At 42.7% G+C, this 144,179-nt stretch overlaps 2 protein-coding genes across 6 annotated transcripts; one reads left to right on the top strand and one right to left on the bottom strand.

Annotated features, from left to right (window-relative positions):
• Positions 1–2,818: 2,818 nt before the first annotated feature.
• On the top strand, positions 2,819–5,566 carry LOC147637209 (putative protein phosphatase 2C 57). Of its 4 annotated transcripts, XM_086800824.1 has the most exons (6): positions 2,880–2,984; positions 3,123–3,173; positions 3,494–3,907; positions 4,121–4,294; positions 4,493–4,704; positions 4,833–5,566. In XM_086800824.1, the coding sequence occupies exons 3-6, from the start codon at positions 3,701–3,703 to the stop codon at positions 5,386–5,388; spliced, it is 1,149 nt and encodes a 382-aa protein (XP_086656950.1). In that variant the 5' UTR covers positions 2,880–2,984; positions 3,123–3,173; positions 3,494–3,700; the 3' UTR covers positions 5,389–5,566. The 4 variants fall into 4 exon arrangements, with proteins under 4 accessions (XP_086656948.1, XP_086656949.1, XP_086656952.1 ...); XM_086800823.1 differs by lacking the exon at positions 3,123–3,173 and having other exon boundaries at positions 2,853–2,984; XM_086800826.1 differs by lacking the exon at positions 3,123–3,173 and having other exon boundaries at positions 2,879–2,991.
• Positions 5,567–53,295: 47,729 nt separating this feature from the next.
• LOC147637210 (histone-binding protein MSI1-like) lies at positions 53,296–113,907 on the bottom strand. Of its 2 annotated transcripts, XM_086800828.1 has the most exons (7): positions 113,591–113,907; positions 112,671–112,772; positions 112,449–112,583; positions 111,930–112,076; positions 54,836–54,957; positions 54,638–54,733; positions 53,296–54,550 (listed from the first exon to the last, which is right to left on the bottom strand). In XM_086800828.1, the coding sequence occupies exons 1-7, from the start codon at positions 113,897–113,899 to the stop codon at positions 54,370–54,372; spliced, it is 1,092 nt and encodes a 363-aa protein (XP_086656954.1). In that variant the 5' UTR covers positions 113,900–113,907; the 3' UTR covers positions 53,296–54,369. The 2 variants fall into 2 exon arrangements, with proteins under 2 accessions (XP_086656954.1, XP_086656953.1); XM_086800827.1 differs by having other exon boundaries at positions 53,297–54,550; positions 112,449–112,772.
• Positions 113,908–144,179: the final 30,272 nt, after the last annotated feature.

Genomic DNA, 144,179 nt, shown 5'->3' on the forward strand with positions numbered 1-144,179 from the left:
ATGGGAAGTCTCCCCCATGCATCTCACCTCCCATCCAAGAAAAGGGGGTAAGTCGTTCACACCCTTGCTCTTGGATTGGTTTTCTTAGTGGCACCAAGAAAGATTTTTAAGTTTTATTTATCATGGGTGATACATTCGAGACTGCTGAACCATGATCAATTTGTATATAGGTCATTTGAATTGTAATATTATAATTTTTAAACATTGAGCTTTATGTTGTGTGCTTTGAACTATGCATTGTCATTGTCAACTTTGCCTGCAATCTTTGAATATGGATTAATTCTTTGGCATCACTAAAAGGTTTCATATATTTACTATATGAATTTAAAAAAAGTAAGGCTTTTTCCCAAGTGTAGTTGCCCAAACCTTGGAGCATTACTTCTTAGAGTACCACTTCCACATGCAAACTTTTTATATCTAGATTACTTCTAAGAGTACCACTTCCACATGCAAACTTTTTACAACTAAATTACTTCTAAGAGTATTAATGACTTTTACAAAATAATAATAACCACGCTACCAAATCGTTAAGAGCTTCAAATTACTTTTCAAGCTTAATATTTTTTATACTTATAGTGAACAATAAACTTTATTTTTGAATTTTTATAAACTAGCTTAACTTTAGAACCAGTTGGTGCTTAGGTTCCTATATGTGCACTAGCGCATGTACATGCATATGTGTTTTTAAAAGTCATTATATGAAATAAACAAGTCTTATATGTATATTTCTTGTAATTATTAAAAAATGAAGTCATGGTTCGTCTTATAATATAATGTATTATACATATACATATACAATGAGTTAAAAAATAACTAAAAATCATATGATATTTAAAATTAAAGTGTTATAATATACTTTAAGACTACATATATATAAAGCTAGATGTTCCACATGTAAATAAAACGCATGTGCACATGCAAATGTTTAGGGATGCCTACCATATACATGATGACTTTATGTCAAGGAAATGCAAATCTTAGGCATGCTTTTATAATATTTCTCACAAATGTGTGATTTCAAAACAAAACCTAAGAAAGTGTAATTGTAAGCTAGCATCTCAATTATTACCATTGTATTGCTAGATTCACAAATTCAATTAGAGGTAAGTCGGTAGTGAGCACATTGTTTTGGGTTATTATTGCAAGAATTGATATTTCATGGATCTCAATTTGTGTAATGCTTTATTGGTTTTAAGAGGATTAAATTCTTGACCCAAGTTAGTATAGTTCATTTTAATGACATTCCTTCTACAACACTAGGGCAATCCAAGAATTGATATTTCATGGATCTCAATTTGTGTAATGCTTTATTGGTTTTGAGAGGATTAAATTCTTGACCCAAGTTAGTATAGTTCATTTTAATGACATTCCTTCTACAACACTAGGGCAATCCGTAAAATATCTTAAGGAGTATGAGAAGTTACTTCACAACACAAAAGTCTTTGAATGAATGAAATGTTGGAAAGGCATTTCCTCATTGTTCCACCCTTGTGTTGTTAGTGCTGCGAGTGACGAATGGCCCTCTATATAAGGAGTAGATATTGTGATAAGCACCGAGTAAGCACCTAGGCACTATTGGCAGTTCCCAATTTAGACACTGGATGGTGGCCGAATGTGGCCAGATCGTTAGGAGATGACTTATATAGACTTGGCACTCTGCCAAGTAGGATGCATGCTTATGTGGTGGGCTATGACTTGGCACTCTACCAAAGTAAAATGCATGCTTGTATGGGCTATGTGACCATATTAGTGAGTGATGGTGGCTGAGGACACATTGTTCTTGGGTTGTAGGGCATGTTTGAGGGCCTAGATGGTCTTAGATGTTGGTGGGAGTTGCACTAGGTTCTTACAGAGGCTTGTTGTAGTCTAATATGATATAAGTCAGATGATATGTCTGGCTGGTCATTTGGACCAAGTCCCCAACATGGCCTACATCCATGCCGACCTTGGGCACTATATATAGACTAGTTTGGTAGCCTTTGTCGATCATCGAGTTCATTGTGTTCAAGCACTTTTGTAAGCAAGACATCCTCCATCCAAAGTCTATCTAGATTGCCATTAAAGCTCCTTACTCGAAGCATGCAGGTGGGCGGACAACCATCAGTTTATATGCAAAGTTTGCAACAAGTAGTAATATTGTTTACTCTCTACTTCTTTCTACATTTATATTGTGAAGATCTTGCTTTCGATATTATGTTTTCTTACATGAAATTGCTACATTAAGAGAATAGACCACCTTTTTTATACATTTTTGCCACTCTTAATGTTTTTTTTCACCTTTCAAAGCCATGACCAGTGCTTATTTATCCTTATTTGTTCTCATTTGCATTTCATTGTTTAAGAGAATTATGCTTAATTAAAAAAAAGATTTGGCATTCAAAGATGAGTCTATGATGACGAATGTTTTTTACTCATGCATGCCTTCTTTTTTCTTTATTTGTTCATAAATTCAAAGACGAGTCTATGATTGACGTTTTTTTTTTCACATGCATGCCTTCGTTTTTCCTTTTTCTCTTTCCTTGAATTCATCATCGATATTCCATTCAAAGATGTGTCTAACCGACCTTTCAGCATTAGATCCTTGCATGTGAAAGATGTCGTGTTCGCATCTTGGTACCTCTTCCCCATCCACACACGTGCCCATGTTACATGTAAAAAGGGCTTAGCCACCATAAGAAATACATAGGTAAGAAAACATATCCTCTTTTTTTTTTTGTGGGTGATGTTTGGAATAATATAGAATATGCTTTTAGGAAAGCCATTAGCATAAATACAAGTGGCATCATTGCTCGCGCAACAAAAAGGGATCTCAACTTTCAAATAGTGGGAATCCAAGGGTGACTTTTTGAGGAGATTTTTAAAGAGCAGAACAACAACACAAGAACAACTCTTTTAAAAAACAGGTTTTTTTGAGGCCAGAGTCTAATGCAGTGTGTAGTGTATAGCGAGACCCCATCTTCATTGAGATATTTTTTTGACCTGAGGTCTGAAGTACCCCTTGCTAATTCGAATTATATTGTTGTTAATTATTGCAAATTAATTGCTGGTTTAACTGTGAAGAAACTGATTTATATCATTTGGGGTTTGTTGTGCCAAAATCGAGGTTTGTGTGTTTTGTGCAGGCCAGATTGGAAGCTAGGTTCTGGGCGAGAAAATCCGTAGTAGACATAGCTGTGTGTTTCTGTACAGATTAGGGTTTTTGTTTGTTTAAAAATCATTGTAGCCCAAAATATATTTCTTGTGCTTGATTCCTAGCACATTTTAGGGTTTGTGCTTTTTAGGGTTTTCCGTGCTTTTCTCTGTGCTTTTTAGGTTGTATTTAGGGTTTCTTATGTGCTTGAATCGTGCTTTTCTCTGTATTCTTTAGTTTTTTTTTTGTAAAATTAAAAAAATGCGCTTTTTAGCTTCTTCCGAAAAATAGTAAATGGGTTTTCGTCCAATCAAATCTCTATGAAATGGGTTCTGTCCCTTCTCACCATGGAAAAATACGCAGGAAAAAGGACGAACAAAATCCTGAAATAAGGCTGTAATTCAGCGAATCAACACAGGGCGCACATTTCCGAATTTGTTCTTCCGACTGTTACAGCCGACATTGAAGCATAGAGAAAGCAGCGAGAGAGCTTTCAGGCCGTACTACGACTATATAATATCAAAGAAGGCACCATAGGCAGCATCTTCATGCACAGCAGGGACGTCAAGGATGCCAGCCGGTACCGGAGTAACTCGATCTGTTGTGAGTGCTTTCGAAGGAGCAACCATGGAGCCAAGCTCTGTGGGGGATGATGACAGGAGAAGCTCATCATCACCATCATCATCTTTAGAGAAAACTGAAACCGCTCAAACTGCTAAAGTGGTCCCCTTGCCCACTATACTTGAGCTCTCAGCGAATGGGTGCACGCTTCACAAGGTTCGCTTACTGATGTTGTCATTTTGATGTCAACATTGCATATGTATGTTCCATGTTGTATGCCATGTTTCATACTTCTGTAGCAGAAGGTCATTGGAAGTTGTCGTTATAATTCGTGACATTCTTCACAGTTTCCTTTATATACACAGATACATGTGTATGAGACTCTTTCTTAGGGGAAGGCTGATTGGCAAAGATTTGTTGTTACTGCAGCCTGAACCAGGTCAAAGTTCTGTTGTTGTCGAGTTCAAGCCTGCAATTCGTTCAGGGGTGTGGTATGACAGAGGATCAAGGCCGGCTATGGAAGACGAGCATGTACTCATTGATGACTTAGTGGAACATTTGGGTTCAATGGTGGCAGGACAAGGCCCTGGATCGTACTATGGGGTGAGTCATGCTAGCTTGAAGCCTTATTGTGCAATGCGATTGACTGGTCACTTTTGTGTGCCCAAGTGAGCTCCAAACCAATCAACCTCAACCCAACCCACCCTCTCCCCTCCTTCCTCCCCCAAAATCCCTTTTTCTGTCTTCCTTACATTCCTTTGCCTGTCCTGCTAAAATGTCGTTATCATTGTTTCGATTCAGGTGTTTGATGGGCATGGTGGAAGAGATGCAGCACAGTTTGTCAAAGACAAGTTGCTCAATTTCATTGTGAAGGATGCGGCTTTCCCAACTGCGGTAGAGAAGGCTGTGCATCATGCATTTTTGCATGCGGACACAGCTTTTGCTGAAGCCTGTTCCACAGACCAGGGTCTGTCTTCTGGCACAACAGCTTTAACTGTGCTGGTGCTTGGAAGGTGTGGTTTGATACTTTATTGGGTTTCTTGTGGTATCAGAGATTTGGTTTCTAAAAATAGTAATATGACATCAGAGATTCAGTCTTTGCCAAGTCTATGTAGTAATATTGTTGACGTGCTGCGTGCAGAAAAATTTTTGTCGCAAATGCAGGGGATTGTAGAGCTGTTCTCTGCAGAAAGGGCAAGGCAATCGAGTTGTCAAGGGATCACAAGCCTTCTTGTGTAATGGAAAGAAGCCGCATTGAAGCCCTTGGAGGTTTTGTGGATGATGGTTACTTAAACGGACAGCTTGGTGTTGCAAGAGCTATTGGGAATTGGCACATCAAGGGGCTGAAGGGTGTGAATTGCCCTCTTAGTGCAGAACCGGAAGTGAAGCAAGCTTTCTTGACAGAAGAAGATGAGTTCATGATAATTGGTTGTGATGGTTTGTGGGATGTTTTTACAAGTCAGAATGCGGTGGATTTTGCTCGCAGAAAGCTGCAACAGCACAACGACCCGGAACAATGTTCTCGTGAACTTGTGGATGAGGCGCTGCGCAGAGATACTGGTGACAATCTGACAGTAGTAACAGTCTGTTTTCAAACAAGTCCTCCACCCAAGCTGTTGACAAAGTTTTTGGTCCGGAGAAGTATTTCTGCTGAAGGACTCCGCAGTCTGCAAGATGTGCTAGATAAGTCTGCTTAAGTTACCTAGTCACATTATCAAGTGATCCACCTTAGTGGGTGTAGAGCCAATTGTTTTCATATTGCATTTTGAACAAGAAGGTATTTAAATAAACAGCTAACTAAAGAGCATGTTGTAAGGTTAAGAAGAGCATCTCTACCTTCTGCTATAATAAATAGAACTTTCAATAGCATTATCACATGTGGCAGTCTTCTTTTTTGATATCTTTGTTTTTTGCAACCATTGGACTTCTTTGTTGGTTTGGCAGTCACCTTCCTTCAGAAATCGGACTTCCTGGTTTAGATCTCCAAGTCTTCATTATTTAGGGCTTCATCTTCCTTCAAAGAGGAGAGCTAAACCTGTCACCAACTTGTGACTTTGAAGATGTGATGTTTTGGTAAGTGTCCCCCTATGCAAGGAGTTGTCAATGTCTACACTGAGTTTTCTTCAAGTGCATTGAAGGTCAAGAAACATTGCATCTGTCAATTCATGTTCGTTGTGGACCGTGGTTGTTTTCAATCAAGTGCATGGATAACGGGGGGTATTCACATGCATGCAAGTGTCGAGAGGGGGTGTGCATGTGGGATTTTAGAGGGCGTGCATTTGCGAGTGTGTTTTGGGTGCAGGTGGGTGTGTTTAGAGAGTGTTCACATGCGGTGGTTTTGTTTATTTGTTCTTTCGTTTTATTTTGGTTTTTAAATTTTCAATCATTTTCAGGTATATGTTAGTGTCCAATTGATAGTAGGTGGTGCTACGTTACATGAGGTTTAAGGCTTCTGGCTTACCTTGTGAGCTTACTGAGCGAAAGCGGAAAATCGCTTGCCCATCCATGACGAAAGCTTTGATGCCACCACCGTCAACTTTCTTTGTATGTTTGATTGAACTTTGCCCTTCTAGTTCTAGCTGTCGAGTTGGTGTTTCTTGTGTGCTTTCCTTGGTAAGACTTAAGAGACTTAGATTCACCGTTCGATTAAGATGTCTCATGAAAGTGTAATCCCCAACTTGTGCAGATCCATCCACCATGAGTTGTGCCTTGTACTTCTTGAATGTACCATCAAATATGTCACTTTGGAATGTAATGACCTTGTGTTTCTTTGGATAATCCACAAGCTCTCAAGTGTGATTCCTCATAAAGGAGTAATATTCACTTCACATGGACCCCCTCGTTCGAAGGCCCATGCACCTTTATTATATTACTCATCAAGGCCATATTGATAATGTGTGGCTATGCCCACTTCAACTCCTCTATTTGGAGGCTCTTGTATCTTTATTATCTTAGTCATCAAGGCCATATTGATAATGTGTGCCTATGCCCACTTTTTCTTTTCTATTCTCTTTTATTTATGACGATGGAGATTTCCAATCAAAAAACCATTTCATCCACTTTGGGTATGGTATATTCCTTTGTGCTTGAGCAAGTGTATTTTCTTCATCTCTAGATTAGAATGGCAGGTGCCGCCCCTCCCCCAAACCACCCCCACCCGCAGTTCTTGCCATTGAAGCAAGAACTTGTGATATTGCATCTAGGGGTTGTGTCTGCTAAGGCTACCTCTTTGTTAATGGGATAAACTCCTCCTCTACAATATGGGATAAAGTAGAGGAGCCTCCTACTCTACTTGATGGGGCTTTCCCATCACGGGGAACATTTCTTATGAATGTTGGGTAAGCTCGGCTTTATCTTTCTTGGTGAGTGTAAGACAGATTATCCTTTTGGCTTATATATCTTCAGCATATATAGAAACATTTCATGGGGCATATTTAGAAACAAATTTTTGACACATCGTAGGCACTATCTCCTAGCATTACGCTACACCACAAGTGTATTGTAGCTACTTTAATGGATTGGCTCCTAGCTGCTTGGACTTGGCAGCCGCTCCTGCGTTTTGTTTTTTTTTGCTTTCATTGCATAATTGCTAGCAGTAAGAGCTCGAAGGCAACAAAATTTGTCTATCGTTGACTACTCTTTTGAGGTCTCTAAAGCCTTGCAGCAGTTGAAATACACCGGTCTCATCTCGCTCCTCACACAAACACTGGTCGCTGCCATGAATTTGATGGCACCAATTGTCACCATCTTGGACATTTCCCAGTATGGAACGAGTCTGGTGGAGTTAGGATGTCTAAATATTTGAAAAGTACAAGCTTTAGGAATGGGGAACTATCCCATACAAAAGATCTAGCGCTTGAAGCTTGGTCTAGTCGCTCGAGATGCTTTCTTGGACACAGAAATGGGCATTGGAGCCCAAGTGTCAAATGGAAAGCATGTGTGGCAAGCTCCCAAGAATTTGGGAGAGGTCTAGTATTGAAACATGGTTTTGCATGGTGCTCACATACATTTCAATAAGGTGGAATACAAAGGATCGTACTCTAAAAATTTATGAGGGTTACTATTTTTGGACAATCCTGTCACGTGCATCCTGCACTTGGATGCCACGTAGACATGTCTGTACAGAAGGTGCAAGACTTGGGATGGAAAACTGGTTCCATGTGAGCCCAGTCCGGGACGAGTTAGCCAGGGTTCCATTCCAGTTGTCCGAGGTCAGGTGTGCATTGTCCTACACATGAGTCCAAGGTCAGGTGTGCATTGTCCTGCACGTGAAACAGTGCCAGTCCGCGCTATGAGCCTCCCTCTGGAATGATGTCAGTGGTTCTGTGTATCTGGTACGATACTGTAGGCAGTTAGGATTTGCATATAGGAAAGGGGCCAGCCCATAGGGCTACCCCAAGGACACGTGGGCATGGGGAAAGTGTAAGACCACCCCCATAAGGGCCAGGAAGGCCCTGGCTGTACCCACCAGCCATGGGATGGCCATAGGTATAGCCCTGGGGCTCTTGGACAGGTGGCCGACTGGTCACAGCCCCCAAGGGACTGTAATGTAGGTGTGGGGCAGCCCACACAGGCTGTCCAGCAGCCAGTTCTGAGGTTCATGGTGGCCAGCCTTCATTGTAGACATGCGCAGCATTTTTAGCATTAAATGCTGTATTTTTCCAGTCATCGAGCATTTTTGGGACAGCCGACTGCTGTAGAGCCAGGCGACTGCTTGTCCTGAGGGGTATAAATACCAAGGCCACAAATCATTTCATTTATCTCATCAATCACCAAGTGCTGAAGTTGAACCAAGGGCTACGACAACCAAGAACAAGCTCACGCAGAAGGGGTGAAGGATTGAAGGTCAAGGGCAGAGATCCATTTCAGCCAAGAAGGTTCAGTCAGTCTTTTATTTCAGTATTTTACATCATTCTATAAAAGCAAATACACCATTCGTGGTGGGGGCCCTACAGAGGGTATTTGGGACCCAAAATACTGTCCTCTTCTCCCTCTCTCTCTCTCTCTCTAGTTTTCTGCACATCTACATTCAGTTTTGTGCGTTAATTTCGTCACGACAAGTGTGCTGTTTTCTGAGCATTAAAGTTACCGATCTCCCCGAAGCTTGCACATGTTACAGTGGTATCAAAGCCCACTTCAAGTGTAAAGATTCAGCAAGAAACCAAAAATTTTTCTCGCTTGTGTGGTTGGTTTTCAGACTCCGGTGGACTACCCCTTTCGGTCCTTTGAAGGACGGTTGGTTTTCAGCCTCCGGAAGTCTCCCACACACATAGTGGATGGTTAGATTGCGCTCTGGAAAGGAAGTGCGTTTTCCTGCTATGGCGAGCTTCGACGATGAGAGACCAAGAACCTTGGGACCAGACTGCACCAAGCAGCCCAGCTAGGGCATCAGGCTTAAGTGTTATAGAGAGGTTCCAACAGATGATGCGAGCAATCGCAGACCAAACGACCAAGCTGGAAGAGCAAAAGGCGCAGATCCTGGCTCTCGAAGAGCGCACCTAGTCTCCAGCGCCGCGTTTTCCATCTCCTCCCTCTCCTTCCGTATCCCAGATTCCAGATCCTCTACACAAGGACCCTCTCGCAGGGTCACGACCGTAGCCGAGTTCTTTGCTTGAGTTGCAGATGCGTGCATTGGAGATCTGACAACGTGAGGACAAAGCCATGCGATGTGTGGAACATGAGCACTACCTTGCAGCTTTGGATGCCAGATTGACACCAGCAGCGCCCTCGAATCATTTTTTCAAGAAAATGAACTTTAGTAAGTATAATGGTAAACTCGATCCCACAACTCTTGATTCATGGTTGCATCAGTTTGAAGCTTACTTTGCCGCAGTTAGAAAGAACGATTATGACAGAGTGATCTTAGCCAGTTGGTACTTGGAAGGTGAGGCCATTCCTTGGTGGACCCAGTGGGCTCATGCCCACACCAGATTAGGTATGGCAGCTTGTGTGTGGGACGAGTTTGTCTGCAACCTTAAGCAACGGTTTCTATTGCCCCATTACCTTGAGCGACTCGAAGACGAGTTCAGGGGAGCGCGTCAGAACGCGCAACCAGTCCTTCAGTTTGCCAGTAGAATTTCGACTTTATGTTTGCAATTAGGCTTATCTGATTCGAACAAGAAAGGGCAATTTTTGTATGGCCTTGATACGTCAATCCAGTGGGAGGTGCGTATGTTTAGGCCAACCACCTTCGAAGACGCACTCTCGCTTGCGTAGAGTGCTGAAATGAAGCATAATGGTGGTAAGCCCAAGACTTCCCGATCAGCCACTCCCCTGGCCATCGCCTCGGGGGGAAAAGGCCAGAACCAGACGGGGTCTTCCCCAGGACAGATACGGGAGCCTCTAGCTCCAAGAACTCAAACAATGCATCCAAGCTTACTCGAGACCAAAAAGCGGAGGCAGGCAAGACGGGTGGCAAGTTGAGTGCTCAGGAGATTTCTCAGTACAAGGAGGAGGGTAGGTGTTTCTTTTGTCATACAAAAGGACACACTTCTCGAGAGTGTCCTAAGAAGACTACCGCTCCAAAGACCGCCGCCTTAGCCTCCACAGCTTCCGTGGTGAGCCCAACTCCCACACAGACCCCAGTGGCTGCCCCTAGTTCGTCAAATCCCAATGCGTCAGTTGGAGTAATCATTAGCCGGGAGCTCGAAGATAAGCAGGACGCCCATGACCAGGAGTATGAGCGCAACAAATTGCTCAAGACCTTTGGCTACATAGGTGGCCAAAGAGTCGTGGTCTTGTTTGATAGCGGTAGCACGGAGGACGTGGTCATAGTACAGGCCGCTCGGCGTGCCTGTCTCGTCCCGACTTCAGTGGACAAGCAAGTTGAGGGTTTTAACACATGCATGACAACGAGCGTCAAGTATGAAGCTCTAGGTGCTAAATTAGTTATTCAGGGCATAGAGTTTGTGCGTGATTTTATTGTGGCTCCTCTTGTAGGAGCAGACATAATATTGGGCATTCAGTGGTTTCACAAGTTTCTTCCTGATGTCAAGTGGGACAAGCACACTTTCCAGATTCATCGGAATGTGTCAAATGCCCCATGACCATTAAGTGTGACTCAGGAATTCCAAACTTTTCGCTCATATGTCACTTGCAAGCTAAGCGAGCAATAAGGAAAGGTACACATTGTGTGATGATATACATCCAGACTGCCCAGACGGTGGCTAGTGCTTCCGAGAAGTATTTGGCTCTCCACGAAAAGTTCTAGAAGATTTTTCTTCGGGACAATCTCCCTCCCCAGCACCCCTCGTCTAGACCGGAGGACCACAAGATTGATCTCCTTCCAGGCCCGGAACCCCCGAGCAAGTTTCCATATCGCCTTTCCAAGGCAATGGAATTGGAGTTGGACCGCCAACTCCAAGAATTATTGCAATCTGGCTTCATCTGCCCTAGTGTGTCACCATTTGCAACACCGATCTTGTTTGTCAAGAAAAAAGATGGGTCTTCTCGTTTGTGTGTCGATTATCGTGCACTCAATAAGCTGACTATCAAGAGTAGATTCCCGATGCCTCGAATAGATTATATTCTCGAGAGTTCTCGAAACTCGATTTAAAGAGTGGGTACCACTAGGTGAGGATTGTGGAGGGGGACATCCCCAAGACTGCCCTCTGTACGGAACGGGCCCACTTTGAATTTGTGGTCATGCCGTTTGCCTTGACAGATGTCCTAGCTACATTCAACTGCATGATGATGCGTGTATTCCGGGAATTAATTAGAAAGTGTGTTCATATTTCTGGACGACATATTGTTATTTTCAGCTACAGTTGAGCAACATGACATTGATGTGGAGAAAGTCCTTAAGTTGCTAGAAAGCAATGAGCTCTACGTCAATGAGAAGAAGAGAATTGTATTTGTTCCAAGTTCATTACCTTGGATATATAAATAGTGGAGAAGGCATTCGACTTGATCCGGCTAAAGTGGCCGAGATTGTCAATTGGGAAGTACCTTAGACAGCTTATGACATTCGATCCTTTGTGGGTATATGCCAGGCATACTCCACCCACATAGACAAGTTTTCCTGATCTCTCGGCGGATCTCACCGATCTGCTAAAGGATGTCAACACAAGAAGGCAACGGATTCGAATGACTCTACGAGCGTTGGAGGCATTCAAGAACCTCAAGGTGGCTTTATTAGAAGCGCCTTGTTTAGCACTTGCCTTGTGGGACGAGCCATTTCAAGTGATCACCGATGCGAGTAACATCGCAATTGGTGGTGTATTACAATAGAATGGTCATCCAGTAGCTTACATGTCTCGTAAGTTATTGTCCGTAGGGAAAAATTACTCATTCTATGATTGTGAACTCCTTGCAGTTATACAGGCCTTGAAACATTGGAAACATTTCCTTTATGGCCGTGACTTTGAGGTTCGCACTGATCATCAGACATTATGCTGGATTCAGACAATGCCAAGTGCACAATGGAATGACTGACAACAACGCTGGAGCTAGATATTCTAGCAATTTGGTGGTATGATTGAGTACCTTCCAGGAAAGGCCAAGATGCTTTGAGCAGGAAGGGACAAGTGACTTCGATTCATACCACTAGACTCGACCTTGTTGGTACGGGACTAGACGACATGAAGCACACGTACGCGGATTTCGAGGACTTCGGTACACAGTGGGAACAGGCAGTGGATGCCACAGGACCATGCGGAGTTCTTCTTCTTCTTCTTGGGACAGTCTGGTGCAAGGTGTCCTTCCTTGTGACATCTGAAACACTTGACATTTCGATTCTTTTGCTGACCATTAGAGAGTTTGTTGTTATTGTCTTTTAAAGCATCTCCTTTGACCACATCTTTACCCTTACGTATCTTGGATTTATCAAAAGTACTTGAATGAAAAGATAGTTTAGAAGACTTTGTAAAAGACTTTTCCTACATCCTGGAATCTCTAGAAATAAATTTTTTATGTTCAAAATTTAATGCAAGATCCATGGCAAAACTAAGACCATGAGGATGAAACATATTGACGCCAGCCTTAGTAGTAGGCTTAAGTCTAGCAATGAATTTTTTTCGCTGCTCTTTTTCCTTGATTTTCTCAATCACTTGAACCTGTAGATCATGAGAATGAAATATATTGACGTTAGCCCTAGTAGTAGGCTTAAGTTCAACAAAGATTTATTTTCGTTATTCTTTTTCTTGACTTTCTCAATCATTGAACCTGTAAATCGAATGTCCCAGAATTTGTCGATGTAGGCTTGGACATTCTCTTTCTTGACCTGGCGTAAAGTGTCCCATCGTTGACGTGCTTTAGCCTTGTATTAAGAAGGTAGAAAGTGCTTCTTTAAGAGTTTTTGGAACTCTTTTCATATCGTAAGGTCGACGTTTACCTTGCTTGATCACATTCCACCATAAAGCAGCACTTTCAAACATGTCATTACAACCACGCTTAATCTTGTCCTTTTTCGAGAATTTTTCACTTGAAAAATAGTCATCCAATTGGCTAAGCTATGCAATAAGTACTTGTGCATCTTTCTTGCCATCATAGTTCTGGAAAGTGAACGCCTTTCGGCTAATCCATGTATCTTTCTAGGAACTTTAAGTATGCAAAGTAGCTTTGACAGTGCACCTAACATGATCACTTTCCTCCTCATCAGAGTCGGAAGAGTCATGCTTGCGCTTAGAACGCTTCACATGATGCTCTAGCTTGCGTCGGAGTTCATGCTCACTTGCAATTTGCTCTTGAAGTGCAAAAATTTACTCTGGCATAGTGGGTTGTGCAGGTAGATTGGCCATTGCAAATAAATAAAAGTGCAATTTAATGATGTGGATAAATAAATAAAGACGATAAACTTAGCTCTTGAACCGTGTTGAATTTGGGTTTGAAGTCGTCAAATGGTTGATCTCAGTGTTGTCCTTTTACTCTAATTCCAAATAAAATCCGAGTGTGGTCAAGAAGCTTGAGTTTTGGTCGACTTTGGCAAGATTTTTAAAGTCACTTCAAATTCGTTGAGTATCCAAAAATCGTACCGAAGCTTTTGATGTGATGAAGAAACCAGAGCCAAAGATAACAACTCCAAAAACTTCCAATTTTTGATCCCCTTTGATGCCCAAAATTTTGGGCTTCCAATTTTTTTAAAAAGAGATGTATGCATTTTTGTAGATTTGTTTTTGCAAATTCAGTAAATCTGAAATTTCCCTTTGTGTTGAGCTCCTTTCTTCTTTGAGATCTTTGAGAGCTTTTGAAGCTTAAGAACCATAAGCTTATGTAAGCTTTTATAAGCTTTTAAAAAAAAGCTTATAATACTAAGCTTTGTAAAGCTTAGAAGTTTTTTGTAATTTTATTGCAAATTTAGTAAATCTGAAAATTTCCCTTGTGTTGAGCCCCTTTCTTCTTTGAGAGCTTTTAAAGCTTCATAAACATAAGATTATGCAAGCTTTTATAAGCTTATAATATAAAGATTTTTTCTTTAAAAGAAACCTTATAATATTAGGCTTTGTAAAGTTTACAAGCTTTTTAAAATTAAAAGAAGTGACGTTTTTCTCTCAAGAGGCAAGTCCGTAAAACAAGAAAAGAAAAATTCGAATTCAGCTGTGCTACCATCGTGAATGGGAAGGAGAGAAATGAAAATTCACTTGCTTGTTTTTCCTCTCTTGCAAACTTGGATTTACTCCAATAAATTATGCTTTTTAATCAAATTTTTTTTCTTAGGTGTTATGTATTTATGGTATATGAGGAAGTATTATTTGTTGCAACCGAGGTTCTATCACATATGGCACGATAAATACCTTACTCTAAGGATTGTAAAGAACATATTTTTTTTAAAAAAATTTCTTAAATTTCTTAAATTTCTTATTTAAGAAGATTAAAAAAAAGTTTTTTATTTAAGAAGATTTTTTAAAAAGTATTTTTATATGATTTTTTGTGTGTCAAATAATCCTCAAAGAAAATATAATTTTGAAAAAGAATAAATGTAAATATTTTTTAATTAAAAGACCACATGAATATATAATTTTAAAAATAACTAAGAGAGGAATTTTGATTATAATATTGATTTGAATTTTACATAACGTGTCATAATATAAAATTTACATTAAGTATCACTAATATAATGTTTGTCTTTAAATAAATATTAAAATTCTTATTAAAAAAAACTATTGTAAATGATGAGATTTATAAAATTTAACCTCTTTAAATGTTTTCAAATTGTTTTTTTTCTTCAATTTGAGTGGCTGAATGGTTACGTTTGGACACCAAATGTAGAAGTTATGGCTACTTTGAAAAAAATGCAAACCTAGTTTTGTTAGCAAAATTATGTTTGCAGAGAGTATAAGTCATGTATTTTTACCTTGAGGTTTTGATATGCAAGAAAAAGGTGCCACACAATTTGTATAAAAATAACATACAAAGAGACATTTATATCGATTTTCTCTGAAGAACTTGAATAATTTAATAATAACAATAATTAATATGCATATCTAAAGAAAACTTCTCATACTTTTAATTATCTAATGTATATTTTTTTGTGAAGGGCCTTTCAGATTTTTTTGGGAAAAGTTTATAATTTTGAAATTTGTTATTGTATTGAAAACATGCATAGTGTACATTTTTTTAGAAAGCAAATAAATAAGAAGAATAGTCTAAAGGAACTCACAAAACCTATTTTTCACTAAAAAAGGTTTTGAAAAAGGTAAAGAGATTTTGAGAACATGTTATAATTTTGAGTCTTTTCAAAAAAATATTTAAGTGCATTTATTTCAGTTCTCTTCTAGGTAGATATACAATGAAGTCTATAAAGGTGAGTCATTTAGACTCTTAATGTAGTTGTTGTCGGATGTTGACATTGAAACCACTGGATAGGCTAATGAAAGAATTCAAGAGACTTTTGCGAGGCTAATGTAGTACTTTTTCACTATTCCAGAGAGTGGAATATAATGAAGATAGTTTGTTGAGGGGAGGTTCATTCTTGGTGAGATTTTAGGTTGTTGAATAGAGTACAAAGTAGATCTAACAGTAAAGATAACTTATTCTTACACCTTTTAAGGAAAATCCAAGTGATGGATTGTATTAGATGGACCAGGCTATTGACCACCATTGCCCCCCCATTGATGGTGAGGCTATGGTGTTGATGAAGAGTGGAGTTCTTCTACAAGTGTGGGTGAGTAAATATTTGTGTTTACTCGCAGTAGTAGTTAGCTAGTTGTGAAATGAAGAATGTAAAGCTAATTAGCTCGCCCATTGATATAGTTGTGTGTAGATGATTTAGGAGCTTGGTAGATTATATTTGATCTACTCTTGTTTGTGGACTTGTGATCTGACTTTTTTACAAGCATGAAAATCAAGAGATTTTCATGATTGTATGATGTGGTCAGATATTAATCACCTTACTTTGGGCATGACTCGTGGAGTTTTCTTGATGATGTCAGTACTCCCCTTGGTTAGCATGTTGATGTTTTGGAAGACTCTTTATGGTGTGAAAAACCAGTTTAGTATTTTATGACGTGAAGAACTAGAGTTTTCATGGTGTTGAGCATAAAAAACTAGTTAGTTTTCATGATATGAAAAACCAGTTTAGTTTTTTATGACGTGAAGAACTAGAGTTTTCATGGTGTTAAGCATAAAAATCTAGTTAGTTTTCATCACGACATGAAAAACTCAAGTTTCTCACCATGTCAAAGTTAAGCTTATTTAGGTTTCTTGGCACCCATGATGAAGTGCCATATAGATACACTTTTGACATTTAATGCACCTTATAATATGAAAAACTAGAGTTGTTTTTGACAGCATGAAAAACTAGAGCTTTTCATGGTGAACCAACTCCCTTTCTTTTGGTGATATTTGCATGGTCCCATGTTAGTACAACACATTAGTGATGATAGATAAGTGTTTAAATGTCATTTATCTTAAATGTGGCATGAAAAACAAGGTAGTTTTTAATGATGTGGTAGGTGGTTTTACACAATGTGAAAAACCAAAGCTTTCCACGATGCTAAGAGTTCTTTCCCTTTTAATTGTTGACTAATCTTGACATTAAGTAAGTTAGTGTTTTTGGTGTTTCTTCCATGATTGATGTTGACATGAAAAACAATTATGGTCAACGTGAAAAACTAGAGTTTCTCACGATGTTAAATTCTTAGGGAATTGGTTAATTGAGATGTGGTAATTTGCCCTAACAATTAATTCTTTTTCTTCATAAATTTTTATGTCTTTTTTAATGGCATGGAAAACCAATTTGGTTTTTCACGATTGTGAAAAAGTAGGTGATTTTTGAGTTGGCTTAAAAGTGGGTTCATATATATTATGTGTGTGATCAACTCATTAAATAAAGAGGATAGGCAAGGATGTTGAAGCTTGGAGTCACCGGTCATCAACAAGAAGTGAGGTACTAGGCAATTTTATGTGTTGGTTGCCCTTGTTGAGTTTAGTACAAGAAGGTTATTGTGGCTCTTCTGGTATGCTTGTTGTTACTTTGGAGTTTATACCATGTGAGTTTTTTGTGCTCTTGTCACTAAGGTTGGTGGTGAGGCTTTTTTTTTGTTGATTTCTTTAGGTACCCATATGAAGGAATTACCTTCTTGATATCCTTGAGCATGTAGTAGGCACATGGACACCCATCTTTTTTGAACCTTTTGGCTTGGGAATAATCGGTTCCATTGCTATTGAGGTTTCTTCCTTTATGCTCTCTTAGAGGCTCCTATAGATTTCTTCCTTTTCTCTCTTAGGGGGTCTTATAGATTTCTTCCTTTGCTCTCTTAGGGGGTCTTATAGATTTCTTCCTTTATGCTCTCCTAGGGAGCTTGTAGATTTCTTTAGAATCCACACTTCAATATCATCTTTATAGTATCCTTGAGCTTGCAACAAGTTCTTTGGAACTCACAACCTTTAAGTTCGTAGAGGTTGTGGTCGAGCTCTTATGGTTTTTTGTCATGGAAGAGTTGGTAGTTAGGTACCCTTCTTCCTAGTCTTTTGAGATTTACATTAAGTGTACAACGTGTAGCATTATATGGTAGTGATGTGTGTGAACACACTTAGGATCACCGGGGCACTTTTTCCCTCACTAGGAGGTTTTTTTCCCTGTGCGTATGTACACCCTCTTATCTACTCATTTTGGGGTGTGTACTTATCTTTTGTATTTGGCACACTTTTGTTCATTCTAATCTAGTGGGTTTGTGTGCTCTCAAGCTTCTCTATCTTGTGTATGTGCATTGTTAAAACTCTAACCCTAATTCCAACAATTGGTATCAGAGCTAGCTTCCTTGTGACACTTGATCTAGCAATCTGCCTCCCTCCTCACAACCCTGTTTTTTTGTCTTCGATTGAGATACTCTCTTAGGAGAAGAAGGTATATACTGTAGTGTGTTGTATACAAAGTATATAACATTTTCGGGGCTCGCGACGCGATTTGGATGCGTTTTGGGTCCCACAAGGTTTTTGCAGATGTTTTGGAGAGGTAATTTTGGATTGGTTCTGCTCGATTTTGGGTGTTTGGGCTGTGCAGCGGCAAAGATTTGGTGTGCAGGAGCATCTACAGTGTCTTCAACAACATTGACCATCATACTTTTGCCAGTAACACTCTATTCTCTACTTTGTGTTATTTTTCATACACTTTGTAGGGTGATTCAGTCAGTTGGTAGCCATCCGGGGTTGCATTCATGAGTACTTGTAGTGTGTTGAAAGATTTTGCATTTTGTAGACAGTCATGGCTAGCAGTAGTGATATATTCAACATGTTGTCTGCTGGACGACAAACTTGATGGGACTAACTACCCATTGTGGTCCTACAAGTTGGTGACTAAGCATGTGTTGCCAGTCAGAAAGGCAACGGTAAAGCTTCTTCGCATGGTGGCTAAAAGCCAAAATCAAAATCCTCAGGTAAGGATGCAGAGAAAGAAGGTGATAAGCCTAAAAAGAAGGGCAAGTTTCACTATTGTAGGAAACCAAGGCACTACCAGAACCAAATCTAGTTCCTCTCCATTCGGAAACAAGGAGCCAGGGGAAGAGGATAAAGAGCCAATGTCAGGGACTACCTCAAACCTGTAAGATTTCTCCTCAGCCTGAATATCAAATAAGCCTCTACTTCAATCCCTTGTAATCATTTTATGTTTCTGAATGCAAGAAAATATCATTTTTCCTTGTTTTGTCTAGTAAGATAAAAATTTCTAGAGAGTGGTAAATCAAAATTGGGATATTTTTGGATAAATAAATTTTACAAATATCAAAAAAATGTTTCCCTAAAATAGAAAATGAAAATAGATTTTTCAAGGTGCAATTGGAATTAATTAAAATTGATTCAGAAGACCTTAGCCTAAGGGTCCAGATTTTTATTATAGTTCGATTAAGGTTCCTATGGACCAATAAGATTAATCCAAGTGTTGGGACAAGATAAATCCAAAGAATAAAAGAAAATACCCAAAAATGAGTAAATGCCCACATAAGATGAAGAGTTGACCAAGTACTAGGTATATTAGCTAAAAATTATGAAGTATTAATAAAAAAATGAGATATTTTAGAGTAATCATTCATTTTTGACACATGTGTAAGGGAAAGGGAGACCTTCAAGGAGGCGCCTACTTCACATGCTTGGATGAGTTTAAAACTCAAAAATAATAGGATATTTTCATCTCTCCTCTCTCCTAAATCAAACCAAATAAAAAAGGGAGCCAAACTGGTCCAAATCTTGTCCAAATTCAACCAAACTGAAGCTGAAAAATTCTAGAACTCAGTTGGACTTAGTTAGTGGCCTCCCTCTCCTATAAATAGACCCTCATTCCTTTGTATTATTATCTTTGAATTAAACTATGTCGGTATTACTTTAAACTAAGCTTAATTTCTATTATCCTCTAAAAACCTCTACAAAATTGAAGAGATTGGAGCTTCTCTCTCTCTTCAATCTTCCTTGGAGACTCCTACAACATACCAAACCAATTGATTGGTTGGGGGCCTCTACAAAGAATCAAGTAAATTAGAAGGTAAAGTGTGGATTATTATCTTTTTCTTATTAAAACTCCAAATGCTTCTCTTCTCAACCCCTCTCAAGCTTGAGAAGCTTTAATTTGAATGGCTTTTGATTACTTTTGAAGTTCTTTTATGAATTGTAATAAAGAAACACATAAATTTCTATTTATGCTTAATTTTAATGGTTTTTAAGCATCTCTCTCTCTCCCCAAAGAAAGGTTATTCCTATGACTTATTCTCAATCCAAATGAAGCTTCTCATGAAGCATTTCTCTAATCCAAAAGTAATTTCTATGCTTGTCTAATTGGAGGCCAAAATAATGGCTTTTTAATGCTTTTATAATATTTATTTCATAGAGAAATTATGAATCAATCCATAATTGGATAATGATCCAATTAGTGGTCATTCTAATCATATCAATAATATTAAACTTTATTCTTTCAATTAAATTGAGAATTATCAGTAATAGCAGAGAAGCTATGGTAAAATTTCTATAAAATAAACACATAAAACATTTTCATTCATAATATGAAAAGAGGACTTCCTACCATATTCTAGGAATTATCATCCTCGATTAATTGAATGATTCTCATTGTTGTAATCATGGAGAAATTGATTTTTATGTTTATGCATAATTAGTAAATTAAGAAAAAGAGAAATTTCTAGTAATTTATTTTCATGTTAAAAGAGTAATCCCCATGACATTGGAAATCCATGTATTCCAATGATTTAGAGAAAAAAAATTAGAATGCTAAAATAATGTATATTTTATGAAAGATTTTAGTTAAATTTATCTTTTTGTATAGATAAATTTTTATGATGAAATAGGAATTTCCACCATATTGAAATTCAAATATTTAAATAAGGAATGTATAATTCCTAGTGCAAAGGAATTCATGAAGATTTTTATTTAATTTTTAAGAGAAAATATAGTTAAATTTATCTTTTTGTATAGATAAATTTTTATGATGAAAGAGGAATTCCCACCATATTGGAATCCAATTAATTAAATGAAGAAAGTGTAATTCCTAGTGCAAATGAATTAATGGAGATTTTTATTTAAATTTTAAGAGAAAAAAATTTAGTTAAATTTATCTTTTTGCATACATAAGTTTAAATGATAAAAGAGGAATTCCCACTATATTGGAATTCAAATGTTTAGATGAGAAAAGTGAAATTTTTAGCTTAAAGGAATTAATGGTTATTTTTATGAAGAAATTTTAATAGATTTAATTTATGGAAAAGAGGAATTCCCATGATAATTGGATTGCACTCATTGAAATGAGAAAAAGAAGGATTTCAAGTTTATTTAAAAAAAAGGTATTGATATTTTAGTTAAAAGATGAATTTCCATGATATTTGAGGAAAGATGGATTTGAATTAAATTCTAATGTCAAAAGATGAATTTTCATCATAATTCTACTTAATGAATTAAAGTTGGGAATTATGTGGTAGAAGGAATGTCCGTGAATATTTTAATTGGTGAAATCACTAAATTGATATTTACCCAAAACTAGATGATTATCTGAAAGGAATCCTTGTAGAATTAAACTGAATGAATTTAGTTAGACTACGTGAGGTCAAACAGTAAACCTAATTGTCCTTCTCTCGAATTGAATCAGACAGAAACTTCGTGACCGATTCCAGTTACTAAATCCAAAGAATAGACTACCGAAACTAATCTAGTTTTTCCCTGACCAATCATCTCACCAAGAATTTAGTTGGATAAATGGATAAAATGATGGGTAGATTACCCTCATGAGAGATCAAGGATCCTCATTATGAAACTGGGAGTTATTGGAAAAAGGGTCTTTGGAACCGATCTCAAACTGGAATCTCACTTGCATTGGAAACTCTGTTTTTCATTCAAAGGACTGTTTTACGCCAGAATACTGGACCAAGCATTTGGCTTATGTTTTTCTAAGAGGAGGTTCGTTGGAACAGCTGGCGGGGAGTCGTCAAGGGATGTCGCCTGCGGTAAAGCTTGCTGAGGTCTTGACCAGCCTTGGTACGGTTAAAATGGTACGCTTCCGGTACGATGGGGGAGGACCGACGAAGCGGTCCAAGTGAAGTGCTAGGACACCTAAGGAGGATCCTAGAGGGTTCTGACGAGGTGATGCACGGGCTCGTGGTTGCTAGGACACCCAGGCGCACATCGAGGAAGATATCTAATGGACAAAAAGGAAAGGTTTTTGGGAACAAAAATTTGATACTGGATCTCGTTGGTTGGCCAGTTGGTCTTCAACAGAGAGTTCAAAGGATGCATTTTTGTAATACAATGGACTTGGAATTTTGGAAAATGATGATCGGAAATATTATGATTTTATTCAAGGATTGTCTTAAAGCTAGTCGAATCTGTTATAAATGGCAATTTCATATTGGGTGTGTACGTGGTATGCCTATTTGATTTTTGCATGAATCGCCGGCTAGGGGGCCTGGGAACTCTTTTCCTCGGTACCCGGGCAAAAACCCAATCAAATCTTTATAAAGGAATCCCACCAATTCAGTGATCGGCGGGTGGTTGGCTAACCCATGGGCCGGATGGGGTTAGGCTGGATCGGAGGATTCTTGAGAAACAACTAGATATGATTAGTTACGTTAATCAGTTTAAATCCTGAGAAGACCTTGTTCTGTGGGAAGGGATCATCGACTATGCCTCGAAAATGAGGAAAAAAGCGGTGATTCCATGGACCAAGTGCAAGTCTCTTCTTGATCTGACCATGTGACTTCAGGTTCGTTCAGATCAGTTTAATTTAGTCAAGACTTGACTCGTTAGAGTAGTCTCCTAAGTTAAAAGATTTTTCCCCTTCCTGGCGGAATCGCCCGTGCCTTCCGGGCCCCTCGGAGGGACCGCCCCCCGGGCTAGCCTCTCGTCCTCCCGGACATCCGCGGGCGAGGCCCCAAGTGTGCAAGACCCCCGCCCCGATGCCGCTTCTGCCGCGGCAGGAGCCCCGGAGCGGGCGGGCGGGCACCTCACAGCTGGTATCAGAGCGTTGTTGAAAGCTAATAAGGATAAACAAATTCTAATCAGAAATTGATAATAAAAACTCAGAAAAAGCATTTTCCATAATGTATTTTCATTCCGTAAGCCTCTTTAATGAAGAATTTTTAATCAAAGAAATTATTTTTATAGATGGAAGTTCCCTATTTATCTGGTATTCCCGACCTCACCCAGTCTCAAGATATGACTGCGTTCGCCTTTGAGCATCTCATCTCTTCCGCTTCAACCAAACGAGCTGAGCAAGGCTCGCACGCCATTTTGAGGATTTATATTTTCCTGACCCAGCAACGGAGAGACGACAACATAAGTGGTTTGCAAGGCAGTATGTCCACACCTCTTGCAACCAGCGTGCAATGTTGAGGAAGAACCTCTCATTGGCAATGATTCTGATAAAGCTGAAAATGATGCATGGTGTCATTCTATATCATTCAACCCCTCGAAATTTCAGAATTTCATGCCAAGTCTACAGACTCCTTAGTCGATTTATTCCTAAGGAGAAGATAATAGCTCCCTTGTCAGTAAGTGAACGTTTGTATCAGGGCATGGCTATGGCCTAGTCCCGTCGTCTTATGCATCTCCCGAGAGGAGATTTTGAATTCTGGAGCCGAGCTGCTCTATGTACATATTGCAACTTTTATATAAATAAAGAAATATTTTCTGGAGAAAAATTCCCTGTTGTATAAGTGATTGTTTATGGACGAACTGATAAAGAAAAATCTATTATCGGACATATGTCATAGATCTCGAATAAGATCATTGTCTTGTTTAAAAAATTATTTTCCGAACCTCTTAAGTCTTAGGATCTCGTGGACGATATCAAAATAAAAATTTAATAATATATAATTTTTGGCAGAATCATGAGACGAGGAAACCGTGGCCGTCAGCCAGACCCTCTCTCTGAAGATGATGAGCTTGACCTTGATGTTTGCAAGACTCTTCATAGGACTTAGCCAGGACCCTTCAAAGGAGAAGGGGAGAACCTGGGCGAGGCTGTGGAGAAATGGGTGGAAGCCATGGAAGAATATTTTGATGTCACAGGCTACAATGAGCGGAGCAAAATGGCTCTTGCCAGGCTGAAAATAGTTGAAACAGCCAGGGTAGCATGGAGGAACCATTGTGACACCAATCGTCTGGACAGAAATACTCAGTCCTGGAACGACCTTAAAACCTATTTGAGAAAGAGATTTTGTCCCCCTGGATTTTTGGAAATCAAAATGAACGAATTCTTAGAGCTAAAACAGGGGAGCAAAACCATCGAGGAATATCACCAGGCCTTTGCTCTTCTACTCAAATATTCACCACCTCTAGATGAAGAGCAACTCATGGCCAAGTTTATTTGGGGAATGAACGAACCCTTAGACACAGTGGTCAAAAATGCCAAGCCAGTGTCATGGCTGAAGCTGTCAGAATGGCGAAGGACTTTCCCAAAGCCTTTATCATAAAAGTCCCGCCAAAGCCAGCTCCCTCATCCTTCAAGAGATTTCAGACACCGGGAAGTTCTTCCAACTTTCTGCCTCCAAAGAGACACTAAGGTCCTAACCAGAATGTGGAGATGGGAAGCTTCAGAAATGAAGGAAGACCTTTCCCCCGAAGTACATTCTCAGGAACTCCCGCTCTCTCAAGAATGCAAAGGGAAGACCTTCGAGGTGAAAACAGATGCTTCGGATGTCAAGGACTTGGGCACCAACTCAAGGATTGCCCATCTCCTTCTCTGGGCCAAGGAAGCCAGGGTCCCAGAGTTCCGAGACAGACTCCTTCATATCAGTCCAATCAGGGTCCCCAGCGCCAAAATCAAGGAAACCCAAGAAGAGTGCCAGCTCAGCCTGCAGCCTCCATGCAAAGCAGTCTCCGAACTCCCTCCCAGAATTGGAATAACCAAAGAGAGAGAGTTCCACCTCAGACTGCAGCAGCTAGAGCAGTCACCAGAGTTGAGGAAGTGGAGGAAGAGAGGAGAGATCTATGTAGAAATTGAGCATCAGGGGAATAACCGTCAATTCTCAGTCCTCTAGACTCCAGCAGAGCACCAGGGTAAGACATTCAAGCTTTTTATTGATTTAGGCAGTACTCATTCTTTTATTTCCCCAGGATGTCTGTGTAAATTAGTCCTAAATCAAAAATCAAGGAAACCTATACAAGTGGAATTAGCTAGTGGGAAGATTCTTTTCACTCACCTTGAGACTGACCTTATTCAGTTTAGCTTAGATGGGAACGTAACAGAGTGCCAATTCAGAGTCCTACCCCCGAGAATATATGACGGAATCCTTGGAATGGATTGGCTACAAAATAATTAGGCTAACATTTATTGTCACAAAGGAACCATCTCTTTCCTAGACCTTCACGAGAATAAAGTTCAAGGAATTGAAATTTCCGAGTCCCCAGTGCTGCAATTAGTCAAGGCTTCCAAATTATTAAAAGGGCTCAGAAAAAGGCAAGCTGTGTATGTCGTTAAAATGAATCCGATAGACATAAAATGCAAGGCTAAAGAACCAGAGTGGTTAAGTGAGTATCCAGATGTATTTCCTGAAGAGCTGTCTGCCGTCTCGTGAAGTAGATCATGAGATCGAGCTCAGCCAGTAGCCCAACGTGCATACAAAATGCCAGTCCTTTGAAGCCATAGAACTTAAGGAATAGTTAAGACAACTGTTAGAGCAATAATTCGTCAGACCCAGTGTCTCACCTTGGGGTGCGTCCGTTCTCTTTCAAAAGAAGAAAGATGGAACGTTAAGACTCTGTATTGACTACAGAGGACTGAATCAATTAACAATTAAGAATAAGTATCCTACTCCTAGGATTGATGAACTTCTGGATCGGTTAAGTGGTACCCAAATGTTTACAAAGATAGATCTCAAATCCGGGTACTACCAGATCAGAATCAAGGACTAGGACATCCCAAAGACAGCATTTAATACTCGCTATGGGCATTATGAGTTCACGGTCATGCTGTTTGGATTGACTAATGCCCCCGCGACATTCAATCATCTTATGCAAGATATTCTCAGAGAATACTTGGATGATTTTGGTCTTGTCTTCTTTGATGATATCTTAGTATACTCAAAGAATGCTGCAGATCATGAAGATCATGTGCGCAAAGTCCTCGAAATCCTAAGAAAACACCAACTCTTTGCAAAGAAGAGCAAGTGTTCTTTCTCTGTTGACCAGGTGGAATACTTGGGATTCATAGTGTCAAAGGATGGGATTTCTCCTGACCCCGCAAAGATCCAAGCAGTAGTTGAATGGCCAGAACCCAAGTCAATAAAGGAAGTCAGGGGATTCTTGGGGTTAACCAGATGGTATAGGATCTTTATACCTAGGTATGCTCAGATAGCATCCCCTTTAACTAACCTTCTCAAGAAAAGTACACTTTTTCAGTGGACTACAATGTGTCAGAGTGCCTTTGACAAGCTGAAGACAGCCTTAGTAACCAACCCTATTCTTAAATTGCCAGATTTTACCAAACCCTTTGCCAGTGGATTTGCCTTAGGTGGTGCTCTAATGCAAGAAGGTCATGTAGTGGCCTATGAATCCAAAAAACTCAGAACACATGAGAGGAATTATGCCGTCCATGACTTGGAGTTACTCTCCGTAGTGTATGCTCTGAAGTTGTGGAGACATTATCTTTTAGGACAAAGATTCACCTTGATGACAGATCATCAAAGTCTGAAGTGGATCTTCACCCAAAGGGATCTCAACGTGCGTCAAAGGAGATGGATGCAGACCCTGCAGGAGTTTGAAATAAAGTGTCGGGCGGGGAAAGAAAATGTGGTTGCAGATGCGCTCAGCAGAAAAGCCTCCTTGCTTGCAATTACAGTGGTGTCAAATCCATTGATCAATGAAGCAAAGGAGAAAATCATGCAGGACAAATTCTTTGCCCCTATTGCTACCTTTCTGATGCAGGAAAGCAAGACTCCTCAGGAAATGAGTCGAGTTCTTGGATACAAATTGGATGAAGGATGCATGTATTTTAATAATCGGCTATGTATCCTCAATGATGCGGGAATAAAGGGAAGAATTCTGAGAGAAGCCCATGATAGCTTGATAGCTAGACATCCAGGGTTTATAAAAACCTATATGTCTGTGAAGAAAAGCTTCTTCTAGCTAGGACTCAAAAAGGTTGTACTTGATCATGTGCGGAAATGTTTGATGTGCCAAAGAGTCAAGGCAGCAGTAGAGAGAGTCAAGATGCCAGGGAAACTGTAGCCTCTAGACATTCCACAGATGAAGTGGGAATGCATCAGTATGGACTTTGTCACTGGATTACCTTCAGTGCAATTAGGTTCAACTCCATTTTTGTGGTAGTTGACAAGCTAACCAAAGTTTTCCATCTAATTCTAGTGAAAGAAACAGTGGATGTTGCCAGAGTTTTCCTTAAGGAGATCTTCAGATTGCATGGTTTACCTAGGAGGATAGCAAGTGACCGAGATCCCAAATTTACATCGAAATTCTGGAGTGCTTTCTTTGAAGCAGTAGAAACTTTCTTGGATCTCAGCACAGCCTATCACCCCGAAACCGATGGCCAGATAGAAAGGGTGAATCAAGTAATTGAAGATATCCTTCGGTCATGCTGCAAGCAGGAAACCCAAGAAGTGTTAAGTCATTTGCATCTGGTCGAATTTGCTTACAATGCTTCTTATCATCGAAGCATTGGGATGAGTCCTTTCAAAGCTTTGTATGGACAAGATTGCCTTACACCGTTGACTTGGTCTGATCCATTGATCAGAGTCAAATGTCCAAACAAATGCTTGACGACATGGACCAACAGATTGAATCAATTTGTAAAGATATAAAGGCAGCCCAAGACAAGCAAAAGCAGTATGCAGATAAAAAGAGATCAGAGAGAGAGTTTGAAGAATCAGATATGGTCTTCATTCGAGTACGACCAAAAAGAAGTTCGTTATCCTTAGGGAAGTACAAGAAGCTCTCTCCTCTAGATACTGTGGGCCGTATGCTATCATAAAGAAAGTGGGCGATCTAGCCTACAAACTTCTTCTGCCTCCCCATCTCAAGGTACATGATGTATTCCATGTCAGCTTGCTTAAGAAATATGTACCTAGCCCAAGTCACGTGCTTGATGATGAGCAATTGATCTCTCCGATTCAAGGCCAGATGGTACTCCAACCTGAGGAAATCCTTGACGTTCGAGAGAACATTCTTAGGAGCAAAGTCCTCAGAGCATTCTTAGTAAAGTGGAAGTTCTTCCCTCTAGAAGATGCCACCTGGGAGAAAGAAGAAGAGTTGGCGAAGGATTACTCTCACTTTACGAGATGAGGACACCTCGCATTTTTCAAGTGGGAGAGGATGTAAGATTCCTCCTCAGCCTGAATATCAAATAAGCCTCTACTTCAATCCCTTATAATCATTCTATGTTTCTGAATGCAAGAAAATATCATTTTTCCTTGTTTTGCCTAGTAAGATAAATTTTTTTAGAGAGTGGTAAATCAAAATTGGGATATTTTTGGATAAATAAATTCTACAAATATCAAAAAATGTTTCCCTAAAACAAAAAATCAAAATAGATTTTCCAAGGTGCAATTGAAATTAATTAAAATTGATTAAGAAGACCTTAGCTAGTCTAAGGGTCCAGATTTTTAATTTTTTTTTATTATGGTCCAATTAAGGTTCCTATGGACCAATAAGATTAATCCAAGTGTTGGGACAAGATAAATCCAAAGAATAAAAGAAAATACCCAAAAATGAGTAAATGCCCACATAAGATGAAGATTATGGTCTAATTAAGGTTCCTATGGACCAATAAGATTAATCCAAATGTTGGGAAAAGATAAATCCAAAGAATAAAATAAAATACCCAAAAATGAGTAAATGCCCACATAAGATGAAGAGTTGACCAAGTACCAGGTTTATTAGCTAAAAATTATGACGTATTAATAAAAAAATGAGATATTTTAGAGTAATCATTCATTTTTGACACATGTGTAAGGAAAAGGAAGACCTTCAAGGAGGCGCCTACTTCACATGCTTGGATGAGTTTAAAACTAAAAAATAATAGGATATTTTTATCTCTCCTCTCTCCTAAATCAAACCAAATCAAAAAGGGAGCCAAACTGGTCCAAATCTTATCCAAATTCAGCCAAACTGAAGCTGGAAAATTCTAGAACTCAGTTGGACTCAGTTAGTGGCCTCCCTCTCCTATAAATAGATCCTCATTCCTTTGTATTATTATCTGTGAATTAAACTATGCCGGTATTACTCTAAACTAAGCTTAATTTCTATTATCCTCTAAAAACCTCTACAAAATTGAAGAGATTGGAGCTTCTCTCTCTCTTCAATCTTCCTTGGAGACTCCTACAACATACCAAACCAATTGATTGGTTTGGGGCCTCTACAAAGAATCAAGTAAATTAGAAGGTAAAGTGTGGATTATTGTCTTTTTCTTATTAAAACTCCAAATGCTTCTCTTCTCAACCCCTCTCAAGCTTGAGAAGCTTTAATTTGAATGGCTTTTGATTACTTTTGAAGTTCTTTTATGAATTGTAATAAAGAAACACATAAATTTCTATTTATGCTTAATTTTAATGGTTTTTAAGCATTTCTCTCTCTCTCCCCAAAGAAAGGTTATTCCTATGACTTATTCTCAATCCAAATGAAGCTTCTCATGAAGCATTTCTCTAATCCAAAAGTAATTTCTATGCTTGTCTAATTGGAGGCCAAAATAATAGCTTTTTAATGCTTTTATGATATTTATTTCATAGAGAAATTATGAATCAATCCATAATTGGATAATGATCCAATTAGTGGTCATTCTAATCATATCAATAATATTAAACTTTATTCTTTCAATTAAATTGAGAATTATCAGTAATAGCAGAGAAGCTATGGTAAAATTTCTGTAAAATATACACATAAAATATTTTCATTCATAATATGAAAAGAGGACTTCCTACCATATTCTAGGAATTATCATCCTCGATTAATTGAATGATTCTCATTGTTGTAACCATGGAGAAATTGATTTTTATGTTTATGCATAATTAGTAAATTAAGAAAAAGAGAAATTTCTAGTAATTTATTTTTTATGTTAAAAGAGTAATCCCCATGACATTGGAAATCCATGTATTCCAATGATTTAGAGAAAAATTGGAATGCTAAAATAATATATATTTTATGAAAGATTTTAGTTAAATTTATCTTTTTGTATAGATAAATTTTTATGATGAAATAGGAATTCCCACCATATTGAAATTCAAATATTTAAATAAGGAAAGTATAATTCCTAGTGCAAAGGAATCAATGAAGATTTTTATTTAATTTTTAAGAGAAAATATAGTTAAATTTATCTTTTTGTATAGATAAATTTTTATGATGAAAGAGGAATTCCCATCATATTGGAATCCAATTAATTAAATGAAGAAAGTGTAATTCCTAGTGCAAATGAATTAATGGAGATTTTTATTTAAATTTTAAGAGAAAAAAATTTAGTTAAATTTATCTTTTTGCATAGATAAATTTAAATGATAAAAGAGGAATTCCCACTATATTGGAATTCAAATGTTTAGATGAGAAAAGTGGAATTTTTAGCTTAAAGGAATTAATGGTTATTTTTATGAAGAATTTTAATAGATTTAATTTATGGAAAAGAGGAATCCCCATGATAATTGGATTGCACTCATTGAAATGAGAAAAAGAAGGATTTCAAGTTTATTAAAAAAAAGGTATTGATATTTTAGTTAAAAGATGAATTTCCATGATATTTAAGAAAAGATGGATTTGAATTAAATTCTAATGTCAAAAGATGAATTTTCATCATAATTCTACTTAATGAATTAAAGTTGGGAATTATGTGGCAGAAGGAATGTCCTTGAATATTTTAATTGGTGAAATCACTAAATTGATATTTACCCAAAACTAGATGATTATCTGAAAGGAATCCTTGTAGAATTAAACTGAATGAATTTAGTTAGACTACGTGAGGTCGGACAGTAAACCTAATTGTCCTTCTCTCGAATTGAATCAGACAAAAACTTCGTGACCGATTCCAGTTACTAAATCCAAAGAATAGACTACCGAAACTAATCTAGTTTTTCCCTGACCAATCATCTCACCAAGAATCTAGTTTGATAAATGGATAAAATGACGGGTAGATTACCCTCATGAGAGATCAAGGATCCTCATTATGAAACTGGGAATTATTGGAAAAAGGGTCTTTGGAACCGATCTCAAACTGGAATCTCACTTGCATTGGATGTTGCCATATATATATATATAGGCAGTGATGTGTGTGAACACACTTAGGACCGCCGGGGCACTTTTTCCCTCTTTAGGAGGTTTTTTCCCCCGGCTTGTATATACGCCCATCCTTCTAGGGCTAACTTATCTTTTGTACATTGACACAATCTAATACACTTTGTGTTGTGTGCATTCTTGCTTCTTCTTCTCCAAGCTTTGTGTGCTTTCCTGCAACCCTAATTCCAACAATTGGTATCAGAGCAGGCATCGGCTCCCAGGGCTACGCCGCCAGCACCCTCCGACTCACGTTCTCCGATTGAGGTGAGTTTTCACGAGCGCTTGCAAGTCCCTATACTCTGCAAATAGGCCCATAGGGCTTTGCGTTCTCAGAATTTGCATTTGAGGTCGTTTCGGGCTCCGTTTTTGCATTTCAAGTTCTGCACAGGTGTTTTCGTCATTTTCTGCAAAAATTTTGACAGTGCAGTTTTCTGCAAAACAGGCATACATGTTCTATTGTGGACCGTGCTACATAGCACAAGTTGTCTTCTGTTCAGTCTTTGCTTCATTACAGGTAGCTTTTGCATCAGTTTCAGTCAGTGGCCATGGCTGATAACAGCAATGATGTATTTCACATGTTGTCTGCTGAAGACAAACTGGATGGAGACAGTAACTACCCACTTTGGGCATACATGCAGCATGTTTTGGTTGCAAAAGGAGTGTGGAACATTGTGCAGGGTATGGATGTACGTCCAGGTTCTGTGGATATAGGATCTGTTGAGGATGTTGCAGGATCTAGCAGCTCTACTGTTGCTGCTGTTTTACCCACTGCTGAACAAGCTTGTTGGGATGGTAAAGATGCGCAGGCTCATGCCTTGATTGCAATTTCTGTCAAACGTAACATTACCCCACATATTCGTTCAGCTAAAACAACAAAACAGGCTTGGGATATTCTAGCTGGTTTGTATGCAGGTCGTAACGAGGCAAAAATCTCTTATCTGCGTAAAGAGCTAGAATTGAAGATTATGCAGGAAGATGATGACATGAATGTTTTTCTTGCTGAGATTAAAGATCTCAAAGAACAGTTGATTTCTGCAGGTGAGATTATTCCTGGTCATTCTCTTGTGCAGACTGTTCTTGATGCTTTACCTGAGACATATCAGACTTTTGCTTCCACGTGGAGACTTCTTGCTGAGGACAGACCTGATGCTGTCAAGTATGATACTTTAGTCAACAAGCTCTTGCAAGAAGCGCAGTCCAGGCAAAACAGGGCCAGGCAGCGTGCAGTTGATCAAGCATTTATTGCTGCCCAGCAGCAAAGAAGAAGTGGTAAGGCAGCCCCTTCCACTGTTTCTTCTCCTATTAGTAGGTCTGCAACTTCTTCTCCTTCCACAGGTAACAACAATAAGTCTGAGAAGGCTCTTGAAAGGCAAGAAAAAGACCAGGTGCAACTATTGTAAGGCAAATGATCATGTCATTAAGAATTGCCCTAAGCTAAAGGCTAAAGAGGCAAAGAAGAAAGAGTCAAATGCAGCCACAATAGCGGATGCTTCTACAAATGTAGATTCTGCAAATGTTGTGCAGGATACAGAATGGGCGTTTAGCGTGTATTGCCAGTATGACCCATCTGTACATGATGCATGTTTGGCAGTTTATATTGACTCTCATGTTTGGTATTTTGACAGTGGTGCTACAAAGCACATTACCTCACATTGTGATATGTTCACTTGTCTTGAGGCTGTCTCTAATGGGAATACTGTCACATGTGCCAATAATGCTTCTTACCCAGTGAAGGGCATTGGTAAAATTATGCTTACTGCTGCAAATGGCAGCGCTTTCACACTTTTAGATGCTTTGTATGTGCCAGGGATAAAGAAGAATCTATTGTCTGTCTCTACGCTTGCTAGACTTGGATTTGTAGTCAAATTTATGGATGACAGATGTACTGTTCATGATTTGACTTCTGGTGTGATACGATTATTGCATCTGGCATCTTGTTTCGTGGGCTGTATAGGCTCAATTCTTATGACAAGTGTGTGGAAGATTCAGCAAATGCAGTTTCTGATGAAAAGGCAGTTTCAAATGCAAAACTATGGCATGCTCGTTTTGGTCATCTGAACTTTGCTAGTTTGCTGCGTTTACAGAAATTTGATATGGTTGCTTCATTGCCCCCTCTTGAGGCACCATTGAAACATGTTTGTGAAGGTTGTATTTTGGGCAAAATGCAGCGTTCTGCATTTCCAAAGGATGGTTCTGTGCGGGCCACTCGCAAATTGCAATTTGTACATAGTGATGTATGTGGGCCTATGCAAACTCCGTCATTTGGTAAACACTTGTACTTCGTGACTTTCATTGATGATTACTCAAGGCATGCATGGGTATATCCACTGAAGGCAAAGTCCGAAGTGTTTTTATGCTTCAAATAGTTTTTTCTTATGGTTGAAAATGTATCCAATTGTACTGTGGGCACCCTCCATTCTGATCGAGGGGGGGAGTACATGTCTAAAGAGTTTGATGCATTTCTGGCTAGTCGTGGGATAAAACACCAATGTACAGTGCCATATACCCCTCAGCAAAATGGTGTTGCTAAGAGAAAAAATAGGTCACTTAGGGAGATGGCACGATGTATGGTCAAGAGCCAAGCTTTGCCACATGCATTTTGGCTTGAGGCTGTCATGTGTGCTGCATATGTACTCAACAGGTGTCCCACTAAGGCCTTGCAGTCTATTACTCCATACGAAGCTTGGCATGGCAGGAAGCCTTCTATTGGTCACTTGCGTGTCTTTGGTTGCTTGGCCTATGTTTTAGTGCCTATGCAACAACGCAGAAAATTGGATGATAAGGCTGTCAAATGCATTTTTGTTGGTTACAGTGCTGAGAGCAAGGGTTACAGATTGTATCATCCACAGTCAAAGCGTATCTTGATTAGTCGAGATGTTGTTTTTGTGGAAGATGCTGTGCAACCTTTGTTATCATGTACCAAAGAGACAGGTGTGAGCTCACGGGATGTATTTGATACGTTGTTGCCTCTCTTTACAGGTGGGAATTCAAATGTAAGTCCTAATGAGGCAAATATTCAGCCTATGCAGATTTCAAACGACATCATAGATCAGCCTATTTTTGATGCAGATTTACAGGATGTAATTCATGAAGATAGGGCTGAAAATGAGCAGGCTAGAGGTATGCCAAAATGGCTGGTGCAAACCTTGCGTGATAGTAAGATTGATGCACCTATGACTAGTCGTACTCGTTCAGGTTTTCAGCATGCCTCTTATACATCAGATTGTTATGCTTTGGCTGTGTCTAGTATGTGTGAAGAGGAAGAACCTCTTTCATTTGATGAGGCACAAAATTCAGAAAATTGGTTGGCTGCAATGCAAAGTGAATATGATGCTATAATGAAGAATGGTACATGGTCTTTGTGTGATTTGCCTATTGGTAAAAAGGCCATTGGATGTAAGTGGGTTTTTAAGTTGAAACGAAAGCCAGATGGCAGTGTTGATTGCTATAAGGCTAGACTTGTTGCAAAGGGTTATGCTCAAGAAAAGGGCATTGATTTTGATGAGACCTTTGCTCCCACTTGTCGTATGACTAGCATTCGTAGCATTTGTGCATTGGCAGCTCATAATGGTTGGAATGTACATCAGTTGGACATAAAGACTGCATTCTTGAATGGAGATTTGCATGAGGAGGTGTATGTATCGCAGCCTCGTGGTTTTGTTCAAAGAGGGCAGGAAAACAAAGTGTGCAGGTTGAAAAAGGCTTTATATGGTTTAAAGCAAGCTCCACGAGCTTGGTATGAAAAGATACATGCATATTTGACTGCACATGGTTTTCAGAATAGTCCAACAGAAAGCACTTTGTATGTTAAACGTGTAGATGATGTACATCTAATCATTGCTCTCTATGTCGATGACATGCTGCTCACAGGACCAAATGAGAGTCATATTGCTGATTTTAAGGCTGACTTGAATGCCTCTTTTGAGATGTCAGATTTGGGGCATTTGCATCATTATTTGGGGATACAATTTAAGTAGCGTGATGGAGGTATTGCTTTGTGTCAGACAAAGTATATTGAGACATTGTTGCGGAGATTTGGCCTTGAAGACTGCAAGCTTATTGCTACTCCAATGGAGACAGGTTTGAAGTTGAGTCTTCATGATGCTGGAGATCACTTTGATGTCACACTCTATCAGACAGGTTGCCTCATTTATGTATGCATTACGAGGCCGGACATTCAGTTTGCAGTCTCACAGGTGAGCAAGTTTATGCATAGCCCAGGGTCTCAGCATTGGAAGGCAGTTAAATGCATCTTTCACTACTTGAGTGGCACCATACATCTTGGGTTGTTTTATCCCAAGGGGGGATCGTTGTCGCCAGATTTACATGCTTTTTCGGACTCAAATTGGGCTGGTTGCTATGACACAAGAGTGTCCACAAGTGGTTTTTGTTTCATGCTCGGTAGCTCATGCATATCTTGGTTGAGCAAGAAGCAACCTACTGTGGCCACTTCTAGTTGTGAAGCTGAGTACAGGGCAGCTTTCACAGCTACGGTTGAGTGTGTGTGGCTCAGACGGCTTATGGCTGACTTGGGTGTTGGACAGCAGTCTGCCACCTCTATCTTCACTGACAGTCAGAGTGCATTGGCAGTTGCGAGAAACCCAGTTTTTCATGCTTGCACAAAGCACATTGAGGTGCATTATCACTATGTCAGGGAGAGACTCTCAGCAGGAGAGATCAGCTTGGCCTATGTGCCAACACAGGACAATCTCGCCGATCTTTTCACAAAGGCGCTTCCTCGTGAGAAGTTCGAAGCTTTTCGCAAAGCTTTGGGCTTGCTCCCCTTTGTGGACTGATCTACTTCGGGCATGGCACTCCCCTATACATGAGTGCCAGCTCTCGTTCACACCATCACTCCCAGGGGGATTTGTTGCCATATATATATAGGCAGTGATGTGTGTGAACACACTTAGGACCGCCGGGGCACTTTTTCCCTCTTTAGGAGGTTTTTTCCCCCGGCTTGTATATACGCCCATTCTTCTAGGGCTAACTTATCTTTTGTACATTGACACAATCTAATACACTTTGTGTTGTGTGCATTCTTGCTTCTTCTTCTCCAAGCTTTGTGTGCTTTCCTGCAACCCTAATTCCAACATTGGAAACTCTGTTTTTCATTCAAAGGACTGTTTTACGCCAGAATGCTGGAGGAAGCATTTGGCTTATGTTTTTCTAAGAGGAGGTTCGTTGGAACAGCTGGCGCGCGGGGAGTCGTTAAGGGACGTCGCCCGCGCGTAAAGCCTGTCCAGGTCTTGGACCAGCCTCGGTACGGTTAAAATGGTGCACTTCCGGTACGATAGGTGAGGACCGACGAAGCGGTCCCTGAGTGAAGTGCTAGGACACCTAAGGAGGATCCTAGAGGGTTCTGACTAGGCGATGCACGGGCTCGCAGTTGCTAGGACACCCAGGCGTACGTCGAGGAAGATATCTGATGGACAAAAAGGAAAGGTTTTTGGGAACAAAAATTTGATACTGGATCTCGTTGGTTGGCCAGTTGGTCTTCAACGAAGAGTTCAAAGGATGCATTTTTTGTAATACAATGGACTTGGAATTTTGGAAAATGATGATCGGAAATATTGTGATTTTATTCAAGGATTGTCTTAAAGCTAGTCGAATCTGTTAGAAATGGCAATTTCATATTGGGTGTGTACGTGGTATGCCTATTTGATTTTTGCATGAATCGCCCGCTAGGGGGCCTGGGAACTCTTTTCCTTGGTACCTGGGCAAAAACCCAATCAAATATTTATAAAGGAATCCCACCAATTCAGTGATTGGGTGGTTCGCTACCCATGGGCCGGATGGTTGGATCGGAGGATTCTTGAGAAACAACTAGATACGATTAGTTATATTAATCAGTTTAAATCATCCTGAGAAGACCTTGTTCTGTGGGAAGGGATCATTGGCTGTGCCTCGGAAACGAGGAAAAAAGCGGTGATTCCATAAGTCTCTTCTTGATCTGACCATGTGACTTCAGGTTCGGTCAGATCAGTTTATTTTAGTCAAGACTTGACTCGTTAGAGTAATCTTCTAGTTAGAAGACTTTTCCCCTCCTGGCGGAATCCCCTGTGCCTCTTCCGGCGGGCAAGGGGAGTCTTTCGGGCCCCCGGTCTCGAAGGGACTGCCCCCCGGGCTAGCCTCTCGTCTCCCTGATATCCGCCGTGCGAGGCCCCGAGTGTGCAGGAGCTTCGCCCCGTGCGGGAGGCCGACGCCGCTTTCGCCCGCCGGCAGGAGCCGCGGAGCGGGTAGGCGGGGACCTCACAAAACCCAAGTGATCCATGCGAGAATTCACATGTCCCATAGCGAGTATGCACCTCAAAGCTAAGCCAGTGTAAAGCAAGTACCTTTGGAAAAAAACTATCCAACCCCGTGGAGCAAAAAACTCTAAACCTTGAAGGAGAAAGGTTTTGCACAACTACTCCCTTATGTTCTATTGCCATGTGAATACATGCTTTTGAAATGTAATCGGGGGGAGGGGGTGCAACAAATAACATAGCACCTAGAGGCTCATCATTGGACATAACTGGACAAAAAACAAATCCAAACATCTCAAGGGTGACCAAATTTGATGGAAATGGAGATCCCATTCAATATCTAAAGATGTTTAATCAAGTTTGTAAAGCCATGGGAAGGATCGATGATCCCACCAAGGTCTGGTCTTTCGATCTTTGCCTTGAAGGTAAAACATGCCAATGTGGCTAGGAACAGATCTATTTTTTCCCTTTTACTGGATGGCCCACTGACCTTGTACATATGTTTGAGATTCCTAGTTCTTTCATATATATGAATATGTTTATATATATACGTACATAGGATGAGCTATTTTTAGTGCTCTTCCACCCTAGGAGGACCACCCGCACTTGAGTGCTCCTTGAATGATATTATGAACCTTGGCTCACCTCTTAGACTATACTATTTATATATTTATTTATAAGGGTGCTTAGACTTTCTCTTTTTAGAATCATTTTTTTCATCTCCACGTGGGACCACCCTCTTACAGGGGGTTGGTAGCTCATAAAAAATATAAAAATACAAAAAAAACTTTCAATGGCCCGACGGCCTTCGGCTAGCCGCCAACCCTCCTCCATCTCTCCTCCTTGTCACCTTAAGGGTCCCTCCCTGGCCATGTGGACTGTAGGGAGAGGTGTGGGTAGCTGAAGCAAAGGTAGGGGGTGGTCACCTTAAGGTTCCGCCTCTTCCCTCCCCGCTATCAGCTATGCATAGGTCCCCTCTCCTTCTCTAATCATCTTCCCCTCTTGCCCTGCTCTGAGAGTGACTGTTTGTGGGGTTGAAGAAACTATGGACATGTATGTTATGCCATCCAAGGGGGAGGGCTATCCATTAATTATGGGGAGTCCTTGGCTAATAGCAATGAGGTAGACCAACATTGGGAAACAAGGATGCTAGTGTTAAAGTCGTACCATGAGAAAGGAGGAGGAAAGAAGACCATCACATTGACCTGAAAGTTGGAAGATAGGTGAATATGAGACCACAGTAGATGAGTTTAGTGGTAGTGTGAATGCCTCGTTAGGGAGAGAGATGAGTAGTGAGAGTGAAGAGAGTTCGTTTTAGAATTGATGGGGGTATAGTCCTTAGAGAGCCTATTTCTCATGGGCGAGAGACCTTGCCTAATAGCAATGAAGGTAGACCAACATTGGGAAATCGTGATGCTAGTGTTAAAGCCATACCATGAGAAAGGAGGAGGAAGGAAGACCATCACATATGACATGAAAGGTGGAAGACATGTGAATCTCAAGTATGAGACCACAGTAGATGAGTTTAGTAGTAGTGTGAGTGCCTCATTAGGGAGTGAGATAAGTAGTGAGAGTGAAGAGAATTTGTTAGAAGTGATGGGTCTGGTCCTTAGAGAGCCTATTTCTCATGGGAGAGAGGAGGACACTACCATGCCCAAGGTTGATGAAGGGAAGCTAAAAGGGATGTTAGCCAAGAGTCTTTTCAGAAGAAAGGGAATTGTATATTAGCATGCTGAGGATGCATCATAATTTTTTCATCACCAACTACACACATCACGGGGGTATCTATAGTTGAGCACCACATTGATTTGAAGGAGGAAGCAAAGCCGGTAGCACAAAAACTGAGGAGATTGGGAGTAGTACAGAGAGCAACACTATTGGGGGAGAAGTGAAGAGATTGCTTCGTGCAAGGTTTATCTATCCAGTGGAAAATGCAGAATGGGTTTCACCAGTTGTAGTCATTCCAAAGAAAAATGGGAAGTGGTGGATTTGTGCTGACTACAAACCTTTGAATTCAGCGCGACGACTAAGCGGGATCGCTTTCTGTTTCCATTTCATGTTGAGATTCTGAATGAGGTGGCAGGTCATGAATTGTATACTATTTGTGATGGTTATTCTGGTTATTTTCAAATAAGAATTGCACAGGAGGATCAACAGAAGACCGCTTTCATCACCCCATGGGCATTGGTTTGCACATACAAAGTAATGCCCTTTGGTCTAACCAATGCTCCAGCCACCTTCCAGCGGTTTATGAATTATGCCTTTCAGCCTTATGTTGGCTCTTCTATTTGAGTCTTCATTGATGATTTCTTCATCTACAACTCAAGAATTCTACATCTGGCTGAAGTTGAGGAAGGCCTTAATAGACTTCATCAGTTGGGCGGGCAACTAAACCCCGACAAATGTCACATTGGGGAAGAGAAGGTGGTTCTCCTAGGCCATGTCATTTCAAAGGCAGGAATCGAGGTAGATCTAGAAAATTTCACTCTTGTAGTCCTTCCTTCATCGTCAAACCACAAGAGAGCTGGTGTCCTTCATACAGAAGGTGAGGTACATGAGTAGGTTCATACATCCCCTCTGACAAGTAGTATTTCCATTACATCAGTTGACACATCAGAGTGTTTTACATGGGGAGAGGAGGATGCCACGCATTTCGAAGAGGTAAAAAAGGTTCTCAATTCTTTGCCCACCATTTCACCACCTAGATGGGATAACACATTTTATGTTAATCCTAGTGTTGGGGAAGATACACTAGGAGCTGTGCTTATGCAAAAAGATCCCAAGACCTCATTTATGAGGCCAATGTATTTCGTTAGCCGGGTAATGACTCTTGATGAGAAAGGGTACACAACAATAGAAAAAATGTTCTTAGCCTTAATGTTTGCTTTGAAGAGGTTCCACCTCTATCTCTTACCCAGGAAGTTTGTGGTGATCATTGTAGAGCCGACTTTTCCTTATGTAATGCAACACATGGACACTTCTGCCATAGGATAGCAAAGTGGGTAGTTCAGATTTAGGATTATAATTACACGTTTATTGTTGAAGATAGCACTAGGGAATGCTTGGATAATGTCCTCACACATAGGTGTCATGAGAAAAATCTGTGTCATGAGAAAAATCTGACTCCAAAGCCAAAAGATCCCCCCTTAACCCTTCCATAGGCAAATTTAGAGAATGGTTACACTCTTCATTTTGATGGAGCTTTTAGGAGGAAAATAGGCCAAGCCCCAGCTGGTGTCGTAATTCATGATCCTCGAGGGGATATCTTTGTCAAGAAAGGAGAAGTTCTGGAGGGGATAAATTCCAATAACAAAGTAGAATATGCCACTCTTGTCATAGGTCTCAAGTTATGCTTGGATCATGGGGTGAAAAGGTTGAATGTTAAAGGTGATGCACTGATGCTATTAATTAAGCAAATTCAAGGCACTAGGGGATGCAAAAATTCTAGTTTAAAAGTTTGGCTAAGGCAAGTGAGGAAGCTCATGCATGAGTTTGATGTCATACAAGTTACTCATGTGACCAAGGATAGCAACAAGAAGAGGTAGATGCACTAGCCAATGACAAGCTAGAGACACCTTTTTTGGGAGCTGTCAAATTTCAAGAACCCTTATTCAAAGGGCAAGATCACCTTCACGAGATCATATAGTTCTTGGAGCTAGGGGAAAGCCCAACTCACATGACAAGGGAGCAAAAACAATGTCTTGCAAGAAAGGCGGTCAAGTATAAGCTCATTAATGGTGAATTGTACTGCAAGGGTAAGGATTTGATTTTAAGAAGGTTACCCAGTTCATGGGAAATTGAGTTTATTTTAAGGAGTTGTCATGATGGGATATGTGTGTGGCCATTTCTAAAGAGGCAACTAGTAGCAAGAAGATTCTTCAAGCAGGTTTCACTTGACCAAGCCTTCATAGAGACACTCAACGTTGGCGCAAAACATGCAAGGAATGTCAAACAACAGGGAACAGGAGGCTTTCTTGGACCAGCCTCATAGAGACACTTAGCACTAGTGGAAAACATGCAAGGAATGCTAAACAATGGGTGGGGGACAGGGGGCTTTCTTATACAAGCCTCAAATACCCATCAGTTCTTTTGGCCTGTTTAAGAAGTGGGGTGTGGATGATGCAATAGGTCCTCTTCCTAGGATCAGTTCTGGCAAGGGGTACATCATCGTCGGGGTAGACTACATGACAAGATGGGCTGAAGTGACTAGCACAGCAAGAATCACAGCCCAGGACATAAGTAAGTTCATTTTTGAATTCATTTGCTGTAGGTTTGGGTCTCTGTTGGAGATAATTTAGACATGGGATTGGGTTTTCGCTTCAATCTTGTGACAGACTTGATGCAAAGGACGAAAATTAAGCATAGGCACTCCACCCCATACTACCCTTAATGTGATGGGCTAGTGGAAAAGATCAATGGAATGATCTACATGATCATGACTAAGCAGATAGCCAATAGGCCAAAGGAGTGGGACAAGCATCTTTTGGCAAGTTTGTGGGCTTACAAAACCACCTTCAAGACAGCAACAAATTTCATACCTTTCCACTTGGCATATGGTCAGGAGGCTCTTCTACCCATTAAAGTAGAGCTACCAAGTCTCAGGTTGAGTGTAAACAATGGCTTGGGATCAAAGATAAATTTTTCAAGGAGGTTGCTTGATCTGGAACGACTGGCAATCACTCACCACATGAGACAAGTAGAGAAGCAGCAGGCTGAAGTTCAATCAAGGTCTAGCAGAGAAGGATCTAGAAGAAGGATCATTGGTGCTCAGGTATGACTGTCGTTTTGACAACTGGAAGGACAAGAAGTTTTTGCATCGGTAGGAGGGTCCTTTTATCATCATCAAGGAAGTTTTCAAATGGGAGTTATTAGTTTACAGGATGTTTCAGAGAAAATTCACAAGACAAGGGAGAACGGTTGGCGGTTCAAGCCGTACTTTCAAAGGGTTGACTTCACAAGAGGTCTAGATGGACTCGTTATCAAAGACACATCATACAAGGGAGAGTATTCTTCCTCGACCATGGCAGCGTCATTAACAAGCTAGAGGTATGAATGCCCCTAGCCTAGGGAGAGCGCTAATGATCCGAGGTTTTCACACCCGCCTTTTGGGCACCTAATTTTGGCTGGAACCCTGGCATGTGTTTGTACATAGTAGCTTGTGTCCTCATTTTCTCTTTTAATTACCACACTTGGATACCCTACTCTTGTTTCTAATCCTCATGGGAACGTGCGGTTTGGGTTTCCATTCACTATCTTACTCATTGCCTTATTTGAAGTGGAAAGGTATTTATGTTTTCTCTAAATACTTTCCCCTATAAATTATGAATATATGGCTAAGAACATATCTTTTTTTTCCCTTTTACTAGATGTCCCACTGACCTTGTACATATGTTTGAGATTCCTACTTCTTTCATATATATGAATATGTTTATATATATAAGTACATAGGGTGAGTTATTTTTAGTGCTCTTCCACCCTATGAGGGCCACCCACACTTGAGTCCTCCTTGACTGATATTATGAACTTTGGCTCTCCTCTTGGACCTTATACTATTATATATATATATATATATATATATATATATATATATATATATATATATATATATATATATATATATATATATATATATATATATATATAAGGGTACTTAGACTTTCCCTTTTTGAAATCATTTTTTCCTCTCCACATGGGACCACCCTCTTATAGGGGGGGTGGTGGCTCATAAAAAATACAAAAATAAACTTTCAACCCCTCTCTCGACGGCATTCGCGGGCGGTGACAACCACACACACACACACACCCCTATTCACACTCTCCCTCCCCTCCTTGCTATTTCACACACACTCCATTCTCACCCACTCTCTCATCTCCACACTTTCTCCCTACGCACTCATCTCATCCTCTCAACAACTGCAGTGAAGCATGCACACACATATATGTATATGTATTTACATAAATGCATATATATATATATATATATATATATATATATATATATATATATATATATATATATATATATATATATATATAGAAATCATCACCTATATTATGGATGCAAAATAGTAAGGGATGCTGGCAAAATAAACATCCATGTATGCATGCCAAGAAATTCCATAGCATATACATACGTTGATATGTGCTTTGCATGTGCTATGCTCAAGTGCCATTCATACATAACTATGCTAAGACTTACATTATTATCATACAATACATAGATGTGTGTGTGTGTGTGTGTGTGTGTGTGTGTGTGTGTGTGTGTGTGTGTGTGTGTGTGTATATATATATATATATATATATATATATATATATATATATGTATATATATATAAAGCTATGATGCATACTTCTATGCATAGAGATTTTAGACATCCATCCATGCATACACCCATGCATAAAGATGGTGATGTACTACTCCAGTGCACGGGTAAATTCATGTGGTGAATGGATACTCTTCAACTAATAGGAACAAGTGAAGCAGCATCACAACTATGAGCTAAGAGTCACTTCCATCATTCGGGAGCTCTCGACGGAAGCAGGCACGATATCCTCACATCGACTTTTCCCCTCTTAAGAGCCTTTTAAATCCTCCCTTATGAATTGTTACAGTATGTTTAGCCAAATAATATGCCTATGGCATCACCCTTGTAAATACAATTCACTCCTTCTGTCTAACTTTGTCCCCTAGCTCCATCATGAGGACCTAAGGTGGGGTACTTGTAATCATCCGAAGAATCTACCTCTATGGCCCCCCTTCATAATGTCCCCAACCATGGTTAGGAGCTCAACCCAAGTCCTAGCCCATGACTTCATGGACTATAAATATCCCCTCTTTCTCTCTCTCAAAGACCCCAAGCATACCCTAAAGGCACCCCAAAGTAGCCCTTAGGCACACCCAATACCACCCCAAATCACACCTCTCAGATCTAATTCTATCCCTAGCACACCCAAGCATCCACAACTTATTTGCACCTTGCATCTCATGGAACATTCATCCACAAACCCACATAGCGTAAGCACCCAAATGAATCCCACCCTCATTAGTTCCCAATGATTCATCAACTAGGTCACTTAGGATGTGAATAAAAACACAACCCTTGCACATGAGGTATCCTTTAAAATAAAGATCACTCTTTTCCTCTTCATGGCTCTCTTGTGATTCTTAGCATTTCCTTTGGGAGGGTTTTGAGTTGTGTATTAGAGTTGATGCTCATTCGGGGTCATGACTTACTCTATTGCTCATTTGTTCTCATTGTGAATGATCACATCTTTGTGTAGGTGTCCTAGCCTACCCTCGTTTGGTTATATGGTGCCCCCTTCTCCTTGGTTGCTAGGAAAGCCCTTCCCCTAGTATCCCTTAGTGAGTTAGGAAGGTGATTGGGGTGTAGAGGCCATCCCATCCATTTTTTCTTCCTCACCACCATGAGAGGTGGATGTCAGAAGGAACACCGTTTGATTTGGAAGAACGGTATGCCACAACCCATCACCTTTGGTGGATGTGATGAGGCCACAACAACTGATTACATCTTAATGCAGTTGAAGAGATCATCATCACTACTAAGAGTGGGCTGAGAACAATGTCATCAACATCATATCACCACTAGCATGTCACAATAGGACATCACCACCCACATGCAACCATAGAATGAACCTCACGTTGTCAGTAGCAAGAGAGCCATCACTTGCATCTATTTATATGTGGGGAAGAAAGTTGAGAGATCTAAGATCATGGTTGCTAGGCATGATTTCCAAGTGTACCATCAACATGCTAAGAGATGTTGCATTAAAGCACACATGAAAGAACAACAAACAAACACCATTCTTGTAGTAAGATCATCATTTCTATTATTATGAACAACCATAATTGAAATATCACATTGTTTATTGCTTGAACATGAGAGAGGAGGTGTTATGGTTATGATATGAAAAGATTACATTGCTTGTTGCTCGACTATAAGAGAGGAGGTGTTATGGTTATAATATGAAAAGATTACATTGCTTTTTGCTCAAACATGAGAGAGGAGGTGTTATGGTTATGATATGAAAAGGTGAAAAGTGTATGGATATAGTTACCTAAGGTCTAATCACCATATAATAATGCAAATGCCTAAGATAATGTATGAGTGATGTGTCCACTAACAAGCCTTGTGCGAGAAGTAAGAGGCTGGTTCATGATTGGGAAACCAATCACATTTATATATGCAAGGGTAATCAATCCTTGTAAATAGAGCTAAAAATAGGGAAGACTCATCTCATGGGTTAAGGCATTCTCACCAATGAGTTTGACACAACTGTTCAAAACACTTCAATTGATATCTGTAGAGCATGTAACATAGAAGCTCACCCCACCCTAGTTAGACTCATCTCATGGGTCAAGGCATTCTCACCAATGAGTCTGACACAACCTTTTGGACCACTTTAGAGCATGCAACATAGAAGCTCACACCACGTATAGAGCTTGTAACAAGATGTTGGATGTTGAAGACGAGGACCAAGAGTATGAACCCCTTTAGGAGCTTGAACAATTTGAGGACTAAATTCATGTTATGGTGGAACATGCACACTCTTTCATAGAAACTTGGGACAAGGTTTTTACGATCAAACGGTAACAAAATCACATCCCTGTTCATGCTAGGTGCATTTGAAACATGACTAGTAGTGGAACTTGCTGGGCCTTGAGCTAGAGTTTTCCCAAAAAGACCACTTAGTTTCATGTTCATCAGCGGATAGGAACTCTGTAAAACCCCTGGGCCTAGTGCATGTTCATCAACGGATAGGAACTCTACGAAACCCCTCGGCCTAGTGCATGACCTCAAGGTCAAAGTCTGTGACATGACATTCCACCTCACATTTGTGGTCATGGACTTTCGTAATGCTGCCTATGATTCCATCTTGGATCTGGACCCTTCATGAGACAAACCCGACTAATCCACGACTGGCACATGCATCATGTCTACCTCTGCAAAGGGTCTCAAACGCTTAAGGTCAATTTATATACCTGGCACTCACATCCCATGACCAATGCTCCCTTTGTTGAAGACTCTATGACCACCGCCATGAGCAATGATCTCTTGGTTTACGATGCTTGTCATTAAGCCCTTGATGACGCGCGGGTGCCATGCACTTTTGCTTCTGTCAACAATAGTTAGACGAAGTCGACCACGATTGTCTTAAAATCCTTGCTACACTTGACACCCTCCCATGTCGCAAACGCGGCACACAATTCTTGCTCCCAAACAGCCAAACCCTTCATGAACTCTATAAAGCCATTGCCTTAAAACCCTGAGTGTAAGTGTAGCTCCACAACCTAAAACAACCACCCTTCGGGTCTGGATAGATTTCCCCTTTGGTAGAAACATGCAAAGAAACATGCCTTGCTATCTCCTATAGCTAGCCATAATCTTTTGCCATGGGAAACATGGGTCTCTCTGGGCAAACCCTCTCTTAAAACTGCCCATGCCAAAGTTGAATTGCCTAGTGGGACTATGCATACAAAGCCTTGGTTCTTTTACATAAACTATACATATTGTATAACCCATTGGCTTATAAGTTTTATGTGGTTCCCACAAGTGAAACAAAAGAAGCACTCGTCCTTAGCGAAAGCTAGGTCTAGAATGCTATAAGTACAATTAACTCAGCTGACAACACAGCTACCCTCAAGCTTCCCCAAGGCAAGGTAACAATGATCCTGTGGGATGGGGAGTGCATCAACTTTGATCCTCTGCCCCCAGCAATTGCTTCCACAAAGGGTATCCTCACGCCCTCCCTAACAACTGGTAAGTCTTCCACTGCCCCTAAAGTACCACTAGAACTCAACCCACCATGAATATGGATTGGACTTCCGACTGAGAATGGTCTACAACCCACATATATCCTATGGTCCGCACCAATCTCATATTCTTAGGAGGCGTGGAAAGCTCTTGGAAAACCCACACTAACAAAAGAAGACACTTACATTCAAATCTCACATGAAATGCATCTCATGAGTGTTGGGTATTTCATTCCTAAAATTTCTATAGGAAATAACCTATTGGAATGCAGATTTCATGTTATAGATGTAGGAGCACTCCAAGGCCGGATAATAATTGGAAAAGAGTGGATTGATTCCACTCACTGTCAAATCAATTGGCATGAAGAAACGACCACCATGAAAATCTATGGCACAAAGGCCATTGTCCTCTTGTGTCCCCAAGAGGAGATCATCCACGCATCCTCACCCTCAAGCTACCCTTTCCCCTCCTGCCCCATCCTCATCACATACAGTCTCCCATGTTCCCCCACCCCATGCCTCACCAAATCTGATCGAAAGGCCATTGCTGACACCATCCACCATTGACAAAAAAGCCTCGCCGCATCGACATTGCCCCTCAACTCTACATCCTCGACCACCAACACTGGAAGCACCCAACCCTCATATCTTTATCATGACAATCAATGGTGGGTGCCCAATAATCTTCTTGCCGCTCAAGAATTCTACGATGGCTACAAAGAACTATGGATACCCAAATGGCATCTCTCAAAACCAAGTGCACAAAACCAACTAAGCCAACAACACCCAACCCTAAGTCCAAGCTTTAATGTTGGCTAGTCCCCAACCACCTGTTATTAGCCCACGGCTACTATGAAAATAACACTCACCTCTGGCTACCCAAGCATGCTGCTTGTGCTCATCCACCATAAAAACCACCTAAGAAGCTACGACAAAAAGTCCCACAACCATGGGCTCGGCAACCCCAAAGCACAGTGAAGCCAATAACGCTAGGTGCCTACCAATGTCCTCCAAGCACAAGGCTTCCATGAAGGCAACACACACCTATGGCTCCCCAAGCCACAATCAAAAGCCTCTTCTCCGCATATCGACACCCACCTCATAGCTCAAACCCTCGTCGACACAAGAACCGAAAGCCTTGCCAACCACCACGAACCTTCATCACTCGGCAGCATTGGGTGCCTAAATGTTTCCTAGAAGCCCAAGGCTTCCATGATGACAATTCCATCATTTGGCTCCCAAGGCATATCCCTCAAGAAGTTTGCCCAAACCACACCCACCACGCCAATACCTATCTAATTGACAAAGATGATTTAGCGACCAACGCGGGTAGGCAAGTTCCCTCCTCCTCGACAAAATCCTCTGGACTTACCCACACCCAACCCATGGGCACTCCAAAGCCCAATTTGCCCAACCCTTTCAACCCACGAAGCCTCATCCATGAAGCTCCACCCTGCCCCTCGACTTCGTCACCAAACCAAGGGACAGTGCTACACATGGCTGAGCTTATCCAACCACTCCAAGAAAAACTCAAAGGTAAGCTTACAACTCTAGCCACATGGGCCACTTAGTACAAACCGTCTTAAGGGGTGCTGACCCAATAAACACATCAAAAAAAAAGTGAGCCTTTAGGTAATTAGGATCTTGGTGATTAGGACCACGAGCACACCTTTTACCCTTTCCCATGCACAACACCTACAAATCTCATTGGGTTCTGTCCTATGCGTACACATCGCATAAAGCTTCATCATCTACAACCATCTAGGTACATCTCTGGATGGGGGGGACCATTGTGGACACAGGCATGGTCCATGGTATGACCCATCACCTGGATCTTCTTAATCACCCCTACTGCACCCAAATAACTGCGCTTCATGTCTAATCAATCCTACCTAAAACTTCTTCTTTGGCTCAACACCTATGGATCCTCGCCATCAACTACTCCTTCTATCCACACAGGATCCCAACGCTTCAATGATAAAAGAAGACAACGCACCCAAAGAAAAAAGAGAGAACACCACAACCTAATGACTCAACATCCATGGGAGGTATCTTCATCCATGGGAGCCAAGATACCCATCACGGTGTCTTGACAAAGATGCTAGAGCTTCATGAACATCGCCATCGACATACAACATCTCAGAGCGCAAGCAGTCTCCATGTGTGTTGCCTCCTTGTCTCTCCGCGATTCCCCCCTCGCCACTTGCTTACTAACACCATTATTTTACTAACCCCTCTTTTATAATACCACCTCCCACTTGGATACTGGTCATTAAGTATTCTGTGCTAGTCTACTCATTCAAGTACTCTGACTCCTCTAATTAGGATCTCTCGCCCGCAAAGGCGATTTAAAAAAACACCAAAAACAAAATAAAGAGTTCTACTGGGCACATACAAAAAAGCAAACTCATAAGAGTCCATCAGACTCGCTGGATACTTAATCGCAAGTACTCCACTAACTTCTTTCCATCTTACTAACTCTCCCACTCCCCTCTCATTTCTAGAGAGACAGGAGAACCAACCAAGTGCGACACTTACCCGCGTGCCTCGACAACCCCTCATCGATCATGAGAACGCGATCGACTATAGCAAGGGAAGTATGTTAACCACATATTGGTTAACACATTCTTATGACAACTATGTCTGCACACTTATGTAATGGACGCCCGTGCTATATTGTAAATCCCGTTATTTGATAAGGAAATGCCTTAAAGATGCTACCAAGTATTGAGCTTTAGAGGACAGACGAGAGGATCTTGGCTAGTTGGCCAAACCATAGAGAAAAGCCTTGTAACTATGTTTTGGGTGCCCCAGGTCACTTACTCCCGGCGGCCTAGTGTGAAAAGGCTTGGAACTCTTCCATTTGTGCAATAGAAGTGGAGTGTTCTCTCCCTCTCTTACAACTCTAATCTAGAATGTGTGGTGTGCTTAGGGTTAGGGTTTGGGAGTGATTAGTGCTAATCACTTGTTCCCTCTTGCTTCCTCTCTCTCTCTTTCTTGAGTGATTAGGGCTACCAACGTGATACTCTTCCATGGAAATCCTACATGGTCTTCGTGAGAGAGCTTGCATCACTCGTAGGATTAGAGCAACCGCCTTGGTGTGACAACGAGTGCGGGAGGACGGCGGTGACGAGCGGCTACGATGGAGCTCTCAAGCCATGCTCGAGCTCGGCAAATAGGCAACTTCCCACGACATGTTAGGGTAGGGTTTCCTAAACACTGCCGGGCTTGATTCACCCTACTTAGTATGGGTTTATAAAGGGGCATAATATCTTGCATAATATCCTTAATGTTCATATAGGCATTGATTATGCAAGGAAAACAAAGCAGTAGGTGGTGATGGTTCAACTGGATTTGGAGAAAGCCTTTGATCATGCCAGTTGGTCTTTCCTTGCTGAATTGATGCATTCTATGGGTTTTGGGCACGAATGTCTCATTTTATCTACACTCTTAGCCACGGATCTCACTCTTGGATTATGACAAATGGTGGAGTTACATCCCTAGCGTCCCTTACTCACTCTCTGTGGCGGCAAGGATGTCCGTTGAGCTCTTTGCTTTTTGTTTTGGTTAACCATCCCATGCTTACTTTGCTTACTCAGTTGGCTCAAGAGGGGGAGGCAGTTGGGCTAACTTTGCCTTTGGGTCAGCAATTGGTGGGTCAAGCACTGGCTGATGATTCATTTATGTTTCTTAAAGCGAACAAAGCCAACATTGAGAAGGCAATGGCAGCTTGGTCTTTGTTTGCAAAAGCTTCTGGGTTGCATATAAATACCCAGAATTCAGCCCTTCTTAGTTGCATAGAGAGAGATTTACAAGAGCTTGGTTGGCAGGGTCATGTTATGCTGTGTAGGACCATCATACGTCACTTGGGCTATCCTATCGGTGTGGATGTCACCAACAAACAACTTTTAGAATGGATCTCAGGCCATATTGGGGATAAGTTCGTGTACTGGAAGTCTCAGGAGTCTCAAGCATGGCCGTTTCACACTTGGCTGAAAGTGGCACATGTCATTATGCTAGCTATTCTTTCTTATATCTTGCCCTTACTTCCTTCGTCTCGAAAGGATTTGACAGCTCTCACCTAGTCGCTTCGATTCATGTTGTGGAAAAAGAAAGGCAATAATCCAAGGTTGACTTGGGTTTCACGGAAGCATACTACCTCTCAGAAGAGATTGGGAGGGATAGCTCTATTAGATGTTTGGGTACACCACCTTGCCCGTAGGTGGCCTTTACTTTAGGCTATGTGTGTTGATTCCCAACCATGGATAGACATGACTGTTGCATTTTTGGAGAATGTGCGTATTATGCACGAGAAGACCCGTATTGTTGCATCTTGGTGGGATGTTCTAAATGCTTCACAATCTGTGCATGTATCTGCTTCTCCTTTGCTAGATCATTAGGTTAAATCATGGCAGGAGGTGTTACGGTTCACTTCTTGGAGACCTCCAAATTCTCGTTGAGATGAGGACTCCCTGCTTGTAGAGGTGTTGGCAACCTCTCATGTGATTACTTGGCCAAAGAATAATAATTATAGAGACGGCAATTTAATCATATGGCGAGACTAGGTGTTGTGAGGATGTCTGATACTTTGTTGCCTGGGTGGTTGCGAATGTTATCATTCCACTGTGCTCGTCATAGATTTCATGTGCCTCGAGGTTACAAGTGTATTTGGTTGCAACAAGTGCAGTCTATGGGGCGCCTTCCTAGGATGGATTCTTCTCTTCAAGCTATATGTGTTGATTCCCAGCCATGGATAAACACGACTGTTGCATTTTTGGAGAATGTGCGTATTATACACGAGAAGACTCGTATTATTGCATCATGGTGGGATGTTCTAAATGCTTCACAATCTATACGTGTATATGCTTCTCCTTTGCTAGATCATTAGGTTAGATCATGGCAGGAGGTGTTACGGTTCACTTCCTGGAGACCTCCAAATTCTCGTTGAGATGAGAACTCCTTGCTTGTTGTAGAGGTGTTGACCACCTCTCATGTGATTACTTGGCCAAAGAAGAACAATTATAGACGGCAATTTAATCGTATGGTGAGACTAGGTGTTGTGAGGATGTCTGATACTTTGTTGCCTGGGCAGTTGCGAATGTTATCATTCCGCCGTGCTCGTAATCATAGATTTCATGTGCCCCGAGGTTACAAGTGTATTTGGTTGCAACAAGCGCAGTCTCTGGGGTGCCTTCCTAGGATTGATTCTTCTCTTCAAGCTATGTGTGTTGATTCCCAGCCATGGATAGACATGACTGTTGCATTTTTGGAGAATTACTCCCTGCTTGTAGAGGTGTTGGCCACCTCTCATGTGATTACTTGGCCAAAGAAGAATAATTATAGACGGCAATTTAATCGTATGTCGAGACTAGGTGTTGTGAGGATGTTTGATACTTTGTTGCCTGGGCGACTACGAATGTTATCATTCCGTCGTGCTCATCATAGATTTCATGTGCCCCGAGGTTACAAGTGTATTTGGTTGCAACAAGTGCAGCCTCTAGGGCGCCTTCCTAGGATGGATTCTTCTCATGCATGGGATGATTGGGTGTTGGATCGCAAGACCAGGCTATTGAAGGCTTCCGCTAATGTTGTATATCATCTTTTGGTCCAAGAGAAGAGATGGCTTGCATCAAGAGCTAATAAAATATGGAATGTTTAAAAACGGCCTCCTGGTGGAAGCACATCCTATTCTGTGGTTGACATTCCGAGCTTCCTTTTCAAGGCAAAGTGTTTATTTGGCGAGTCATGGTTGGGGGCTTGCCTTTGGCCACTGTGTCGAAGACTTTCGAATGGCAACTGTCTGTTCTACCAGACTTGTCGAGAATCTAGTCAACACAGGTTTACTTCTTCCCCGGTGGCTTGCTAGATATGGGTGTTCATCTCTTTAGTGTGGAAAATGGTGACTGGACACACTTTGTCACCCAAGTAGTGGGTATTTGGACATGATCAGCCTGGGAGGAACAATCAGCAACATGAGGTCTTCTTTGTTTTCTTTTGATGGTTGGGTCTTTGGCATAATTGGATCATGCAAAATGCTTTTATCTTTGATTCACAATCAAGGGTGAAAGGTCATGTCTAGCGCGTTCGTGGTCTATTGCTTTGGCAAGTTTCTTCTTTGCTTGATGCACATCTTATCACCAGGGCGCAAGCTGACCCCTGGTTACATGCTCTTCATACGATAGGCATGCTTCATGTGGCCTTTTAGCGTGTGCGGTCTGACGGCCTCTATGTACATGTTTGTATAGTTGTCATGCGAGGTTTGCTTTGTATTACATTTTCGTAATCTAATCAACAAACCATTATGAAAAAAAAAAATGAAAAAAAAAAGAGAGGAGGAGAACATAATTCAACTTAAAATGGGCCGTGTCTGTAGAATGGTATTTCAGTTAATCAGGCATGGGATCAATCCTCAAAACGTCTCTTCACAAGTAAAAATGGCAACGAAAATCCTGCGATACATGTACAAACTAACTGGGATAAATTAGTTTAAGACTAAGGATCTGGTTTCTTTGGAGTTCAATACTCTTTCAATGTCGCTCATCCTTCTCTAACAAGAGAGAGAGAGAGAGAGAGAGAGAGAGAGAGAGACTTGTGCCCTCTTGGATTTCAAAGAGAGACTCTGCTATGGAGCCACATCTGGCATTCTTACCAACTAACCTGTCATACATCACTTGTTTTTCAAGAGAGAGAATATATGTTCTCTGAAATTAGACGAAGCTATTTCCTGCTCTTTGCAAAGCAGGCCAAATTCAAAAACGAAAGTCACTTTAAATCTACGTTTCCTTGACGAACTTGAGATTATTAAGGCACATGGGAATGCCATCTTAGGACATGTATCTGCTAATCTGTACTCATATCAACTGAAGCACAATGAACAGGTTAGCAAAAACTTGATGCACATAGACCACTCGGCTGTGTACATGTACTGTGGTATTCATCGTGCTAGTTGGCAATTTCCCATCTGCATTTGTTGAACTGTTTTAGTGGTTTGGAATACAATCTTAGGACTTGTATCTGCTACAAGATAGCATCTGTACTCATATCAACTGAAGCACAATGAACAGGTTAGCAAAAACTTGATGCACATAGACCACTCGGCTGTGTACATGTACTGTGGTATTCATCGTGCCAGTTGGCAATTTCCCATCTGCATTTGTTTAACTGTTTTAGTGGTTGGAATGTCAGGTAATAATGGCATGCCTGGGTTGTTTCCCTTGCGCACTACCACTTCTAAAATTCTTGTGCCACTTCATAAGGCTCGTGTCATCTTTCCAGACAGTTCAGGTAGAGAAGCTCCTAAAGCTATGCAGGTACATTTGAGAAAATCTACCTGTTTTGCTCGAGTAGTTTCATCCTACTCCAGAGTTGCACGACATAAAATGCATTAAGCTTCCTATATTTGAGTGGAACTCCAACTGACACTGACAAGAGTGTGACAAGTGTCAAGCATCACATTCACATACTACTTTCTATCAGTCCTGTTTTGAGTTGAGAGGCTGCAGCACCATTCGTGTATCCTCATTCTACAACTGTTTTGCCATCTTCCAGACATTGAGATAGTTATCTTCTGAGACGCTTGCTATCACTTGGCCATCATTGGGATTCCAAGAAAACTCAGATAATGGGCTTGTGTGCTTTCGATGTACAAACATCAGCTCTGGAGGTCCCATTTCTGCTTCTTCAGGACTTTGCTGGTTTTCCATCCTGTAGCAAAGCAAAGATGGCCCTTTTGGCATCACACACCAAAAGTAGAAAATCCTGTAAGCTTCATACACTAGTTGATGGATTAACCTGGTCGGATCCCAGATCAGCACTCTTTTATCGACCCCACCAGATGCAAGCATTTTTTTATTGAGTGGACTCCAGCCTATCTGGACAACTTCCTTTCTGCATAGAGTAACTCACTTTAACAAAAAGTTAGGCCAAAACTAGACTCCATCCAAATCTTAGATGTGAGATAAGTTTGGAAGTTAAGAAGTGTGAACATACCCGTGGTTGAGGGTATGTAAGCTCTTCGAAAGATTGCGCATATCAAAAATTTTAATGCGTCCATCTGCTAATCCAGTACATACCCAATGGTCAATAGATGGATGAAATGCCAAACAGTTGACCTGAAACATGAAGCCTTCAAGTGTTAGGATGCTCTCTCTCTCTCTCTCTCAGCCTATATCATCTTACCTCTTCGATGCTCTTACTGTTTCTTAAAAAGCTGCATAATGGGAGAGAAAAAGATTATGAGGATCTATACACGGAACATTTTGTCCATAGAGGGAGATTGACTGGTGGATTTTCTCACTAGGTCAGAGACCTTCACATGGTTATGGGATTAACCTTCTCTTTCTAGGGAGTAGGTGAGGTACCTAACTGTTCCTTTCACGGCCTTACCTGCAGGGAGACCATGACATAAGCAAAGGTATAGTCGCATCAAGACCGTGACTTGAGCAGAGGTATAGTCGCATCAAGACAAGGATTGATCACCTGACTCGGTCTTGTAGTCTAAAGGAAGTTTTATATGGGGTATATCTTGGTGGTATGGGACACTAGGATCTGTCCCATGTAGAATTTCCCTGATGAGGCTGTATTGTCCAAGGTGAAGCGGTAACCTAGTTGCAGGTAAGGGTGGGAGGTATGGAAGCAAGGGTTAGGAAAAGTTTAAGCTCTTTAAGTAGAATTGAGGAGGCGAACTAGTTGAGTTTCGTCGAGAAGAGGAGTGACTTTTGTGATTCTCTGAACGGGCTATGTGAGACCGATATTTTGTGTAGGAAGTGAAGAGGTTTACTTTCTTTTAAGTTTTTCTTCCAAAAAACTAAAGTGCTTTTCAGTTTTAATGAAAAATTTCACATGTGCTTTATTTTTGTTTGACTGAAGGTTTCCCCCCCTTTTTTAGCAAAAAGCCATCGCTTAGAATTAAAAAAATATCTTGCTTTTCCTACCAAAAAAACGATCTAAAACTGCAGGCCTATCGTTTTTTCATGTGCGCCAGCTTTTCCCTAGCTCTTTTGCACACCCAGCCCTACCCCTGTGCAATCTACCTGTTGGCTGCCCTCCCTCTGTGGGTCTCTCTACTGCCCATGGCTCTAGTGCAGCAAGGCTATATTGGAATTAATGGTTTAGCTTTAGGTATATCTTCAACCTTTGTGGTGGGTGCTTTTACACGGTGTAAAAGGACTAGATAAGCTAGTCAAATTTAGGAGTCTAGGTGGCAAGGGAGTCACATGGCATGGGTCAAGTTGGCATCCTATTTGAGGAGAGGTAGGAAGTGGCCTTAGATGCTCTTAAAGGGCATTGTACATCATTGGTGATGTCATTCAGTTAGGTTCCCTCTTCTCATCCTCCCTATATAATGAGAGGTCACAAAGAGCTCTTAACAACCTTGTATAACTTTTGTATTAGCACTTGAATTAAAGGGCTATGTGCCTAGTCCTTTGTGGACTACATCTTTTGTCTATTAGAGTTGTTATGTTGCTTAACATGCTTATGTAGTGCTTATAGAATTGTGGTAAATCTCCAATATGGTATCAAAGCCATCCTTCTTGGGAACTCTCTCTATGTGAGGAATTGTTTTAGCTCTTGGTCAAGTCCTTTGTGAAGCATGTTTAGCTTGTGGTTAAGCTCTTTGTGATGCTTGTTTGGGTAGGAGTTAACTTTGTGTTAAGTTCCTAATCTATACTCTGAGTAGGATTTATCTGTGTGAATAATATCCTATGTGGGGCTAATTGAATGTTTATGCCCACATTATGAGTCATGTCTCTCTAATCATGCTCTTTAATCCTATGAGGCTTATATAATAAGAAGCATTATTGGTAATCTTTCCCTAAGCACTCTCTAAGTTTTGTTGAGAGAGAAGGAGAAGTGCTATCACTATTTGGCCCTCCTAGCTCTATTTCACATGATGAAACCCATGCCTGGACACCAAATAGGTGGAAGAATACATGGGGACAGGGTCCATAAGGTTTGATTAAGAAAAAGTACCATTCTTGGTCAAAAAGCAGGAGAAGGCAAAAAGTCAAACAACGTTGACCGCGAGCCAAGGGCACCATTGGAAAGAGGAGACTGAGGTAGACCAAAAAGCAAGGTCACCTGTCAGTAGCCAGTAGGTACCCATGGAGAAGGTGGCCAATGCTTGAGTGAATGGCCAACATGTATGGGCAGCATTAAGTAAGCATAACCATTAAAGAAGGCATTTTAGGTAATATTTGTCCAAGGAAACAGGCCGACAACACTTAGAGGTGGCTGACCAAGACTTCCCACATGTATGTAAGCATAAGTCATTGTTTTGCATCATTATCAAGCACATTCAGCATTCTAAGAAGCATATCATCTAGCATGTAGAAGGGGCCACAGGTCACCCCTAGGGGTTGACCAAGGGCCTATAGCATGTACAATCATTCGGTAACCTTTTTGTATCATATAAACACAAGAAAACCTGACACCCGCTATCTCTCTCTTTCTTCTCTCTCCTCTGTCTTAATCATGTTAAAATTAGCATCTTGTTCTTACAGTACCAACATGGCTTCCGCGCATGCAACACTTGTCCCTCGTGGTATGACAAAAGAGACATGTCCCGTTTAACTATGATTGTTGGGCTACTTGTTGGTCATGGTCTGCTTGGGATAAACCCAGCACAGGATTGATACCAAATGTTTGAAACATTGTGGTGTTGGGCATGGTTTAACCGCTTCCTGTGGAAGCGAACCTTGAGGTTCCAAGTCACGCTCCTGCTCCTCCACTAAAGCTACACCCAAAAATAGGGCAGTTGAACGCCTACTTCATAAAATGTAAGGCGTTGTTTACAGAGCCAGTTGGCAAATCCAGAGTTTCGAGGACTGTGGAGCAGCTCCTATTTCCAAGTGTTCCACTGTTCCTCCACTCACGTCTGTGTTTCGTTGGCTCATTTCTTCCCAACGCTCCTCGGCGGTGAGGTGAATTTGAAGGAGTCTATCCTTCTTACCTGGGAGCACACTCCCAAGTGCTAGTCGTTTTCTAGGACTGAAGACTTGGTGGGCTTGAGGAGGTCTGGTTTGATGTGCTGCACTTGATTGTATTGTTGTTTCCAACCATTAGTCCAAATCAGGTTCACATCAAAAGTCCCCGAGTATTTCAGACAATTTCTTCCCCTCCCCCCCCCCCCCCCCCCCCCCCGCCCGGCTCATGGCGCATGGCTCAAGTGTCTAGACTCATGGCTCACGGTTCACATCTATATGCTCACGTCTATAGGTTCACGTGTAGACTTTCACGGCTCACGTGTCTAGACTCACAGCTCATGGCTTATGTATGCAGGTTCACCTCTACGTCTGTAGGTTCATGCCTTTTTTTGTAAGAACTCAGCTCATGTCCTTCCCTGGTATGAAATAGGCCTATCTAGGGCATAGAAATCTACGAACACGACCTATGACAGGGTTGCTGTACACCTATTGGGTAATAAGTGTACTTAATTCTCCATTAATTGTGAAGAAAAACAATTTTCCTTGAAATTTGTATAGCTAATGACAAGAATATCTTCCAAGGACATAGGTGGGTGTATCCGTACCGGTTTTTATGGCTGTATAATTGATTCGTATTATATTATATATGTCAAAAATGACTTATATATAAGTGACTATGTAAGCCCAGCGGGGTGTGCAGTGACAGACTCAACCACATATCCAAGAGATAAAAATATAAAGAGAGAGAGGGGAGAGAGAAAAGGGAATGGGGATCTTGCACAATACACCACATTGAGCGGGGAACAGGCCCCGCCCCCTTTCAGGAATTTATTCAGGAACAATCCACGGGCACGCTGGCTAGGATCAATACAATCAATGAATACAAAACAAACAAATATGCCGATGTAGGATATCTAAGCCGATGTCGATGTCGACACACAAGATCTCCGATGCCGAGCACACCACGGGGATGACCCAGAAGTATCTCTCACCGGGCTAGTACCAAATCTAGTATCCAAATCCAAATCCAATGATGAATCCAAGTCCAAGTCCAAGTCCAAGTTCAAATCCAAGTCCAACTCCAAATCCAAATCCAAATCCTAGTCCAAGTCCAAGTCCAAGTTCAAGTCCAAATCCAAGTCCAAGTTCCATAACCAAGTTTCATGTTCATGCCCAAGCTATACGTCCAAGTTCCATGTTTATGTCCAAGCTTCATGTTCCATGTCCATTCCATGTCCAAGCTCTATGCCCAAGTTCTCCATGTCCAAGCTCTATTTCCAAGTCCAAGAAACACTCGCTCATCCCATGAGTAATCTCCACAACTCCTATAGCCTTGTCCATGAAGAAAACCATGGAAAAGCTATTTCTCGCTGCAAGAAAACTGATGTAAAACCTGTTTTAATGGTTTTTGGGCGATAAAAACATCCAAAAAGTAGTTTTTAGGGTTTTTGGAATTTTTAGGGTTTCTGAAATTTTCTGTCCACACACGTCCGTACACGTGTCCGTATCACCCATGCATATGCCCATACAAGTCTAGGGCTAACCGTACATCTGAAAAATAAGTTGGAGAAGGTGTTGATGGCGAAGAAGAAGCTCTCCATGATCATAATGATGCCCACACACACTCTACGATCTCCTTCAATCTTCAATGATCTTGTTCATGGTACTACAAGAGAAAGTCCAATCCTTTTTATACTTGTAAGAGACCCTGCTTTTTGCCACAAAAAGCCTTCATGTTTTTGCTTTGCTTTTCTCTTTTTGCCTTTGCTTTTGCTCTTTTTACTTTTATTAATAAAATATTACTCAACTTTTGGTGCTTTGCTTTTCTAGCTTTAAGGCCTTTTTTGGCCTTAGAGCTACTTTTTGAGAAAGTGCCTTTTAGCTTTTTGGTCCGGCTCATTCTCCTCTTTCCAATGGTTCTCTTGGCTTTGCAATCAACCCTATTTGACTTTTTGCTTTTTCTTGCTTTTTGACCAAGAATGGTGCTTTTTCTTAATCAATCCTTATGGACCTTGTCCCTATGTCTTCTTCCACCTGTCTCATGTCCAGGCATGGGTTTCATCATGTGAAATAGAGCTAGGAGGGCCAAATAGTTACAGACTAGTTTTCACACAAGGCTGTATGGCCTCTATTACTAGCCTTGAGCAACTATGTACACTAAGTCTACAGACTTTTCCTATTTGACAATAAGTGCATAGTAAGGCCGCTTTATATGTTCCAATGCCGTCTTACAAAACAGTTAAGTGTCCATTCTCGTGCGGGTAAGATGGCAAAGCACCTTACGGTAGGTCAAGCGAGCGAAACCATGTTTTGATAATATCAAATGACGTACAAGGCCTTTGCATATATAGCCCTTTCAATATGCCAAACTCTTTGACCCTTATTTAATGCACCCTTATCCATATAAGAGTGGGTTCACACACTATGACACACTTACACACATCTAAGCTTTTTGAGGGGCTGTTCACACACATTGAGGCACCGATATATCCCAACAATCCCCCCTTCGGAGCAAAGGTGGTGAGACCCGAAAGCAAAAGAAGTTGCTACCACCTACCCCATCCACCCTACCTCACCATCTGCACCTCCCGTGCCATGGTAGTCAGGGTAAGACTGAGGTAGCGAGGCTAGCACTTAGTCACCCCCCTTGTTCCTAATAGAGAAAAAGGAAGCCTTTTATAAAACTGAAGGCAAACACACATAGATACAATCAATTTTAGGGGGACTACCCAGGGCAGAGAACCCTTATTTGACGAATTACACATTGATAAAGGCAGCTAGAATGCCCGCTCATCGTCTACCTCATCAAGGGAGACTTGTGCCGGTGCTGCAAATATATTCTCCTCTTCAACAGGTTCCTCTTGATCTTCAGCAACAAGATTTGCATGGTGTTTCTCTTGCTCTTTCTCCAGCTTTTGGAAGCAATTGGCCTCCTTATGCCCCATTCTCTTGCAATACCTGCACTGAATCTTCTTCTTGGTTCTCCACTTCTGTTCTCCCACAAAAGCTTTGTCATAGTTTGCATTGCTGCTTGCTTGACTTTCCTTGTTTCTTCTATCTTTTTCAAGTAGCAAGGCTACCATATCTTCAAATGATGTTGAAGCTATGTGCATGACTTCGATGGTTTGTTGAAACCGGGTAACATCTTGCATACTTTTGGTAAGAACTGCTACCTTGTCCTCATCATCAGGCTCACACTTAAGGCTAGTGAGCTGTTGAACTAGTGAGTAGAACTTGGCAAGGTGATCACTTAATTCTTCATTATCTAGCATTTTCAAATCATAGAACTTCAACTTCAAGAAAACCTTAGAATTAGTGATTTTGTTACCAAAAAGAGTCTCTAGTTTGTCCCAAATTTGCTTGGCAGTTTGCGTGAAGTCTATGTGATGAAAAAGAGTGTCTGCCAAACTGAGACCAATTAGTGCAATAGCTCAGTCCTTGCATTGTCGCCACAGCTTTTTCTTTTCTAGCTCGTTGGCTGCTGGGTAATCGTCATCTCCAGAGATTATGCTCCAGACGCCCTCCCTCATTAAGAGAAGCTGCATCTTGGTCTGCCAAGTAGGAAACCCAACACCAGAGAACCTGTCGATTGTAGTGGTTGATAGAGCCATAATGTTGTTGAAGGGTTTGTAGAGGCTTCAATTAGACAATTTTCAGCACATTTCAAGAAATCCCCAATTTTTATAAAGTACAGGAGCTTCAATTTGATGAATTTGGCTTTCAATTTGAAAACTCACAATTTCTATTGATTGTTGGAGACTTTAATTAAACAATTTTGTACCAAATTTTGAAAATCCTCAAATCTCTTTTTTCTTTTTCTTTTTTGTTTTGCAGAGGATTTTCAGTTTCTTTTGATGATGAAGATGCTGATGACAGGCCAAGGAGGTGGTCGCTCTGCAGGTCGCTGAGGCAGGTTCACATGCCGGCGGGCGAGCTCTGACGGGGACTGGCGAGCTACTTCGAAGGTTGCAATCGAAGGCTTTAATAAGCCTTAGTGCTAAGGCTTAATAGCATTAATATATTAAGGCTTAAGAAAAAGCCTTTGTGACTGGCTAGCGGAGGTTCCAGTCGAATACTCCCGAGGGCTAGCAAGAAGGTCAAGGCATAGAAGCGAAGCACCCGAGTTGCTGGAGAGGCTAAGAAGCACGTAGGTGTAGACAGTGCTCACGGCGTGCGACTGAAGGACGATTTTGATAAGGTTTATAAAACCTTATAGAAAAGCAATGGATTGGGCAAGTGGTAGATACGTGCAGCAGTGCCGGTGGACCAAAGCGGCGTGCAAGAGGTGTCACCAAGCCGGGACAACAAAGTAGGAGTGGAAGATGGAGAAACCCTAACACAGAGTGAAAACTAGCTCTGATACCAATTGTTGGTACAGCCTACTAACTATGGTGTTTCAAAGGAGGTAGCCATGGATATGATGGAAGGGGAGAGAGAAAGAAAGAAAGAAAGATTTTATTAACGTCTTCCAAAAGACCGAACTCGGCCTATGAGACAAATCGGAGTACATGTATGGGGTATCCTCTGTCATCCCAACAAAATGAAAAAGTACTGAATAAAAAAGCTGAATCTGGGTGTGCAGGGGATGGAGCTCTATTACTAGGAGAATGCAAAGCTATATGCATGGAGTATACAATCATGATATGCAACCTAGCTAGCTCCATCCTGTACCATACTGGGGGTATAAAATGGTATACATCAGTGAAGGGGGTGTCCACAGCTCCCTGAAGAACATGCCTGGGTGTGCTCTGAAGCGAGCCAGTCGCTCCGCACCCTCTCTGTGAAACTGGGCTCTGATCTCTGTCATCTCTCTCCGGTATAGGCGTGGTGTCCGAAAGCCAGGTGTCCTCTGTCTCCTGCGGGCTCTAAGTGTCTCTGCTCTCTGGAGAGTAATTCCCTGCCGTGTAGGGACTGGGAGGGGTATGGATCTCTGAAAAAATGTAGTAATCTGTGTCTGTCGCCCCCCCTCTGGAGCTGTCTGAGCCTGTAATAATGTCTCTCTGTGGCGCTGTATGTCTAGAATGTATCTCCCCAGTATGCGCTGGTCTGCTGCCTCAAAGATCTGGCGTAGGGAATGTGGCTCTCTGAATAAAATGGGATATCTCTCTCTGATGGCTGTATATGCTCTGCATCTGCATACATAATGCTCCTCACTCTCCACCTCCTCTCTGCACAATCTGCATACCCTCTCCTCTCGGGGGATCCGTGCTGCTCTGCCAGTCTTAATCTCCAATCGGTGTGATGAAACTCTGAGCTGACCAATAGCCACTCGGGAGCCGTGTGGTAAAAAGCCCTCCATGTATCTAGGCCTCTATAAATCCATCATCAGTGATACTCATGAAGTGATCTCTGTAGTATAGCATCTTCGGTGGAAGAGGCTGTGTAGGCGATATCCATGTCTCTCGTGTATAGAGCTGCCATAGATCCTGTCTCAATACTCTGTTCCTCTCACTATGAGAGAGACGGATATGTGGTGCATCCCTGTCATACTGGAATGGTGGTAGATGATCCATGTCTAGGCCATGCTGTGAAAGAGAGAGAGAGAGTGAAAGAGATGCTAAAGTGAGAGGTGTTGCACGACAAGGATTTGATTGATTGATAATATCAAATGAAGTACAAGGCCTTTACATATATAGCCCTTTCAATATGCCAAACCCTTTGACCCTTATTTAATGCACCCTTATCCATATAAGGGTGGGTTCACACACTATGACACACTTACACACATCTAAGCCTTTTGAAGGGCTGTTCACACACATTGAGGCACCAATATATCCCAACAATTAATAGGTAAAGAGTGGTATCATAACCACGATGTATAGATAGATTGGAAGGGTCATAAGCTATCTTTTGTCATGGATGGTGTCTAGTTTTGTCTATAGGGTGATTTTGATGTCTCATCCCCTCCACTTGTAAACTCAGTTGAACTTCGTAATATAGTAAAGCATTCTAGTTGTGAAGTGTTCCAATGTGTTCAAATATACCATGTCATAATTGTGAGTTTAATTCAGTTAGTCTTGATGTATGGGAGACACAGGCTTTAGAGAACATCAGGGTAGAGTTTGTCGATGTTTTCCCGGCTGAGTTACCTCATGATCTTCTGCCCCAATCCGTCGGTTGATCATAAGATTGAATTAGTTCCAAGGTCTCAGCGTGAGAATTGCACCTTACAAGATGAGCCAGTGAAAGAGGATGAGATTGCCCGACAGTTGTCGGAATATCTTAGAATGGGACAGTAAATCTCTTTGGGGGCCACCAATACTTCTGAAGCACATACATGCTCTTAAGATAGATGAAGTAAATCCCGGAAAGCTCACTGAAGCCCCCTCCTGCTCGCGCTGCTGCCTGCACGCCCTCCCCCCCTTCCCGCCCACGCGTCTGCCCCCCCCCCCCTGCCTGCCCTCGCGTATGTTCCCCCTCCCCCGCCTGGTTTGCTTGTGCGCCCCAGCGCTGTAGCGCCCGCCGCCCCCCTGCTCTTCTCCTTCGCGCCCCCCCTCCCTTCTTCAGCGCCCCGCCCCCCCTCCGCAAGCCGTCCCCCCCCCCTTTTCGCCCCCCCCCCCCCCCCCCCCCCCCCCCGGGGGTCTTTTTTTGTCTTCACCGCCTTCCCCCCCCCTCCCCTTCTTTCTGTTTTTTCCGTCGCCTGGGGTTTTTTTTTTTGCCTTCCACCTTCCCCCTTCGCCCTTTGTGTGCAGCTCGGTTCTTGCAGGACTCTCCGCATTCGCTCTGCCTTCGACATAGCTTCAGACTCTGATGGAGGCTCCTCTCGCCCCACCTCAGAGGGACTCTCCCGCAGCCCCCTCGCCCGCCCCTGAGGATACCCCCATCAGGCTTTCTCTTTTGCCAGAAGAGGAAGCGAGCCTCGCCGCAGAGGTGGAACGCCTCCAGGCACACTCCACCATCTGCCGTATAGTCAGCACTCGCCCCAGCAGAGGGGAGATCCGGGATCTTCTCCAGGCCCGCCTTCTTGCAGATGTGGGCAAGATCCTGGACGTTCAAGTTTTGCATGTGTCCTACCTCTGCTAGGAGGCGGCGGGATGACTCGAGTTCCAGCATGGGGAGCCTATCTCTGCTCAAAACTATAGACCCTCGGGAACAAGGCATCCACAACTAGCAAGGAGGCTGCAAACTCTGCTAGAACAATGGCATGAGGCACTGATGGTTTACTCCTGATCATACGTGAATACATCATAATCTGTAGCCTCTCCACCCTCCTCCAATCCTCTGCACTAAGATTGGGGCCCCAAAAAGGTGCCCTAACATCGCTGCAGGTGTCACTAAGGTGTCAAAACACCATCTCTTGGCATACAGTTCCTAGAAGTAGGCCTGAAAGCACTGTCGCTCAAGTCTCGCAAGAGCTGCATATCCCCTAGCGGCCACCTGGCCAAGGCCTCTGCCCTCGCAGGAGACCCCGACCTTCACCGCAGCAGCCCCCGATGGCCCGCCCACAGATGCGGCTCGGCAGGCAGCCTCCGGGACACCTGCTCAGCCCACAGAGACCTCGGAGTGGCAGCCTGGATAGGGGCGCCGTCGAGGGAGACAGCCCCAGCAGCACACCCAGAGACCGATGCAGCAGCAGCCACAGTCTCAGTATCACTGGGTTCCCCGTGAGGAACAGCTTTGCTCCCCTACAGGAGGAGACCCCAGCGCCGACTGAGGACCAGGAGATGCCAGGACCCCCTCCCCTGCCCCCATCCCCCCCTCCCGCCTCACTTCCACCTTCGCCTCCTCCCGTCCCCGCTCCGGTCTTGGCAGCGGCTCCTTCTCCGCCCCCTTCTCCCCCCGCTCGCCTCAGCTCCCTTGGAGGCCCTGGCAGTTCCCTAGCGCTCACCTGCAGTCCGGCGGACACTGAGCACCGACCTTGCTCGAGCACCGCAGAGGAGACTTACCATGCCGATTCGGGATTCACGGATATCCTCTATCCGCAGTCGGTTGAGTCGTCTCGACACTAGACAGCGCTCGGAGGCTTTTGATTATTCCTTCACACGGCTTTTTGGAGCGGAGGGCCCCCATGAGCTAGCACCCATCAGAGTTCATGTAGTGATACCTCCGGCCCCAGGGGAGGAGGCACTTGATTCAGCGGTGGCCTTCTCATTCCCTCTCTATGGCCCTAGCGACCGGGAGTGGACTATGGATCTCGCTCTTAGCACTTTGAAGACTCGGGCAGTTGAGTTTTCTCACCATGTGAGCGATCTAGAGGTGACAGACGTGATAGGCCGACTATGGGAGTTGGCTCATTTTTTCTTTGATCCCGGGAGTGTGGATGCCTCCGGGATTCGACATTTGGTGGTTCGCATAGTGGCAAACTTAGCACGCGACCCTGGATATGTATGCATACACGAGGTTGCTTTGTCTGAGCGGGAGGCAGTCGCCATGGGACACAGCCACTGGCGCCTGGTCCGAGATTCTTGCAACACACCGGGTGGGCAGATTCGCAGCCGCTCGGATAGGGACTATTCTCCATCCAAGCCGCTTGTTGCGAAGACCCGCCGTACGGCTGAGATAGCCTCCACCTCAGCAGGCCATCCATGAGGATCATCTCATGGAATGTACAGGGCCTTGGCGGCGCACACTATATACGTTATCGTGGTTGCTTGAGGCAGGGGCTTCAGAGATGCCTGGTTAGGGACAGTATTGATATTTTGATGATGCAGGAGCACCATTTGGGTGAGAGCAGGATCCGGAGATACGGTTCGGTGATGCCTGGTAGATGGGAAACCTTTTGGTCTGCAAGGTTTGGCCCCTTGGGTGGGCAGGGAAGAGTATGTATGGTCATTGCGGATGTATGGCGGCAGGCCATTGTGGATCGCGGGATCATTGTGCCTGGTAGAGCACAGTATGTCATTCAGAGGATGCATGATGAGCTCTTTGGCGTGCTCAATGTCTATGCGCCCAACCATGCTAGTGCCAGAGCAGAGTTCTAGACCCAGGTTACGGATGCATTGCCAGAGGCCGCACATTGGTGTGTCGGGGGAGACTTCAACATGCTTGAGGACCCGGCCGATAGGGTGGGAGGCAGTCATGTTACAGTGCTGCACGGCACGGAGCTTGCAGCTTGGGAGCGATTTTGCATGACACTGAGGATCACTGATGCATGGCAGCATGAGGCTTTCTCCCGCTCTCAGGACAGTCTAAGTTTCTCTCGGTCGGATCGCCGGCAGAGAGGGACTAATCTATCACGGATTGATCGCTTCTATGTGGGCGACAGGTTAGGGGAGCTAGGGGGCTCCGTTGGCATTCTTGCTGGCACCTCTTTTTCAGACCATGCGCCACACTTGAGGAGAGGACACGAGAGACCAGCTTGTAGTTGAGGATCCCAGAGAGGGTACTTACAGATCCTAATCTCGCTGAGGACATTGAGAGGATATGGCATGATAGCCAGAGCTCTGACCAGGATGCAGCAGGCCAGTGTGCCCAGGGACTCATCGAGCTCACCTCTTTTTTGCACGCTGCAGCCTTGACACGGCTGGGAGAGACACGTGAGCGGAAGCGTCGGTTGAGACGTAGCCTTGCTTCGCTTCAGCGCCTTCAGGAGCAGCAGCCTACATGTGAGTGGGTGGCGTCCCAGCTGAGCCAGGCACGCCAGGAGGTTAGAGAGGCAGAGAAGCAAAGACATGAGTTCTAATATCGTCGCCAGGCCTCTCAGTGGACGCAGCTTGGTGATAGAGTGACTGGAGAGTTTTTTGAGATCACTGGACCTCGCCATGCTCGAGCAGGAGTCCGCCAGCTCAGGAGGCAGGATGGATCGGTAGCCACTGAGCCCGAGGAGATCAGAGCCATTGCCACTGAGTTCTATAGAGACCTGCTTTCAGCGGAGCCAGCCACTGAGGCTCGGGATGCTTGCACACAGACTGTGTGGGCCCATGTGCAGAGGAGGGTCACAGATCGTATGCGTACAGTTCTGGGTGAGCCTCTTTCAGAGGTTGAGCTTGCTGAGGCCTTGAGGGTCCTTCCGCACCATAGTTGCCCTGGGGAGGACGGATTGACGCCTGCCTTTTTTATGCGCTATTGGGACCTTTTGGGGCCAGGCCTCCGCAAGGGCTTTCAGTATGTTTTGGACACTGGGGCGATGCCACAGAGCTTTTCAGAGGGCTTGATCTTTCTTATCCCCAAGGGGGAGGGAGTATCAGATGATATTCGGCATTGGAGACCTATTACGATCCTCAATACTGTCTACAAGGTCTTAGCAAAGGCCTTGAGTTTGAGGATCCAGCCCTTCCTGGGGGAGTTGATTCATGCTACCCAGACAGGATTCGTCAAGGAGCGTAGTATCCTTGACAACATTTTCACCTTCTGGGAGGCGACGGCCCGAGCTAGATTTCTCGGTGAGGACCTGGTCGTGATGCTTCTCAATTTTGAGAAGGCATACGATCGAGTCGATTGGAGTTTCTTAGAGGGCACTATGCTTCGCCTGGGCTTTGAGCCAGTTTGGATTCGAGGAGTGGCGGCTCTATATTCCACAGGTCGTAGCCAGGTGCTGATGGCAGGAGGACGGGGGCCGAGTTTTGAGTTGACCAGATCAGTCCGTCAGGGGTGTCCTCTCGCCCCGTTTCTTTTTCTCTTCTTTGCTGAGGCTATGAGCATGTATCTGACGGCAGAGGAGGTTGGTTTGAGAGGATTCCAGCTTCCAGTCCGGGGGGAGGACCTGCTCAATGCTGAGTTTGCTAATGACACGGGTTTATTTTTGCATGGCCAGGAGGCCAATCTTCAGAGGGCAGAGCAGTCGCTTCAGGTTTTTAGTGCAGCTTCGGGAGCATTGATCAATTGGCGCAAGACAGTGGCCTTTTGGATCAGTAGCGCTCCCACTCCGGCGCACGGAGCCCAGACCCGGGTTTTAGATGGATTCCTCTTGGCACAGCAGTGCGGTATTTGGGATGCCAAATTGGACTAGATTTGTCACCTAAGCAGCAGATTGCCCCGCTTCTTCTGAGCATTCGGAAGAAGCTTTTGTATTGGAGTACAGCTCGGCTATCCTTGGCTGGGAGGGTGGTGGTGGCAAATCAGGTGCTTTTAGCGACCATGTGGTACATCACGTCTTGCTGGATCTTCTCGAGCTCTTGCATCAGCCAGGTACAGAGGCTGATCGTGAACTTTCTTTGGTCCGGGCGGGATGGTCAGCCAGCCCGGGCTAAGGTCGCTTCACTTCCGCTGGCCCAGGGGGGCTTGGGCATCATAGATCCAGTTGATCAGAGTAGAGCCTTACTGGGGAAGCTTATTGTTCGGGGGCTGCTTCCAGGCGCTGAGCCTTGGAAAGAGCTTCTTTTGTAGCGGCTGCAGGCTCGGGCTCCCCCAGCAGGGGACACTTGGGCACCAAAGATACGATGGATCTTTAGAGGACAGGCCTAGTAGAGGATGGGAGGACAGATTTGCCTTGAGCATCCTGCGAGCTTGGGAGTTGCTGAGACCGGTACTCTCTTAGAGACTTCCTTCTTGTGATGAGGAGTGGGCCAGACAGCCGCTCATCTGGAGCCCAGCGGTTCGCACAGAGCAGGGTCATATGCTGGGTTCTCGGCCTCGTCTAGCCTGGGGACCATTGGCGGCAGGCCCAGCACGTAGTTTTGGAGACTGGCAGGCCTTCTGCAGTCTCCCAGAGGAGATCCAAGTGGAGAGGCTGAGTCACTTCAGAGGGGGGCTGATTATGAGGGATGACATTCAGTAGGCACTCACACAGAGGAGTGGTTCACGCCTCTCGAGCCAGTGGCCCCACGGTGGATGGGAGCCTTTACACAGTTGGAGATCCTGATTGCTGTCAGAGCTTGCAGTGAGGATGGTAGATGCCTCTACTATGAGATCCAGGATGAGAGCAGACTTCAGAGAGTGGAGGTGGAGTCGCCTTTGGTTGCAGAGTGCATTTTTCAGAGGATACGGGTAGTGGCTGCTGCTTCTCGGAAGTGGCATATTGACCCAAACCCTGCAGATGTGGACTCTAATTGGCGCATATGGGCATATGCAGCGCGCCCCTTGGCCCGGCTCCAGTGGGACCCTGGCGAGTACGAGTGGCATGATCCTTATGCATCCCCCGAGGCCACAGAAATCACCTTTTTCCAGTATACTCTTCGGTTGGGGCGACATATTTTGATGGCGAGGAGGATGGTCTCTCCAGCTGCATCGGAGCATTGGCGGCTACAGGGACTCTAACAGGAGTTCCTGGAGGATTTTTAGACCAGGCTCTGGGCTAGTCGACAGGCATGCAGGATCTCAACTTTCCAGTGGCTGGTCGCCCACAGGGGCTCTGCAGTTGGCACCTGGCTTGTCTACAGCGGTCTTCCGGTGGCCTGCATCCGATGCGGCCACCCTATGGAGACACAGAGACATTGCCTATGGGACTGTCCTCAGGCGCAGCAGATTTGGCTGCGGATGCTGCGCATTCTGGCCCCCCTCTCTCTCCAAAGGATATGAATATGTGGGGTGCCGCTGCTTGGTCGACTTCGTCAGGGCCTGCTATGGGCTATGAGACGGAGCAGGACAGCCAGACCATCAAATTCATTAGGGGCCAGCCTCGCCTGGTTCCTTCACCGGATTTCTCGTCCGCCGACTGGACACAGGAGAGGGATCTACGATGGGAGCTCGTCAACAGCCTCACCATCTGGTTCACTTGGAGAGCCCGGTGTTTCAGGGCCTTTGAGGGGAGACTGGAGCCACCAGCAGAGACTGTTCGGGGGATTTGGCAGGAGTTGATCCACACCCTGCAAGGACAATATGACCGCATCCGGATGAGGCGATCTTGCGGCGCCAGGCCTTTCACACCAGTTGGCGCAGCGGCCCCTTCTATACCCTACACGCGGGTTCCCCCCGCTGGCACTACAGGCCACCTGTTTGGCTTTTCCCCCCTCCTATTGTATGATATAGCCCCTCAGTTCTTTGTACTGATATTTGTACTTTTCTGCACCTAGGGAGAGTCTCCCTAGCTGCCTTGCTTGGATCTCTGCTCTGTTGTCTTATGAGCAGGAGAGGATCTTTTGTAGCCCTACAGGCGTTTTTATATAACTAACGAAAGGATCTTTTCTCGAAAAAGAAAAACTTCTGAAGCACAAGGACAAAAGTTGGAGAATGTGTCGACTATAAAAAGTTGAACAAAGTTACGATCAAGGATAGATATCCCCTTTCCAGAGCAAATGATTTCATTGATAGGTTGTACCAAGCTTCCTATTTTATGAAGATTGACCTTCATACTAGTTATCACTAGATACGAATAGCTGAGGAAGACATCTTTTAGACGGAACGTATGGCCATTACGAGTGTTTCATGTTACCTTTTGGGCTCACGAATGCTCAGATGATAAATGACTTCTTTAGAGATTATTTAGGAAAATTTGTGGTTGTGTGTTTCTAGAAATATCTTGATATACAGTCATACTCTGGAGGAGCACGTCGAACGTCCTGAAGATTTTGTGACGGGAGAAGTCATATGCACAGTGTACGAAGTGTGAGTTCTTCAAAAGAGAACTCGTATATCTCTAGGACATCGGATTTCTCGAGATGGGATGAGCATAGATCTTGAGCGGATATATAAGATTTTTGATTGGTCGGTTCTTCATATTGTAAGGCAACTTTGGGTGTTTTTGGGATTCACCATCTTTCTTAAGAAGTCGGTGAGGGATTATTCGTAGTTAACTGTACCTTTCACGGACCTCCTTAAGGGTAGAGGAAGATAGTCCAATTGTCCGATCTCTTGGAACGAAAAGCTTGATGAGGCTTTTCAAGGCCTCAACCTTAAGGCCTTAGGAAGTCCGAGAGGACGTCTGGCAGGGGGGGTGAGGTGGTGAGGATGTCCGTGGAGTGGGGGGTTGAGGTGTGGAAGTCCGAGAGGACATCCGCCAAGGGGGATGAAGTGGCGAGGATGTCCATGAGAGTGGAGTGAGGTGAGGTGGCAAGAATATCTGTTAGGGAAAGTTGACGTGGAGAGGATGTCTGTGAGGGGGGGGGGTCGGTGGAGAGGACGTCCACCAGGAAAGGTGAGGCAGCAAGGATGTCCATGAGAGAGGAGTGAGGTGAGGTGGTGAGGATGTCCGCGAGAGTGAGAGAAGGTGATATGGGGAGGATGTCCGCGTGAGTGAGGGAAGGTGAGGTGGCAAGGATGTCCGCCAGTGAGGTGAGTTTGAGGTGAGAGGTGGTTCGCAAGAGGAGGTCTGCTAGGGGGTTGGGAAGGGAAGAGAGGATGTCCGCTAGGAGGTGAGGGTTAGATGGAGAGGATGGCCGCCAAAAGGGAAGGTTATACCGATGTCGGCCAGAAGGGGGTGAAGACGTCCGCGAGGGGGTGAAGACGTCCGCGAGGCGGTGGGTTGAGGTGGAGAGGATGGACAGTGGGGTGAGGTTCAATGGAGAGGATGGACGTCAAAAGGTGAAGGTTAGAGGGTGTCCGCTATGAAGTTGAAGGTTGTGAGGGGAAGATGGTCGCAAGAGAGGGGGAAGGTGTGTACGGTTGAGGTGGAGAGGATATCCGCTAGAGAGGGGTGAGTGGGTGAGAGGACAAGAGGACGGCCGCCAAGAGATGAAATAAAGTTTGTAAGGATGTCCGCTAGAAGGGGTTGACGACGTCCGCGAGGGGGTGAGTGGGGGGTGATGTCTGCGAGGGGGTTGGTTGAGGTGGACAGGACAGACAGTGAGGTGAGGTTGAATGGAGAGGATGGCCGTCAAAAGGTGAAGGTTAGGGGATGTCCGCTATGAAGTTGAAGGTTGTGAGGGGAGGATGGTTGCAAGAGAGGGGGAAGGTGTGTACGGTTGAGGTGGAGAGGATATCCGTCGTTAGAGAGGGGTGAGTGGGTGAGATGATGGCCGCCAAGAGGTGAAATAAAGGTTGTAAGAATGTCCGCCCAGAAGGGGTTGAGGATGTCCGCCAAGAGGGGTGGTTAGGCCGATGGAATGGGATGAACAAGGGGGAATGAAAGGGTGAGACAGAGAGAAGGCGGTAGAACTTGGATATTAGTTGATGGCGCCATGGGGTGGAAGCGGACCGCCCGGAGGACCTCCCAAAATTGGAGCTTGATGTCCTCGCAGAGGGTGAAAGGAGTGGCTAGTGGATGGGCGTACTAGTTGGGGAATGAGGGTTGATGGACGAACAAAAGGGGTTGTGGATGAACCGGGCTTTTTTTTTTTGTTTTTGAAGAAGGGGTTGAGCTATGGGGAAGAAAAAGCTACAAGAGGGGTTGCGGGGCGATAAGCTTTGATTCCTGGAGCTATTGACTAGTGGGAGAAGTAGACCGTCCAAGGTGAGGAGTTGCACGGCTTCATGAGGAAGAATTTGGTGAATGAGGTATGGTCCTTCCCAAGACGGAACGAGCTTCTTTGCCTGTTTCAAATAGCGGGCCTGGTACACCAAGACCAGTTGGTCGTCCTGAAACTGGGGCCTCCCGAGATGGCGGTCATGCCATGCTTTCCTTCTGTTTTGTTCCACCTCTCCAAGGCCTGGCTGGCCAGTGCCCGGGTTTCGTCCAGAATGGTCAGGCGGAGCATTGAAGCACTGTGGGTGGTGTCATCGTGGTGGGAGGTTCCTACCCTATATGACCCTTGGTTGAATTCGAAGGGTAGAACGGCCTCCAAGCTGTGAACCACCTGAAAGGGGTTGTGGCGTGTAGTGGCTTTGAAAGCGGTTATGTAAGCCACAAGGTGTTGAGAAGGGCCTCTGACCAGTGAGACTGGGATGTTGATGGCACATCTTGCGGAGTAATAAGTGACAGAGCACCTTGTTGGTGCTTTCCGCCTACCCATTGGCCCGGGGGTAATAAGCACATGACTTGCAGTGGAAAATCTTATAGCTTCTTAGTAAGGTGGTGATGTTCTCATTGACGAAGTGGGAACCTCTGTCTCATCAGTGGTGATTTCCAAAGGGCAACCAAAGCGGGCAAGGATGTGCTCATTAAAGAAACGAGCCACTGTATTGGCCGTGCAATCCTTGGTGGCTTGGGCTTCTGCCCACTTGGTCGCATAATCAATGGCGAGACAAGAATGTATCTACATCTGCTAGGGTGTGCCACTGGGTCGATGGGCCCCATGAAATCAAGATTTTTCAAATGGAGACCAAGCGAGGGAAATCTGGAGGGGCCAGTTTGACAGTTGGGTTTGGGCCCACACCTTTGGCAAGTGTCACAAGATTTTGCAAAATAAATAGAATCTTTGAACATGGTGGGCCACCATAGGCCATGTTGGAACAGAAGGGCGCCAGAGATGTGGCCGAGATAGTGACAGCCACGAGGGCCGGAGTGTGCATCTTCGACCAAGTGTGGCACTTCATGAGGATTGACGCACCTGTGTCAAACACCATCATGACTAGCCTTGTAGAGTTGGCCAGCTATGATTTGGAAGGGGTGGCTTTTTACTAGAAGCTACACTTCATGAAGTCGCCAGGGTAAGTCGGTAAGCGGGCCACAGCACTGTGGTCTGAGTCATGAGTTTCGACACTCTCTCCCTTGGTAGCAGTTGGAGCTTCCAAAGCTCTTGGAGAATACAGTCCTCATAGTTACCAGGATGGAAGGTCCGGAGGAAGGTGTCCTTCAGAGTGGTCAAGTCTGTAAAGTGGTCGACTGGAAACTGACTGAACCACTTTTCTGCAGAACCTTGGAGAGTGGACGGAAAGAGCACCAAGAAGGCATCCTCCCGCTCAAGACCTTGGCTCTTACAAATGGAGATGAACCGTCGGATGTGGTCATCCACATCCTCAGTGGACGATCCTTTGAAGGTGGGAAGCTTGACGTTGACTCGGCCCAACACCGTGGAAAGGGTTCTGTGCCAAGAGGATTGGCTGGACCAAGAGGGTTGTCTTGGCCTCCCGCGTTGCCAAGGGTGGGGTTACCAAGGTTAGCCTCCATAGGAAGGGGTGGAGGAGGTTCCCTGGCTGGCAAGTAGCTGAACGTCTTCCGATTGTCGCAGCGTATTGAGAGAGGATTTTTGGATGGGCTCACCAGACTACCACGGGAGCGTGTATTCGGCATGCAGAGAGGAAGCAACACGGAAAGAGAAGCAACGCAGAGGACACAACATGGAAAGGACTCCCAGTTTCGAGAGTCCCACCGGGTGTGCCAAATTTTAGTGTACCTGTAGCGGGGCTGGCTGCCTGGCACACTACGTGGTGGCTCTTCTCTGGACAGTATGTCTGGAGTCCTTGATGCTCACGGTGCAACACAAAAGACACTATGTAGCGGAACACAAGACAAGGAGAGATGAGACTATGGAAGGAACGAGAACACTTGCAATACTCAGAGAACACTGATATATATCCTTCATTGTACCGTGCACACTCAGCAGAGGTCACAGTGAAGAGGATGACATAGCTCAAGCTGATGAGAGAACAGGGGGGTTTACAAAAACAGGTACAGTGGTATGCATGAGCATAAAGATATCCTCCAAGTGAGATAGGGATGCAGGATAAGGATGTCCTCCAAGATGGGATGAGGGGCCATATATGCCTGAGGTCGAGTTAGTTGCATCTCCTATCTTTGGTGGATGCCATTGGTGGCAGCATAGCCTTTGGTGGAATCTCCTATCTCTGGAGATGCCAGTGGAGTGTCAGTCGGTGCCATTGGAGCCTTCAACACACCTCCTTGTGTCCGTTGTGGTGGTGCGTCTCCACTTGATGATCCCAATACTTGGCACCTCCGTTCACTCACTGCCACACAGTCACGTTGTGGTGGACGGCCCGTTGCTGCGGTGGATAGTCCACCATGTGGGCATCTTGGTGGACAGCCCATGTGGGCACCCTTGGTGGCTACAGGTGGACAGTCCATTTGGGCACCCTTGGTGGCTACACTCCTAGCATGTTTTGCCTACCCCCCTAGCCTACTGAGACATTCATGTCCAGCAACCTTCAGTGATAAGTCAAGTATACTTCATCCTATAGACAATAAGATTGCATCATAGGAATCCTTGGAGTCGAGAAAAAAAGTTGATGATGATTGAGCAACAGCAATCTTGAAATCTGGTTCTTCATTGGTATTGATGCTGTGTATGATCTTCAGTTCAGACACATGGCACTACAACACTTCGGTCTTTATAAGGAACATCCTCAACCTCGTTTGATAAATCCCCTTCATTCACAAGCTGCATGATCTCATCCCGCTCATTGCCAACACACCCATCCTGTGTGTGGTATTCCAAAGCTTCTTCTTCTTCCTCCTTGACATATAAAAGTGCTTGAGATGCTTCTTCACAAACATGTTCTGAATAGGTGTCTGAGTGAATCCATCCTTCTGGCTTAAACACTTTGGGTCCTTGTAAATCTTGAAGCTTAAGCTCCTTTCCTTGGTCATATGGCAGAGTAAGAAACCTATCACAAACATTGGGTTCACAAGCTTTGGTCCTTGTAATGGCATTTGGAAGCTCACCAAAGGTCCCACAAGTTTCAATACCTGTATTAAGTGGCACACAACACCATTGCCAAGAAAACTTGTTATCACTCAGCCCTCCCTCTCCAAAAGAACTCCAATCAAAAGTACATTTCATCTGGATTACGTCCATATGGACATCTTGACACATAGCATCAAAGGATATATCTTCACAAAGACTATCGAACACATGCTTTGACATTTCAGAGGTAAGAGCCATTGACCAAGAAACTCTTGATCTTCCCCATGACACAAAGCTTTGACTCGAGTCATGTAAGTATCAGGGTTCAAAGGGAAAACACTAGAACCTTCATCATCATCGCCTGAAAAAAAATGGTCACCAACACTAGATCTCCTATCTTTCTCATCCCCATCCTCCATCAATCTTCCTTGTGAACTCCCAATCCCCTTTTGGTCTTCAAAAGCCTTCATGGAAACCTCCTCATCATAGCCCAGCAATTCCTCCTCAGCTTCATGTACCATTTCCACAAAGTCATCCCATGTATTGTCCGAGTTCTCACCTTGTTCTGCTTCCTTGACTTGTCCTCCTCTTCCTAAGTAAAGGAGATGATATGCTTCTCCTCTTCATGACTTAACACTCTGAAATCCTCTTCATTGTCTCCTTGATAAGACATGTCTTCAAAAGTAGCTTGAATTTCCGGTGTGTCCTCAAGGTTTCCTTGAGAAAGGTATACTTTGGAAGGTCATTCGAATCTGCTGCCTTCTAGTCTTGACACCCTTTAGCAAATCAGTGAGATCTGCCGAGAGGTCAGAAAACTTATCGATGTGGGTGAAGTATGCCTAGCATATACCCACAAAGAATTTGATGCAAAAGCAGTCTGTGGTACTTCCCAATTGACAGTCTCGAACACCTTGGCCGGATCAAGTCGATCACTGATAATGTATCCAAGGTAGTGAACCTCGAACAAATAAAATTCTGACTTCTTCTCATTGACGTAGAGCTCGTTGCTTTCCACCAACTTCAGGACTTTCTCCACATCAATGTCATGCTGCTCAACGGTAGCTAAAAATACTAGTATGTCGTCTAGAAAAATGAACACACACTTTCCTATTAAGTCCTTGAACACACGCATCATCATGCAATTGAATGTGGGTAGGGCATTCCCAAAAGGCATGACCACAAATGCATAGTGGGCCCATTCCGTACGAAAGGCTCTCTTAGGGATGTCCCCCTCAACAATCCTCACCTAGTGGTACCCACTCTTCAAGTCTAGTTTCGAGAACACCTTGGTCCCATTCAGCCTCTCAAGAATGTAATCTATTCGAGGCATCGAGAACTTACTCTTGATAGTCAGCTTATTGCGTGCATGATAATTGACACACAATCGAGAAGACCATCCTACTTTTTGACAAACATGACCGGAGCTGCAAATGGCAACACACTGGGACGTATGAAGCCAGATTGCAACAATTCTTGGAGTTGGCGGTCCAACACCGATTCCATTGCATTGGAATGGCAGTATGGAAACTTGCTCGGAGAATCCGAGCCTAGGAAGAGGTCTATTATGTGGTCCTTCAGTCTAGACGGGGGGAGCTGGGGAGGGAGATTGTCCCGAAAAAAAATATTCTGGAACTTTTCATGGAACCTGGTACTTCTTTGAAGCCTTGGCCACCGTCTGGCTGTCTGGATGTAAATCATCGCATACTATGCACCTTTTGTGATTTCTTTTAGCTTGTAAATAGATTATGAGAGGAAAGTTTGGGATTCCTAGTTCACACTTAATGGTTACTAGGGCTTTAGACACATTCTGATTAATCACGAAAGTGTGCTTGTCCCACTTGATATCTAGCTGGAACTTGTGAAACCACTGAATGCCCAAAATTATGTCTGCTCCTACAAGAGGGGTTCTTACATGCACTTAGCTTGATCATGATAACGCACAATAGGGCCTTCTTTATACCTTTATGTGGTGAGAATCTTTAGCATCAACTTTAGAGAGTAAAGAGAGAGAAGAGAATGAGAAGGGACGTAGTCCTGACACACAATTGAAATCCATATAGAATCCTGATGATAGATGCCTGCATACAATTTGATATTATCATTCAGCTTTAGATTCATTTTGACTCTGTTCCACGCTGACCAGAGTCTTTTGACCAAAGGGCTACCCTTAGGCTTGATGGGGATTTTGCTAAAGTACAGGGTCAGGGCCGAGAGATTCTTCCACCGTTTACATTCTTGGATAGAGAAGAGGGATGCATCCCTATGAAGAAGTAGGGCTCAATCCTCCAAGGGGTTCATTAGGCTTCTTATCATCCATTTGCTGGACATCCTATCCGCCAATTCAGCTAGGTCCGGGATACCTAGCCCCCCGCACTTTTTTGGAAGGGTACAGTATTTCCACGCTACCTTTGGGATCTTGAATCTGTCTGCATCTCCTCCCCAAAGAAAATTTCTGCAAAGTGCTTCAAGTGGTTTGAGTTCAGCTTTGGAAGGTCTCCAGCAAGAGAGAAAGAAGATAGTCGTGGCAATTAATATGTGCTTCGACACCACTGCTCTACCTGCAAGGCTGGACTGCATTCCTTTCCACTTTGCAAATTTCATCTTGATTTTTTCCATTGCCCACAACCATCTTTGATGCATGCTGACTCCAAATCCCATCGGAATACCCAGTAGTCTGAATATTGTTCCTTCCTAAATACATTGGCAGCCTTGATCAACCAGCCATTGGGGAGGATCCTTGAGAAGGGTTTTGATGCCAGTTTTGGCATGGTTAATGACGGAACCAGAAGAAATACAAAAAGTGTTAAGGCATTTCCAGAAAATTCTATAGACATTGGGTCATTGTGAATCAAGCTATTGGTATCATCTGCAAATTGTTGTAAGCATAGTTGCTTGGAGCTCCCTGGAATTTTAATTCCTCTCAATCTCTGATCATGCATTTCCTTTTCTACTACCCAACCCAAAGCATCTGTGTAAGAAAGCATTATGGGCCCAAGGCCATGGACAACTAGTAAGTAGGTGTGAACTCTTGGGTGGAGTATAAATACCAATGTAAATGGGATTATGGCTCATTCATGATAATGTTATTTGTTCCAAGAATCAATGGTGAGCTTCTCCCGTGAGATGCTAAGTGGTGACTCCTTCATGAGCCACTCCCTTGGTGAGGGACTAACCCACCCCTGTTACTTTCTTTCATTGGTATCAGAGCATGGCTTTTGATCCATGATTTTTAATTTTTCTTTTCTTCTTCTCATTTCGTGAAATTTCTGCTTCATTTGATTCATGGGGGAAGGGGATATGGCTAAGGTAGAGTTTGTGGTTCAAATTTGAGCACATGGACCTATTTTTTTTTTGGAATGAGTGGACCAAATTGGGAAAAATTTCTAATCTTGATTAGCAGTTGTTAATCAAAAACGTTTTTGTTTGGGAGCTTTCTTGCAAACCCTAGCCATGGAATCTCAACATGAGCAAAGGGCATTGAGTCTCTCATGTATCTAGCAATGTTTTATGAAGTATTTCACCTATTTTCCATGAGCAATGGGGCTCCCAATGTGGCTGAAAATCACTACCAAAGCTGCCCACGTTTTTCACCAAAGTGACCCTAATCTTCATCTCCTTCAACAAATTCAAGCATTAAGGCTTCCCGGGTGACATTGGTGAGTTGCTCCATCACTTCCTTACAATTTTGAAGCATTCTTTCAAGCTATGGAGTGAATTAGGGTTTTATTACACATAAAACCCCCATTTTCAGAAATTGGACTTTAATCATGGCCATTCATGCTGCTCTTTATGCATTATGAATGCTTGAATGCTACACATAGCCATTCAATGCTATGCCTTGCATATTGGCATAAGTGAGCATAGCTTTGGGCACATTTGGGGGATTGAATAAAATGTTTTGGGTTGGAAGCCTGCTTTTTGGTGACACCATTTTCCATTGCCGGTTGCACGTTTTTGGTCATAACTCTCTCATACGAACTCCGTTTTTAGAGTTCTAGTACTCAAAACGACCGGCTCGTCGTCCTCTTCGAGACGAGCTATAGGTCTTGAGGTGCAGGATTCAGCAAGTGCTCTCTGTTTTCACTTTTGTACTGGATTTTCTAGTCCCGAGCGGGAACTCGCGCCCAAAACGCGACCCGAGTACACCGCTTCATAACACTTGGATGTTGTTGATGTATGTGGAAATGTATTGACATTGCCATGAGTGGATGTGATGAAGGAAGCACTATGAACCATGTATTATGATATGAATGAGCATGAGTCATGCTATAAATCAATTGTAAGTCAACTCTACTCATTCATTTGAGCTTGTAACCACATTCCACTCACGATTGTACCCCACTTTATTCCTAGAATCTAGAATGAAGTAAGGGTACCTTGGCATTTGGAGGAGAGGCCAAGGGGAGAATGTCTTGAATCTTCCTTGCCGTTAGTGCCGAGTAACACGGTAAGGAAGAGGATTAGGTACTTGGTGGTAAAGAAATGGCCTCAACCTTCACCTTGGATGTAAACTTGGTGAAGGGGTGAGAAGTGCTTGGCCGGGAGATCGGCAAGCATCGACGCGCTTCATCGACCACTTCATTCGACTTGAGCAAACAAGCAAATCCTCTACATCGACTTCTTATGCAAAAGGACAAAATTGATGCCATAAGGTCACATGCTCAGATGGAAAAATGATTGAGGATTGATTTGCTTACAGTGGTCAAATGCATAAGGATTTTAATACTTGATTGAGATGCTTTGATTTGATTGAGATTTGGTGCAAAAAGAGGGGAGACTATGGCAAAATTTTTGCAAAATTTGCCTACTTGCAGCCAGGACAAATCCTTGAATTTCTAGGGTTTTTCAAAAGCTTTTCAAATCTGTCCTGAAAGCCCTTCAATCTACCCGAAAACCTCTTTCAAACAAGCTAAAGATCACTCAAATCGAAGTAGTATTGAGCGGTCAAAGTCAAGAGTTGACTTTCAGCTAGAATAGTTGACTGGTCAAAGGCTGTTGACTTTTTCAAATCTATTTTTGGGGATCCTTACTCATCTCGTCAAGAGCTTTGCATCGATATAAAGATCACCCAAATCGGATAAGAATTGAGCGGTTAACATCAAGAGTTGACTTTCAGCCGGTATAGTTGACTGGTCAAAGGCTGTTGACTTTTTCAGATCTGTTTTTGGGGATTCTTATTCGTCTCGTCGAGAGCTTCGCGTTGATATAAAGATCACCCAAATCGGATACCGTTTGAATAGAGAAAAAAAAATCAAGTAAGTGGTCTTTGCAAAGGGGGATCAATTAAGCGCATGGAAATGACTAGAGGAGGTCAAAACAAGGGAGCCCGGAATGAAAATAATCAAAGACAACCGGAAGCAATGATGGCAACGAGTTCATCAATGAGGAATGAAGAAAGTTCAACCATAAAAGCACCATCTCCAGATGAATCTCAGCCAATGGAAATGCCTCAATCTTTGGGAACTACTCCGCTAACAGTGGACATGATGTTAATGGCTATGGAGAGTATGTTTCAAAGGATTGAAAATAACCAAACAAATCGGCAACAACAATTTGGTGAACACCTCATGGAACGGTTCGACAAGCGACACCACTACCTGGATGACGTGATGCAAAGAGGGTTAAAAGACTTGGAGAAAGCCATTAGTGCATTGGCTCCTCTCAAGCTCAACCAAGAAGCCGATATGAATGCAATGGATGGTGTACATTATGATGCCAAACATGATGGAAAGCCTTCTATGCTAGAAGAGAACAAAGTAAGACAAATGATGCCACCTCAAATGATGCCACATTCTTCTTACATGGACAAGGGCAAGAGACCTATGGGTGATGCTTCTTATGAGAGATCCAATGCCAGTATTCCAAGAACTTCATCTTTTATGCAAGATGCAAGAAGAGGGTATGAACAGAAGGGATTTAAAGATGCAGGTGATTGGCAATTGGAAGATGAGCAAATGCATAGACACTTGGGTGAAGGAAGAGGATTTGATGATCCAAGAGCACGGCAGAGGGGTTCAAGAATGCATGGTGATTTTAACAATGCTGTGAAGGACAAAATCATATTTAATAAGTTCAAAGGAGAATCAAATTCTATCGAAGACTTTGAAGAGTGGGCAAACAAGATGGATCTCTACTTCGAAATCAGCCCAAGGAGCGAGATTGCCAAAGTCTACTTTGCCTCACTTCATCTTGAAGGTTTTGCTCACACTTGGTGGAGGAGGAAGCAATCTCATGGTTATGTCATCACTACTTGGGAAGAATTCAAGAATGACATGGCAGAAGAGTTTACTTCTCGCATGCAAAGGGACAATCACATTGTGGAATGGGACAAGCTAGAGCAAATCACTACCGTGAAGGAATATTCTCATAAGTTTCTAAAGCTTCTATTATACTTGGACGACTTTGATGAGCATTATCTTGTTGTTAAGTATATAAGGGGCTTGAAAGCTCCTATTGGTGGTGATGTCAAGTCTCATGAACCCGCCACTTTGAAGAAGGCAATGATGCTTGCAGAAATTCATGAAGAAAAGTACTTGACAAAGTGGGCTAGCAAAGGGAATATCAAAGGGGAAGTGATCACAAGGACTGAAATGGGTTCTCATGCAAACACAAGACCTAACCTTCCAAGATTTCCTACCGTGTATGGTAGAGGGTCTAATAGACTTCCATTTAAACCACCATTTATGTCCAACAAAGCTACATACAATGAGTCCAAGCCAGCAAATGGGGGTTCAAAAAGCAAGGTTATCAAGGAGGACCGTTTGCATGAAATGAGGCTCAAAGGTCTATGTTTCAAATGTGGAGAAAAATGGAACAAGGATCACTTCAAAGTATGCAAATCCAAGGATATGTCCATAAGCTACATTATCACTGAGGACAATGCTAATCATGAGGAGGAGGAATTCCTTGAATGCAATGATGCCTTAGGATGGGGAGATCCTCATGAGGGTGGAGGTTCTCATGATGATGGTTTTGATGAAGAAAATCCCGAGTTTCCTTTTGATCCGGGTGGGAAACTAAAGTTTGCTCATGACAAAATGGATGATGGGATGCCTCTATGCGTGTGGGATGAAGACAATAGTGCACATACTACCTTGTGTACAATCTCTCATGATGCTTATGCGGGAAGTAAGGGTGCCAACACATTGAGATTGAAGATCAAGGTGAATGGGAGAACAGCATATGCACTCATTGATACTGGAAGCACGCATAGTTTTGTCAATAAAAGGTCTTTGAACACTCTCAAAATGCAACCAACTTCTTTACCAAACAAGCACATGGTGCAAGTGGCCAATGGTGATTCAATGAGTTGCAATATGAAGTGTCAAAGTACAGAATTGGAGTTGTCCAAGAACTACTCTTGCAAAGTTGATCTTTTGGTGATTGAGTTGGGACCAATTGACATAGTACTTGGATGTGATTGGCTGTCCACTTTGAACTCTTTTACCATGAACTTACAGAAAAGTTTCATGAGTTTTGTGCATCATGGAAGGGTTATTACATTGAATGGAATGCAAGGGTCCAAGCTCTTCATGATCAATGCTACTCAAATGAAGAAAGAGTTCAAGAAAGAGGGCTATGTTTATGTACTACAGCTTTGCAAAGAGGAAGATAATAGCAAAAAGGATTGCATCGAAAATGTGGACATGGTTAAGCTACTCAAGGATTATGAAGATGTGTTTACCATGCCAAAATCAATGCCGCCAAAGAGGAGTGTTGATCATGCTATTGATTTGGAACCAAATGCCAAACCAATCAACAAGCCTCCCTATCGTTTGTCAAAGGTTGAAAAGGAAGAGGTGGCAAAGCAAGTCAAAGAACTCATTGACATGGGATGGGTTGAACCAAGTCAATCTCCTTTTGCTTCTCCGGTGCTACTTGTGAAGAAAAAGGATGGTACTTTTCGCATGTGCATTGATTACCGTGATTTGAATAAGATCACCATCAAAAATCGATTTCCAATACCAAGGGTGGATGATCTTTTGCATGAGTTGAAGGGTGCCACATGCTTTTCAAAGATTGATTTGCGTTCCGGATACCATCAAATAAGGATGAAAAGTGGTGATGAGTTCAAAATGTACAGAAAGGGGTCTTTACCAATTCATGGTTATGCCGTTTGGATTATGCAATGCACCGGCAACTTTTCAAGCATTGATGAACAAAGTGCTTCAACCTTTCCTCTACAAGTTTGTATTGGTCTTTTTCGACGACATACTTATCTATAGCAAAGATGAGGAAGTGCATTTGAAGCACGTGAAAGAGGTTTTGGAGGTCTTGAGGCAAAACAAGTTGTATGTTAAGGAGACAAAATGTACCTTCATGGCACATGAGGTGGAATATTTGGGTCACATTGTGAGCAAGGATGGCATTTGTGTGGATCCAAAGAAAGTGGAATGTATTAGGAATTGGCCGGTTCCTTCAAACACTACTCAATTGAGGGGATTTTTGGGGTTATCTTCATTCTATAGGCGCTTTATTGCCCACTATGCAGAAATTGCAGCCCCAATGACGGATAAATTGAAGAAGGAAACCTTCTTTTGGGATGCCATTGCCAACAAAAGCTTTGAAGATATGAAGAAGATGCTCACATCAGCACCTATTTTGGTATGTCCAGACTTCACCAAACCTTTCACAATAAGGGCGGATGCAAGTGGAAGAGGGATTGGTGCGGTACTTTACCAAGACCATGGAGTCATTGCTTATGAAAGTAGAAAGCTGAATGACAAAGAAAGAGAACTCCATGTGTATGAGCAAGAGATGATTGCTATACTCCATGCTATCAAGAAATGGCACCATTACTTATATGGGAGTCATTTTTATGTGAGAAGTGATCATAGGGTGCTGAAGTATTTCCTCACACAACCCAATTTGTCTCCTAAGCAAAGAAGGTGGGTAGCAACACTACAAAACTATGATTTTGAAATCACATACACAAAGGGCAAAGAAAATGTGGTTGCCGATTCCTTGTCTCGTATGTGGGCCTGCTCATTGTATGCTATTTCTGAGGTGCATAAAGATTGGATCATGGAGATACAAGAAGAGTACTTGTTTGATGAAGAAACCTCACAAATAGTGCAGAAATTACAACAAGGTGTATGTGAAGAGTTACCCCATTATGAGCTGAAAAATGGTCTCCTCTACTACAAAGGAAAAGTCTACTTGGTTCCTACTTCATCATTTATCAAGAAGATCATGGAAGAGATGCATTGTACTCCTATGGCTGGTCATTTGGGTGTCTACAAAACCTTTGATGCAATAAGGAAAAGTTTCTTTTGGAAGGGGATGTGGAAGAGCATTCATGCTTATGTAAGTGGGTGCCGGTCATGTCAATTGAACAAGGATCCTACACATAAACCGGGAGGTTTGCTTCAGCCATTGCCCATTCCCGAAGGCAAATGGAGTCATATATCAATGGATTTCATTACTAACCTTCCGCGCACAAAGAAAGGGTGGGACAGCTTGTATGTTGTGGTGGATAGATTGACCAAAGTGGCCCATTTCATTCCTTCCAAGGTCACATATTCAGCCCAAAATGTTGCCAAGCAATTTATTGATGGGGTTTTCAAGTTGCATGGTATGCCGTCACAAATTGTGAGTGATCGCGATGTCAAATTCATGAGCATTTTTTGGAGAACATTGTTTGAATATATGGGAACCAAGCTTACTCCAAGCACCGCCTATCATCCCGAAACCGATGGTCAAACAGAAAGAGTAAACAAATGGGTGGAAACATATCTACGCCACTATTGTCATGATACTCAAAGCACATGGGATGATTGGTTACCTTTGGCTGAGTTTGCTTACAACTCAACATATCATGTGAGCATTGGCATGTCACCCTTTGAGGCTTTATATGGTTACAAGGTCAATTTGCCTATGTTGGTGGGTACATATGAGACTTCTAACCATAATGCCAAGGAGGAAGCTGAAAGGATGCAAGCCTTGTTGCAACAATGCAAAAGTAATTTGAAGGTTGCACAAGAGAAAATGAGACAATATGCCAATGTTCATCGAAGACCATTGGAATTCAAACTGGGAGATTGGGTTCTTTTGAGAATACCAAAGTCAAGATATGCGTCTTTGAAGGGAAGCACAAACACCAAACTAGCTCATCGCTATTATGGTCCTTATCAAGTGATACGAAGAGTTGGGGAGGTTGCATATCAACTCTTACTTCCATCTACAACAAAGATTCATGATGTGTTTCATGTCTCTCACTTGAAAGGATATGTGGGTATGATCGATCAAATGGTTGATGAGTTACCTCCAATGAATGAAGAGGGAATGATTGAATACATTCCAGAAGCTATCTTGGGTACAAGGAAAAAGGTACTTCGCACTCGTACCTTGGTGGAGTATCTTGTTCAATGGAAGGGTTTACCTAAGGAAGAAGCTTCATGGCAACCTATTTCAGCATTGGAGGGATATGAAGCATTGATAGAGCAATATGGGTTGGTGTAAATTCAGCCACATGGAACATTCTTCTCCGAATTTGATGTATTCATTTGAGGTTTCGAGGACGAAACCATTGGGGAAGGGATGGTTTGTAAGAAAGCATTATGGGCCCAAGGCCATGGACAACTAGTAAGTAGGTGTGAACTCTTGGGTGGAGTATAAATACCAATGTAAATGGGATTATGGCTCATTCATGATAATGTTATTTGTTCCAAGAATCAATGGTGAGCTTCTCCCGTGAGATGCTAAGTGGTGACTCCTTCATGAGCCACTCCCTTGGTGAGGGACTAACCCACCCCTGTTACTTTCTTTCAATCTGTAGCTATTGCAAAAAGGAGGGGAGGAAGAGGGCAACCTTGTCGGATGGACATTTTTAGGGGGAATGAGGGAGATAGTACTCCATTTACTGCAACCCTCGCTGAGGCATTCCCAAAGAGAGTGTGTACAACCTTGATGAACCTTGGACCAATTCCCATATCCTGCAGAGACTGCAATATAAATTCCCATTCAAGCCTGTCATATGCTTTGTCAAAGCCAATTTTGAAAAATATGAAATCCTGGTTGGTATTCTGAGCATGTTTGATTGCTTCCCAAAGTGCAATTATCACATCAAGAATGTATCTGCCCTTAACAAAACCCTTTTGTTCATTTCTGATCCATAAGTTGAAGTTATCAGATAGCCGAATGGCAAGGGCTTTTGCAAAGATTTTATAGGCCGACGATAGCACAGTGATCGGTCTCCAGTACTGATCAGCTCTTTGCTCCCTCGTTTATGAATGAGTTTTATAACTCCTCCATTAACTAACCTTGTGAGTGCCCCAAAAGAAAGAGATTCTCTCTAGACCAAAAGAAGGTCGAGGGAGAGGGTCTTTTTGAAACTTTTATAGAATTCATTTGGAAGTCCATTAAAGACCATGGCTTTTGCCATTTTTAAGGGAGTCAATGGCATTTTCAATTTCTCCTAGACTAATATCTTTTTCCAACACTGTAACTAAAGAAGGAGGGACTGTTTTCTTTCTGCACATGCTCTCTGTTTCTCTTGGGAGAGCTGACAGGCTGATAAACTGAACGGGAGTATGGACTTATCCTTCTTCTGGACAAATAGAATGGGAGCAGTAAAAGGTGAGGAAGATGGTTGGATAAATTCGGACTAGAGTAGTTGGGCTAAGTGTTGCTCCAGCTCGCTCGTCAATGTCTTAGAAAGGCGGTAGGGGAACTTGCTTGGAGATTCTCATCCAGGAACCAACTCTATGCAATGGTCCTCAAGTCTACTAGGTGGGAGATTGGGTGGGAGGTCGTCTTGCAGCATGATGTTGCTGTATTGAGACAAAAGACCAACCATCTGCGCTCCCCTGCAGGTGCTACTTGAACTGCATTAGACTGAGAGCGGATATATAGTAACGCACACTCTGCTCCTTTTCTGATGGCTCGTTGGGCCTAAATGTGGGAAATGAGTGGAATGCCAGGAATGCTCCAATCCACACAAATCATGAGAGGCTCAGGAAAGCCTTCAACGATGGTGAAAGTCTCCTGCCTCCAATCAGGAGTGGGTGCATACGGCCTAAACCACTGGATCCCGAGGATCATGTCACACCCTAAAAGAGAGGAGACAATGAAATCCCGCTAGAATGTGGCCCGTTGAACCTGAAACTCAAATTGCTAAGCTTTATGAGTGATGTGCGTACGTAGACCAAGGGTAAACCCGTCAACATCTAAATGATAAGGAACCAAGGTACAACTCATCTTGGTAGCCAAGTACGGAGAGATGGCATCCTTAGAACTATGATGTCAAAGAGGACAATGAACTGTTGTCCCTTTGCAGTGCCATAGGCACAGATGAGAGCCTTTGTCTTTCCCTCAACCTCATGCTTCTACTTATCATCAAATACCACTGGTGGCACTGAATTCAAAGAGGGTAAAAGCTAAACGGCATTTGAGGCTGATGGCAGGGGAGATGTGGATGATGATGCTACGGTGGCTACTGTGGAAATGGATACCTTAGCAGACTTTTCAGTTTGGAACTTAGTGCAATCTTTCTTCCCGTGTCCCACAGTGTGACAGAAGAAACAACGGTTCTCTGTCCTGTACTGTGTCTGTTCATCTGGCTGTAGATAACCTCCAGTGATGCTCTCCTTAGCTTTTTCCTCAAGAGTCTTCTTGGGCGTAGAATCTTTTCTTATTGCCTGATTGACTCGAAAAATTTTTCTTTTGGTCCTTTTGGTCTTTGCTGTTCTGAGCCCCATTACCTTGGGTAGATGATTGTTGGGTAGATGACTATTGTTGGGACTTAGGGGAAGATCGTACCTGCTTGGGCTGATCTCTGTTCAGCTTCAGCTCCTAATTCTAAGTGAGGGTCAGTGCATGTGCATAAGTCTAAGGCTCAAAATTCCTCACTGGGTACCTAATGGTAGTGTCTAAACCTCAAATAAACTGTTTGAGCTTATCTTCTTCCGATATGCCCAACTGTTGGGCCATCATAATGACCTTGTTGGAATAGGTCAAAACGGAGGAGCCACCCTGAGTGAGTTTCTAAAACTCATTCTCAAGATTGGTCATGTACTGTGGTGGAAGAAAACAGGCTTTGAGGTCAGCCACAAAGGTGTTCCAATGAAAACAGAATTGTCCCGTGATGGGGTCTGTGTGAAGTTGTGAGACGAATGCTGCCCACCAAGTAACAGTGTAACATGCGGAAGCTTCGGGGGAGATCGGTAACTTCAATGCTCAGAAAAACAGCACACTTCTCGCGACGAAATTAACGCACAAAACTGAATGTAGATGTGCAGAAAAATAGAGAGAGAGAGAGAGAGAGAGAGAGAGAGGAAGAAGAGGACACAGTATTCGGTCCTGAATACCCTCTTGTAGGGCCCCCACCACGGATGGTGTATTTGCTTTTATTAGTATGTTGCAAAACTGAAACAAAAGACTGAACCTGAACTTTCTTGGCTGAGGTGAATCCTCTGCCCTTGACCTTCAATCCTTCACCCGTTCTGCGTTAGCTTATCCTTGGCTATCTTGGCCCTTTGATTAGCTTCAGCACTTGGTGAAATATGAGATGAATGGAATAAATCTATGCCATGGGTATTTATACCCCTCCAGGGTCTTGGTCGGCTGGATAAAACCCAAGCGGCTGACTGAAAATAGTCCCACGAACTGAGTAATTTAATGCTAATAAACCTGCGCATCACATAAATGGGTGCTGGCCACCATGCGCTTGTGTTTCTGGCTGCTGGGCAGCCTGTGTGGGCTGCCCCACACCTGGCCTACAGCCCTCTAAGGGCTGGATTCCCTGTCGGCTGCCTGTCCAGGGGCCCTAGGGCTGGCCTACAGCCCTTCTAGCCCATCCCATGGCTGGTGGGCACAGCCAAGGCCTTCCTGGCCCCTATGGGGGTGGTTCTACACCTCCCCCATGCCCACATATCTGTCCTTGGGGTAGCCCTATGGGCTGGCCCCTTTCCTATATGCAAACCCTAACTGTCTACACAATGGTCTGGCATCCAGTATCATACCAGATACACAGAACCACTGACATCATTCCAGAGGAAGACTCACCGTGGACTGGCATTGTTTCAAGTGCAAGACAATGCACACCTGACCTTGGACGCATGTGCAGGACAATGGACACCTGACCTCGGACGACTGGAGTGGGACCCTGGCTCACTCGTCCCGGACTAGGCTCACATGGGACTAGTTATCCACCCTAGGCCTGTCGAGTGTAGGCCTCTTGCGCTTTAGCCAACCTGTCCTTTACTGACTCCAAAATCTCCTGGTAAGACTCTGTCAATCAATTCGCTTCAGGTACTGAAGATGAGGTCTTGGTCAATAGCGACTGGAATGGTCTTCCAAACGCTGCCTCATATGGAGTCGAGCCAATAGTTGAAGAAAAAGAATCATTCAAAACAACTTGAACTAAAGGCAAATATGATTCCCACTTACCTTGTTGATCGTGGACATGACACTTCAGCACATCAAAGGCCAACTACTCGTAGATTTCTGTCTAGCCGTCCGTCTGTGGGTGAAATGCACTGGAAAAATTCAATTTAGTACCAAAGTTATCAAACAATGCCCTCCAAAAATGACTGGTAAACTTGGCATCTCGGTCTGACACTATGATCCTAGGAATCCCCCTAATTGGGTACCAATGCCGAATGAACAACTGGGCAACATCCTCAACGGTCACATTGGCCCTGCAAAAAGCATAACGAATTTGCTAAATTTATCAACTATAGTTAAGCACTGAGTATTACGCTTACCCGGACTGGGAGGCAGATTCGTGACAAAATCCATATCTTGGAAAGGTCCTTCAGGAATTGGCAAGGGCTGTAACAACCCTATCTTCTTCCTGTTGGATAGGTGTCATCTCCAGATGGTGTCACGCTAGTGGCACACTCTTTAGCCTCTAGGCATTTTTGGGATTTATAGCATTCATTTCCATTTTTTCCTATTTACACATTTTTGGGTGGAGGAACTTTTCTAGAGATCCGTTCATCTTGTGCCTATATATATGAGGCATTGTAGTTCATTTCTAATCAAGTTGGCTAGTGGTTCATTGATGAGTTCTTGAGTACATTGTCTCTTCTCTCATCTCTTCTTTCTCACATGGTATCAGAGCAAGGTGGTGGCGCACATAGAGCCTCCTTATCCTTCTTCCTCTCTACCTCTATCCTCTTCAACAACCCCGCTTTCAATGGCGTTTTTTCATTTTTTTAATTTTCTGCTAAACGAATGCGTTTTTGAGGATTGTGGCCGCTAGACCTACTGGAATCATCGTGGTCTACAACTTTGCAGAAGAAAGTTTTCGCAAATTCCTCACCGTTTTTGAGTTATTCTTCACAGACTACCTGCATGTAGAATTTCTGCTTGCGTTTTTTGCAGAAGCCCTTACTCATCATTCTTGCACTCATTTAATGATGCAAAAGGCTTCAAACCAGCCCCTTACCATCCTCTACAAGTGTGTTTTTTAAAGCACTTCAATCCGAGTCCTACAACTCTACCTGCGGGGTGAAAACATTGCCAACTAGTTTTCCCTACATGCGGTAGCGTTTTTTTGGAGGCTTCTTGTGGAGAGATTTGTAGCCATTTCTTGGCTGCGTTTTCATCATCAACTTCAGCCCTTTTCATGGTGTTTTGAGGTACATATTCATCCTCTTTTCTACACCTTTCTACCGGCTGAAAATTCCACTTTGCTACACACTTTGTGTTTGCGTTTTTGTGGGACAATCAACTCCTCCATACTCCTTCTACCTAAGGCTACATTCTCAGCCCTCTTTTGGTGGTTTCTACCGAGTCTATTGGTTCATATATTGGCTGCGTTTTGTGGCTGCGTTTTTGCACTATCTTTGTGCATATTTTGGAGATACTTCCTTGGTGGACAGTCCATCTATTGGCTGCGTTTTTGGAGGTACGACACTTCTTCTCTTGTGTTTTCCCACCCTCCTCTCCCTATGGGATCTCGGAAGTCCTCTACTCCAAAAGACAAAGGTAAACTTGAAGATACTATGGATCCTACATCTCCTACGACGGTTGGACCGGCAACTACTACAACGGAAGTTGGTGCAATTCCTTCTTCGGTAGGTGCTGCTACTTTCTCTTTTCCGTCATATCCATTACCTTCTACGGATCCTTTCTCTCTTTCTTCTTCGTCCTTTATGCCTTCCTATCCACATACTTCTATGCCCTCTATGGTATATCCCCCTACATCATCTATGCCTTTTATGGCAACTTCATCTACTATCATTCCTCCTTCTACTACTTCCACTACTACTCCACTCCCCACTCAATCATATCAGCCCTTTAACCCATTCACTCAATCTTTGAGCCTTCCAAGTCTTTCCGATTTACAAAAGCTTACCCCAAACAACTACCACACTTGGTCCTTGTTTATGCAACTTCTTTTGGAAAGCCGGGGTGTGGTCTATAATCACTTCTCCTCATATGGTGCCTTCTCAATATTAAACCTATATGGATGCACGGGCCAAAGCTTTACTTGTGCATGGCATGTCTACATCGGTTGTGTCTCAATTTCTTTCTACAAGGAGTACGGCTCAACAATTGTGGCACACTATACAAATGCAATATGGAAGACTTTCAACGGTTAAGATGACTAAGTTGGAAGAAGATTTGGATAAGATTTCTATCTCCGAATCCGACAACATAGTGGAGAAGCTTGGAGAATTCAATCGAATCAAGCGGCAACTTGAAGAGTTTGGTACATTGGTAAGCAATCCGGTCCACAAGCTACTTGGTAAATTGCCTTCTTCTTTTGAATCGTTCAAAGATAACATCTTTCTTCGAGTTCCTTTCCCTTCCTTTGAAGAGACTATGGGTCTTCTTCATGATAAGTGCCTTACTCACAAGCAAAACAAAAAGGACTCGGCTTTTGTAAGCCAAGGCAAGGGCAAAGGCAAAGGCAAGGGGAATGATCAACGCAAAGGCTTTAATTCCAATGCTAAAGATTCTTCAACCAAAGGCGACAAGGACAAATCAAAGGATTCTTCCAAGGAGTGCACTTTCTGTGGTCGTAGTGGCCATACGGAGAATCGTTGTTTCGCTAAGAAGGCGGCATCCAAGAAGGTAAAAGCTGAACTTGAATCCAAATCTAAGGGTTCTTCTACATCAACATCTTCTCACGACAAAGACAAAGACAAGAAGGCAGACGGTAATGCCAAGGTTGCATATGTTGCTATGTCTTCTACTTCTTCATGTGACACGTCACTTGTGGTAATCAAAGATCTTGATACGCATACTGCGGATGAGTGGATTGCCGACAATGGTGCTACCTCTCACGTGACGAATAGTTCTTCCTTATTGGAAAACCATAAGTCTATCTCTTCATCAGTACACATTGGTGATGCTTCGTCTCTCCCTGTGATTGGTATTGGTGATGTTTCTTTTGGAGATGCTATCTTACATGATGTTTTGCATGTGCCTAAGATGTCTGCCAACTTATTTTCTATCTCTAAGGCTACTTCTAGAGGTCTTGGGGTTTACTTTGATGATCCAACGCGAAGGCTTCCGCTTGCAACAACTTCTATGAAGACTGGTAAGCTAATTGGACAATGTGTTGTCATTACTTACTCAGTAGAAGGACAGGACTCCTTGTTTAGCCGCCCTGTGTAGTATCTCTCTTGTCCTATGTGCTCTTGAAGATGTTGCTACCTTGCTTGGTAGAACATAGAGCCAATGATAGAGAATATGGGCACTGAAGTCGGGCCGGGCATCAAGGCAGCTCCTTGGTGATCTACATCGACATACCCTTGTTTTCTAATTGCTGAATTTCATATGCATTGGCATGGAGGATTTGGCAATGGATGCACGTGAAGCTATGTATTGAATTTCTCCAATAGTAATACAATTTACTCAAGGGAGGGGTCGGCCGTTCCGGCTCATTGTGTGTCTCTTGTCAATTCAGCAATTTACTTCTTGTATTTGAGCAAGTGTCCTTCAAATCTTAGTGTATTTAAGTGTATTGATTAGCATTGTGTTCAACCAAGTTACATTGGTATCAGAGCATACGGTTCTCTTTCACTTCTATCGTGAGAGACGATCACCATGAACACTAGCTATCTCTACACTTAGACATTATGGACAGCCATACAATGAATGTTGCAGATGCTAATACAAGAGGCAGGGACAATGAAATGCATGCCTCCAATGCTTTACAAGATGAGCAAACTCATGTGGTGCACAATAGGGAACATGAATATGTGGGACAGCCGTCCCGTGGCAAAGAGAAGATGCAAGAAGAAGAGTCCATAGTCTTGAGGGCTGAACTTACTCGTATGCAGGCTCTTCTCCATTCACAACAAGAAGAATTGAATCTCTATCGCCGCGAGGATCCATTGGTACATCACCGTTTGAACTCCAAGAAAGCTGAATCTTATATGGATCATGCAATGGCAATGATTGCTCAAGAGTTGCACATGCAACCGAGGGATGCAGCACGTGCATACTTGGCTCGTACCGAGGATGCCTATGCAGAAAAGGCAACCATCCCACATGTCTTGGAATCCCGACAAGTGCCCGAACAAGAACTTATGTCTAAGAGGATGAATCTCCATGCGATGGGAGAGGAACAATCAGTGACTTCACGCCATGCAGGAATACCTCATGTAGCCCGTGAAGGATACAATGTTTATGGCAATGGTCAAAATGTATGTCAAATGCCATTGCCGGCTGAAAATGTGCATGCACAACACATGCAACATGGGCTGCAATTTTCTGTTGGTGCAGGTATTCCGCGTATCTCTCATGCCACTCATGCCTTCGAGTGTGCTCGTGAGGGAGAAGTTATGGCTGAAAATGTATCAATGCATGTTGAGGGGCCAGCCATGCCTCATGCTTACAGGGCACATGTATCTATGCCTTATGCATCACCTTTTGGTCCAAAAATGATGCCAGTCACAGGAGCTGTCCCAATGGACAAACATGGGGGAAAACATGTTGAGATGCACACACATGCATCAAAGTCTCGTGACTTCAAAGCCGGAGACAAATCTGTGAAGTTTGACACATATCATGGGGAATACGATGCATCAAAGGCACTTGCTTTTATTGCCCAGTTTGATATTATTTTCAGTGATGAGGATTTCACTCAGAAATCCATGATCCGGCATGTAAGCATGTTCATGAAAGGCACTGCTGCCCATTGGTGGCTCATGGAGAAGCTCTCACCGAATCCCGTTAGATCATGGGAAGAGTTCAAGGAGAGGTTTTATGCTCAATTCTTGCCTCCCAATGCATTGAATGAGATAACAATGAAGTGGGATTGGGTAAAGCAAAATGAGGGGGAATCGGTAAATGCATATGTACAAAAGTTTTGGAAAGTGCTTTTGGAGGTGTCTCCATTTATGCATGTCACCGAGGCGGAAAGGAAGAGAAGGTTTCAATCGGGATTGCAACCCGTGTACAAAGCGGGATTACAAATGTATCCTGGCCATACCTTACACCAACTAATCGCAGCCGCCACCGCCACCGAGCAATTGGAACTCAAATTGAGTCGATCCAATAAGGCTAAACCCTTATTTCAAGGCAAAGAGAGGGCTGTCCAAAACCTACAAAATAATGGACAGCCACCTAAAAGGGACCAAAACCAAGCCAAATCAGGTCCAAAAGCTGAAAATAAGTTTGCTAAAAAGCGCCCTTATAAGCCGGCAAACTTTGGTCTTAGTGCTGAGAAGAAGGAGCAATATATGCGTGAAGGCAAATGCTTTACTTGTGGCAGCATTGAGCACATGGCAAGAGCATGCCCAAATAAGAAGAACAAAGCTGAAAATGCTAATGTACCGAAATCTAATGTGCATATGGTTCCGGATGTGCAGGGCAACACTTCACATGATAGCAAAGATAGGGTTGTATGCAAAGCTTGGGGACAACTCAAAGATCAGCCTGCTTTGTTCATGTTTGATGATTGTGCATCGGAGAATTTCATATCCACTCACATGGCAACTGCTTTGGGTATTGAAGTGGAGGACATGGGTCCTCAAATTGAAGCAGGGGCTGCCTTTGTTGGTAGAGAAGTGCAGGTCATGCCTATTTTTGGCAAGTTGCGCATACACATTCAAGGCTATGTGGATCATGAGGATTTTCTTGTGGCACCTTTGAATTGCTGTGATGTATTGCTTGGAAAGCCTTGGCATACACGTATTGATCCGTGCAAGGCTTACAAGACTAACAGGATCACCTTCATGCATAAAGGCCGAGAACATGTAATTGATGCTGGTGAAGAGGGTGATACCATTCCCCTTGTATCTCATGTACAAATTAAGAAAGTAATGAAAAAGAGTATTTTTGCGTACTTGATTTTTATACGAGATCCTATTGAGAAAACTAATGTACATGTAAACACTCTTTGTAATGATGGGCTGAAATTTTTGCAAGAGCACAATGATTGTTTTGCTGATGAGTTACCAAATGAGTTACCACCTGTACGACTGGAAGATCATCGCATTGATCTTGTGCCGGGTAGCTCACCACCTAATAGGCCAGCCTATCGTGTAAGTGCATCCCAAAAAGAGGAGATCATGAAGCAAGTGAATGAGCTTCTTGAGAAGGATTTGGTTCAGCCAAGCTCTTCCCCATATTGTTCACCCGTCCTCTTGGTTCAAAAGAAGGATGGATCCTTTCGTATGTGTGTGGATTATAGAGCTTTGAATAAGCTTACCATCAAGAATAGATTTCCGATTCCACGCATAGATGACATCCTTGACAAGTTGGATGGATCGGCATGCTTTAGCCGAATTGATCTCAAGAGTGGATATCATCAAGTGCATGTAGTGCCTGGGGATGTACACAAAACTGCTTTCAGGACAACATTTGGGCTTTATGAGTATCTTGTTATGCCTTTTGGTCTAACAAATGCCCCGGCTACATTCAATAGAATGATGGATCGCATATTCCGTGGGTACAGGAAATTTACAGGTGTCTTCTTTGATGACATCCTAGTCTTCTCGAAGACCGAAGAAGAGCATAAAGCTCATTTGGCTATTGTTTTTGAAGAGCTCCATAAGCATAAACTCTTCATAAATGCAAAGAAGAGTGAGTTCTTCTTGTCAGAGATACATTATCTTGGGCATATTGTGTCCAAAGATGGAGTGCGGATGGATCCTGCAAAGATTGATACGATACAGAATTGGCCCGAATTGAGTTCAGTGCATGAGATCCGTAGTTTTCTTGGATTATGCTCTTACTACCGCAGGTTCATTCGGCACTTTGCATGGATTGCTTCTCCTTTGCATGATTTGACAAAGAAGGAGGCCGTGTTCAAATGGACTAATGTAGAGAGAGATGCATTCCTCAAATTGAAAGATGCAACTACTCATGGTCCAATGTTGATCGTTCCGGATTTGCAAAAGCCTTTTTGTGTGGAATGTGATGCATCTGGAAATTGCATAGGGACTGTCCTCAATCAAGAGGGACATGCCGTGGCTTATGAGAGTCGTAGGTTGCATGATGCGGAGCTATCTCTTGGCATATATGAGAAAGAGCTCTTGGCTGTAATTCATGCACTTACTATATGGAAACATTACCTTCTTGGGGCTGATTTCACTATGAAGACAGATCACCAGAGTTTGAGGTATTTTCTTACTCAAACTAAGTTGTCAGAGAAGCATATGAGGATGGCCAATTTCCTCTCTATGTTTCATTTTCAGATCTTGCACACCCCGGGAAAGAAGAATGTAGTGGCCGATGCATTGTCACGAAAGCCGTATGTAGCAGCTATCTTGGTTGCCTCTCATGGGGACTTGTCTACCATGCGTGATTTGTATCATACGGATGCTGATTTTGCCACTATTTGGGCTGATTTGATGGCTGGTCATGCACATGCCTCACATGTGATCAAAGAGGGTTATCTCATGAAAGATAATTGCCTATGTGTGGTGTCTGACATGAGGCAAAAGGTTTTGGATGAGTGCCATGCTCCTCCATATGCTGGTCATAGAGGCATAATGCCTACTACGCACATGATTGAGCGGTATTTCTTTTGGCCAGGTATGCGGAAAGACATAGAGATATATGTACGTGCATGTATCACCTGTCAAAAGGTCAAATTTGATAGGCAAAAGGCACCAGGTTTGCTTCAGCCATTGCCTATTCCTACGCAGCCATGGAAAAGTATTACAATGGATTTCATTATGGACTTGCCACGTAGCCAACAGGGTAATGATGCAATTTAGACAATTGTGGACAGGTTTAGCAAGCAAGCTCATTTCTTGCCGGTCAAAAAGACCATCAAAGCTGAGCATATGGTTAAAATATATCTTGCACAAGTGTTCAAACATCATGGAATGCCGAAGTCCATTGTGGGGTGCCGAAGTCCATTGTGGGGGATAGAGATCCCAAGACTACAAGTCACTTTTGGCGGGCCTTATTTGATAATATGGGCACCAAATTGGACTTCTCATCAGCTTATCACCCTCAAACGGATGGGCAAAGTGAGGCTGCAAATTCAGCCGTGTTGGATCTCTTGAAATGTTATGTGGCGGATCAAAAGTCTTCTTGGGAGAAGTACTTACCGCTTGTGGAATTTGCATACAACAACACGGTGCATGTATCTACGGGAAAGGCCCCGTTTGAGATTGTTTATGGTAAGGTGGTTTTGCCACCCATCCTTCGCACAAAGGATGAGATATTTGCAGCTGATGAGTATGTAAGAGACTTGGATATTGCTTTTGCTCAGGTGCGGACAGCCATTGCAAGGTCACAAGACAAGCATAAAAAGGCTGCCGACAAGCACAGAAGGCAATTGGATCTTAAAGAGAATGATTGGGTATTGCTGAAATTTGAGAAAGCAAGACTTGCAAAGAGGCCTGGCAAAGAGGGTGCATATCCTAAGCTTGCAACCAGGTACTATGGACCTTTTCGAGTGATCGAGAAGATCAATGAAGTGGCTTTCAGATTGGCATTACCTAGTCATTGGCACATACACAATGCTTTTCATGTGAGTCTCCTTCGAAAGTATGTAGGGCCGGAGTCCAGTGAAATGGTCATTGAGGATCCACCACAAGTGGATGAGCTTGAGGAGATCTTGCAACCAGAGCAGATTGTGTATCACAAGAAACGCAAGCTTGCTGCAGGCAAAGTTGTGAGGCGTTACCTTGTGAAGTTTAAGAACTATCTTCCCATTGATGCTAAATGAGTAGATGAAGAGTTCTTCAAAGATTGCCCGCATGTGCTTCAGACATATTTGGATGCATTTCAGTTTGCGGACAACTGTTTAGAAGCGGGGGGGAATGTCACCATTTGGCCACCCGAATGGTTCACTCTTGCTTTCACACTATGTACATATTGGATTAGTGTCCATGGCTTATGGAATATGCCTATGCAGGTGATTGACACGTGTCATGCTGTATAGTTGGATATGATATTCTGCTGGGACTTGATGTTATCATGCCCGAAATATCTGGAGAACTTGGCTTTCCGCTGGGACTTGTGCCTTTGTGTACATGCCCGGAAACGCCTGGAGGACTTGGCTTTCCGCTGGGACTTGTGCCTTTGTGTACATGCCCGGAAACGCCTGGAGGATTGGCTTTCCACTGGGTCTGGTATTGCGTATACTTGCCTGGAAACGCCTGGTCTTATATGGTTTCATGAACGGAAATTGCTCATGCCAATGCTGCATTGCATAGCATCTTTATGTGCTTGCCTGCAAATGAAATTGCATGCTGTTTTCATGCTTGCATGATCTATGTGTAGTTCCGGGTAAGGGGACGCCCGCCCGTGAACCGTGCGTGTGAAACTGTCTGCTGACATGGTTGTGTGGCATGTGAACAGGTGGTAAGTATTTCCCGATCTAGGCTCAAATAGCCCTTAGGACTTAGCCAATATTTATAAGTGAGTGCGTTCCCATTTCATTAAAGTTTGGGCGCCCAAAAGTCACTTATAAATTATGACCTCTTCCAAGTTCACACTCATCACTGAAGTCCCGAGGCGGACAAGACTCAATGTCCAGGACCTGATCCTCCCCTTTTACTCATAAATGGGCATCTCCCCATGTCCCTTCACCTGATTGGACCCCAATTCACTTACTTATTAAGAGAAATTCGTGTTTTCTCTTCATGAGGATTTTTGGAGGCTGAAAACTCTATTTTTCCACCATTTCTCTCCATTTCCAAGCTCTCCATAGCCATACCCAACTTGCTAGGGTATTTTCCAAGCTTCCAAGAGTGTTTCCAAGTGCTAATCACTCTCCTACTCACTCCCAATGACTGAAATTCAGCAAAACAGCTCTCATTTTTGCTGTAATTTCTGGTCTTTTTGCTGAAAACCCTAATTTCAGCCTTCCTTTCTCAAGTTGAACCATAGGGGAAGCTTTCCCAGGGTTCCCTTCATCCTCTTGAAGACTTTTGTCGCGACGAAGGATTGCGGCAAATCGAAGATATCAACACTTCTAAAGCTTCCAACGCGAAGGCTTCCGCTTGCAACAACTTCTATGAAGACTGGTAAGCTAATTGGACAATGTGTTGTCATTACTTACTCAGTAGAAGGGCAGGACTCCTTGTTTAGCCGCCCTGTGTAGTATCTCTCTTGTCCTATGTGCTCTTGAAGATGTTGCTACCTTGCTTGGTAGAACATAGAGCCAATGGTAGAGAATATGGGCACTGAAGTCGGGCCGGGCATCAAGGCAGCTCCTTGGTGATCTACATCGACATACCCTTGTTTTCTAATTGCTGAATTTCATATGCATTGGCATGGAGGATTTGGCAATGGATGCCCGTGAAGCTATGTATTGAATTTCTCCAATAGTAATACAATTTACTCAAGGGAGGGGTCGGCCGTTCCGGCTCATTGTGTGTCTCTTGTCAATTCAGCAATTTACTTCTTGTATTTGAGCAAGTGTCCTTCAAATCTTAGTGTATTTAAGTGTATTGATTAGCATTGTGTTCAACCAAGTTACACATGACATGGTTACAGGTCTACCAAAGCTTCAGAAACCTCGCCATCACATTTGTTCTTCTTGTGCTCAAGGAAAGCAACATCGGGCTTCTTTTCCAGAGGAGCCACACGCATACTTGAGCTTATACATGCTGATCTTGCAGGACCTATGGAAGTACAATCGGTTGGTGGATCCAAGTATTATATGCTTCTTTTGGATGACTTCTCTCGCAAATCATGGGTTTATTTCTTACCTAAGAAGTCTGATGCTCTTTCTCATTTCAAGGTTTGGCTTGCCCAAATGGAGAATCAAGCAAGTCAAAAGGTATCTTTTCTCAGGACTGACAATGGAGGTGAGTTTACAGCATTTGAGGATTTTCTAGCTTCAAAAGGCATACAACGACAAACCACCATACCCTACACTCCTCAGCAGAATGGTGTGGTTGAAAGAAAGAATAGAACGGTGAAGGAAATGGCCCGCTCCCTCTTACATCATGCGACGCTACCTTCCTCCTTTTGGGGTGAGGCTATAGCTACTTCAGTTTATCTTCTCAATCGCTCTCTTACGAAAGCAGTAGACGGCATGACTCCAGAGGAGGCTTTCACAAGCCACAAGCCTACTGTGAATGGGAGAGAGAATTAGGGTTAGAGATTCATGTGGGAGACATACACAGAGAATCAAGGGAGAGAGAGAGAGAGAGAGAGAGAGAGAGAGAGAGAGTTGTGGGGATAAGTCAACTCACCAAGAGATGAGTGTGTGACTCCCCTATCACACATGTATATTGCACTAGTACACATAGTGCACTTAGTACATTAAAAGTACTAAGTGTACTATGTACTATAACTTATGGGCTTGTACACACTATAAGGGTGGGCATAGTGCCTTTACCCCAACAACCTCCCACTTAAAGGCAAAGTGCCCTTAAGTAAAGGAAAAGAAAAAATCAGCATGTACATGATAATATACAAGGCCATATCAAGGCTGAAACTGGCCTCATCCAATGCCCATCAAGTGTCTGCAATGAGCAAACCGCTCCGGAGGCAAACTTTTTGTCAACAGATCAGCCAGGTTGTCATCCGTGTGAATCTTAACAAGCTGAATTTGCTTGTTCTCTATCACCTCTCTGATGAAGTGATACTTCACATCCACATGCTTCATCTTTGCATGAAAGACAGGGTTCTTTGCCAACTGGATGGCACTCTGACTGTCACAATGCAACAATGGAATATCCCCTGTATAGCCCAAATCAACCACTAACCGAGATAGCCATAATGCCTCCTTGCAAGCCTCTGTGGCTGCAATATACTCGGCCTCTGTAGTAGATAAGGCTGTGCACTTCTACATCCTGGATATCCATGACACAGCACCTCCTGTGAATGTACGCATTGGGATTTGAAGAACTAGGGACAGCCACTGGGGTCTGTGTGGAGGCTAGGCTCACCACGGAAGCTGTGGAGGCTGAGGCGGCGGTCTTTGGAGCAGTAGTCTTCTTAGGACACTCCCGAGAAGTGTGTCCTTTTTAATGACAAAAGAAACACCTACCCTCCTTATTATACTAAGCAATCTCCTCAGCACTCAACTTGCTACCTGTCTTGCCTGCCTCCGCTTTCTGTTCTGAAGTAAGCTTGGATGCATTGTTCGAGTTCTTGGAGCTAGAGGCTCCCGTGCTCTGTCTTGGAGAAGACCCTGTCTGGTTCTGGCCTTTTTCCCCCGAGGCCGTGGCCTTGGGGGTAGCCTTTTGGGAAGTCTTGGGCTTGCCACCATTGTGCTTCATTTCAGCACTCTGCGCAAGCGAGAGTGCGTCTTTGAAGGTGGCTGGCCTAAACATACGTACCTCCCACTGGATTTGCGTGTCAAGACCATACAGAAATTGCCCTTTCTTGTCCGTATGAGATAAGCCTAATTGCAAACATAAGGTCGAAATTCTATTGGCAAACTGAAGGACTGGTTGTGACGCACTCCCCTGATATCATCTTCGAGTCACTCAAGGTAATGGGGCGGTAGAAACCGCTGCTTAAGGTCGCGGACAAATTCATCCCAAACACAGCACACTTGTCGCGAGATGAAATTAACGCACAAAACTAAATGTAGATGTGCAGAAAAATAGAGAGAGAGAGACAGAGAGAGAGGAAGAAGAGGACACAGTATTGGGTCCTGAATACCCTCTCTAGGACCCCCACCACGGATGGTGTATTTGCTTTTATTAGAATGATGCAAAACTGAAATAAAAGACTAAACCTGAACCTTCTTGGCTGAGATGAATCCTGTGCCCTTGACCTTCAATCCTTCACCCCTTCTGCATTAGCTTATCCTTGGCTATCCTGGCCCTTTGATTAGCTTCAGCACTTGGTGAAATACGAGATGAATGGACTGAATCTATGCCATGGGTATTTATACCCCTCCAGGGTGCTGGTCGGCTGGATAAAACCCAGGCGGCTGACTGAAAATAGTCCCACAAACTGAATAATCAGCATTTAATGCTAATAAGCCTGCGCATCACATAAATGGGTGCTGGCCAGCATGCGCTTGTGTTTCTGGCTGCTGGTGGGCAGCCTGTGTGGGCTGCCCCACACCTGGCCTACAGCCCTCTAAGGGCTGGATGCCCTGTCGGCTGCCTGTCCAGGGGCCCTAGGGCTGGCCTACAGCCCTTCCAGCCCATCCCATGGCTGGTGGGCACAGCCAAGGCCTTCCTAGCCCATATGGGGGTGGTTCTACACCTCCACCATGCCCACATATCTGTCCTTGGGGTAGCCCTATGGGCTGGCCCCTTTCCTATATGCAAGCCCTAACTGTCTACACAATGGTCTGGCATCCAGTATCATACCAGATACACAGAACCATTGACATCATTCCTGAGGGAGACTCATAGCGCGGACTGGCACTATTTCATGTGCAGGACAATGCACACCTGACCCGGACGACTGGAGTGGGACCCTGGCTGACTCGTCCTGGACTGGGCTCACATGGGACCAGTTTTCCACCCCAGGTCCTGCACCTTCTGTACAGATATGTCTACATGGCATCCAAGTGCGGGATGCACATGACAAACAGCTTCCCCAATGAGTTGGGGTGCTGCCACATGGACTTTGTCTTGTGGATCTGTAATTTTACCTAAAGGAAAATGTGCTTCAAATTGATGAATAAATTGAGTAGCTACAACATAATCACACTTACCATCATACTTACTAAAATTTGGAGAGGTTCGAATGACGGTGGTGGTAGGGGCAGTGGAGGACAAGGAATTCGGAGCCTGCTAAGGGAGAGCCGCTAGAATCCGTGCCATCGTTGTTGCTGATGCTGGATGTGCACAGCCTCCCAGTCGAGTCTTTGTTGGAACTCTCGGTTGACTTTCTCTCTACGGCGTTGGTCTTCCTCATATTTGCGTGTGGCTTCCCTATCCCTTTGTTCCTCTACATGTCTCAGGTCTTTTTCTTTTGCTGCTTTTCTTTTTGCTTCTTCATCTTTTCTTCTTTTTTCTTCAAGTCGGTCTTCATCTTTTCTTCTTTGTTCCTCCATATGTAGAAGGACCTATGCCAGATCCAAGATGCCTTCTTTGGGGTTCTCTTTTTCGGCGGCAAGCTGCATCTTCGGAGAATTTATTTGCTCCATCATTATTCTCAAGAGCTCTTCTGTGCTTGGTGGAACCGTTTTTTCTGTTGGAAGCTTTGTTCCTCCATCCCTTCTTGCTGGCTTTCTTCTTGATGTGATGTCTCTCCTGACATGGTGGAGGCCTAGGTTTCTTTTCTGGACCACAGTTTAACCATCCACCGGATGCTCTCACTTCTTTAGGTAGCCGAGTTGGGTTACTAACTTGATGCTCTAATACCAATGTTACATGCACTAAGCTTGATCGTGATAAAGCACAACAGGGCCTTCTTTATACCATTATGTGGTGAGAATCTTTAGCATCAACTTTAGAAAGTCGAGAGAGAGAGAGAGAGAGAGAGAGAAGAGAATGAGAATGTAGAGGACGACACAGTATTGGGTCCCAATACCCAGTGAAGGGCCCCCCCTGCAAGGAGGAGTATTTGCTTATATTATTCTTTGGAGAAATGTTGTACAATGCTGAGTACAAATGATATGAATGCCCAACGCAAAGACGAGGAAGACCGTACGTCAGCTAAGTATCCACCTAGTCTGAGGCTCTGTTGAAGACTCTTTAGGCCACTTATGCAAGTCCGAATAGCTATAGGACTGCACATATGCTGGCTGAATGTGAAGAGGAGCTCCCTTATAGCCCTTGGAAGCGTCAGCCCCTTGTGAATTATGAGATGCTTTCATCGTTTTCTTGGCTGCAGTATTTATATCCCCTCAGCCCTCTAGTCGGCCAGCTATGCACAAGCCTCACGACCTGGTCTTGGAAAATTATGCATTTAACTCATTTCACACCACATAAGTGGCTGGACAAATCTGCGCATGGCTGGGACAGTGCCCAGGCTGCTGGGCAGCACTGCGCATGGGTGTGGGACTGCCCCCCACACCTGGCCGACATGCTGGGTAGGGCTTATAACCATGTCGGCTGCCTGGCCAGGGCCCATAGAGCTGGCCGACAGCCTGCCCAGCCCAAGCAAGGACTGGTGGGCACAGCGTGGGGCCTTCCTGGCCCCTTGGGTTGGCTCTATGCTGCCCCTTGCCCACTGCTAAAGCTCTAAACATCTGATCTGGGGTAGCCCCTATGGGCTGGCCCCTTCTCTACATGAAAACCTACATGCCTACAGAAGTCTAGCATCCAGTTGCAAACCAGATACACAGAACATCTGACATCATTCCAGAGAGAGACTCACAGCACGTACTGGCACTGCTTCATGTGTGCAGGACAATGCACACCTGACCTCGGACGCATAGAGAGTGAAACTTTGGCTGACTCGTCCCAGACTGGGCTCACATGGGACCAGTTTCCACTCTAGGTCCTGCACTTTCTTGTTCAGATATGTCTACATGGCATCCAAGTGCGGGATGCACGTGACACCCACGTTGCTGCTGATCTTGTTAGAGCTGCTGTCATTTTGTCTGAAAGGTGATAATTGACACCTACAGCCAATGATGCAATGCTGAGGTAAAGCGATGAGGTGAAACGATGAAGTCACAGTAGCTGAGCTTTCCACTCGCCGCCGCTGCAAAGTCACGGCTAGGTGAATGCAAAGTTGTGGCTGCTGTTAGCATTGCTGCAAAGTCATGGCTAGGTGAATGCAAAGTTGTGACTGGGCTCACATGGGACCAGTTTCCACTCCAGGTCCTGCACCTTCTTGTTCAGATATGTCTACATGGCATCCAAGTGCGGGATGCACGTGACACCCACGTTGCTGCTGATCTTGTTAGAGCTGCTGTCATTTTGTCTGAAAGGTGATAATTGACACCTACAGCCAATGATGCAATGCTGAGGTAAAGCGATGAGGTGAAACGATGAAGTCACAGTAGCTGAGCTTTCCACTCGCCGCTGCAAAGTCACGGCTAGGTGAATGCAAAGTTGTGGCTGCTGTTAGCATTGCTGTTTTTGATATTGTCTGTATGAGTGTTGGACTGTGATGAGTTGCGCTGAAACGAAACTAAGAAAAATACACTTCTACCCACTGGAGAAAAGAATCCTCCTCAACCTATGCTTCAGAGCTTCTCCTGTCTAAAAATTGGGCATCCACAAAGGCCCACCATTGTTGCTCTCATACATGACTACAACACATCACTGATTGTTGTTGTCGAGAGATAGGAGCATTCAGTGACGGTGCTGAATATGTTGTTGCTTGCTGACCTGTTCGTAGTTGAAGAAATTGCTTCTCTTGTTTGAATTGTTGATACCAATGCATTGCCTAGTGGCTCATCATGTTGAACAACTACAGCCAGCACATATGCCCAACACTCCAGCAACACACATAGAGGTGTTAGCACACATGGCAATCTAGATCTCATGAACATGAGACCTAAATTGTTGCCAAGGTGGTCATATCTTCGGTGGTGTGAGTGGCCTATCCCAATATTCTTTGTAATGTAGGCCAAATCACATGTGCACTGTGTAGAGAATAGGCTGTCTGTTTTGTCACAAAGGAACTCTTCTTGTAGAATAGCACCTACTTGAGTGTCAGTTTTGTATCACATCATTTGCATCCTGCACTTGATCTATACTTATGAAATGACTTGTAGAAATCTTGAACTGGGTAAATCACAACAATTGTATCATAAGAATTGTACTTGCATCAGCCTCTTGTTGTCAATTGCACTCTGCTTTGCATGCGACTCTTAAACATTCTGCATGGAAAACTAGAATCCCTTGGTGTAATGGAAGCACGTCGGCCTAACCATTGGTCTCAGTTCAAATCTGAGAGAGATTGTACTGGTTTTACAGCATTTTGCATGTATTACAGCTTTAGCATGTGTCCAAACGTCAAATCCTTTACAATATACATGTTGCATTTTTAGTATGATATATGAATTCTGCTTGAAATCTTCACACTTGTTCAAATCTGAAACAAAACTGTAAATCTTGACAATGGCTCTATAATAATCTCCACAGAACTATAATCTGCATAGAACTGTAATCTGAACAATAACTCTGCACTGATGTTGAAATCTGCACTCGAATCTGCAAGAAAACTGTGATAACTCTGTAATAGATCTTCAATTTGTTGACTATTGTTGAAAACTACACCAAAATCTGCAGCATTTGTTGTCTGCCTCCAATATCTTTGATAACCAGTACCTTTTTTTATGAATCTTTCACCAAAAACTGCACAGTAACCAAGAATCTCTCCAAAAATGCAAAGAACTCAAAGGATCTTGCAAATAATAGTAGGAAACTACAGTTTGTGTGAAGATTTGATGAAAATAGGCTCTAATTCATGCAAAAATTCTCCAAAATTTAAGAAAAAATCAAAAAGATTTTCAATAAAATCAAGAAATGCAAGAAAATCAAGAAAATGCATTTTGAAAACTTGTGAAAATTCTTAATCCGAGAATGATTAACACTAATTATGATCAAGAAAATGCATTCGGAAAAATTGGATTAACAGTAATTTAAAAATGATTATCACTAATCATGATCAAGAAAATGCATTTTGAAAAACTGGATTAACAGTAATCCGAAAATGTTTATCACTAATCATGATCAAAAAATGCATTTTGAAAAATTGGATTAATAGTAATCCGAAAATGATTATCACTAATCATGATCAAGAAAATACATTTTGTAAATTGAATTAATAGTAATCCGAAAATAATTATCATCTAGTCACTCCCTAAGCAAGGATCTAAGCCAAGAGCTCCGATACCAATGCAAGAAGGTAGGATTGGCTACTCAAAGCATGGAGTGACAACATGGGTGTGGGTCACTATCCTAGAGCAATAGCCAAGAAGGCCATGAAACCTTGGGTACGAGCACCAAGAAGACATAAATGTCTATAGAGTGAAATATGATAAAAAAGGTACAATGCCTATGAGCCCTATGCCTAATATAGCCCAAGGTCCCCAAAAGTACACATGTAAATGACCCTAAGCCCAAGTGCCTAGGCCCCATCCCCCCAATGCATGTGCAACCAAATCTACTTCATTACACAATCCTTCCTTGAGCATCACCATCTAGTTCACAACTTGTGGCATAACATCATGGTGCAATCATTCATTGGACCAAAGGCAATTCACAAGGAGGATACAATACCATAAACATATCATCATTTCCTTTCAGTCATTTTACACACACCACAAACAGATGATATATTTTGTACAAGGATGAGATTATGCGACTCTTCAATACATTATGCAAGCACACTTGTAGATGATTCGTACCACTTTGTTACCTACAAGCAAGGGACCCTACTACTATTCCAACAATCACCTAGGAAGATGTATTGCGTGGACCAAGGCCTTGGCCTCTCCTGTACATCAATTTCCTCCTAACATTGTCTACATCAACCAGCACAACCTATACGTCGGCTCCAGAGTGCAGCAACTACCTTCATCAAACACAATCGACACATCATCTCAGCGTCGGCTCAACACTCAGCAGAGCAGCCACTTGGATCAACCAGCGCAACCAGCAACAGCCCGGCTACATCAACACACACGTCACCATCATCATCATTCGGCATCAACCCATCGTGTCAACGAACACTTAGCACAGCCAACCATACACACAACAGCCGCCATCAACCTCATCATTGATCTTCATCATCGTTCTGTCTCCAATGCAGCATACCAGCTCCCGGCTATCAACGCAAGGCCTCTGGCGCATCATACGACAACAGCATCCGGCTGAGCCTTCGTCATCAACGCATCCAGCAGCGTTTTCTTCCCACACCATCCAGCCAGTGCTCTACCTCCTACGTACTACAGCAGCCTGGTAACCAATACCAATACATGATCTTCATCGTCAGCTCTACCCCCTGCTCACAGCAACCGCCCACCCTCGACTTCACACGGAGTGCGATGCGCAGTATCATCACCTGTTTCTACATAACTTGGTTTCTTCATTTTCTACATGTCTCTAAACCACTCAGCATGACTAGTCATATGGTTAGAGATGCCAAAAGCCACATACCATGTATCTTAAGACCTTGACACATCTCTTGTTATGAAACTCAGCATGTGCTACAACACAAACAACTGCTCACTTCTATCATCACCTCCCTGTTTACTAGATGATGCATAGTTGCCTTGCTGTAACTTTCCACTTTTAATGTCATTCTATTTTTTATAGCAATCCTTTGCTATGTGCCCTAGTTTGCCACAATAATAGCACTCTATGATATTTGTATTGTCATTTATTTTCTAACCAGTTTGGCCTCTTTGTTGGTTTGCCCTTCTTTCAGTTCAGCCTGTTCGGGCTGTTGTAATCAAATACAGGAGCATGCCTGCCACCACATCCAGAAGTCAGGACAAGATCAGGCCTTGGTCTTATGCATGGATGGGGAGGCCTGGTGGTATGGGACAACAAGGCTTGAGTGAGGAGTCCTCACTATGGCGGGTTAAGAGATCCTTGTAAAGCACTTAGGGTACAGAGCTCCCTATGGGAGCATTAGCGGGTTGAGAGATCCTTGAAATCATAATCCCTTGGGTGTATGTTTTCAGACACACTTCAGCAGTTTAGCCCTACATTTCCTTTATTGTTTCCAAGAGATCTCAACAAAACTCCTCCAAATTTTGAGCAGATCTTTACTTCTCTGCATCATCTGGAAGACCAGCACACACAGCATGCTTCAGAGTTCAGCCTCCTGTCAGTCTTTGAGTGTAAGACACTGCAGGTGAGGTTATTTGTTTTCAGAAGTTTGTAGCAGTTTCAGCCTATGAAACATGTTACGTCAGTACTGATGAGACTAGTACTCTCTTCTTGCATTTAATTTTTTGTAGTGTAACATCTGAAAATTTTGTCATTTTACTTAATGTATCCAGGCTTTCACGAGCATACCTCACATCAATCATATTGCTACATCCAGGCTCTCACTAGCATATCTCACAGCAATCATATTGCTACATCATTTGTACCCCTGTGAAGGAGGCTTGCTGCATGTTTGTCGGTCTACTGTTGATCCTCGTATGTGCAGAACTCAAGAGGTGTTTGGAAATGCTTTTTGGACCTCGGATCCCTCTCCTTTTTTTCTCTTTTTTGCAAGAGTGGGTACTGAAATTACATGCCATCACTTTCCACTATGGGAGTGGGTAAATTCGAGGCCAACAGCTCCACTCTTTCTGAACCTGGCTCCCTCTTAAAAGGCACCATCACCAAGGAAAAAGGGGCTCTTGTGATTGTAACAGTCGGTTACTCTCAGATCACACAGCTCTAGCTCAGGTAACCATCTTGAACAGTACCACTGCTAGGAAACTACTAGATCATGCAGCTCTCACTCAAATCACCCAGCAGACTTTTGAATTTTCGCAGGGTATCAGAGCCATGGTTCAAAAAGTCTGGGAAATGCTATCAACTGGATGGCTCTTGTTGGTTTTACAATTGAAATGGAACGATCAAGATGTAGTTTAGGGGAAGATATAAAGAATGTGAAAGCCAAGAAGTAATCATTGTACCCCTACAATCGTGGCCTTATTTGTTATCTCTGATTAAAATCTTGTTGCTTTACACATGATTAACAGCAATCATCCTCTTCCAATGGGCGTGCCCACCAGACTTGACTTCTGAATCTTTATGATAGCCATGTTGCAGTCTGCACTCCGGAGCTTTTATTGCTAGGCATCATCTTGAGAGTCAACGCAAGCAAGAGGGCACACACACATCAATAATACTATGCCAATGGCATCTTAAGAGGTCCTTCAGGTTGTTATTGGAGGGCTTTCCTGAACAATGAGGAAGATCCTCTCTATTAAAATCCCTCATAACTTGTACAATTTTCCTCTCGATTCAAATTCTTGATAACTTGTACAATTTTGCTCCTAGTAGCATGTGCATCCTGCATGCTCAAAAACAACTGATATTGGAGCTTGTTGGGTAGTGAAGGGCTGTATACCAGGCCTGCCCATTGCCTGTACCATGCCTTCTGCTTGCAATTGGTGATTGAAAACTAGCATCTTCTGCTTTTAATTTCCAAACTTTGATGCTTGAAACTGCATTTGAATGCCCTGACAAACATGTGTCACAGGATCTCGACATGCACTAAAAACTTAAGCATGTACTTGCTCTCTCCAGTATTTTCTTTGATTGGATTGAAGATATCTGTTCCTTAACTTGGTATGAATATTTTCTGTTGTTTTAGCAAATATAGCAAACCTCAGAAGGATTTGCACCTTGTAGTCACGAGTGGTATCAAAGCACATGTGACCAAAGTACTGAAATCATAAGAAATTTAGTACAAGGAGGCATTCTTCTTTTGAACGGTTCTCCTCATTTTGATGAGGACAATCAAACCTCTGTTTCTAAGTTAAGGCCACCATACAGTCCGCCTTTCCAAAACATAAAGGCATTTTCTATAAGCATGTATGGATCCTCAAATGCTTCTTAGACCTTAAGAATCTTAAAAGTGTGAGGCCTGACAAAGATAAAAGTGCATAATGTACAGGTTTTCTGTGAACACTGGACAGCGCCATCAGGAAATCTGAATGCATGTAAAGTCACAAGAATGTACCTTTGCGCTGTGAGCTTTTGCCGCTAAAGGATTGTCACCTGCCCTCCGGGTGTCCCAAAGCCCTAGCCGGCGATCATGTCCCACAGAGCCAAGCATATGCTCATCCTTCGAATGCCATGCTACGTCTCTTACAGGGCCTTTGTGGGACTGCACAAGCACAGCAATGAAAGTTTTGTCGATTGGCCTCTCAGGTACCAACCAAAAAAAGCTCCTAAAGTTCAGCATTCCCCTCACATACACATGCAACCCTAACTGGGCACTAGGGTCTTTGTCAACAAGACAGTCCTCAGAGTTTGTAACAAAAGAATAAGATACAAAGAATCCGAAGGGATCTGTATCCAATAAGAGATTCGTGAGCACTAGGAGCCTTTTCTCTGTGTGCACCTAGAGCTTTTGTGGTATAAAGAGAAGACCACCTAGAGCTTTTGTGGTATAAAGAGAAGACCACCTAGAGTTTTTGTGGGATCTTCCTCTTGTTTTGTGGTAACACAGAAGAGGACCTCGATAGATAAAAAGTACCACAAGGCAGCGCTTGGGTGCAACGATGGTTCGGCCGGGTGGAAGGGCGTTGAGGTCCCAGATGCAGATGCGAGCATCGCCAGCTCCGCTCGCGAGGAAGCCTTCTCTCAGGTGGCTCCAGGCCAGGCCATATCCCTGCGAGATGTGACCCTGCAATCTCAGATCCGGACTGCTGGGAAACGACATGCGCGGCGGGTGCTTTGTGCAGTCGAAAACGTTCACCTCCCAGTTTAGCGTCTTGGTTGCAATCATCGACGGGTTCTGTGGCATGTACCTGGCCTTCCTCACCTTCCCAGTGTGACAAATCTGCTGTATGCTTATTACCTGCATCATCAGCCAAGCAATATAGCCCTTCCTTACCTTAGAAGAAAAGATTCGATGAAAATCAAAAGGTTTAGTGCATTCAAACTAATCTAACAGAACTTTGAATAGCAATAGAAAACGCTCTATTCTATCTGTTAAACCCTAGAAAAACGTATACAAACCTAACTTTGCAAATTGGAATCGTAGCAATCAGCTAGTCTTAAGAAAGGCTAAAGAAACCTGCAATCGGCTAAGCTTTAACATGACAGGATAAGCCTGCAACCGGCTAAGCCTTGAGAAGCAGGATAAGCCTGCAATCAGACAAAGCAGGATGAACCTGCAATCATCTGCTCTTCCACACCTACTCTCTGTAGCCTGAAAACATGATCTGCTACTCCATACCTACTCTCTGAAAGAAAACATATGCATCTGCTTCTTCATGAAAGAAGACTTCTAATTCTTCACAACGCATCTAGTTCCGTATGTGCCGAATGCAATTTCTTAGGAAGGAAAGATGATGGATATCAATAGAATCTGATGCACAAAGCAAAGCAAATTTGCACTCAAAATCTGTATTAATGCACTGAAAGCAGGATGAATTTTAGTTAAATGGCCTCGATTAGCAGACGCTTCAATCTTAATTAAATTAAGACAATATATATTCTCTTAAATCTGTGAATCGACCTCCGCCTGATGAATCATTCGGTGGATTAATCAAATTCTGTACAGTAGTCTTGCTGAGATTTGTGTTCTCATCTCTGATGAACGTTGGCTAATCAGCGCAACACAAAGACAGTAGCTCGTGATTAATTATCAGCGATAAGCGTGATGGATCATACATCTAGTCTGCCGCCGTGATCACTTGCTATCGAGCTGCTGTCACTGCTTCCCGTCGCGGGGCTGCCGTCACTGTCGTAATCACTTACCGTTAAAGGAAGATTAATTTGCTGGATGATGAGACTGTTCCGTTGGTTGCTGTTAAGAGCATGCGACGTCCCGAGGATGAGCTTCTGAGCGGAGTACTCTTCTCCGGCGTACTTTGTCTTGCCCGGCAGCCACTGAACGGTGGGAGAAGGGCATTCCAAAGGAAACATGATGGAGAAATAGTAACGAAACGGGTCCTCGTCAGATGTCGAAGAATCTGGCATTCTGCCGGGACGGCAACGTTACGGCAAAACGAGCGCAAGCATTTATTATTTATTTGAAAGTATTATTTTTTATTTATCAGTGACAGCGCAGCGGGCCAGCTCCTGCCCACGCCCTGTTTCGCTGACACCCGCTCATGCACATCACCTGCCATCCTCATGAATCATTTATGCAATGGGAGGGGATGTGTAAACTACAAAATAATCTTGAAAAATTCCATCTTATTTACACCTTCAAGAAAGGGAATTGTGTGGTTTCAAGCCATTATAATCTATGTTTCTCACCCCTAGTTTACTTCGTGATGCGTTGACAGTTTATTTGTCCGAGTTTACTTTATCCGATGGCCCAAAAAAGGCATCACGATTTTGATCAATGTCATCCATTGATCCCACTTGACAAGGGTCTTTAAGACCCCATGGGAGATAGAATTGAGGAGATGAGACCCTGTGTACATCCCTTGCCCATCCTCGTTTTAAACTGACAAGCAATGGGCAAGGATGAGTTTATAACTAGCCTTACATTTCATCATAATGCATGAGATAAGCAAGGGGTTGGATGGGTTGTGGATTTGGACCCTTCAAATCTTGTGTTGCTCTTAACTTGTGCACATGACTACCTCCGGCACTCCAATCCAGCCCAAAAAGTGACTTGATCGGAGGCGGACGGAGGCCTTTTCGCACATGAATGGATAGCTCCAACCTGTCATTCAAAAAGTGCAAGAAAAAATTTACCTGCAGAAAAAAAAAGGGCGAGGAGTACACTTGGAACAATTTCATTCATGGCCGAAGCAAGTGGGCATGGCGTCCGAGCACTCCATTGATCATCTCACCGGTGAGCTCCAACGTTGGGCCCGCCGACTGTAGATGCCCCCACAAAAGCGTCGGACGGAGGTGATCACACGACGGAGGGTTTACCAACATGCGTGATCCGTCTCTATAAAGTTATTCTAACATCATTTACACATCTCCATGCTTTTCCTCTTCTATGAGTATTTTTTGAAAAAGAAAACGCCACCATCTCTCCGTATATGCTCAAATAAAGGGTTCATGAGGCTGAAGGTCTCCTCCCTTGTATCTATCCCCCCACAATTTATGTGGGTGCAGGGGATATGAGGTGGGGGGAGCCCGTTTGGTGGGCATCGTTGTGATTGTTGTGGCTTTGAGTCCTTGTGCAGCTTGTTCGTCTGACCCAACATTGGTATCAGAGCCGGTTGGTGCTCTTGCTTATTACGTGGATTGGGCGATGGCATTGGGCGCACTAGCATCTCCATCTTGCTTTCTTGGCACGTGTGCAGCATGTGTGAATCTCTACTGGTTGGCTGACGTGGTGGGGGCTCGCAAGGCCGTTGATGGGGCCAGCATGCCAGACATAATTGGTTGGCGAGCTTGTTGAAGGAAGGTTTGGGTGCTGTGTAGCTCTGTGTGTATCACCATTGCTATAGCCGTTGGTGTCAAGGGAGGGTATTGGAAAAAAGAAAATGCCACCACATGCCTCATGGTAGGGGGCCTATCCCATATCCCATATATGCTCAAAGAGTTGGTTGCTAAAGGGTTCATAAGGTTAAAGGTATCCTCCCTTATATCTATCCCCCCATATTTTATGTGGGCGCAGGGGATACTAAGTGGGGGGAGCCTAGTTGGTGGGCATCGCTGATTGATGTGGCTTTGAGTCCTTGTGTGCCTTGTTTGTTTGATAAGTATTATAGGTGGGACTTTCTAAACCATAAAGCACATATGCAACGCTACCCTAAGGCATGAAGGTAGCATGATAGTACAGGGAGGGACGAAGGGGGAGGGGGGAGGGGAGAGTGGGAGGGAAAGGGAGTCAAAGCAAGTTATCAGTCTAATTTTTTTTTAACCAACCATGATCCCCACCTCCAAATTAGGTAGGTCGGTAAAGTCTGTAAATGCAATGAAGATGGGTGGGCAATCTAAAAGTTAGCCTTGATTTAAAAGATATATTTATAGCCAAAAACTTACAGAGGATGCATCTTACATCATGTTTTTTATGGTGTCGCCCAAGTAGCTAGATTGTTTTGATGATGTGGCCTTGTACAATGTAGCCTTAGACGCTTCCATTTTGAATGTTGTCTCCCCCCTTTCTTTAAGCTAACAACCCTTACACTAACATGTGCACACTTCTTGGCCAAATGATTATGCTATAATAACTTGTTTTGGTCTTGCAACTCTTTGTTGGCTTTGATCCTTGCACGGCTCTCATCTTTTGGTTCAATGGATGGCCTTCTATGGTAGGTAACATCCTCTTTGTGCAAGAAATATACTCAGTCATTTTGCTCCACTCTATCTTGTGTGTTGAGTCTCAGCTATTGGCAGCAGCAAGTCATTAAAAAGGAGTCTAATCATGGGTTATAAATCAAATTTGTGGATTTAAAATTAATGTCACGGGACCCTTTTGTACTTCTTGAAGAAATAATTAAAGACACAAAATACATCAAAAATTAAAAATAGACTTGAATTAAATTGAAAATCAAATAACATAGCATAACACAAGTCAAGAGAAATAGAATAACATCACCATCAAGACAAGATTGGGTGCAATCTCCCCCCCATGCCATGTAGCTCCACTTCCATGACATGAGTATTTAGAGAATTTTTATTCATAAAAATAGCCCAAGGAGCTAATAATAGATCTGCGTTCAAATTGGGCTTGCTTTTCGCACTTTTGGGGTATTGCTTTACATGTTTTAACCATATGAAGTCTCCTAAGGTTTGTACATATAAAAACCTTTACCCAAATATAATTGCTAATGGGCCTTAATACATAAAATAACTTTGTGCACATTTGCACATATAATAATCTTATGCATATTCGCACATTTCATTAAGGTGAATCTTGCACAAATTAAATTAAGCATATTTTTTTACGATTATTAATTCATAAAAGATATGATAAAATATATACGTGTAATAGTCCTCCCATTTGAGGAAGCAACTATCCTCAGTTGTGTAAGAAAAATGTTGAGAGAACAAGATTATGCTCGTAGGTATTGATGTAATAACCTGCAAGGTAAACTTAGAGGTCCGAATATGGCTCAGAGGCACAAAGGCATGGCTCAGAGGTTCTTATGGACATGGAATACCAACAAGAAAAACTCGTGCAATACCTAAATTGGTGATCGTCACACTAATCATCAAATCAAAAATAATATGCATAAAAAGTCTAATACATGATTTACACAAAATGATCATCATCTTCACACCACCGCTCAATCCACTAGCCATACGATACCTCAATCGGTACCCTTGTATAGTGCGACACCTCAATCAGTACCCTTGCACTTCTCATTTTGTTATACTCAGACACTATTCACGTTAGTTAAACAATTAATTGAACATATCAATTAATCTCAACATCGTCTTGAGATATAGATGTAGCATTATATGGTAGTTATGTGTGAACACACTTAGGACCGTCGGGGTACTTTTTTCCTCACTAGGAGGTTTTTTTCCCATGCGTATGTACACCCTCTTATCTACTCATTTTGGGGTGTTTGCTTATCTTTTGTATCTGGCACATACTTGTTCATTCTAATCTAGTGAGTTTGTGTGCTCTCAAGCTTCTCTATCTTGTGTGTGTACATTGTTGCAACCCTTACCCTAATTCCAACAATTGGTATCAGAGCTAGCTTCCTTGACACGATCTAGTAGTCTGCCTTCCTCTTCACAACCCTGTTTTTTAATCTCCGATTGAGATACCCTCTTAGGAGAAGAAGGTATATACTGTAGTGTGCTGTATATAGAATTTTTGAGGTCTGCAGGGCGATTCGGGCGTGTTTTGGGCACCACAAGGTTTCTACATATGTTCTCGAAAGGCATCATTTTGGATAGGTTCTGCTCGATTTTGGGGGTTTGGGCTGTGTAGTGGCAAAGATTTGGTGTGCACCAGCATCTACAGTGTCTTCAACAACATCGACCATCATACTTTCGCCCCAGTAACACTCTATTCTCTACTTTGTGTTATTTTTCATACACTTTGCAGGTGATTCAGTCAGTTTGGCATCCATCCAAGGTTGCATTTAGTGAATACTGAGTACTTGTGGTGTGTTGAAAGAATTTGCATTTGGTAGAAACTGGCAGTAGTGATGTATTCAACATGTTATCTACTGAGGACAAATTTGATGGGACTAACTACCCATTGTGGTCCTATATGATGAGGCATGTATTGGTTGCTAATAAAGGCCTTTGGAATGTGGTCAATGTGGTAGTGAAACCCATCCTGTTTCACAACTACCAGTGCAACCAGGTGCTGCAGGTACATCTGAAGTAGAATCTGATATAGATGTGGCTCCTCCACATGCACCACCAGTACCTCCCACTGCTGCTCAAACGAGATGGGATGGAAGAGATGCACATGCACATGCATTGCTTGCACTTTCTGTGAAGCGAAGCATTATTCCTCATATTCGGTCATGTAAGACTTCAAAACAGGCATGGGATGTACTTGCTGCATTATTATACCAGATGCGCAATGAAGCACGTGTTGCATATCTGCACAAACAGTTAGAGTCTGAGCACATGAATGAGGGAGACTCAATGGACAGCTTCTTGCCAAGATCAAAGATTTTAAGGAGCAGCTTGCTAGTGTGGATGAGATATATCTTGATAGTATATTGGTGCCCACAGTTCTCAATGCATTGCTAGATTCTTATCAGATTTTTACCTCTACCCTTAGACTCATGATGATAAAGGGAAATCCAAATGCCCTTACATTTGATGAGCTGGTTTCAGTACTCTTGCAAGAAGAGTAATCTAGGCAAACCAGATCTAATATGCAAGTTGGTGACCAAGCTTTTGTTGCCAATCAGAAAGGCAAAGGTAAAGCTTCTTCGCATGGTGTTTATAAGTCAAAATCAGAATACTTAGGTAAGGATGCAGAGAAAGAAGGTGATAAGCCTAAAAAGAAGGGCAAGTGTCACTATTGCAGGAAACTAAGGCACTACATACATGAGTGCAAGAAAAGGCTAGAGAAGAACAAACAGAAAGAATCAGGCATGGTTGTGCGCCTGATGCATATGCACCAAGTGTAGAGAAGAAAGAATCTGCAAGTTTAACTCAAGATGATTGGACATGGACTGTACATTGCAGTTATGACCCTTCTATTCATGATGTATGCATGTCAGTGGCAAAATCGGATGCTTGGTACTTTGACAGTGGTGCTAGTAAGCACATTAATTCACAAAAAAAATTGTTCTCATCTCTGGAATCTATCCCAAGTGCAGGAACCGTCAGATGTGCAAATGGTTCCTCATATCCTATCAAAGGAGTTGGTAGAGTTGTGCTCACTGCTGCAAATGGGGGTGCATTTACTCTTTTAAAAGTTTTATATGTGCCAGGCATTAAGAAGAACTTGCTGTCAGTTTTAGCCTTAACCTTGTCAAGCTTGATGGCGGTGAAATTTGTGGATGGCAGATGTACAATTCAGGATAGAAATGATGGTTATTCTATCATGCCTCAGGTACCTTGTTTCATGGCCTATAGAAGATGGATGTATTTGAGAAGTTGCAGCATAATGCTTGCTCACTCTCTATGACTCGTGCTATGAGTGTGATATAGAATTATGGCATGCACAATTTGGCCATTTGAATTATGGCAGTTTGTTACACCTTCAAAGGCATGATATTATGTCTGAGTTGCCAACTCTAAAGACCCCTACTAGACATGTATGTGAGGGGTGTATTCTTGGTAAAATGAATCGGGTATCATTTCCAAATGATGGATCTGTGTGAGAGCTGTTAAGAAATTACAGCTTATACATAGTGATGTATGTGGTCCTATGAGGACACCATCTATTAGGGGACATCACTACTTCGTCACTTTTATTGATGATTACTCCTCCAAATATAGCTGGGTGTATCCATTAAAGCAGAAGTCAAAGGTTTTTATGTGTTTTAGGCACTTCATATCCATGGGCTGAAAATGCATGTGAATGTAAAATTGGCACCCTTCGTTCAGATCAAGGGGGGGAGTATATGTCCAAGGAATTTCATGCATATATGGCTGGAAAAGTCATAAGGCATCAATGTACAGTGCCATACACACCTCATCAAAATGGTGTGGCTGAGAGGAAGAACGGGTCTCTCATGGAGATGGCACGATGTATGGTGAAAGCCCAAGATTTACCTCATGGTTTTTTTCTAAAGCTCCTTATGAAGCTTGGCATGGCATGAAGCGTTCTGTGGCTCATTTGTGTGTTTTTGGTTGTCTTGCTTATGCTCTTGTGCCTGAGCAACAACATAGTAAGCTCGATGATAAGGCATTTAAATGCATATTTGTGGGATACATTTCAGAAAAAGCAAGGGATATTACCATCCAGCCTCAAAGTAGATTTTGGTAAGTAGAGATGTTGTTTTTTGTCGAAAACTCAATTCAGCCCATGCTTTCATGCAAAAAACAGCAGAATGTATGCTCACAGGACATGTTTGATTCGCTCCTACCTTTTTTTAATAGAGGGGGCAGCCATATGTAGAGCAATTGAATGCTTAACCAAGTGCTAAAATTCAGCCTTTACAGGTGTAAAATCAACTTGCAAATCAGTTTTTTGATGAGGCAATTATTGAGAATGTAGTGGATGAGGAGAGAGCAGCCACCATAGAAGAATCTAGGCGTATGCCAAAATGGCTTGTGTAGACATTGAGGGGGATAGCAAGTTGGCAGCCCCTTTATCTAGCAGAACTCGTGCAAGTTCTCATCATGCAGATTATTCTCATGTGGATCATGTTCTCATTTCTACTTTATGTAATGAGGAGGAGCCTGTTTCCTTTGGAGGAAGTACGGGATGATGATCGTTGGATGCATGCTCTGCAAGATGAGTATAACTCTATACTCAAGAATGACACCTAGTATTTGACAGATCTACCTCATGGCAAAAAGGCCATTGGTACTAAGTGGGTTTACAAGTTAAAACGCAAAGTAGATGGTAGCATTGATCACTACAAGGCCAAACTTGTTGTTGGATATGCCCAACAAAAGAGCATTGATTATGATGAGACCTTTGCACCCACATCTCGTATGACTACCATTAGGTGTCTCATTGCTTTGGCAGCATATCATGGGTGGAATGTACATCAGTTGGACATTAAGATTGCATTCTTGAATGGTGATTTACATGAGGAGGTGTATGTATCGCAGCCTCCTGGTTTTGCTATGAAAGGAGAAGAGTCTAAAGTATGCAGGTTGAAAAAGACTCTTTATGGCCTTAAGCAGGCTCCTAGAGCATGGTCTGAGAAGATTCATGCATACTTGGTTGCAAATGATTTTTGCAACAATCCAACAGAGAGTACCCTCTATTATGTGAAGAGGAGTAAGGACACATTTTTTGTCATCTTTCTATACGTTGATGACATGCTGCTCAACGGACCCGATATAGATCAGATTTTAGCCTTTAAGGCTAATTTACAGTCATCGTTTGAGATGTCAGATTTGGGGCCCTTGCATTACTATTTGAGGATTCAGTTTATGCAGCACAAAGCATTGTTATGTTGCAGTCTAAATATATACAGAAGCTATTAAAGAGGTTTAATCTTGAAGACTGTAAACCTATGGCTACACCTATGGAGACGACAGGTACTCGGCTTAGTCTTCAAGATGCAGGAGAATCTTTTGATGCTAGTCAACACGAGGCCAGATATACAGTATGTGGTCTCACAGTTGAGCAGATTAATTAATAGCCCAGGTATACGAAGCATTGGTAGGCTATTAAGTGGGTTTTTTGATATTTACAGGGCACTCAATATTTTGGATTATTTTATCCAATGGGGGTGAGTCACAACTGCATGCTTTCAGTGATTAAGATTGGGCTGGATGTTATGACACACGAGTGTCTACTAGTGGGTTTTGTTTTCACCTTGATGATTCATGCATATCATGGCTCAACAAGAAGCAGCCTCTAGAGTGGCCACTTCCAGTTGTGAAGCTGAGTATAGGGTAGCTTTTACAGCTATAGTTGACTGTATGTGGCTCAAACGTCTTATGGCTGATTTGGGTGTTAAACAGTCGTCTAGCACTATGATTTTCACTGACAGCCAGAGCGCATTAGCAATTGCAAGGAACCCAATGCTTCATGCTCGTACTAAGAATATTGAGGTGCATTACCATTATGTCAGGGAAAGACTCTCTGTAGTAGCAGACATTGAGTACCCTCTATGTGAAGAGGAGTAAGGATACATTTTTGGTCATCGTTCTATACGTTGATGACATGCTGCTCACGGGACCTGATATAGATCAGAGTTATGCCTTTAAGGCTGATTTGCAGTCATCGTTTTTGAGATGTCAGATTTGGGGCCCTTGCATTATTATTTGGGGATTCAGTTTATACAGCGAAATGATGGCATTGTTATGCTACAGACTAAATATATATAGAAGCTATTGAAGAGGTTTAATCTTGAAGACTGTAAACATGTGGCTACACCTATGGAGACAGGTACTCAACTTAGTCTTCAAGATGTAGGAGACTCTTTTGATGCTAGTTTGTATTAGCAGGCTGTTGGATCCTTTCTTTATGTATGTAACACGAGGCCAGATATACAGTATGCAGTCTCACAGGTTGAGCAGATTTATGCATAGCCCAAGTACGAAGCATTAGCAGGCTATCAGGCGGGTTTTTCGCTATTTGCAGGGCACTTAGTATTTTGGATTATTTTATCCAAAGGGGAGTGAGTCACAACTGTATGCTTTTAGTGATTCAGATTGGGCTGGATGTTATGACACGAGTGTCCACTAGTGGGTTTTGCTTTCACCTTGGTGATTCATTTATATCATGGCTCAGCAAGAAGCAGCCTACAGTGGCCACTTCCAGCTGTGAAGCTGAGTACAGGGCAGCTTTATAGCTACAGTTGAGTGTGTGTGGCTCAGATGTCTAATGGTTGATTTGGGTGTTGGATAGTCGTCTAGCACTACGATTTTCACTGAAGCAGTTGCAAAAGGAACCTAGTGTTTCATGCTCGCACTAAGCACATTGAGGTGCATTACCACTTTGTGGAAAGACTCTTTGTGTTAGCAGAGATCAGCTTAGTCTATGTGCCTACACATGACAACATGGCAAATTTATTCACGAAGGCTCTTCCTCATAAAAGTTAGAAGCTTTTCGTAAAGCTTTGGGCTTATTGCCTTTTCATCAGGATTGATCGGCCATACCCTGTATATGTTCACATTATCACTCCAGGGGGATTTGTAGCATTATATGGTAATGATGTGTGTGAACACACTTAGGACCATTGGGGAACTTTTCCCTCACTAGGAGGTTTTTTTCCCCGTGCGTATGTACACCCTCTTATCTACTCATTTGGGGGTGTGTACTTATCTTTTATATCTGTGGCACACATTTGTTCATTCTAATCTAGTGAGTTTGTGTGCTCTCACGCTTCTCTATCTTGTGTGTGTGTGCATTGTTGCAACCCTACCCTAATTCCAACAATAGACAACTCACAAGTATTCAAATAATAGCCACACACATGTTTGCCACGTGTAAGTAACCAACTGAAACATACGGTGGAGGCCCACAAGCATGCCATATAGGGACGTCCCTGATATACAATTGCATAACGCATGAGAGGATGGTTTCATGATTGGTGTGGAAGACTAGATCTACACACAATGCATATGCAATAAACCAATTAAATGAATATATGTAAGACGATTCTAAGTGTCCCATACCACATAGGTGCGTTGTACATACACACATAGGATGGTAAAAGATAGAAGACATAAATGTATTTGGAGTAAGTATATGAAACCAATCTGATGTCCCATACTACCACCAGATTAATTCCATACATCACTTCCTTTAGAATAGAAGTTTGAGGAGTGGCCAGTTCCCTCTAAAACTTAAATTTCGACACAAGTTTTCTCTATCTAGAAATTTTATTTAAGTTACTGGACTTGAACTAATTTTAATGTTGAATCTATGGTTTATTAATTAGGTTCTTAGATTGGAAAAATATTATAGAAATAGTTATAGAAAAGTTGAATAAAAAGAAGTGAATATATATATATATACATGTACATACGTGGGAATTGGCCCAAGGTATGCCACTGGAAATTAGATTTCCACCCATTGAAGGTGGATGTGTGATTATGGATGTTGCCTAGTTCTGCAGGCCCAAGCTAGTGTGGTGAAGTATCACACCTCATGAGTAGACGTCTCCTCTAAGGAGCGGGATGGTTTGATACAAGCGGCAGGACCTAAGGTGGTGATAGGCTGGCTTGGCTCTCGTCGTCCGACTGGTCGACAAAACGAGGGAGTATAGATATGCCCAGCTTGGTTGAGGCTAGAAGATTGAATTTTAGATCATCGATGGTTTTGGTTTCGGTTTGGATATGTCTATGAACATGGATATGTCTATGCACATGGATATGGAAGCTTATATATGGCTACTTTGCTGACCCAGTTTCAGCATCTCTTTGTGAACATTTTGTTGTAAGAACTGTTTGATGTAAATACTGTTGTTTTGAAAGGCTGTTTTAAGGAACATTGTGGAACTTCTTTAATTAAAAAACCTATTTTTATATGTTTCACAGTGTGGTAGGACCTAATTAGATAACAAAATTGAATGTGTGAGTAGGTGGAAAGCGAGGATACACAACGGCGCCATCCCATGGATGGGTGGACCCGATGAGTCGGGTAACTTTCCAACAACATATTTATTTAGTACGATCTATAGTAAGAATAGGGCTTGAACAAGTTCCATTTTAGGGGAACGAGCCAACGGCCATGCCTCATAAGAAAAAGAGGAAAAAGGCATTGGCTTCCATGAACCAAGTGCGGACTTATTCCATCCTCGATCACGCACATTGAGTGCCGCTCGATTGGAGGAATAGATTCATGTTAGAATGACTACGTTTCCCCCATCGCGAGATAGAGTTAGGTCCCTCCATTTTCTCGTATCCTTGTATTTCTGAGAAATTGAGGTGTCATGAATCAGAGACCATGAGACTTAGCCACCTATTAAAAGAATCCCCTTGGCCCAGCTAGGGTGGGGACCTTGCACGAGGAGTGAGCACTAGGATACTATTGTCAACTAATTGACCACTTAGTCCTGATGACTGAGAATATGTCAAGCTGTGACCATGGTAGAATAAGCACAATCGATGCATGAGCTATAATAAAAGAATATGCCCACGAAGCTAGAGACTAAAGAGAAAAAGTTTTGTTGAGCTTTCACACACGTGAATCTATATCATGTATAAGAAATTCCAAGACATCCAATGCACATACAAGTACTCAAAAAGCCACCTGTGCTTGAGGTACACAAGGATGATCAAGCACTAGTTTCTCTCTAAGCATTCTATTTAACCTCAATAAGAAAAAATATAAGCATGTTATTATTATTGGGAAACAAGTAGCAAGATGTAGATGTGCAGATGCTCAAGGAAAAGTTAGCTAACATGTATCAACCGGTCTTGTGGATTTGAAAAAGAAGAAATAATTGCAGCATGTAATCGGCAAGCAACCTTCAAAATGTTTGATCCTCAGGTTTTATTGAAAAATGTAGTAGAAACGTAGGCAAGAGTGATGTTCTCTCACAAAAGTCATTAATACTTTACCAACTTGAAGCACTCTTATATGAAGATAATTTAGGAATCCCTAAAGCAGTTTGCCGAGGGTGCAAAAATAATCAGGGATGAAGGGAATCAAAGGTTTGTGCAATCAACTTATGCTACCTTAAAGATCTAGGAGGAAATCCATAAAAATCAGTTGATTAACTTAACAAACAAGCTTCTAAAATTGGACGGTGATAAAAATAACCTCGTGGGAAAATGAAAGCATCAGGAAAGAGTTGAAGCCCAAATCTGATCAAATGATCCGGGGTCGAAGATCCTATCAATTCAACAAGTGATATGTTTAAGCCATAAGACTTCTTCACAAAGGACCCAAATCAAGGAGAGGTGCTTGGAGCCCAAATCGAAGATGCCTAGCAAAAAAGTGAGCAAGTGGAGCAAGCTCCCCCCATCCTCCACAAATCCATCGCCCACTCCCACATCATCCCAACCTCTACAACATCAGCTTTGGTTAGCCTTCCACCATCATGACCATCCTATAAACCCCACCTCCGTGAAATTCTCAAGGATGCGATAGATTGGTCATGGAACCATCTTATATCCTACATGACGACATATAATGTGCTTCTAGCTCCCCCAATCACTTTAAAATCTGACACTCACCAGGCTGCAATTCCAATTCATAATTCAATTTTTATCAATAGCACTAGTCACTCATGTAAATACATGTACCACGAGCTCGCCTTTATGATCAAGGTCGTGGTCATGCGACAGGTGTACTCTTTCAGTGTTACTATTACAAAGAAATTGTTCACATCGTAAGGCAATGCTATCAACTTTTAGCAATTAATGTAGTAAAAATTGATCCATATCAATTGGTCATCGTAAGGCAAAGTGTTCAGTGTTGTCATCAACTTCTAGCAATTAATCTAAAAAAAACTAAGCCATATTAGGTTAGGTTGTTTGAGCCACCACGCAAGCCCTGTGCTAGCTTCCAAGGATGAAGGAAAAACCCTAGAATTAAGAAGGTGGAAAAAGTTATCCAGAGGCCATTCGACCATAGAAGGAAACTAATACAGTATTTACATCCACCACTACTAGTTTATAAGAACCAAAAAGACCCAACGTGCGGTGCGGTGCTACCAAAAAGTGTCAGAGGCAACTTGATCAAGCCATAAAGTTGGTAAAGCTATAGAGAAACAATCTAAACAAAGAATACTATTGAAGTCTAGAAGAAAGAGGGAAGCCAAAAGGTAATCTGAGAAAAGATAGTGGAACTGAAGTAGTGCTCTATCAAGAAAGGGGTAGATATTTCCCCTCATATATGTGAAAGCAAGGGATAGCTAGCTGAAGCAGCATATATGTGAAAGTAAGGGATAGCTAGCTCAAGCAGCATCCAAATATGATCTGTGGGAGGATCTACAAGAAAATAAAGTTAAACTTCAAATTAGAGCAAATCCTTTGTTTACTACCGACAATAAGAAGGATTGTACCTATGGAGAAATCGGTAGAAGCCCAATCCAACAGCAATCTAGAGGATGCAGTACAATGCGGATCATTGGAACTAGTTCCATACTTTAGCAAAGCAGCCCCAAAGGTAATAGTAATAATATACAATGTGCTTTCAAAAGAAATGGCCTAGAGTTTAGGTATCACAAAGATGCATTCGGCACCATTTACAGTTAAGATGGTAGATGAGAGAAGAGTTATGCATGTCGGCATTGTTTGTGTCCGAGAAATCATCATAACTAACTATAGATTTGTAGTACCTTTTGTGATCCTACGGACAAAAGAAATCTTCGGAGCATATTTGATGTTGTTGGGCTGACCATGGCTACGAGATGGAAAGAAAACAAATCAGATTACCATTCACAGAGGTAAGAAAAAGGTCAAAGTATGTGTGCTCTCCAAAGGAAAATTAGATCTATCCGTCCGCCACCCTCTCTATGAAGAAGGACTCAAGTGGTTGGAAGGAGTGGAGGACGATGTGGAAGAAAAAATCTTAAGGGGAGAATCTAGATCTAGTTTTCTTATTTAATGCGGATGTTGATGACCGGATAGTTTCTCAATAAAAATTAGATGTCATGGCAGTATAGCCACTTATTGTTGTATACCAATGGTAGATTAGACACATTGGAAAATCCAAGGAACATAGTCAAGTAGGTTCTTCACAAGAAAAACTAGAAGCTGAGGCTCCAACATCAATTAAAGTAGTGATTGTTATGGAAGAATCATATGAGAGGGACATGTAGAAAAGTGATTAGGTTCAAGGAGGATGAACTTTTTAAAATGAACTTGGGAGATGAAAAGAACCCACGACGAATGGTCTAGGTAAGTGTCAAACTCATAGATGAGCAGAGCAACAATTGCAAAATTACCGTCTTGATATATAAGGATGTATTCACCTCGAGCTATATAGACATAAAGGGTATTGACCCTAGTTTTTATCAACACAAAATCAATCTCAAGGAAGATTTAGCTTCAATCCTTTATAGTACATGTGGGTGAAAGCACGTATAGGTGGTCTCCTTTTATTGCTTAAAAGTACATAGTTTTTGGGGCTGAAAAAGGGGGTGCTTTTGTTTTAATTAGAATGTCAAAAAGGGGAGGTCAAAATTGTGTGAGGTGAAATTTGTGGGCCTTAACATTTAATGATTAACACGATTAGCTGTACTGCCTAAAATTTGCATGTACCTAATATTTGCATAATATTTGCATGGCATCTCTCTCTCTCTCTCTCTCTCTCTCTCTCTCTCTCTCTCTCTCTCTCTCTCTCTCTCTCTCTCTCTCTCTCTCTCTCTCTCTCTCTCTCTCTCTCTCCATTCCGTGGCATTACTCTCTCTCTCTCTCTCTCTCTCTCTCTCTCTCTCTCTCTCTCTCTCTCTCTCCCTCCCCCCATTCCGTGTTCTCTCTCTTTCTATCTCGTTGTTCGCAAAGCATTGGTGTCCTTTCGTTGTGCCCTATCTACATCACTTTCCTCTTCAGCTGATCAGTTTCCATTTATGCGCTTAGAATAGGTACATCAGTGTTTTATCTTTGTTTCCATTTGTGCAAAAATGCATATTTAATTTTACATTTAGGTGGACTATACCAAGAGTGTCTTTCCCTAGGCAAACAAAGTTTTGTATGATGAAGGAAGATTTTAATCTAGAATATGGGCTGAGCTTAGTAGGGCAAGACCCAAAGCTCCTCATTGATAATCATTTGATCGATAAGGAGTGGTTGTCTTTATGGCTTCTAAAGCGGTACCAGAATGAGAAACACCACCTACTAAAGGGTTAAGGCCAGAATTATATAAAGAATGTGTGCTTTTGTATCACAAAGTGTATCAAGGAGATCCTCTGAACAGTGAACTTGGTGTACATTTTGCACGCGGACTCACATGGCAAAAGTGCAAAAGTAGTGCAAATTCCGATACCTTAGTGGCATGGGCTGTGTTCGCTGAGAGTGTCATCAAAACAATATGCCAGCAAAATAAGTTAGAAATAAAGATGAAGAAATGGAGGTTGAGTAACGGACCATGCTTTGCACCTAAAATCAACCTTGAAGAATGGATGTCAGATGGAGAAACCAAATCTATGAGTGAGGGTGATGAAAAGCCTACATTTTCTACGAGTGGAAAGAGACCTAGCCTTGAGAGGGCATTTGGCTCTATGTCAACTTTTGGAATGTCTACATCCTGCACAACGGTACCTTCCTCAAGTGCAGACTTATCAACTCTGTGAATAATATGATGAATATTGCAGTTGCAAAGTTGAAAGGAAAGTGACAATGTCTTAATGAGGTAAAAATTGCATTAGAACAGTCAAAAACAAGGAGAGATAAGCAGGCTGGGGTGCTACAGGGAGCCAGCAAGATACTGGAAAGATTGAAGAAGGATATGGAGGAGTTGCAGCTACATAAGGCCGGGTAGGTTCTAAAGGAGGACGAGATTCTTAAGCTCGAGGCCATCATATTAGTCAGAAAGGAGGCACTGAGAGACATGGGATTCAATGATGAAGTTACAAATCATCAAGTGCTAGGAAACAAGGTAGCTAAATTGCAGGTATGTAGTTTTTTATACTAGCTTAGTAGAACTTAAAAGTAATGTACACTGAGCTTAGATCACTTTTTAGTGCTTTTCCACTACCACTTTTTTATGGTATTTCACATTTGAAAAGTGGCGTACTAGGACTGACAAGAGGTAAATTACACCACTAGAAAGTGGTGCCACAACACTAATTGAAGTAGTGGTACTATACCACTAAAAAGTGGTTCCCAACCACTAAAAAGTAGTGCACAATTGTGCACTGACAAAAGTGGTACCTAACCACTGAAAAGTGGTGCCTAACCACGGAAAAGTGGTGACTAACCACTAAAAAGTAGTACCCAACCACTGTATTGGAAAGTACTAACAAATGTTTATATTGATAAGCTGAGTATGACACCCTATCAGGGGATATAGAAATGGCAACATCCCAACTTAGGTTTATGGACACCATCATTCATCTGCTAAAGGATACGAGGATCCCAGTCCTTCCTATCAAACCTCATGTGCAGTCGAGTTCTGTTGGTAGCACTATTAACATGGATGAATGTGTTGCATGCGGCATTTCTATCATATAGGATGTTGTTAATGGTGTCTACATGCTGCCACGTCGACACCCATACCATCCACTTTGCTTTTCAATGGCTTGTAAATTTGCTAGCAAGTGTTTGTTACTTGAATGTGAGCAAACATTCAGTGATGCTGTGAAGTTAGTAACACCTGAAGCTACACAAGTAGATGAACATACTAGCATAGGTACTAGATGTTGGCATCCATCATCATATCAAGTCTGTTTAATGTTCATTTTTTGATAACTTTTATATTTTCAATGTAAAAGGAGAGAAAATTCCCATGGAAGCATCTCCTTATTATGATGATACATGTAAATATTCTATGTGAAATTTCCTTCTAATTAATTCTCTTTGAATTGTCATTTAACTTATTTTGACCTTTATTACAATGCCTCTTTTTGCAGCACACTCCCAAGCTAGGTCATTGCGCAAGCCCGAGAATGATAGCACATGTCACGATTGGGTACTACTTTTTAGAAGGATGATTGGCGAAAACAACTATATAATACAACAAAGCATGAAGAGAACCAGCAAAAGGAGAAAAAATCAAAAGTTTGAGTTCATTCAACTAGAGAGCAGAACAAATTCAGTGATGCTATGGAAGTGCCAGTTGATTCTGCCACAAAAAAGAAGAAAGAATCGTCAGCTATGGAAGTGCCAATTGATTTGGCCACTTAAAAGAGAAAAGAGTTGTTAGATAACCTAGACCTGGATGTTGTTGTAGAAGGAGTAATAGACTTAGTACAGGCTAGAGTTGCCACTAGGAAGAAGAAAAGTAAAGATGTGAGCCTCAAGGAGTGTGTGACAGCCAAGAAGAAAGTGAAGGTTGCCAATGATCAAGAGCCTATATCTGTAGGTAAAAAGAGCAAAGAGCCCACATTTGATGGGAAAAAAACTCAAAAGCAACCACCTGACTGTAAACTCCCCAAACCAAAGTGCTGAGAAACTTGTTTAGCCTTCTTGTAACCTTGAAAGTGCTAAATAGCCTTGCCTATAGTCTAGGCTAAAAAGCTATGTAATGTGCTACAATTTTTCAATGATAATGAAACATCATTTTTCTTGTTGATGTAATGTGTTGTAAGAGTTTTTTTGAAGTTATTGTCGATATAATATAAGAGAGTGTTTTTTTTTATCTAGCTATTGAAGAGATTACAGTATCTGAAAGTGCTAGCAATGAGAGATATAATGAGAACATACCGGTACCCAAGTGGTATGACAAGAAGATAGAAGTTGAAGAGATTATGGAATTGGAAATTGGCAGCCTTGAAGGTAGCGATGTTTTAATATGTTTGTTTAATTTAAACACTACGTTTTAATATGTTTGTTTAATTCAAACAGTATCTTTGGATATCTTTGTTGGTGTTAGATTTGAAGTGCAATGTCGTAGTAGTTGAAGAACAGCCTAAGGAGGTTCAAGGACAAACATACCCACAATATGAAATCATACGTGATCCCATCATCATGTAGTTTTGACCTTAAACTATGATGAGGCGGATTCAAGGACAAACATACCCATAATATGAAATCATGTAGTTTTGACCTTAAACTATGATGAGGTGGATTCAAGGACAAACATACCCATAATATGAAATCATGCATGCTCCCATCATCGTGTAAAATAACAATTTCTTTTCCTCATATGGTTCCTTTTACATTCAAAAGAGAAGGAACTTGAGTCTTGAATTTACCTTGATAGTTAGTTTTATTTGTAATTAAAATTAATTTGGCATGACCTTCATTGCCTTCATCTTTAATCATGTGCATGACCACCACTCGATTTTAGCTCTCCTCTACTCGATTTTTATTCTTCTATAAACACTCATGAGCATAGTGACCCTTCTTGTTGCACCCATAACATTTTACCAAATGAGGCTTGCGAGGCTCATTGTTAGTCTTTAAGGGTGTATCTACTTTATTCCCTTTTCTTGTATTGAAGCAAATTTTATTGTAATTTTCTTAAAACTTATTTTTTTTTTAATTTTTTGTAATTTTACTATACTTTTTTGAACACTTCTAATTTTTTTATTTTTTGTAATTCTTAAAGCCCTTCTTGGTTCAATTTTTTTCCAAGAAAAAACTAGCATTTATTTGGGGTTTTTGTTAGTGCCTCTTGAGCCTTTATAGAGGGTTTTAGTAGCCTTGAATTAATGCTTTATAAGACTTGGTCTAAGGCTTTACAAGTGTAGCCTATTGGATTGCCTGCTGGCAGTGGCCCATCACCAAAGTTAATAAGTCTTGACAAGTGTAGTGCCGGCATCTAGCTATTGATAAATGCTAGCCATCCAACTATCATAGAGAGTGAGTGATCAAAGCTAGTGATTCATTAATGGAAGTATCTACCTATATCTTTGTCAACTACAGATGCTCTATGGCATTTACCAGGTCCGTCTTTTACCTTAGAGAATTGCCACTTGCAAACATCAGTAAAAGAAGGTGGTGCATTCCTAAAATTGGTAATTAGTGGTGGTAGGTTACATTGGCACATCTCTAATATTGGTAGGTTATAAAGGAATCACGCTCCACATTCAGGCACTTCATGGCCCAAACAGTATGCCTACTTGGACCACTTGTATAATTGAGAAAGCTTGGTACTACCAAGGGGATCAATTGCTCAACCAATCAATTAGTCTAGTGAATGAATATGATTTGTTCTTGTCCTTCATTGACTCTATGCATGTCTCTTTCCTTCAAGAAGTGTGCTCTATTGAAGTATCATCTTGCTAATTGCCTATTGTCACTGTCTCTTGGGTCCATATTAAGCATAGTGTCTTTCTAGTGTGTGTGAGTGCTTAGTGGATTAGGGTAGTGTGGCCGCACGTCCCCCTAGCCAAGTAGCGAATCCTAGAGTCATATTGCCACACAGAGTGAACCTATGCCACAAAGATAATGTCACAAACCCTAGTGTATAGAGCAACAAGGTTTGCTATAGACATGCTAAATATTTGGAGATCCTTCTAGGAAACTCTCAACAAATAGAACTTCCCTAAGTTCCCATGAGTTCTAGCATGTATGTCCAATACAAACTCTTGGTATAGGTCATCAAGTCCACTAAAGTATCCCTTGTCCATTCATTGTTACAGTCACAAGAAACCCCACCCTTACCGCATCACTCATGGGGCCAATGTAATTTTGGCTTGAATTGAATCATTGGCCAGGTGAATTAGGCTCTTGCATGCACCACTCAACAAAATATCCTCAAGAATCTCATGTCAGGTGCCACCTTACACATGAGTTTTAAGAACTTGCAACTTAGCTTGAAAATGCACATCTCTTATTTAAATGTGTGATGGGAATGGATGAAAGTCTGGGGTCTATGGGACCCACAAGCAGGAAGACCATCTCAAATGTGAGCTAGAGGCTCTCAAGGTCCAAAACATGCAACAAGAAGAGGGTAGTCTTGCCTAGCTCCGAAAGGAGATAGAAGAGCTCAAGGTTTAAGAGGAAGGTAAGAGAATAGTATCGTGTGCCATCTACTACTATCAAGCTATCACATCACACTCCACAAAAATGTCAAAGAAGGAGATATTGCATTTTCTATGAGAAGGGCAATCATGAGGATAAAGACTACTACTATCTAGCTTAAGGGTTCCACATGGAGTTGCACCAACAATAGTAGCCATTCTATGAGAAGGGTAGTCTACTTCTCCTATGTACCAACAGCCAATTTCGGCACCCACCTACACCCAACAAGCCCCTCCCTCACCATCAAGTCTTTCACCTCTCATACCCAATCATGCCACCCTAGTGGCAACCCCCATAGCTTATCTACCTCGTCTACCTCCACCCTGCACATGGCCAGTCCTCTGTTACATGTGTTTTGAGTATCGTCACTACTAAAGCAAATTCCCCCTATCTGAAGGATCACCACCTTGTTTTTTCTATGTTTCCTAGGTTCCAAAGATCACTGTACCTAGGATTGTGCTATATAGAAGGCTATAAATTCCTCTTCTCAATCTATAGACTTCACGTTTCCAACACCACACCTTGTCTCAGTGGGAAAAGGGCACCACATAAAATTCCAATTGCTTCACTTCCTCCATTTGGAGTCTCCCCCTCACCACCCACTTCAACCATCATTGGTGATCAACCCCCCACCTGCATAGTGATCACCCATGCCCAAAAGAAGGCTCTGGGAGCAATACTGTTATATGCACATTATGTGTGCATATACTAGGAGGCTAACCCACATTAGGCTTGTGAGCATGGGAGCATGGGAACAGGCTCTAGTGGAGCATGGGTTAGGACTAACCTTAAGGGTTAAGGTTAGGGTAAGGCATCCAAGGGGGGTCACACATGGGAAATGGAAAGTCAAGAGTCACTTGAGGGCCCTCCTATATAATAGGGACATGGGGCACACTCAAGGGAGGCTTGGGGGCTTATGCTATGGTCTCTTGTGTAGAGGTCCATATCTACTCACCTACCATTTCACACTACAGCTACATGCTATTGGATTGGAGTTATACCTCTTGATGGTATAGGACATCAAGGTGGTAGAGGTATGATGTATTTCATTTATAATTCATGTGTGCATCCCTTGGGCTCGGGGTGGTTGGGTGGTTGAGTTTATGCTTGATTTATGCATGTTTATGCATAACAATTATCTAGAGAGATCTTAGGGTTTTAACAGTGGTATCAAAGCAATCTCTAGTTAATTGTTGTTGAATTTTTTTGAAGTAAATTTTAATATTTACTAATAAAGCAATCTCTAGTTGTTGATTTTTTAAAGCAATCTCTAGTTGTTGATTTTTTGAAGCGATCTCTAGTTGTTGATTTTTTTTTAAGTAATCTCTAGTTTTAACAGTGGTATCAAAGCAATCTCTAGTTTTTAATTTTTTGAAGCAATCTCTAGTTGTTGATTTTTTTAAAGTAAATTTTAATATTTACTAATAAAAATATTATTCTATTGATTTATGTTGATGATTTGCACGTGGATCATCGATATGGCGATTGGAATGCATGTTACTACTATTCAATGGACAAATCGACGTTGCCGGGGAATTCCGTGAGTTTAATGCTATTTTTCTCTATTTTTTGTGGTATAAAATAAGCATTAATGGAAATTTTTACATAAATACCACATAGTTCACTATGGATATTTTTGGTAGAATGGATTTCCTAATTTTTTAGGAAATTTTTCCTAATTTTTTAAGAATTTTTTGAGCATTTTTATGATTAAAAATATTTTTTTTATATTTTTGCGGGTTTTTCCGTGGATATGCGATCAAATTTCTGTCAATTTTCTGCTAAAATGCAGTAGGGGATAGCATGTTGATGCATGAAATGCTCTCCCGTGTGTGTGGGGTCCTCTCCGCCTCTCAAATCTGATTTTTTCTTCTTTTTTTCGTGAGAAATTCTCTTAAAAATGATTTTTTTAAAAAAATATTAATCATAATTAATGTTAATTATGATTAATTAATGTTTAATTAAAAACTTTAATCAAATGATTAAAGATAATGCCTCTATTTGGGCTCAATATTGTTGCTTTGCTTACATCACTTAGCATGTTGACCTCAACATTCAAAGACAATCTTATTTTCTAGAAGTTATAGTGTGAGCATTCTCTAGATAAACTTATTTTATCTATAGCCTGTATGTTTTGATGAGGGTAATCTCGTCGACATTTTTACTTGTTGAAATCTCTTTCTTTAGAGTTCAAACAAGTTTATCTTGTTGTGTTTGAATAAGGAAATTTTGGATTCTTTCTTTGTTGGCATTTCTTTCTCTAGTTCCGTACTTTAGGTGATTTATATAATCAACCTGATGGTTTACGGATGAACATATGTGATTTATATAATCAACCTGATGGTTTATGGATGAACATATGTGACTCATTGAGATGTTGATGACTCTCTATGTTGATATGGATAACTCGGGATGTCGATTATTCCATGTGCATATGTGTGTATGTCGGGGCGCCGATGAGAATCCCTGGTTTCTGTTGTTATAATGCCATGTTTTCCTACTTTTATTCCGAATGGTTTACAACAAGGAAGTTACTTTGAATGTGAATTGCTCTGATCATCTGCAGTCTGATGGGCAAACAGAGCGTATGAATCAGATTGTAGAGTATATGCTTCGTGCATATGTCTCTGGAAAAGCATCAAATTGGAAAAAATATCTTCCATTGATGGAATTTGCCTATAACAGTTTTAAACATAAAGCTATTGGTTTTAGTCCATTCATGCTTATGTATGGGTATTAACCCAGGGCACCTATTGATGTCGGTCTTAAGGACATCGAGCTTGATGCATCGAGGGATTTCTTGCGTGATATGCATGAAATGCTGACCGAAGCTCGGGATTCTATCAGGAGTGCTCAGGATACAGTACGATTTTATACTGATAGGGGATGCTCATCTCGATCTTTTGAACCAAGAGCGTTGGTTTATTTTACTAATCACTGAGGTCAAATTTAGGTGGAAAGATAGGGAAATAGAGGATTCGACTTGGGAGTCAGTTGATATTGTTCAGTGCAGTACTTCTTCTTTTCATTGCAAGAGTGCAATGTTTTGAGAGAGGGGTAGTACATTATATGCACATTATGTGTGCATATACTAGGAGGCTAACCCACATTAGGCTTGTGAGCATGGGAGCATGGGAACAAGCTCTAGTGGAGCATGGGTTAGGACTAACCTTAAGGGTTAAGGTTAGGGTCAGGCATCCAAGGGTCACACATGGAAAATGGAAAGTCAAGAGTCACTTGAGGGCCCTCCTATATAATAGGGGCATGGGGCACACTCAAGGGAGGCTTGGGGACTTGGAGGCTTATGCTATGGTCTCTTGTGTAGAGGTCCATATCTACTCACCTACCATTTCACACTAGAGCTACATGCTATTGGATTGGAGTTATACCTCTTGATGGTATAGGACATCAAGGTGGTAAAGGTATGATGTATTTCATTTATAATTCATGTGTGCATCCCTTGGGCTCGGGGGTGGTTGGGTGGTTGAATTTATGCTTGATTTATGCATGTTTATGCATAACAATTATCTAGAGAGATCTTAGGGTTTTAACAAATACCCACTAAAGAAAAGTATGTGGATGCACCTCCTCTCTCCTGCAATATTGTAGACCATGCATTCCTACAAGTATACAAGGATCTCTTAACTACACCACCATATATCCTAGCTCACTAATATCACCTATCCCAGAACCATCACCACCCTTAATCCAATCCCTTCTTCAAGGATACTAGCTTGAAGTGCCCCTTCATGATCTACTCCAATAATGGAGTTCCAAGGATTACCAACAACTTACATCATTGCTCACTCAATGGGAAGGACAGAGTCCACCGGCTCCTCTTAATGATGGGTGCTGCAAGGCATGAGGCATTACCACTTGCATGGGGATAGGCCCATCTAGTGCCACTCTCATCAACTACCAGAGCCCCCACCTAATAGTCCACATCAATGGCATGTCATTTTTTGGTGCCATCATAGATGGTGGGTCTAGCATCAACTTAATGCTTGAGTTCACCCTACATGACACCATTGGCCTCTCACACAATCTGCCAACTTTTATGTACGGATGGCTCCCTTGGGCATAGTAAAGGAAGTACCAAAATGGAAATGGATGGTTCTCAATTTGTTCTAGACTTTGTGGTCATCCATCTTCCAGAGGTTTAAGGACCATAATGTATGTTAGTTGGCTGCCTATGGCCATGTGGGTGTGCTAAATGGTTGGGGATTGAACAGATTGTGGATTCCTGAGGCCATTAGGCTATATGAGCTCAAGCTAGAAGGAGGAATGGATCAAGGAATACATGTTGGCACAGTCACCCCCACAAGGCCCACACCAACCTACTTTGATGAAGAGGAAGGCATCATGCCATAGAAGTAGCTCCAAGCAGCCAGCACCCAAGCATGCCACATGGTAGAAATCACTCCACTACCCACTTCTAGTTTGGAGACATAACCTATAGAGACCACCATGAGGATGAGAGAACCCGTTATACTAATGAAATATCCCCCAAAGTGCTCAACCAATCACATCCCAATATCACATCAACATGCCCCAATTCTAACATGATGAGGTTGGCTTGCATAGAATATTAGGAGTGAGGATTATGGATGTAGAATGGCAATACATGGTAGCAACTTCATTCTCCCCATTTTCCTCTTGAACTCTTAATGCATGTGGAAGCTCTATGGGTTGATATCTTAGATTTTGTATGGATTTTGTATTGATGAAGCTACGTGCACTTCCTGAATTCACCAAAATATGGGCCACTCTTCCATTCATAATACCATGTAACCTCAAAGCAGTGGGCTCCCTTTCATCCCACAAGAAATTCATGTGATATGGAACATATTTGAGCTAATTCATCACCTGGGTCAAATGGAAATTCATGATCCTCCAAGGAAAGAAACTCTTCCACCACCTCCTCATGGGGCAATCCACATAAGCATCCTCATATTTTTTAGCAATGTTATCCTCTTCCATAACAATTATGCTCACATTAGCCTTCTTGCCTTTGCACAAATGGTCTTTACTCCACTTCTCCCTGCATGTAAAACCCTTTGCTCCTCAACTCTACAGTATTTAAAGCATCCAATTGTCTTGACTTATTGGTGGGAGTGTATGTGGGCTTCTTGTCTCACTCGGGAAGGGCTCCTTTGTGCTGTCAATTTGAGCATGAAATTTTTTTTTGTGGAGAAAAAGATATTTTCATTATTTTATGTGGTTGTAGATGGCCTTTGGGAGCTCTTGTTAGCTAAAACTTGTTGAGATCTCTTATACTTAGGCTCATAAAGCTTTGCAACAAGCCTTATTGATTCCTTTAAACTGGGTGGTGTTTGCATTGACACATCCGCCTTGATGAGAGAATCCAATCTATGTGCAAACTTTTTTAACTTAATGCCTTCACTAAGTCCTTCCACATACATGGAAATAGGGTAAAAAATAAGGCACCTTTAAGAAATATGAGTGTAATGGGTTGCGAATATATATTCTTTATAGCCCTAGAAATTTAGAAATTTGGGACGAATCTTTTGGATTTCTTGAAAAGAATGGTAGTATCTAATGTATTTTTGGTGAATATTTCTTAAAAATCTTAAAATTTATAAAATGTAGGTGAACCTTTTTTAAAATGAATTTTTAAAATAGCCAAACAATTTTGGAGACCCTAATTGGCTATAAATAGCCCCTAATTTTTTCCTTGTATGCAAAGCTTCATGAAGCTCTTAATATAGTCCTCCACCATTCCACCCTTTTGTGTGAGTTCATACCATTGTTCCATGTATGCATCAACAACTAATGGCAAAATGAAATTCATTTCCCTTTTCAACTCTTCCCAAGAGCTTGGTTTGTTCCCCTCCTTCACCATCATATACGCCATTGATGGGCATAATCTTTCATATGCAATGAGGCAAGTTACACCTTATCTTCCTCACTCTTTTCGTAGAGCTGAAAATAGGTTTCCATCTCCATAACCCACTTCTCCAACTGATTGAGGGCTAAACCACTTGAATTGAATTAAGACAGTGTAATTTGATCCTTCATGTCCTTTGGAGTGTTGGAAGAGGGATTATCCTGTGATTTGGAGACTTGTACTTTTGCCATTAGTTGAAAGAGGAGAGGAATTGGGAAAAATCATTGTATTCCCTCTTTATGTAAAGAGGTAGCTCCATCCAAATGAAAAGATGCAGGGGAGAAGAGAGCTTGAGCTCTTGCAAGCACACACACACTCACAAAACCCTAAAAGAGAACACACAAGGTGAGAGGCTGAAAATCTTCTTTTTCTTCACACAACACTCCACACACCATATACAAAGATAAGAGTACACACAATATGAAAAGGTACTCAACCAAATACATACTAGGGTTCTCTATAGTAGTGTGAATCCAACTAAATGAGCTGGCACTATAACTATGCCAGTCTCTAGAATGGCTGTCACACAGCCTGTCATCCCACTGGCCGCATATCACCCATGATCTCACCAGCCATGCCAGTGGTGTAAGTGTGGGGCTTATCCCCCAAGCAGGTCATCAGTGTCCACCGCCTCACTAGATGAGCTCGGTATCTCAACACTCCCCCTCAAGCTCAACTCCATCTCATGTACACCAAGCAAAGCCCTGAATCTGCGGAGCTTCTCTGTACCCAATGCTTTGGTGAAGATGTCAGCGACCTGATCCTGTGTGCTGACATAAACAAGGTCAACATCTCCTGCCAAAACCTTCTCTGACAAAATGGTAGTGGACCTCTAAATGCTTCGTGGTGTGAGCATGAAAAACTGGGTTCCTGGCCAACTGTATACTGCTAATGTTGTCACAGAAAATGACAACTTGTCTATCCACTGATAGACCCAAATCTGCAAGTAGCTTTCTCAACCAAGCTACCTCACATGCTGCCATAGCAGCACCCCTGGACTCGGCCTCTGTACTAGATAGAGTAACCGTAGGCTACTTCTTGCTGCTCCAAGTCACAGCAACACTCCCCAAAGAAATCATGAAGCCACTAGTAGATCTTCTATCTGAGATACTACCAGCCCAATAAGCATCTGTGTACCCATGTACACAATCTCTGTCCCAGTTTCATAAAATAGTCCACAATGCAAAAGTAGACCTCACATACCTCAGTATGCATCTCAATGCATCCAAATGCAACTTCCGAGGAACCTGCATAAACTGACTCACCAACCCAACAGCATAGCTCAAATCTGGTCTGGTGATCGTCATGTAGATCAAGCTTCCTACTATGCGCCTATACATAGTAGGATCCTCCAAAATCTCTCATGAATCTGCACTCAACTTGCCACTCTGATCCAATGGCACTGAGATAGGCTTACAGCCTGTCATACCATACTTGGACAACATGTCCAAGCCATACTGTCTCTACAGTAATCCAATACCATGTGGTGACCTAATCACCTCAATGCCCAAGAAATATCTGAGCTCCCCCCAGATCCTTCATCTCAAACTTCTGTCTAAGCAGGATCTTTACATCAAAGATCTCTGCATCATGGTCCCCCGTAATGATCAGGTCATCTACATAGATGACAACAAGCACAACCCCTCTATCATTATGTCTCACATACAACGAGAAATCTGCATTGGCTACATGAAAGCCAATAGTGACAAGATATTCAGAAATCTTGTCAAACCATGCTCTTGGTGCTTGTTTTAAGCCATACAAGGCTTTCTTCAACCTGCAAACATGCTCGGGGGTGACTCACATCCTCATAACCAGGTGGCTGCAGCATATACACCTCTTCCTACAAATCCCTATGTAAGAATGCATTCTTTACATCCATCTGATGTAAAGACCATTGCTTTGATGCAGCCACTGCTATCACAACTCTCACTGTTGCCATCTTGGCAACTAGGCTGAAAGTTTCCTCATAATCAATGCCATATGTCTACGCATATCCTTTGGCTACCAATCTAGCCTTGTACCTGCTTATGCTTCCATCACTGTTATGTTTTACTTTGTACACCCACTTGTATCCAATGGCTTTCTTACCTTCAAGCAATTGCACTAAATCCCAAGTCTCATTTTCATATAGTGCATCCATCTCCTCATCCATAGCTTTCTCCCAACACACATTTCCAACATTTTCATATAGTGCATCCATCTCCTCATCCATAGCTTTCTCCCAACACACATCCATAGCTCTACGACCTGCACAACTTTTGCTATATATGCATAGTGATGTGCCACATAACCATCATAGGTAAACCTCTACACAGGATTCTTCACTCTCCCAGATCTTCGCAGCTTTGCACAGAAGGCTTCCATAGCCTTCTTTACACCAGGTGTTCTCATAGCTAGTATCCCAAGATCCTCATCAAGGCTCATCTCTAAGCCACTAGACTCTACATGAGAATGCCCTATAGAAATGTCAGGCATACTAAGGGGCTCAACCACTTTCTCTTTGCCTTTATGTGATATACTAATCACATTTACAGGACTGGTATTATGACGCAACCTGCCACTCCATGGTCTATCAACTGAACCACTAGATGAGGACTCTCCTGGTCCACTCAAAGACTGTGAGATTACTGACTTACATTCTATGCAACCACATTTCCACTCACATCAGCCCCAACAGCTTCTTTTTGAGGAGCATACCAGCTGCTCATCTCATCAAAAACAACATCCCTGCTTACCCTCAACTCACGTGTAGCAGGGTTATAACACCTGTATCCCTTTTGCTCAAGGGAATACCCAATAAACACACATTTTTCAGCTTTTGGATGCAGCTTAGTTCTCAGCTCATCTGGCACATGCATATATGCAATGCATCCAAAGACTTTCAGATAAGACAAATCAAGTTTTCTGCCAGTAAACCTCTCCTCTGGAGTTACATCATGTATGGCTACAGTTGGAGTCTTGTTCATGATGTAAACTGCTGTAGAAACAGCCTCAGCCCAATAGCTATGTGGCATATTCTTCTCTCCCATCAATGCTCGTGCAGTCTCAGCAATGTGCCTGTTTTTCTGCTCAGAGCAGCTCCATTTTTTTGCGGAGTGTATGTGCATGTAAACTGTCTTTGAATACCATTCTTCTGTAAAAATTTAGAGAACTCATTGGCGAAGTACTCTCCCCCTCCATCTGACCTTAGGCACTTTACATGTTTCCCTATTTGCTTTTCAGCCATAACTCTGAAATTCTGAAAATGAGTGAACACCTCACTCTTCTCCTTAATGAAGTATACCCACACTTTCCTTGTGTGGTCATCAATAAATGTCACATAATACCTGTAGCCTCCCATAGACATGGTCTTCGTAGGACCCCATACATCTGAATGCACAACATCTAGTGCATTTTTGCTCACATTTCTGTCACGTGGAAATACATGCTTTGTTTGCTTTCCAAATTGGCATGCTTCACATATTTTCTGCATACCTTCAACTTTAAACTTTGGCAGCCCTGTCATAATTCCTTTAGTCTGCATAGACTTCATTCTTTGCACATTCACATGTCCAATTCTTTTATGCCAAATGTCTGTGTCTGCTGTCTGTGTTTGCAACAATTCCTGAACCATTTGCAAACATCGCAGCACTCACTTCAGGCATGTTTACATTTAATGTAAACATTCTGCCCACTTTGTTGCCTTTTGCGACCAACCTGCAATTGTCTTTAAAGTCTTCAACATAACAAACCTGCAAACCTTGCTCAATCATGTGGCCAACTGAAACTAGATTCTTTGTTATGTTCGGAATATGAAGTACATCTGCAAGGTACTTCACTTTGCCATCTTGCATAGACAATGGCACATCTCCAACATGGGCAATTGGATGAGCAGTGTCATCCCCTGTTTCCACAAAACCTGGTCTTTCAAGGTTTTTCATCTCCTTGAACCACTCCCTATGACTTGTCATGTGGTTCGAAGCACCTGAATCAATGTACCATACATCATCTTTATGTGCTGCTTCAACATTTTCAAACATGGCATTAACGACATGCTGCATAACAAACAACCTTTCATTATCCTCATTGTTTCTGCTCGAGGATGCATAGTTGTTTTGCTGTAATTTTCCATTTTGTATGTCAGCCTGCATCTTATAACAATCTGCCTGCACATGTCTAGGCTTACCACAATAAAAGCATCCACGTGTATCATTATACTGCCTTTGCCAATTTCCACGACCTCTTTGACTCCCCCTGCCTCTGAATTGGCCTCTTCCACCTGCGTGTTATTGTTGTTGTGAATTTTGGGACCGTTGTTAGGGCTGCTGCTAGCCATAATTCTCATTACCTGTTCAGCCACGTCCATGGCCTCCTCTACCTCATCCTCTTCCTGAACTTGTGTAGAAGGCCTGTTGCTTTGAACTGTTTTTGTTTTGTGAAACTGTTGGTCTTCATCCAAGCTCTTCTCTTCTATAATCAACATAGATACCAAATCTGTGAAATTGGGAATATTTTCTCGAGTCTGAATAGACGTCTTGAACGCCTTGTATTGTGGCCCGAGACCACATAGACAGACTTCCACCTTATCATCATCATCTACTGAAACACCAATAGATGCAAGGGATTCCACAATACCCTTGATCTTCAATGCATAGTCATTCACAGACATACCTTTTTCTCCACAGTATGAAGTTCATTCTTCAACTGTATCTTTCGTGCCTTGGTATTCATTTCATAGAGTTTTACCTAGGTGTCCCACGCCTCCTTGGGGGACTTGGCATCCTGTATGTGCCCAATCATGGTGTCCTGTATACT

The sequence above is a fragment of the Cibotium barometz genome, chromosome 7 (genome assembly GCF_041138505.1).
Source record: "Cibotium barometz isolate CiBa-2024 chromosome 7, ASM4113850v1, whole genome shotgun sequence".
In the NCBI taxonomy this organism is placed as follows: Eukaryota; Viridiplantae; Streptophyta; class Polypodiopsida; order Cyatheales; family Cibotiaceae; genus Cibotium; species Cibotium barometz.

What these genes read in the sequence shown, in the direction of transcription:
- LOC147637209 (XM_086800822.1), top strand. Translation starts at nt 3,701, where the DNA reads ATGCCAGCCGGTACCGGAGTAACTCGATCTGTTGTGAGTGCTTTCGAA. An exon ending in GCCCTGGATCGTACTATGGG is followed by an intron (nt 4,295 to 4,492) that starts GTGAGTCATGCT and finishes GTTTCGATTCAG; the next exon opens with GTGTTTGATGGGCATGGTGG. An exon ending in ACTGTGCTGGTGCTTGGAAG is followed by an intron (nt 4,705 to 4,832) that starts GTGTGGTTTGAT and finishes TGCTGCGTGCAG; the next exon opens with AAAAATTTTTGTCGCAAATG.
- LOC147637210 (XM_086800827.1), bottom strand. Translation starts at nt 113,899, where the DNA reads ATGCCAGATTCTTCGACATCTGACGAGGACCCGTTTCGTTACTATTTC. An exon ending in ATCACGGCGGCAGACTAGAT is followed by an intron (nt 112,773 to 113,590) that starts GTATGATCCATC and finishes CTGATGATGCAG; the next exon opens with GTAATAAGCATACAGCAGAT. An exon ending in CTGATCTGGGATCCGACCAG is followed by an intron (nt 54,551 to 54,637) that starts GTTAATCCATCA and finishes GCTTTGCTACAG; the next exon opens with GATGGAAAACCAGCAAAGTC.